This window comes from Oncorhynchus keta, chromosome 2 (assembly GCF_023373465.1).
Source record: "Oncorhynchus keta strain PuntledgeMale-10-30-2019 chromosome 2, Oket_V2, whole genome shotgun sequence".
NCBI classification, from domain to species: Eukaryota; Metazoa; Chordata; class Actinopteri; order Salmoniformes; family Salmonidae; genus Oncorhynchus; species Oncorhynchus keta.
Window position 1 is genome coordinate 31,131,015 of NC_068422.1, and position 136,223 is coordinate 31,267,237.

Here is a 136,223-nt window from a genome sequence, read left to right on the forward strand (position 1 = left end):
GACATTACTGTTGTATATTCTTAGAAAATGGTAACCACGTTGTAGATCATTTATGTTTGACATTAAGGCAATATTCTCCTAACTTTACCACCAAAACATGCTACAAATGTTCTTAGAAGGTTTTTGATAACATAGATAGAATGTTCCACCTAACTAACGAAAAACTGGACACTCAAACATTAGGGGAACATTATGTGCTACATTACAAAAATGTTGTTAGCTGGGTAGCTTTTCTGCACACTCATTTTATTTTATTATTATTATTTATATGATTAAAATCACCCTTGGTACCCAGTAACCCGTTGGGGGGTGCTGGTCTCTCCCGTGACCCTCTAAATTAACAGCGCCTGTTGCTGTCCCTGTGTGGGTCTCTCATATTTCTTTAGCCTGCTGCGACACTCTAAGAATAGAAGTAGAACAGATTAGTCCAGCCTGAGCCTCTCTCTGCTGAGGCCTTTTCTAGTTCCCTGATTTTCTTTATTTAGCCACTGACCCACTCATCATTTCTCTTTGGAACGCAGTGCAGGTCAAAGACTCATTAGCATATTAAGGCTGTATGCATGTTTTTATCATCACTGCGTCTTATGGTCAGCACTTAAAGTATTATGAGTGATATAAACCAAGAGCAAGGATTTAGGAGGAAGATATTAGCTATGAACTTACACAGACTTCACAAGAGCACAGAGAGGGACTCCAATGAGGAAGTCAAAATTAGCACAGATGTCCTTCAGCTCTATGTGGCCCAGTTTTATAGGGGAGCCAGACCTATCTACGTAAACAGGTGCCGTTGAGCCCAGAGATACACAAAGAGATCCTTGTCTCTTCATACAGGAGATTCCCAGTAACAAATCCATTGTGTTTCTAGCCTCATGTACAAGGCTTGATGGCTCTCCTGTAAGCTGACAGCTAGCTCTAGTTCTCTGTACCTGAAAACCACACATGACATTTTATAACGGCAGAGGAGCATGTTACACATGGGAAAAGTCCTTCAGGAGAACCAAAATGCCACATTTAATCCTGGCTCAGTTGTCCTGGCCTTTGGGTGTGTGTGTGTGTGTGTGTGTGTGTGTGTGTGTGTGTGTGTGTGTGTGTGTGTGTGTGTGTGTGTGTGTGTGTGTGTGTGTGTGTGTGTGTGTGTGTGTGTGTGTGTGTGTGTGTGTGTGTGTGTGTGTGCGTAGGCATATGTGTGAGTTTATCACGTGTGTGTGTGTGTGTTTACTGTATCCTGAGAGTGCCACCTGCCCGGATACCCGACCGCAGCCTTTATCTTGGGTTGAGTAAATCTTTTATAGCACTGTGAGAGGTTATTTGAGGGCAGCTGTGAATCCCACCTTGAGCCATCCGGCGGACAGTCATACCACGCCAGTCCAGCATCACTAACCAGTGAGCTCTGGTCATGAAGATCATTAATTTCAGAGGCAATCTGCACAGTTGCTACTCATCTGCCAGGTTGTGGTGTGCGCAGAATGTCACAGGTGTTGGGTTTTTCCAACTTGCGCGTTGCTTTGCAGTGTGGTATCAGAAAGAAAGTAGATAAGCCACTGCAGAAGGTGCTAACGTGTAGCGCGGTCCTTCTGTAGCTCAGTTGGTAGAGCATGGCGCTTGTAACGCCAGGGTAGTGGGTTCGATCCCCGGGACCACCCGTACGTAGAATGTATGCACACATGACTGTAAGTCACTTTGGATAAAAGCATCTGCTAAATGGCATATATTATATTATTATATTAATAAGGCACAAGGATTGCGACGATTACGCAAAATGTACCGTACGCCAATGTAATGAGCATCCTGTGTGCACGCAGCGTTACAGTGTGTGCGGCAATGCAGACTTTGTATGGACAGGGTCAAGCTGGGCCCTAGTGTCAAAGAGGACTACTGTAGGTAAGTGAATGGGTTGATACAGCTTTAAGGATAAATATTCACTTCCTAATAACCCTCTGCCCAACTTTTAATGAACTCATTTATATAACTCCCATGAACCCTGGGGAGAGAGCCAAGTTCAAGCCCTGCCAATACAAACACACTATCTGACAAATTAGGCTACGAAAGCAAGTTTGTGGAAGTCTGACTAGCCGAAATGAATCAAATAGAGGGTTATCTTGTGCTTGTTCTTTTTATTGTGTCAGTGTTGAAGGATTATAATGCATATGTCTCACATTTTGTAAAACACTCACAGCTATTCATTACATTATGGACCTCCACACCTACCACTTACTGTACAGTGACTGATCATCACATTTCGCATGCCCTTCTGTGTCACCTCTTCTATTCAGAATGAATTTATGACAGAGGTTTGTCCTTGCCCTTGTTTTTTTCCACAAGAGAAGAAATCGAGCGTGAACACGAACAATAGCCTCATAAAATTCAAGATAGTTGGGAACAGATTTTCGATATCCCAATACCATGGCATTTGGTATAGGAACTGATAAACAAAACAACAATTGATGGATCAATTTGTTATTTTCAATATAAGATATTATGTGAAATTATCGCTACAAAAAGAACGCTCAGTATGTGGGGCATCAAACAGTCAGACCGGTGCAGACTCTGTCACGTGGAAACAGAATCAATAGAGCCTCTCTTTTGGTAGGCTACTGTCCATAGGTTGCTTTTTTTTGGTAGTCAGCTCCAAGAATGATTGTTATGTTATAACATCAGGACCTGAAACTGTATTGTTGGGGGATTTGAAGGACCATAGTCAGTTAACAGGAAATATTGTGATCTTGGGTAAAATGTTTATTTTCAGGGCATTTTCGGCAGAAATGTTGCAGATGGGGAGATTCAAGTCCTTAGCGAGACACCATGGTAGAATGGTGGGATGTATTGCAAGAGGAAATATTAGAATGATGATTTACTGGGAAAGATGGTATTTATCTGTGGCTGTCTGAAGGTTAGAATTAATAATGAGTGTTGGGATAAATGCATAGCCTAAACATACACTACAAGTCAAATGTTTTAGAACACCTACTCATTCAAGGGTTTATCTTTATTTTTACTATTTTCTGTATTGTAGAATAATAGTGAAGACATCAAAACTATGAAATAACACATATGGAATCATGTAGTAACCAAAAAAGTGTTAAACAAATCAAAATATATTTTATATTTGAGATTCTTCAAATAGCCACCTTTTGTGTTGATGACTGCTTTGCACACTTGATGACAGCTTTGCAAACAAATGTTAGAGGTCCTCCAATCAGAGGTGAGGGTGGGGCTGTGATTATTGTATGTTTTGCGTTTAGTTATTTGTTTTGTTTTGTGTTTTGGTTTGACGCTGTGAGCGGTTTGTGTGCTGGTCCTGGTGGTTATGGGTGCCCTTGCTTCCATGTCCACCCAGGCGTCGGGCAAGGCTTGGTCCTTCCCGCCCTTGAAAAATCACTTTGGCCAGGGGCTTCGCGCTGCTGGCATCACTGGGCGGGTGGCCCGAGCTCACCCACTGGGCAGAGCATCCACGGATGGGAGCGGCCATTCGTATTGTTTTTGTATTGTATTGTTGATTTAATTCAAACTTAACACATATACATATATATATATATATATATATCATTCCATACATTTTATTTATTTTGCCATGCCATGACTTTGTTGACTTTCAAACAACTGAAGCAAAATTAGGTGAAGACCTGAACAATCTTGAGGGCCTGTTTTATTGTGTTTGTTCTGTTCCACAAGGAGACCATTTCCTCAATCAACGTTACTAGATGTTTACTGCTCTTATCCAAATAGTGATAGCAGGAAGCAGATTATATGAAGTGAGGTAAATAGCAGAATGCACCTCTAAACCAAAGAGTTGTATTGGTTTTTAAAGTGCTTCAATGTGTACTACTGCTAACAATAATGGCTAGACAAAGATAAACCGATACAGAATCCAGTCAGCTCCATGGGCTATTTACAGTATACACATTTTTCAGTAGACTATGTGATTTCTTTAGTCCCTCTATGGTGGGTCTACAGAGCTCTCAAGTTCCCACCTCATCCTCTCTGACCTAATTTTCTCCTCAAATTGTCTAGAGAGCAGTGTGAGCAGAGGACAGTGATGTAAGTAGATCTATCAGTTTCTCTCAAGTGCACTGTGGGTACTAGCAATCCTTGGTCTACTCTTCTCTGAAGAATACAAAAGGGTTTCTTTCTCTCTCCCCCTCACCACAAACCCCACCTGCCACTGCTGCTAGAATCAATAGGCCAAGTAAAAAATATGGGTACATTTAGAGACAACTTCAGCTTTTAAGTCTTCTCTGGGTGTATATACAGAAGGAACACCTACATACTGTGGTGGTTATGCTATTAGCTGGCCAAAATTTGACTACATGAAGAGTGCACTACTGCTCATATAACCACGTGTCAGCAACAAAAGAGTGATCAAATTAAGATCCCACACTTGTAGCCTACAGTGCACTCATTTCATTCTCTCCTCTGCCTCTAAAAATGCTCTGCTAAGCCTGAAGCATTATTCAACCAAACCGAGACTTAATTTCTGTGTGGCCTGGTTTGAATGACCCAGTCTCCTCTGCAACTTCTCATTTGAGAATCACCTCCACATCTGATATTTATGAATGCGAGAAAGGCATTTGGAAACTTAAATAACTAAAGCTATCGGTGTGTAGAGTCTAAATCATTTGTATTTTTTAGGAGACTCTTCTATAGACATTAGCCTATATTTGAAATGAGGTATCTAAAATTAAAGCTAACCAAAATAAACAAATAAAGTTCAATTGTCAAAAGCAAATGCTATACCCTACATCAAATTCCTTATAAGAAGCAAACCAGTCAGCACAGTTATTATTATACATTTCTTTAGGGGGTAGATCAGCTTTAATATTGCAGATAGATTGAAGCCTCTATCAATGTAATTGTCTGCATCATTTCCAATGCCCCGTATATTTTGGGGAAAATATATATACACATACAGTACCTTCAGAATGTATTCACATCCCTTGATTTCTTTCACATTTCAGACTTATTCTAAAATGGATTCAATTGTGTTCATGGGAGGACACGGGTGTTCATGGGAGGACACCACGGAAGAAGCCACCGCTGTCCAAAAAAAACATTGCTGCACGTCTGAAGTTCGCAAAAGAGCACATGGTTGTTCCACAGCGCTTCTGGTAACATATTCTGTGGACAGATTAAACGAAAGTTGAGTTGTTTGGAACACACAACACTATGTGTGGAGAAAAAAAGGCACAGCACAGCACACCAACATCAAAACCTCATCCCAACTGTAAAGTATGGTGGAGGGAGCATCATGGTTTGGGGCTGCTTTGCTGTCTCAGGGTCTGGACAGCTTGCTATCATCGATGGAAAAATGAATTCCCAAGTTTATCAAGACATTTTGCAAGAAAATGTAAGGCTATCTGTTCGCCAATTGAAGCTCAACAGAAGTTGGCTGGTGCAACAGGACAACGACCCAAAACACAGAAGTAAATCAACAACAGAATGGCTTCAACAGAAGAAAATACGCCTTCTGGAGTGGCCCAGTCAGAGTTCTGACCTCAACCCGATTTCAAATGCTGTGGCATGACCTCGAGAGCGGTTCACACCAAACACCCCAAGAATATTTCTAAACTGAAACAGTTTTTTAAAGATGAAAGGTCCAAAATTCCTCCTGACCGTTGTGCAGGTCTGATCTGCAGCTACAGAAAATGTTGAGTTTATTGCTGCCAAAGGAGGGTCAACCAGTTATTAAATCCAAAGGGTCACATATTTTTTCCACCCTACACTGTGAATGTTTACACGGTGTGTTCAATAAAGCCATGAAAACATATCATTTTTAGTGTGTTATTAGTTTAACCAGACTGTGTTTGTCTATTGTTGTGACTTAGATGAAGATCCGATCAAATTGTATGACCAATTTATGCAGAAATCCGGGTAATTCCAAAGGGTTCACATACTTTTTCTTGCCACTGTATGAGTATATATATACATATATATACATATGTATATATATACATATATATATACACACACACACACACATACATATATATATATATACATATATTGTGTGGACGAAGGGAAGGTGGGAGGCGGCCGGGTTGAATAAAGAAAAAACAATACCTTAAAAAATCCATAAAGGTATCATTCTTGTGCATTTAAGTTTTTCTTTCGTTATTTTAGGCTATATGGCATCAGTGCATAAAAGGCTATTTCTGCTTGATTCGAAAATGTGGTCAGCGGTTCCAATTGCGGAGCCTTTGAAGGCATGCAGAGGCCAAATTGAGCTCCCTACCGCGTCGCTGTGCGCCTCCCGTATTTTATAACAAAGAGGAGGGCTCTGTATAGCTCCTTAAAAACTGGGTGGTTCGAGTCTTGAATGCTGATTGGCTGAAAGTCGTGGTATATCAGACCGTATACCACCCGTATGACAAAACATTTATTTTTACTGCTCTAATTGCATTGGTAACCAGTTTATAATAGCACTAAGGCACCTCCGGGTTTGTAATAAATAGCCAATATACCACGGTTCCCTTTCTTTATGGAGTAAAATTAGACCTAGTCAAAATATAAATAGTAAAGTCAAGTACAGATACCCCCAAAAACGACTTCAAAGTATTTTTACTTAGTTACTTTAAAACACTGATTGGACATCAGCCACTGATGGTGTACTGCACTGGATCTTTCTTAGGACCCAGCGGATAACCATCAGGCAACGGGAACTTCCTAAAAGAAAGCAGCGAAACTGGGTTCTTTGACGTCAGCTACGTGTGACTATTTCAATTTAAACAGGACAAGATGGCGGAGGTGAGATTGAGCGGGCTGAGTAAGAGGAATCATTTCGAACAAAACCACAAAAGACACGTCTTTGACGAAGGTAACGTTTTATATAACAAGAAAATATGGAGTTGGATATGTGCTTGAGACTGACGAACTGAATCTACCTCGTTTGGCGTTGCTTCTCCTGTGTGTCGCAACCTCCAGTAGCCAAGCTATGTTTTTACTTTTCAGGGACCCTGCCAGTGAAAGGTGTATTGTGTAGCTTAGCTGGCTAGCTATTTCGTCCCCGCTTGTGCAGACCAGCCGTCACTCACCTCACCTGGCCTGGTCCGTCATTTCAGACTGCGCGTGTTGCCCGCTGTTCCGTGGTTCAGCCCCAGACATTGGGGTACTTTTTGCACGTCATACGAGAGTTGTAATTGACATGCATCTATGGTTGTAGGGACATGTGTTGGCTAAATACTGTAACGTTATCGAACCAGCTGTCACTAACAGTTTCCTTGCAGCAAGCCCTCTCGAAAACCGTTTTCAGCGGTTAGTTTCGCTGGGGTTCAACGTTTATAAACGTCAATCATCACTTGCAAAGCCGTTTTCAAAATATACTGCCCGTATCTTTCATATCAGTAGGATAACAATATACAATTAATGTAGCAGAAACATACCCTGTGTGCCTCCAGTTGAACTACACTTCTTCCCCAGTTACAACAGTTACACACGCCCCGACTTTCCGACCTGAACATCACTGACTTTATTAAAATATATATTTTTAACCTAGTTGTTTTTCTTGAAAAGCACCATGACCATCCGATGCAGGTACCATCAGACCAGTATAATAAAAAAGCAAATTATTTCAACTTATACTCAGCTGTGCATTGCAAGTGCTACACCAACTGATCGATTTTGTTATCATAGCTTGAGTTTTGAAATCTGATCTGAGAAGAACGATATTGTCAGGCCAGGCATATAGCCAATATGATGTGATAATGTATTAGGCCTGTATGCTGCACAGAACTGAACTGTTTTAATTAGATTAATGTCAAAATTGAAGACTAGTTAAAAAAAATTGAATGGTAGATCTGTTTGCTTTTTGACTGCAAAAGTCATCTTTACACAGGTTGGTGAACACTTGTCTGAGGCTTGATTATGTCATACTCGAGGAACTGTTTGTTAGGAGAGGAAAGGTAGTTAGTGCCTGTTGTGCACCGCAACATCGACCACCTCGCCCTAGAGTCAAAATGTTTACACTATTGAAACGTAATTGTATAAAACCTGGATGTGTTTATTGAGGCATGTCTTACTGTGTTCCGACCACAGGCATGTTAATAGGATTATTTGAACACTTCCTCACCATTGACGCCAGTATTTCTCATCTTCTCAACATTCTTTCGTTGTCCAGCAGCCAAAGACACACTCCTAGTCATATGAACAACCCATGGTAGTTGCATCTTTATATCTTCCCATTTTTAACATTTAGAAATTATATTTTCATCTCTCATGAAACAGTTGTGGTGCGCATTTGAGAACGGTGTTTTCCCGCCAGTTGCATTTTGGAACCTTCACGCTTAGCCAGCCGTGTGCATTGCTGCCCTTATAATGTATTTATTTATTTTAAGCTAAATATTTTGATCTGTTGCATCAGCCTCATTGCTTTTAAATATATTTTTGATATACTGTGGTTGTATTCATTTGGGATCTGTCCCAGAGTCTGGAATATTTATAAGTACAAAAGTTGACCTATTCTATATGAGGATAGTAGACTGACATTAGGCTGCTGCTTTTGATGTTCATTACTCTTGTTTGCTGACAATGTGGACAGCTCTTCTGTCTTCAATATGTGCCTCGGAAATCGATAAGGACGCACGCCGTTGCATCACCGACGTGTCGGTCTTTACTATTAGCCTACTTCGAAGCTGTGCCTGTGAGAATGACCCGATCACATGACTGGCATTGGCTAATAAGATTTGAGATCTGAGAGAACATGATGCTGCTTTTCGACAAGGGCCGCAAAAACGTCCTACCAGTCGACATAACAGGACAAGAAAGATGGTGATGGCACGACGCTATGCGCTGCTATGGTGATTTCAGTAAACACAGTGCAAATCAACATCCAGTAGAAAACAACGCTACAGCAAAAGTTAAAATATTTAAACTCTGGCGGCAAGTCCCATCTACCTTAGCGTCTGACTGCATTTACCGCCAGCCTCAACGGCATTTGCTGTCATGCTCTAATTGAAAACAATGACATCCCTCTTCAGGCTAGCTTGGCACAACAAGCTTTCTTTTCTTGCTAGCTAACATTTTCTAGTTATTAACTCTGCTGTTTGGGATATTTAAAAGTGGGGTTTTATTAGTTTGAACTCCTTTTTGATTTAGACAACTAGGCATTCTTAAGTTATTTGTGTAAAGTTGGGGACACTGGCTTTTCTTTGAATCTAATGTTCCCCTCTTGAAATAGCCAGTGACAACTTTAGTCTTCTTGCAGTGCAACTGAAACCCAGTTCAACTAGGCCTAATGTTAACTGGTCACCAGAGTAGGCTTAATATATAGAAAAGGAACATCTTTGCTCCTCTGGTTTTGCATGCCCATTCTGTGTCCTTGCGTCAGATTCCTTGATTGAAGCAAGGAGAAAACAACATCAGATGCGTTTTCTCTCCCCCTCAGGTGTAACGGCTGTCATCTCTATTGTAACGTGATAGATGTGTAGCCTTAACTACATTTTCTCAGCTGTTCTAATCTATTGGTTACACATGGGGAAAATTCCTTTCAACCCTACCTAACATCTTTCTCACTGAACAGCAGTCACAATCTGACACAATTATTTGTGTACCAATGTTAATGTGTACAGAAATCAGTCAGCAGGAAAATGGAAGATTCTGAAGAGAACCCAGGTTATTTGACATTTCAGTAATGTGTGTCTCTTAAATCCTTTTATCCTTGTGACATGCCACTTGTATAAGTGCAAAATACAGCTGGCTTTGTTTGTTGCAATAGTTAACACTCACTGGGGCTCCTTGGGTTACAGGAGCTTCATTTTATAAGCTTTGCGTACGTATAAAATATAGCCCAAATTGGCGCATGCACATTTTTCACGCAAAAGTTGGCTTTTATAACAATTTAACTTGAAGTGAGAATGTGCTCACCTCACCGCAAACTTTAGACCATGCGTATGCACATCTGCTAGTGGTTGAAATATTGTATTTCGTGTTGGAAAGTAAGTATTTTTGTGCAAATGGGGGATATGATAGATTATTCATTAAAAAAATAAAACAAGAATGCAGTTGAGCATTTACCCTCCTTGACTCTGGTCCAGAGAGGGAGTAGTCTCCTGGAGTTGGCACCAGTCCTTAGTGTTGCCAAAAAGGAGAGTGGGACTGGGGTTTTGCGTTGTATGAAATGTTCCTTTCCTCTGAAGAAAATTCCCACAGACCCGTGGCTAGGTGTGTTGTCGTGGCTTCTCAAGGCTTCAGATGTAGTAAAGGGTTCAGATACTGAACTGAGATGTAGACCTCCACTGCCTGCATACATGGCCTGCCAATAGACCCTGATCAGGGCGGATACGATGCAACAGGAGAGAACTGTGGAAAGATACAAGTAATGATAAGCCTGCACATTTTTGGATACGTCTCAGTTTGCTCAAAGGTAGAAGGGATTGGACTGTGTATTAGCCTAACCTCTAGCTTCCCTCGGCAGCACTCGCAGTAAATGGTTTCTTCCCATCAGCCCTATAGGAATTCTCAACAGCCCAGTCCCTGTAGAGTAGTGAATGTTTTGTCTATCTCCTATGACAGCATTGGCACTTCATTCTGCTGACTAAAGCTACTTATTCCACTGCCTTGATAGATACATAGAGGGGCCTAATCCTTGATCATGACTCGGTTACATTACTCAAGTCATTGGACGAAGGCGTCTTCTATAGGGGGGAGTTTTGTTAAGAGCTGCGACGCTCGGTCTGAACATTAACACGCATCACCTGTGCTAATTGGCGATCTGCTTTTCTGAGCACCTGTGTGTAAACCGAAGACAGACACCACAGACGTGTGGTCACTGAAAAATACTGTTGACTTGCATCTGCTAAAACTGTACTTTTCATTTGTGAAATTATTTTGTTGTTGATATGAGTGTAGAGGGATTTGTTTGTGTTCTGAGTTGGTGTTCTGTAGTTTAGCTTCTTGTGTGTGGAAGTGTTGTGTGGGAGATTCAAATGCATCATGACATCAGTTTTTTTTAACTACTAATATTGTACACCAAGTGTTTTTGTATATCAGCAGCATAGAAAACTAAAAAACGGCTACCAAAACTCAAACCAGCCACACAAATCATATTCAAGTCAATAGAACACCTATCATCACACACATTGTATAGACTCACTGTACAGCTAAGAATCAACGTTGTCCAAGTCATTGATCGTATTTATAAAAAATTACAGCAATTGAGAATCATAATTTTAGATGGTGAATTCGGCTGTTTTTGTCTTCCATAGCCAATTCACCCTTTAAACAGAATATGTAGGGTCCTTTGAGTAACGTTAGGGTCCTTTATTCCAATATTGGGCTAAGAGGTGCATGTTTGGGTTATCCTTTTAAGCTGGGCTGACGCAGGATGTTAAGTACTGTCGTTTTATATGTGAATTAAGTTCAGAGCAGTCTGGCAACAAGTTAGATGGCTTTACCCGATTCTCCCAGCGAGTCTTCTATTTCTCATCCTGACCCGCTATCATGCTACTCTGCATGTGTTGCAGGTGATTATTAATCAGACTGGTGTTAATTGCTTGTCTGCCCATGTGTGGAAATACTGAGGTGTCAGGAGCTGGAGCTTTTGTCCTGACTTGTTTGTATATAAATTCAGCTTTACTGTCACAGAGGCTAAAAAACCAACTCTGTGATATGGATGTCTGTCTAGCTGTAGAATACATTCATAAAACCACTGTTAGTCTCTGGCTTATTGTTTGGTGTGATTTTAGTGTCTTGTTTTTTTTTTTTGTACAGCGTTGTTTATCTAGTGGTCTCAAACCCACAGTGAATGCTGTCTGTTGGCAGACGAGACAGTCATTATACCAGAATCAGCAGGATGCCTCTTCGGTGTAAGCTCTGCTCCGGAGAATGCTCTGCAGAATGCTGTCCTGTTCTCTCATACCTTCTGTTCGGCAAACCCTCTCCTGGCATCAGCCATAGTTCCCAGTCAGCCCACTGCTGTTCGGCAGAGGACAGCCCAGCACCCAGCGTTCAAACCTGCCTTACACCAAATCCTCACTCTGAGCTTTGGATGGGGTTGTTATTAGGTATGATGGTTTTTCTTCGTGTTCAAATCACACACGTCTTGTAAGACTGTCAGCTCTGAGGAAAATGTCAATGGGCAGATTGACGTTTTCCTTGGAGTCTTGCTTGGTGTTTTTTGTCTAATTGCGATGGCAGTTGTAGGATGCTTGTTTGCATGAGCACTAGCAGTCCCAATTACCTGTCATACCAGTTCCCAGGGTGTTGGTTTAGGTGTTTGTCTACTGTGATAAAGTGACGTCTCTGCTGTAGAGCGATTCCCACACGTTTCTAGAAAGGGAATGCCTTCCATTAAACACCCTTTCCGGGAAATATTAAAAGGTAAAACTGAAAGCTGTTTGAAATACTTTCCTTTTGTGACGTTGATCTCCCTGAGGTCATAGCCTTGATACATAAAATATATTGCGTAGTGTAGGTGCTATAGACACGGGGCCAAATATGAAGGCCTAGTACATTCATCTCACAATACCCCTGGCTTTTGTCTCCCTTTTGCCAATACGTTTCCTAATACCCAAGTGTGTGCAGTGCAGGCCTGTGGCATTGTACTGGCAGCATGCAACAAATACCATGGCCAGGAATTGCCATGGAATGTTCAATAATATGGAAAATGTCTTGGTGATTTGAAGTTCAGATGCTGGACTCCTCTAAGATAAGACTAATGACAGACTTTTTTTGAGAGGACCGACTACACTTCTCTCTGAAACCTTTCCTTGTGATGTGTAAAGTTTAAACTACGCCATGTGCACTGTTGACCTCTCCCTGCTCTTAACAGCATGAAACCTGTGTGTCCTGTTCTGTCAGGTGCAGGTGGTGTGGAGGATGTTCCTTTGTCCCTGCCAGATCGGAGGCCTCATTCCAGGATAGCGCCTCGGGCAGAGGCTGACAGCGAAACAGACGAGTGGGAACAGGCCCCAGAGCTGAGTCATGTTAAGGAGCAGCCAATTGAAGAGGAGCCTGTGGTGGGGTTGGCCGAGAAGGCTCGGCCCATCCAGATAGTCCTGGCCCACGAGGACGACCACAAATTTGAGCTGGACACTGAGGCCCTGGAGAAGCTCCTACTGCAGGAGGATGTCAGAGACCTCAATGTGGTGGTGGTGTCTGTTGCCGGGGCCTTCCGCAAGGGCAAGTCCTTCCTGCTGGACTTCATGCTCCGATACATGCTCAACCAGGTATAACCAGGTTCACACTTATATCTACAATACATACAATTCACTGTATTTATGTAGAATACTGATATTTCTGACCATGTGACCTGACCTGGAAAATAACTCTGGCCCTACTTCTAGATTATGCTAAATAAACTCAGGGCAGATCTGGTTGAAGATTTTGTTAAGCAAGGACCAATTTAACAACTTTATTGATGCTGCTAGCAAGTGCTTTTAACCACAGTTCACAGCGAAAAGACAATCTATTTTCAAGTCATTAACATAACCCCGAGGGTAGTGTGAATTAAAACGTATTATGTAACGCTGCTCACCTTCTCAGGGTCGTCTCTCGGTTGTCGGTTCAATACTAACATTTGTAAAGAAGTTTGGTGGTCCTGAATAAACCCTTTATTAGAGTCCTGTATTCCCAGATTAATGAGACACTTACACACCTTATTGTCTGCTGCACATAATGTCCATCTAGTGGTTTATAAAACCGCTGTAAAGGAAAGTCATCTAATGGCTCTACATGGATATTATTTTTAAAAATGTTTTTTTTTAAAAATCCATTGGGATTAATTTAGTGGTGTGAAATTCCTTCAGGCTCTTTACTTCCCACAAAATACATCTTCCATTTCTAGACTGCTAGATTATCGCTATCTTCATGTCATTTCAAAAACACTATATATAAAAATGGATGTGGACACCCCTTTTAAAATGAGTGGGTTCGGCTATTTCAGCCACATGCGTTGCTGACAGGTGTATAAAATCGAGCACACAGCCATGCAATCTTCATAGACATTGAAAAATATTGGCAGTAGAAGGCCTTACCGACAAGCTCACTGACTTTCAGGTGGCACTGTCATAGGATGCCAAATTTCTGCCCTGCTAGAGCTGCCCCGGTCATCTGGAAGTGCACAATTAGGAGCAACAACGGCTCAGCCGCAAAGTGGTAGACCACAGAGTGCTGAAGTGCATAGCACGTAAAAATCGGTTGTCCTTGGTTGCCGCACTGACTACAGAGTTCCAAACGGCCTCTGGAAGCAACTTCAGCACAATAAATTTGTCGGGAGCTTCATGAAATGGGGGTTCCATGGCCGAGCAGCTGCACACAAGTCTAAAATCACCATGCACAATGCCTGGCTCTGGCTGGAGTTGTGTAACACTCCCTGCCAGTGGACTCTGTAGCAGTGGAAGTGCGTTCTCTGTTTTGATGCTTCATCTGGCAGTCCGACAGACAAGCTGTTACTCACTGTTAATTATTTATCCAATTTACACATACCAACATGTACAAATGATCTTGACTAACCAGTACCCCTGCATATTGACTCTGTATCGGTACCCCCCTGCTATTGATAGTTTATTTAATTTAAAAAATATATTTTCTTTACCATTTTTTAAAACTGCATTATTGGTTAAGGGCTTGTAAGTAAGCATTTCACGGTAAGGTATACACTAGTTGTATTCAGTACATGTGACAAAACATTTGATTTGAAGCTGCCTCACACTCAATGTCACTGTAGACTCCTGCTAGATTCCCTGCCTGCCTGGGTCTGTTCATCTCAAGTCTGAGACACTGACTGAGCTGAGGACAGAAGTAAAGTCTGAAAAAACGGCTCACAGTGGGCTCAGAGGAGCAGTGATTGAGTGCATCGTCATCTCAAAGAAACAAGCAATCTCATCCAGGGTCAGGTTTTCAGGATTGCTTTGTGTTGCACTAGTTCTAGTCCAGAATGACCTGAAAGAACTGCAGAGATCATTGAGTGTCCCCCATGTTATTCTCCAGCAGGTTATAACCTTTAGATTAATCATTTAATTTCCTCCTGGTGTCTGCACATCTGTGCTCTTTTTACAGCCTAGAATTTGAACACTCCATTCCAGTCACGTTTCCTGCTGGAGAGAGTCTGCTCTTCCGTGTGTGTGGCAGTTAGATTGACTGACTGGACTGGTTGACATACAGAGGGAGGAGACCGAGAGACAATAGAACTAAAGCTTGTTATCTAAAGTCTGCTCTTGCATACACTGTAATATCCTTGTTTAATTGCACTGTAGGATCTCTTTTTAACCCTCGCGTCAATATCTGCGGTCCTGTGGAAATCACAGGGGGGCACACAATGCAAATAATCCGGGTAGGCATTTGATTACCGGTTCGGGAGTCTTATGGCTTGGGGGTAAAAACTGTTGAGAAACTGTTTTGTCATAGACTTGGCACTCCGGTACCGCTTGCTATGTGGTAGAGAGAACAGTCTTGACCATTTTTAGGGCCTTCTTCTGACACGGCCTGGTGTCGAGGTCCTGGATGGCAGGCAGCTTAGCCCCAGTGATGTTCTGGGCTGTACGCACTACCCTCTGTAGTGTCTTACGGTCAGAGGCTGAGCAATTGCTGTACCAGGCAGTGATGCAACCAGTCAGGATGTTCTCGATGTTGCAGCTGTAGAACCATTTGAGGATCTCAGGACCCATGGCAAATCTTTTCAGTCTCCTGAGGAGGAATAGGTTTTGTCATGCCCTCTTCACGACTGTCTTGGTGTGTTTGTACCAGTCTAGTATGTTGATGTCGACACCGAGGAACTTGAAGCTCTCAACCTATTCCACAACTGCTCTGTCGATGAGATTGGGGGCGTGCTCGGTCCTCCTTTTCCTGTAGTCCACAATCATCTCCTTAGTCTTGGTTACATTGAAGGATAGATTGTTATTCTGGCACCACACGGCCAGGTCTCTGACTTCCTCCCTATAGTCTGGTCGTTGTCTGATCAGGCCTACCACTGTTGTCGTCTGCAAACTTAATGATGGTGTTTGAGTCGTGCCTGGCCATGCAGTCGTGGGTGAACAGGGAGTACAGGAGGAGACGGAGCATGCACCCCTGGGGAGCTCCAGTGTTGAGGATCAGCATGGCAGATGCGTTGCTACCTACCCTCAACACCTGGGGTGGCCCATCAGGAAGTCCAGGATCCAGTTGCAGAGGGAGGTGTTTAGTCCCAGGATCCTTAGCGATGCACTTCTTCTAATTGGCATAATACAAAAATCAGTTTATTAACCTAGTTTTTTTAAATTTTTTTTTTTTTTTTTGCATAGGTGCCCACAAGCCGCACAACTTGTCTGAAAATAGCCCAGTACCAGTTATAAAAATATGGAGGCGTGTGTTTTCCTGATCTTTCATATCTGAAGATATTTGTAACTAAACCAAGATGGTTAATCTGTGTTTACAGTAGGAGCAAATTAAGCAGTGTTAAGCATAGTGGGCAGAACAAGCAAGATGGGCCAAGCACGAGCTAGCACATTGTTGCGGCTGGCTTCTGGAATGGATGCGCGCTGTGTTAAGAAGCAGTGCGGCTTGGTTGAGTTGTGTTTCGGAGGACGCGTGGCTTTCGACCTTAGTCTCTCCCGAGCCCGTACGGGAGTTGTAGTGATGAGACAAGATAGTAACTAATAACAATTGGATACCACGAAATTGGGGAGGAAAGGGGGTAAAAATAAAAAAAACGGAAAACTAGTGCGTCAATATGTATTCACCCCCTTTGTTAAATAATATCTGGTGCAACCTTCAGAAGTCACAATTAGTTCGATTTCACATGTTCTGTCTCTCTCAGCAAAAAACAAATGACCCTGTCTTTCAAATAATTTGTAAAAATCCAAATATCTTAATTGTGAAGGGTTTAAACACTGCCCATGCTTGTTCAATGAATCAAACAATTAATGAACATGCACTTGTGGAACGGTCATTACGACCCTAACAGCTTACAGACGGTAGGCAATTAAGGTCACAGTTATGAAAACTTAGGACACTGAAGAGGCCTTTCTACTGACTCTGGAAAAGCACCAAAATAAATGTGGTACCCTTCCTGCAGGCTGACATGACCCTCCAGCATGACAATGCCACCACGCACAGAACGAGTAGTATGGCTGATTCTCCTGCAAGAAAGGAATGTCAGTGTTCTGCCATGGCCAGTGAAGAGCCCGGATCTCAATCCCACGTCTGGCTAGGGCCGTCCCCCCAGAAATGTCCGGGAACTTGTAGGGTCCTTGGTGGAAGAGTGGGGTAACATCTCACAGCAAGAACTGGCAAATCTGGTGCAGTCCATGAGGAGATTAAGCACTGCTGTACTTAATGCAGCTGGTGGCCACACCAGATACTGACTTTTTATTTTCCCTCCACCCCTTTGTTCAGGGACACATTATTCCATTTCTGTTAGTCACATGTCTGTGGAACTTGTTCAGTTTGTCTGTTGAATCTTATGTTCATACAAATATTTACACATGTTAAGTTTGCTGAAAATAAACGGTTGCCAGTGAGAGGATGTTTCTTTTTTTGCTGAGTTCATGTATATATCTATGTTCTGAAAGGCCCCAGAGTCTGCAACACCACTAAGCAAGGCACACCACCAATCAAGCAGCACCATGAAGGCCAAGGACCTCTCCAAACAACTGGTCAGGGACAAAGTTGTGGAGAAGTACAGATCAGGGTTGGGTTATAAAAAGAAATATCTGAACAGCCCACGGAGAAGATTAAATCCATTATTCAAAAATTGAAAGAATATGGCACCACAGCAACCTACCAAGAGGGCCACCCACCACAACTTACAGACCAGGCAAGGAGGGCATTAATCAGAGGCAACAAAGGGACCAAAGATAACCCTGAACATGTTTGATGTTTTCCAAAAGCCATGTGGGAGACTGCCCAAATGCATGGATGAAGGTACTCTGGCCAGATGAGACACACATTTAGCTTTTTGGCCATCAAGGAAAACTCTGTCTGGCGCAAACCCAACACCTCTCATCACCCTGAGAACGCCATCCCCACAGTGAAGCATAGTGGCAGCATCATGCTGCAGGGATGTTTTTCATCAGCGGGGACTGAGAATCTGGTAAGGAATGATGGATGGCCCTAAATACAGGGAAATTCTTGAGGGGAAACTTATTTCAGTCTTCCGGAGACTTGAGACTGGGACGGAGGTTCACCTTCCAGTAGGACAATGACCCTAAGCAGAGTGCTAAAGCATCACTCGAGTGGTTTAAGGGAAAACATTTTAAATGTCTTGGAATGGCCCAGTCAAAACCCAGACCTCAATCCAATTGAGAATCTGTGGTATGACTTAGATTGCTGTACACCAGCAGAACCCATCCAATTTGAAGGCGCTGGAGCAGTTTTGCCTTGAATGGGCAAAAGTCCCAGTTGCTAGATGTACGAAGCCTATAGAGACATACCCCAAGAGACTTGTAGCTGTAATTGCTGCAAAAGTTGGCTCTACAAAGTATTGACTTTGGGGGAGTGAATAGTTATGCACGCTCAAGTTGTCTGTTTTTGTCTTATTTTCTTGTGTTTCTCAAAGATTTTGCATGTTGTGTAAATCAAATGATACAAACCCCTCAAAAAAAATATTTTTAATTCCAGGTTGTAAGGCAACAAAATAGGAAAAATGCCAAGGAGGGTGAATACTTTCGCACGCCATTGTAGATTTCAAATGGATGCTTTAGCATTATAGCCCTGTGACATGGCTGGGTTACCCCTTTTGTCTATGGTATACATCTCAGATATAGTACACACTTCAAAACAAACTTCCTTTTAGAATATATCTTTTTTTGACTTCTGTTTTTCCGTACATGAATCTGTTATTCAATGCGTTGTGCTAATAGCAGTGAGGCTGAATGTTTAATCAAATAATTGTATGCATTTTCTATCTACTTAAAGGGGTCCTAAAAATTCAAAATCTTCCAAATCTTATGTCTAAATGTTCCTTGGTCATACCATCTTAAAACAATTCCGTGTGTTAGCTTAGAAGGGGTAACACTGGGCCGCATACTCTTGTCATACCAAGGAGCTACAGTTTTGTATAATTAGTTACTTTGTCAGTCAAATCACATTGTAAGCCTACTACTCCTGCAACATTGCATTACTCTTCCATTTTCTACAGGGATTTGTCGGCACTTGTAGAGTAACATGCACACTTCTAATGGCCTTGTTTTCATAACAGCAACTGTTATCCTGTTGGTGTTCTTCAGACGTAAGTTTTTTTTATTATTTTATTTTATATTTTTATTTTTGCACCGGGTTTCAAATGAATTCCATGGAAGGCCTAGTGTCTATTTTTTTTTTAATACTTAAGACCTAGACAACCAGGTCAAATCAAATGTTATCACATGTGCCGACTACATCCGGTGTAGACCATACCGTGAAATGCTTACATACCAGCCCTTAACCAACAATGTAGTTAAGAAAATGCCGTAAGAATAACAAAGAGCAGCAGTAAATAACAATAGCGGGGCTATATACAGGGGGTACCGGTACAGAGTCATTGTGCGTGGGCACAGGTGTCGAGGTAATATGTACGTGTAGATAGTTATTAAAGTGAAGGTGAGGAGTTCTTTAATAATTAGTGGACTTAATTCATCAATCAATTACACGGTATGACTGTGGACACTCTGACACATGGCCTAGACTGAACGGAGTCTGACATGTTGCATTCAGCACAGGCTGTTCTGTAAAATTACCCCGATAGCTCAGGCGGACTAGTACTAAGAATGATACTACAGTGACCTCTGGTGGTAATTTGCAAATGCATGTACTAAATTCCTTTTTTATTTATTTTTATTTATAAATCTGTAGGGCTATCACCACTACCTACATGACATACACTTGCCCACAGAAATCAATAACTTATTTATTTGAGGTTTATACCTATGACTGTTTTCTTGTTGTCCTCTCACAGCAGCAGGAGCAGTCAGACTCGTGGGTGGGGGGTGATGATGATCCTCTGACAGGGTTCAGCTGGAGAGGAGGCTGTGAGAGGGAGACCACAGGAATCCAGGTCTGGAGTCAAGTGTTTGTTGTCAACAAGCCAGATGGGAGCAAGGTGAACCTTACTCTGACACACAACCATTGAAATTGAGAGGAACAGTCTTAATATGTTTCATCTTATGTCCATCTCTGCAACTCATATTGGCTGTACTTTAAATGGATTTCCATCATGTCTTGATCATCTAAAGGTGACTTGCAGTATCCTAACCCTCGACAGGTTGCTGTTCTGTTAGTGGACACACAGGGAGCCTTTGACAGCCAGTCCACCATAAAGGACTGTGCAACAGTTTTTGCCCTGAGCACCATGACCAGCTCTGTACAGGTGAGTCTATGGGATGGACCTGCCTGTGACTGAGTTATTAGTGTTTTACTGATTATATACCCAGAAGAGTGCACGCACACACATTGTGCCAGTTGAGTTCCTGATTTGTTCGTTGCTGATTTGAAATGGTATGTTGTCATGAATTGGCTTACGTACAAAATATATTTCATGGTATTGTGTTTTCAGGTGTATAACCTGTCTCAGAATATTCAGGAGGATGACCTTCAGCATCTCCAGGTATGTTTGTCATTCCTCACCTCAATAAGAACGTTACACATTGGTTAGTGTTTGAAAACAATGTTGGTGCTATGATGACTAACATCCATTGTCTTTACTCCATATGTTTAGCTCTTCACAGAATACGGCCGGCTTGCTTTGGAGGAAATCTATCTTAAACCCTTTCAGGTATGTTACTGTCCTGAAAATGGATATGCTTTCTTCAATATACTCAACTGTTTTGACGAGCACATTTGTCCTTTCTGAGCATTGATTCTCAGTAACCCTCTGTTTGTGTTCCAGTCACTCATGTTCCTGATCCGAGACTGGAGCTATCCATACGAACACAACTATGGACTGGAGGGAGGGAACCGCTTTCTAGAGAAGAGACTGCAGGTATGTCTGGATGAGAGAATGAGGCCTGTGAAGGAGAATTTTAAAATGGGCTGCTCCAAATTTAAACATAGTATCTAGTCCAGTGTGGCTTTTCAGGAGAGGAATTTCCACTACAGTTTTGAACAAAATTAGTTTGAATTCAATCTTGAATGAATTGTAATGAGTAATTTTGTTCAGTTTAGCTCTGAATGGAAGGAGACTTGCAGTATCAGTCCTTAGAGGAGGATCTGGAAGTGTAGCTATCATACCACCTTATGCCATGTGTTGGGTAGCATGTAACAGCTGAGCTGTCTTATTGGGTAGCATGTAACAGCTGAGCCTCGTGTATGGAAGCGTTGACTTGTGTTATGTTTGGTATCATGTTCCAATTGGGCCAACGGCCGCTTGTGGGGTAGCATTGGACAGAAGACCAGTGTCTGTCTTGGATATTATGTAACAGCTGTGTCGATTGGTTCTGAAGGTGAAACAGAACCAGCACGAGGAGCTGCAGACCGTGAGGAAACATATCCACTCCTGCTTCTCCAACATCAGTTGCTTCCTACTGCCCCACCCTGGCCTCAAGGTGGCCACCAACCCCATGTTTGACGGAAGATTAAAAGGTGAGGCCTTGCACTACAGAGAATTATCCTTTCCACCCCTGACCCCCGTCCATATGATATCCATCCACCTGACATTATCCCATCCTCAGTGACTCCCTGACCCTTTTCTGAAATACTGAAGTGGAGAGGAAGCTTAGTTAACCCCGGCAGGAGACCGCTCTGGGCTTTACGATGCTTCTGACTGTGTTTGTGTAGACATTGATGGTGACTTCAAGGAGGCGCTGGCCGATCTGGTGCCCTTACTACTGGCTCCTGAGAACCTGGTGGAGAAGGAGATTGGAGGGGCGAAAGTGACCTGCAGAGATCTAGTGGAGTATTTTAAGGCGAGTAAGCGCTCTGCCTCTCCCATGGTGACAGGAATACTGGAAATGCCTGAAAGTATTCTAAAAATGTCTTCGCTTTACAACAAATTCATTTCTCTACATTTATTTCCCAGGCCTATATAAAGATTTATCAAGGGGAGGAGCTTCCTCATCCCAAGTCCATGTTACAGGTATGTATTGGTTTGTTCAACATTGATGTTAATAGTTTTGAGCAAGCCTGTGGAGTCTCTTATTCTGCTCAAACCCTCAGTTTGACTTTGCTCACATTTTCTTCCATGTTACCTAGGCAACGGCTGAAGCCAACAACCTTACAGCAGTTGCTGGAGCAAAAGACATGTACAGCAAAAGCATGGAGATGGTAGGTTTGTTCCCCCCTAGTTTGTCGGTGTAATATTGTTTGATTTCTGAACTGTGGTGTTTTGCCGGTAGGTGTGTGGAGGGGACAAGCCCTACATCGCCCCTGCAGACCTGGAACGTTGCCACGAGGAGGTCAAGGAGTGCTCGTTGCGTCAGTTCCGCTCTGTGAAGAAGATGGGCGGAGAGGACTTCTGCAAGAAATACCAGGAGCAGCTGGAGGGTGAGCTGGATGAGGCCTACTCCAACTTCCACAAGCACAACGAGGGCAAGAACATCTTCTATGCCGCACGCACACCTGCAACGCTGTTCGTCGTCATGTTCGCCACCTACATCGTCTCAGGGCTGACCGGCTTCATTGGCATGAACACTATTGCCATGCTGGCCAACCTGGTCATGGGCGTGGCCCTCATGATGCTCTGCATGTGGGCCTATGTAAAATACTCAGGGGAGTTCAGAGATGTGGGCACCATCATAGACCTGTTGGCAGAGACACTCTGGGAACAGGTGGGTGTTTTCATGTTAAAGATAGAAGTATGGATAAGTGAATTGGAGTACTGTAAGTGTTTTTATTTAGGACGAGTGACTTTGCAGAATTCCTCGTTGTCTCCCCTGTCTGTGACGTTGATTCCCTTCCCTCAGATTCCAGATTTCTAGTGGCCCTCTAGTTCCCAATTGGCCCCGAACTTGATCTAGCTAACAAAATGGCTACATGGACTGAGTTGACCCTTGTATTTTTGTTGTTGCCCTGCCTCTATTCACACATTCAGGACTCTACGCACACACACACTCCCATACAATCATATATGCTACTGCATCTCTCTGTTTAGCCTTGTCACATCACCCCCCTATACATATCTACCTCTAGCTGTCCAGTATCCCTGCACATTGTAAATATAGAATTGGAACTGACCCTGAAAGTATTCAGAACCCCTCACTTTTTACAGATTTTGTTACAATGAAGCCTAATTATAAAATCAATTTAAAAAATAAATAAAACATCCTCACTCTACAAACAATACCCCAATAATGTCAAAGCAAAAACCGGTTTAGAAGTTTTTACAAAATGTATTAAAAATAAAGTCTTCACATAAGTATTCAGACCCTTTGCAATAGGACTTGAAATTGAGCTCAGGTGAATCCTGTTTCCATTGATCATCCTTAATCTTTATACGACTTGATTAGAGTCCACCTGTGGTAAATTCAATTGATTGGACATTAGTTGGAAAGGGGCACATCTGTCTATTTAAGGTCCCACAGTTGGCAGTGCATGTCCATGCAAAAACCAAGCCATGAGGTCGGTGAAATTGTCCATAGAGCTCTGAGACAGGATTGTCGAGGCACAGATCTAAAACATTGCAGCATTGAAGGTCCCTAAGAACACCGTGGCTTCCATTTATGAATGATGGAGGAAGTTTGGAACCACCAAGGCTCTTCTTAGAGCTGGCCGCCCAGCCAAACTGAGCAATCGGGGGAGAAGGGCCCTGGTCAGAGAGGTGACCAAGAACACAATGGTCACTCTGACAGAGCTCATCTCTGGAGATGGTTGTTCTTCTGGAAGTTTTTCTATCTCTGCAGCACTCTCAACAATCAAGCCTTTTATGGTAGTGGCCAGACGGAAGCCACTCCTGAGTAAAAGGCACATGACAGCCTGCTTGGAGTTTGCCAAAAGGCACCTAAAGGACTCTGACCATGAGAAACAAGATTCTCTGCTCTGATGAAACCAAGATTTAACTCTGCCCTTAATGCTAAGTGTCACGTCTCGAGGAAACCAGGCACTGCTCATCACATGGGGGGGGGGCAATTTAATCAATTTTAGAATAATTTTAGAATAAGGCTATATCGCAACAAAATGTGGGAAAAAATGGGGTCTGAATACTTTATGGCTTACTACTTTTTTTTATTAACTTTGTTTTTTTGTACTTTATTGGTTACTGCATTGTTGGGTATAGAGCTTGCAAGAAACACATTTAAGTATACTTGTGCATGTGAGGTTAACTGTCTTTCTTTACTATCCAATCAGCCTTCAGCCTGCCCTTTCCCTGTCCAATCAGCTGGTGATCTGTTTTCTTCTTTAATCTGATCTTGCTCTCCCTCTCCTCTCTGCCTCACAGAGGACTTCCAGAAAGGTGAGGTGGAGGTTTCCCTTCCTGCCCATGTTCCTGGTGCAGTTCAGTGTACTCTTTGTGTTTGGTTGTCTCTGCTGACGTTGCTCTTCTCTGCTAATTCCTTACCTCCCGTCTCCAGGTGCTTTCCAAACTCTTCGAGTCAACCAAGAATCAAATCGAAAGGAGCTTTTTCCTACCAGCAGCACAGAGAAAGAGACTATCCTCAAACAACAATGACAAGACTGACTGACTAACTAGCCTTTCTGGCTAGCTGCTTGGCTCTTTATTTCCAAATGCATCTGCATTCCGCTCTTGTCATTCCTTGTGGCCTATGGGGCTGGTCTTAATTATAGGGATGCTGTCTGCCTGGTTCACCCTACATGTAGAGCGCAGGTTGGCACTCTACCTACTCTTCTGATTGTAAATACAGCATAAATCATCTTGACACTTCATAGATTTTTTTTCAGTTGAATTCTTGTTTTAAACGATCATTGTTTTCGGTCTGCATGTTGGATGGTAAATATTTTCTCGCTCCTTTCTTTCGCTCCCTTTGTCCTTATTGTCATGTTCTTTTCTATTGATTTTGATTGTCATGTCCCCCTGTGCTCTCTCCTCTCCAGGTGTTGAAGCCTCTGAGTGAGCAATATATGGAGGATAACGTTAGACAGACTGTGGTCAACTCCATCAGAGCCAGTCTGACAGAACAGGTCACGCAGCACGTCAAGTCACACTGACCCCCCCTGCCATCCGCTCACCCACTCAGTGTGTTAAGTCCTAGAACTGTGCAAACCAAAGTATCGCCAGCCTCGTCTGCTGTAGTGTCCTGTATTACTGCTGGCTTCTCGATCAGATCCCTTCTGTTGGGAGGTGGACAATCAGTGAGTTAAGTGGAGTTGCTAGTCTTCTCCTGCCTTTACCAAAATTGGACCCATTTCTCAAATGTGCCATTTTGTAGATGCAACCCCACCCCCACCCAGGATTTTAAATTGTGAAGAGTTGTCAGTTTTGCTGGCCCGGTTTTAGTTTCTAATACTGTAATTAAACTGATTGCAGTTGCTTTGGTTTCAAGGGAAATTCAGGGAAATGCAGCTCTGACGCTGTGCCTTTGGAAGCAAGCTGAACTATCTGCATGGTCATATACTGTAGCCAAGCCAGTCTGTTCCTCCCTCTCCTGATATTGTTTGGTTTTTAACTGGTGGATTTAGGAAGCATTTGAGCCTCATTGTTAAGGTCCTGAACTTGCTTTAGTGTCTACCTACCAGTATTATCCACTGCATGGTATTAGGTCAACATAGCATAGTGCTAGAATAGGGTCCTAGAGTTCAAGCTATTGGTTAGCGGGGAAGTATTCAGACTAAAACCCACCAGTATAGTGGGAGTGATCAAAGGTATTGCAAATCTAGCATGTTTTTCTCTTAATACAGCACTGATCATTTATGCCAACGCCCTAGTACAAATTCCATCCACAGCTGTCTCGCCTAGGAACGTGCCAGTTTGTACAGTCTTTTGTTTTACAAATAAGGCATGATGTTTTTGACATTGCAACTTTATATACATTTTTCTGGTGTTATGGCCTAAAAGTGACTTATGGAATGTTTTGTGATTGGTCTTGCATGTAAAATTGTGTATATTCTTTCTACTATACCAGTATGTAAACAAACTAGAGGCTAGAGCACTTCAATTCCACCTCGGACAACGCTTTCTGGAATTTGAGTGGGCCGAATGTCTTCTTGCATTTTAAATTCACTGTAATTTATTTTTCAATAATGAGTACATTGACCTTAATGATTAAAATCAATATACTGTTCATGACTCATTTTTGTTTATTGGGACAAAGGCAGATTTCATAGCATTCCAGTTGACGTTGTCAATACACTAAGTAGAAAGCTGTGGAAGTTCAACACCAAAGTGAGGTTTACCATCGTAGAGCTTTGTTTTTGACTTACCTCCCACCCAGTTTACACTGGTTTTATTGATACATAAGTAAAGAACATTCTTATTTACAAGGATGGCCTACCCCGGCCAAACCCTAACCAGGATGACGCTGGGATAATTGTGTGCCACCCTATGGGACTCCACTCATGGCCGGTTGCGATAGACCCTGGTTCGATTCCAGGCAGTAGTGATGACTAGCACAGATGCAGTGCCTTGGAGTCCAAAGTTATGTTTTTTCTTTTAGTTTGCGATAGACCCCACAATTCAATCCACTGTCCCTTTTAGTGTCTGATTCTCAAACTACCACAACAGAGACCGCTTTGTATGAAACAGGGTGCGTGTGTGTATATATACAGTCAGTAGCCAGAGAGCATTGTCACAAGAAAAGAGCTGTCCTTGTCCAGGCTGGGACAGAGCAGATATTATGTTAGTGACACTGCTGCACAGGGAAAGGTCTGCCCTTAATGTCAGAATAGTTGTGGTCTAACAAATGAATGACGCACTTGGCTCTACCATGTTAGTTTGTCTGCAGACTGGACAATTAAGGAAGTCCAAAAACACGAAGCAATGTTCTGGCATCGACTATATTTGACATTGTTTAAACTTCAATCCCTTTCCATGTTTGTGTGGGTATGCAATACCTATTAGGGCCAAGAGAGGGAGACCAAGTCATACATAAAAACATAATTACGGGACTGCATCATGTTGTACAGTAACTATATGGTTGATTTTCACTACATTCAAGATGAGTAGACCGACCACATTGTGCTTTTAAAATGATTCTGTTTGGATGCACACACCTGTTAATATAATGCAAATTGGAGAAAAGGCTTAAAGCATGAGAACTTAATTTACCACGTCAGGCACATTACATTTTTATTCATAAAAACAACCTGACACACGATCCAAGCAAATTCAACTTGTACCAACACGGTTTGAAAAGAACTACACAGAACAAACTAGGGCTTACCCCAATTAGTCGACTGGTCAACTGTTTGGTCTAACGAGATTGTTTTAGTTGAGCAGTAACAAATGCACTGCTCAAAATAAAGGGAACACTTAAAACAACACAACGTAACTCCAAGTCAATCACACTTCTGTGAAATCAAACTGTCCACTTAGGAAGCAACACTGATTGACAAATTTCACATGCTGTTGTGCAGGGGGAAATTATAGGCAATTAGCAAGACACTCCCAATAAAGGAGTGGTTCTGCAGGTGGTGACCACAGACCACTTCTCAGTTCGTATGCTGGCTGATGTTTTGGTCACTTTTGAATGCTGGCGGTGCTTTCACACTAGTGGTAGCATGAGACGGAGTCTACAACCCACACAAGTGGCTCAGGTAGTGCAGCTCATCCAGGATGGCACATCAATGCGAGCTGTGGCAAGAAGGTTTCCTGTGCCTGTCAGCGTAGTGTCTAAATGTGCTCGCCAGAGGTAGCCTGACTGCCATTAGGTACCGAGATGAGATCTTCAGACCCCTTGTGAGACCATATGCTGGTGCGGTTGGCCCTGGGTTCCTCCTAATGCAAGACAATGCTAGACCTCATGTGGCTGGAGTGTGTCAGCAGTTCCTGCAAGAGGAAGGCATTGATGCTATGGACTGGCCTGCCCGTTCCCCAGACCTGAATCCAATTGAGCACATCTGGGACATCCTGTCTCGCTCCATCCACCAACGCCACGTTGCACCACAGACTGTCCAGGAGTTGGCGGATGCTTTAGTCCAGGTCTGGGAGGAGATCCCTCAGGAGACCATCCACCACCTCATCAGGAGCATGCCCAGGCGTTGTAGGGAGGTCATACAGGCACGTGGAGGCCACACACATTACTGAGCCTCATTTGGACTTTTTTTCCAGGACATTACATCAAAGTTGGATCAGCCTGTAGTGTGGTTTTCCACTTTAATTTTGAGTGTGACTCCAAATCCAGACCTCCATGGGTTGATAAATTTGATTTCCATTGATAATTTTTGTGTGATTTTGTTGTCAGCACATTCAACTATGTAAAGAAAAAAAGTATTTAATACAAATATTTCATTCATTCAGATCTAGGATGTGTTATTTTAGTGTTCCCTTTATTTTTTTGAGCTGTGTATATTTGCGCCCATCTCTGTGAACTAATCCATTGCGGAGAACTAGACAAAAGACAATTGATGCTTGATCTATAATGTGGTCAGAGGCTCCATATGAAGCAATTGCGAAGCCTCCAGGACATGGCGTGTGCCTCCCAAATGTGACAATCCGGAGGGCTCTGCATTAACATGATTGGTTGACGGTAGGTGGGGGCGGTACATCTATTAGAAAACACGATCTTAACAGCTCTACACTATTCCGCCAAGCACAAGAAGTATGAATGCCCGGACTTCTGCTCAGGCGGCATCAATTTACATTTGGAATGGCCAATGCAGATAGATGCACTTTTCTACTGAATGCGGCCTCTCCCGCCAATTTGTGCACATTCATTGTTTCACACCTTCGTGTCATTGTTTTTGCATTTGATTGTTAGTGTATATCAATTCCCCATTACATATTACCAGTCGTACATTTAGCATTAATTCCTAATCTACAATGTTTGTTATTTTGGTTATGGTCATTTCTATTAATGCATTCAATGTTATTATTCTAGTCTTTCTGTTATTGTCTGGGTGGACTAATTGTTTTTAAAGTGCACAACCTATGCTACACTTGTGAGAAACAAGTTTATTTTATTTCATTTACGAGTTTCGTTAATTTAGCCATTGTCTTTTGTTTGGGGCGCTCCTGTCAGTGTTGAATAAGGACGTGCAAGCATAGAAGTAGGCCTATAGGCTAACTGGCCTGCGTGCAAATGTGAAATGTGCTCATTTGGGGATTTGATAGTATTTCTGATTGGCTTAACACACCACCACTACTGACATGTGGAGCTTCTTAAAGTAACGTTTTCTTCACCTCAAAACAGCACGTTCATGATGTCTGTTTTAACATCCATTGAGAACTACAATAGTTACTGAATGTATTTGAAATGTTTTCCTGCCCTCTCCTTTCGTTAACCACTCAGCATGAAAGGTTAAAACGCCATGCTCCGATCCAGTGGAAATACAAGAAGTAATCAGGTAGGCCCATTTTATCAGTGCTAGACTGATTTAGCTTCCGGTAATCATTTTGGGTGCTGGTACTGTTTATAATCTATAATTTGAACAGGAGCTCAAGCAGTAAAACATTTGAGGTGCTCTGGTGGGCGCCCGCCAAAATCAAGCACTGCTTCCTATGCCATGCGCAAATAGCCAGCTGTGTCCCGATCTTACTGTCACCGGAAAATGAGGGCCCAAAATATTTTATACAATGCTGCAAATTCGCTAGCGCAAGCTTCGGGCCTGACCCAAATTAATAGTTGATACGTTTCAGTATTTTGAAAATGAAGACGTTACTATAAAATGATATTATTCAAGAAAATATGCATATTTAAACCATAACTGGCAAGCAGATAGGTATAAATTGGCATTACACACGATAAAAGTAGCTTAGAGAATAGAACAAACAGTGTTGTAAAGTACTACAGTAAAAATACTTTAAAGTAGTTAAGTCTTTTTTGGGCTATCTGTACTTTACTACCTTTCTAAAGAAAAATGTACTTTTTGCTCCATACATTTTCCCTGACACCCAAAAGTACTCGTTACATTTTTAATGCATAGCAGGAAAGGAAAATGGCCCAATTCACGCATTTACCAAGAGAGCATCCCTAGTCATCCCTATTGCCTCTAATCTGGCGGACTCACTAAACACAGATGCTTCGTTTGTGAATTGTTTGAGTGTGCCCCTGGCTATCTGTAAATACATACAAAAAAATGGTACATCTGGTTTCCCTAATATAATGAATTTGAAAATATTTACTTTTAATGTGTGAATATATCTAAACACCAAATACTTAATGTGAATGAAATAGTATTTTACTGGGTGACTTTTACTTGAGTTAAAGTAAAGATGCCTTTAATAATAGAAAATTACCCAAGTATGAAAATGGTGTATTTTTGCCACCACTGTGAAGAAAAATATAAAACGCAACATTTAAAAAGTGTGTTGGTCTTGAGCTGAAATAAAAAGATGCAAGAAATGTTCCATATGCACAAAAATATTATTTCTCTCTAATTTTCAGCACACATTTGTTTACATCCCTGTTAGTGAGCATTTCTCCCTTGCCAAGATAAATCATCCAACTGACAGGTGTGCCATATCAATAAACTGACTATACAGAATAATCATTACACAGGTGCACCTTGTGTTTGGGGACAAAAGGCCACTAAAGTGTGCAGTTGTCACACAACACCATGCCAGATGTCTCAAGTTGAGGGAGAATGCAATTGGCATGCTGACTGCAGGAATGTCCACCAGAGCTGTGGCCTGAGAGTTGAATGTTAATTTCTCAACAGAGGCGGCTTAGAGAATGTGGCAGTACATCCAACCTGCCTCTCAACCGCAGGCCCAGAACCACCACATCAGTTTTCTTCACCTGCGGGATTGTCTGACCAGCTACCCGGACAACTGATCAAACTGTGGGTTTGCACAACTGAAGAATCTCTGCACAAACTGTAGAAACCATCTCAGGGAAGCTCATCTGCATGCTTGTTGTCCTCACCAGGGTCTTGACTTGTCTGTAGTTCGGCATCATAACTGACTTCAGTGGGTAAATGCTCACCTTGAATGGCCACTGGCACACTGGAGGAGTGTGCCCTTAATGGATGAATCCCAGTTAACTGTACCGGGCAACTGGCAATATGGAGGCGTGTAGGCGAACGGTTTGCTGATGTCAACGTTGTGAACAGAGTGCCCCATGGTGGCAGTGGGTTATGGTATGGGCAGGCATAAGCTATGGACAACGAAAACAATTGTATTTTATCTATGGCAATTTGAATGCAGAGAGATACCTCAATGAGATCCTGAGGCCCATTGTCGTGACATTCATCCGCCACCATCACCTCGTGTTTTAACATGTTCATGCACGGCCCCATGTTGCAAGGATCTGTACACAATTCCTGGAAGCTGAAAATGTCCCAGTCCTTCCATTGCCTGCATGTTCCACTGCCTGCCAATATCCAGCAACTTCACACAGCCATTGAAGAGTGGGACAACATTTCACAGGCCACAAGAAATTAGTTGAAGTACTTTATGCAAATAATAATTTAAGTAGGCCTTAGACACTCACTGTATATAAGACAAATAAAACCCAACATTTTACCACTGATCAACTCTATACGATGGTGCTATCTGCACATCTGTATTCCCAGTTGTGAAAATCCATAGATTAGGGCCTAATTAATTAAAATAGACTGATTTCCTTATGTGACCTGACTCAGTAAAATCTTTGACATTTTTGCATGTTGTGTCGGTATTTTTGTTCATTGTAGTTCTGATACAAAAGGTTTTGATGATGAACCCGAAAAATGGCACAAACTGACAGAACAAATGAACGGGTGAGTTTACAAAAACTCTCCTCCCCTCACGTTCACGTTCACTAGCACAACGCATGTAATTAGTAGCTGCATATTTGTTGTAGCTGTGCTTAAAATTCCTTTACATGTAAGGGCAAAGCGCTACCATAATGAGCATTTAACACGGACGTAGGCTGTTAAAACAACTTCATTGAAATTTAAAACCTATTCTAAACTAGAAGGCCCATACAACTCAATGATAACACATACTAAGACATTAGAAGCTGCACAGTTTCACAATCATTTCACAATCCATAGAAATACGTCCTGCACCATTTACGGCTCATAGCGGCATTTTGGCCTAAGAGCTGAAATACTCCCTTGAGTTGAGAGCGCTTCTCCAGTCTTCCACCATGTTCCCTGCAGGATGAGAGACATGTTGGCAGCTAGAGCACGAGATGAGGGTAGTTACATAGGCAGCTGAACTAGATTAACTTTGCATTCTTTCAAAATGGAGAGTATTAGAATTCAGTGGGAGGAGCGGAAGCACATACACTCAAGCTCTGAGGCTGGCTGCATCTGAGTGTTGTAGTGTTGCTGCCGTGTGACAGTCAACACAGCAAAGTTCACCTCCTCCTCCACCCCTCGTCCTGCACGGCGGGTAGAGGAGCAGACAGTGTTCTGAGGGGTGGGGTGGTGTTGCGGGGACTCCAGGTCTAGATAATGATTCTGAAAACAAAGGACAAGGCAGCTCCAAGAGCCAAACCCAGAGACAGGAAGAATGCCATGATGGTCCCGGCCGTCTCCGCTTCGCGTTGTGCCACTTTCCTGTATGGAAATAGGAGGGACAAAACGCATGACCAGGAGAAGAAAACAGGACTGTATACAAATTATGAACCAGTGCAATGTCTTTTTCGTCATGAGAAGACTGAAAGTACAGTGTTTCTCAACCTGTGTTACAGGAACCGGCAAGCTATGGTTCCCTTCTGTGGAGTACCACTTGCAAACTGACTATAATTAGTCAGCTTTCCAGCTGAGGAACCAGTCAGCAGTGCCGGTCCCTGATACAGAGGGTTGAGAACTCTGCTGTAGTTGTCACTGGTGATGGTCTTACTTTGGTCCGAAGCACATGCAGAGGCTGGCCAGGTATCCATTGCTGAAGGAGAAGAGGATAATGAAGACGATGTACCAGGCGTCGTGGGCGAACATCACGGGCAGGTTGTTCCTGGGCTGGACGTTACACAGCATAAAGAGAGGCACAAAGACCACACGGAGACCCACCATGACGGGCAGGATGACGCTGTCCTTACCGGGCTGACAGGAAAAAGAGGAAATCTCAGTACGCAGCAACACATCGTACAGATCCACTCCACTCTTATACTGTATACCATGTGTAAAACAGATCACTTATGAATGTGAACACTGATCGCAATCACCTCTCTTCATACTGGATTTTGTCAACAAGAAAGTTGCTGGTCAGGTGTGTTGAAATGTCAGGTTGCTGAGGATTTTACACACTTCCTGTGTAGCTTCAGTAATGAACTACTGTCCCCCCTCAGTTTACAAGGTTATGTAGCCTGAGACAGAGCCACGCCCTGGATAAGACGGGGTCTGAAACCCACACACATTCAAATGAAAAGCGTAGACAAGGAGCCTGTGAACTCAGGGAATTCAGCAATGGCCTCCAAATGAAACCTTGAGCTACAGAATTCAGAGCAGGCAGGAGAAATAATAAACACACTATAAACTCAATTAGTTACATTATAATGAGGCCTACTATATGCTTCAGCATGAAGTGAGGCTAATAAAACACAGCACTGTAAAAAGGGATAGTGAAACATTTTCTCTGTGAAATCATTTAACTATTCCACCCGTGGCCAAGCTTAATTGCATTTGATTATTTCAATTGGATGGGATAGCAGTAGGGCCTGGAGAATAGAACACCACAGAGCATTGAGTGGTGTGAGGCTGACTAGGGTTCAGGGCAGGTTTTCAGATGGGCTGGAGATTAGAGTAATGAGGTACTCACAGCTGGCTAAGGGATGTTCTAGGGTCAGCAATGTGTTATCAAGGCTGTATCTCAATCTAATGGTTTAGATTGTCTGGCCAAAATATGTTGAATCACGGTATAATGGTAGCCATATTGTAGTCAAAGCAATTTCCTTTAATGTAAATTAGTCAGAATCACAGGAGGTTGGTGGCACCTTAATTGGGGAGGACGGGACTGTTCTAAAGTAATCATAGGGGTCATGATGCGGAAAGGAGGGAGCGGAGGTAGAATTAAATAGAAACAGTGCACCATCTAGATCTCTATGGGGAAACTTCTCAGCCAGTGAATTACAGACTCCAGAGCTGGGAGCTGTTACAGCCCCAGTCATGAGATCTAGTTAAAAACAGGAAGCTACTCCAAATCAATAGGGGGTCTTTAATTTCACCACTCCTCAACCACCCACCAAAACCGACTTCCTTCAGCAGTCACACAACCTCTTCATCCTGAAAACACAAGGGCTTTTTTCCAATACAAACCACTGGCCTACACAGCAAGTGTTCTGTTCGAAACCAGATTTTTCACAGAATTCTGAACGATTGATAATACATTTAATTTGTAAAAAGCTTCTCACACACAAGGAGCAAATATAAAATAATCTAAAACAGACAACAAAGATATATACCAGGTGACATCAGATCCAGAGGACATGAACAGAATTAGCAGAATTAGCAACTGCACGGTCTTGAGCTGTGCCATAAAAGGAGGACAGTCCTACTAGTGTCTGGAAGTGCATTCCACAGCCGCGGAACAGCGCAACGGATAGCCCTGTCACCCATAGTTTTTAGTTTGCTACGAGGCTGCTGAAGTTAGATGGAGGAGCAAAGGGTGCGTGTGGGGAAAAAGAGTAGAATGAGGTCAGACAGGTACTTGGTTCCAGAGTTGTGGATACCTTGGTAGGAGTGTAGTCGGTGCGTGAGCATATGGAGAGCCCGTGGAGTTTGGATAGCACTGGAGTGATGTGCTCGTGGGGGGAGGTGTGGGTGAGGACACGTGCACCACAGTTCTGGAAATATTGTGTCCTGTTTCAGAGCTTGGCAGATGCGCCAACAAACAGGGCGTTACAATAGTCCAGAAGGGATTAAATAAAGGCGTGGATGAGTCGCCCAGATGCAGGATGTAATCCCATAGGTCGTAACCTGGCAATGTTCCGTAGATGGAAAAATTTGACCTTGGTCACACTCTTGATATCAGCCTCAAACGAGAGCAGACTCAAATATCACACCCAGGTTGCGGACCTCACTGGAGGGGAGGACCTTGACACCATGCCAAAGCAGCAGCTACTCTTCCTGGGGTCCAGCTAAATTAAGACAGGTTATACCATTTTAAAACATTACAATACATTCCCAGATTTCACAACACACTGTGTGCCCTCAGGCCCCTACTCCACCACTACCACATACAGTGGGGGAAAAAGTATTTAGTCAGCCACCAATTGTTCTCCCACTTAAAAAGACGAGAGAGGCCTGTAATTTTCATCATAGGTACACTTCAACTATGACAGACAAAATGAGGGGGGAAAAAATCCAGAAAATCACATTGTAGGATTTTTTATTAATTTATTTGCAAATTATGGTGGAAAATAAGTATTTGGACAATAACAAAAGTTTCTCAATACTTTGTTATATACCCTTTGTTGGCAATGCCAGAGGTCAAACGTTTTCTCCAAGTCTTCACAAGGTTTTCACACACTGTTGCTGGTATTTTGGCCCATTCTTCCATGCATATCTCCTCTAGAGCAGTGATGTTTTGGGGCTGTTGCTGGGCAACACAGACTTTCAACTCCCTCCAAAGATTTTCTATGGGGTTCAGATCTGGAGACTGGCTAGGCCACTCCAGGACCTTGAAATTCTTCCTACAAAGCCACTCCTTCGTTGCCGGGGCGGTGTGTTTGGGATCATTGTCATGCTGAAAGACCCAGCCACGTTTCATCTACAATGCCCTTGTTGACGGAAGGAGGTTTTCACTCATTCATTCTTTCCTTTACACGGATCAGTCGTCCTGGTCCCTTTGCAGAAAAACAGCCCCAAAGCATGATGTTTCCACCCTCATGCTTCACAGTAGGTATGGTGTTCTTTGGATGCAACTCAGCATTCTTTGTCCTCCAAACACAACAAGTTGAGTTTTTACCAAAAAGCTCTATTTTGGTTTCATCTGACCATATGACATTCTCCCAATCTTCTTCTGGATCATCCAAATGCTCTCTAGCAAACTTCAGACTGGCCTAGACATGTACTGGCTTAAGCAGGGGGACCCGTCTAGCACTGCAGGATTTGAGTCCCTGGCGGCATAGTGTGTTACTGATGGTAGGCTTTGTTACTTTGGTCCCAGCTCTCTGCAGGTCATTCACTAGGTCCCCCCGTGTGGTTCTGGGATTTTTGCTCACCGTTCTTGTGATCATTTTGACCCCACGGGGTGAGATCTTGATCGGACCTTGTAGTCATAGCAGATAATATTCCTAATCTTTGGTGACTTTAATATTCACATGGAAAAGTCCACAGACCCACTCCAAAAGGCTTTCGGAGCCATCATCGACTCAGTGGGTTTTGTCCAACATGTCTCTGGACCCACTCACTGTCACAGTCATACGCTGGACCTAGTTTTGTCCCATGGAATAAATGTTGTTGATCTTAATGTTTTTCCTCATAATCCTGGACTATTGGACCAAATTTTATTACGTTTGCAATTGCAACAAATAATCTGCTCAGACCCCAAACAAGGACCATCAAAAGTCGTGCTATATTCACAGACAACACAAAGATTCCTTGATGCCCTGCCAGACTCCCTCTGCCTACCCAAGAGACGCCAGAGGACAAAAATCTCTTAACCACCTAACTGAGGAAATTTAACCTTGCGCAATACTAAACCTAGATGCAGTTGCACCCCTAAAAACTAAAAACATTTCTCATAAGAAACTAGCTCCCTGGTACACAGAAAATACCTCGAGCTCTGAAGCAGGCTTCCAGAAAATTGAACGGAAATGGCGCCAGACCAAACTGGAAGTCTTCCGACTAGCTTGGAAAGACGGTACCGTGCAGTACCGAAGAGCCCTTACTGCTGCTCGATCATCCTATTTTTCTAACTTAATTGAGGAAAATAAGAACAATCCACCTATTTGATACTGTCGCAAAGCTAACTGAAAAAGCAGCATTCCCCAGAGAGGATGACTTTCACTTTAGCAGTGATAAATTCATGAACTTCTTTGAGGAAAAGATTATGATTATTAGAAAGCAAATTACGGACTCCTCTTTAAACCTGCGTATTCCTCCAAACCTCAGTTGTCCTGAGTCTGCACAACTCTCCCCCAACAAGACCTAGGATCAAGTGGCTGTTCAAGTGTTTTAGTACTATATCTCTTGACACAATGATGAAAATAATCATGGCCTCTAAACCTTCAAGCTGCATACTGACCCTATTCCAACTAAACTACTGAAAGAGCTGCTAAATGTAATGGCCCTCCTATGTTGAACATAATAAACGGCTCTCTATCCACTGGATGTGTACCAAACTCACTAAAAGTGGCAGTAATAAAGCCTCTCTTGAAAAAGCCAAACCTTGACCCAGAAAATATAAAAAACTATCGGCCTATATCGAATCTTCCATTCCTCTCAAAAATTTTAGAAAAGGCAACAGCACAGCAACTCACTGCCTTCCTGAAGACAAACAATGTATACGAAATGCTTCAGTCTGGTTTTAGACCCCATCATAGCACTGAGACGGCACTTGTGAAGGTGGTAAATGACATTTTAATAGCATCGGACCGAGGCTCTGCATCTGTCCTCGTGCTCCTAGACCTTAGTGCTGCTTTTGATACCATCGATCACCACATTCTTTTGGAGAGATTGGAAACCCAAATTGGTCTACACGGACATGTTCTGGCCTGGTTTAGATCTTATCTGTCGGAAAGATATCAGTTTGTCTCTGTGAATGTTTTGTCCTCTGACAAATCAACTGTAAATTTCGGTGTTCCTCAAGGTTCTGTTTTAGGACCACTATTGTTTTCACTATACATTTTACCTCTTGGGGAGTTATTCAAAAACATAATGTTAACTTTCACTGCTATGCGGATGACACACAGCTGTACATTTCAATGAAACATGGTGAAGCCCCAAAATTGCCCTCGCTAGAAGCATGTGTTTCAGACATAAGGAAGTGGATGGCTGCAAACTTTATACTATTAAACTCGGACAAAACAGAGATGCTTGTTCTAGGTCCCAAGAAACAAAGAGATGAGAGTTGTACAGTCGTCTCAAATAAAACTGAAGGACCTCGGCGTTACTCTGGACCCTGATCTCTCTTTTGAAGAACATATCAAGACCATTTCGAGGACAGCTTTTTTCCATCTACGTAATATTGCAAAAATCAGAAACTTTCTGTCCAAAAATGATGCAGAAAAATTGATCCATGCTTTTGTCACTTCTAGGTTAGACTACTGCAATGCTCTACTTTCCGGCTACCCGGATAAAGCACTAAATAAACTTCAGTTAGTGCTAAATACGGCTGCTAGAATCCTGACTAGAACCAAAAAATTTGATCATATTACTCCAGTGCTAGCCTCTCTACACTGGCTTCCCGTCAAAGCAAGGGCTGTTTTCAAGGTTTTACTGCTAACCTACAAAGCATTACATGGGCTTGCTCCTGCCTATCTCTCTGATTTGGTCCTGCCGTACATACCTACACGTACACTACGGTCACAAGACGCAGGCCTCCTAACTGTCCCTAGAATTTCTAAGCAAACAGCTGGAGGCAGGGCTTTCTCCTATAGAGCTCCATTTTTATGGAACGGTCTGCCTACCCATGTCAGAGACGCAAACTCGGTCTCAACCTTTAAGTCTTTACTGAAGACTCATCTCTTCAGTGGGTCATATGATTGAGTGTAGTCTGGCCCAGGAGTGGGAAGGTGAACGGAAAGGCTCTGGAGCAACGAACCGCCCTTGCTGTCTCTGCCTGGCCAGTTCCCCTCTTTCCACTGGGATTCTCTGCCTCTAACCCTATTACAGGGGCTGAGTCACTGGCTTACTGGGGCTCTCTCATGCCGTCCCTGGAGGGGGTGCGTCACCTGAGTGGGTTGATTCACTGTTGTGGTCATCCTGTCTGGGTTGGCGCCCCACCCTTGGGTTGTGGCGGAGATCTTTGTGGGCTATACTCAGCCTTGTCTCAGGATGGTAAGTTGGTGGTTGAAGATATCCCTCTAGTGGTGTGGGGGCTGTGCTTTGGCAAAGTGGGTGGGGTTATATCCTTCCTGTTTGGCCCTGTCCGGAGGTGTCCTCGGATGGGGCCACAGTGTCTCCTGACCCCTCCTGTCTCAGCCTCCAGTATTTATGCTGCAGTAGTTTGTGTCGGGGGGCTAGGGTCAGTTTGTTATATCTGGAGTACTTCTCCTGTCCTATTCGGTGTCCTGTGTGAATCTAAGTGTGTGTTCTCTAATTCTCTCCTTCTTTCTTTCTCTCTCTCGGAGGACCTGAGCCCTAGGACCATGCCCCAGGACTACCTGACATGATGACTCCTTGCTGTCCCCAGTCCACCTGGCCATGCTGCTGCTCCAGTTTCAACTGTTCTGCCTTGTTATTATTCGACCATGCTGGTCATTTATGAACATTTGAACATCTTGGCCATGTTCTGTTATAATCTCCACCCGGCACAGCCAGAAGAGGACTGGCCACCCCACATTGCCTGGTTCCTCTCTAGGTTTCTTCCTAGGTTTTGGCCTTTCTAGGGAGTTTTTCCCAGCCACCGTGCTTCTACACCGGCATTGCTTGCTGTTTGGGGTTTTAGGCTGGGTTTCTATACAGCACTTTGAGATATCAGCTGATGTACGAAGAGCTATATAAATAAAATTTGATTGATTGATTGATTTGAGATCTTGCATGGAGCCCCAGATCGAGGGAGATTATCAGTGGTCTTGTATGTCTTCCATTTCCTAATAATTGCTCCCACAGTTGATTTCTTCAAACCAAGCTGCTTACCTATTGCAGATTCAGTCTTCCCAGCCTGGTGCAGGTCTACAATTTTGTTTCTGGTGTCCTTTGACAGCTCTTTGGTCTTGGCCATTGTGGAGTTTGGAGTGTGACTGTTTGAGGTTGTGGACAGGTGTCTTTTATACTGATAACAAGTTCAAACAGGTGCCATTAATACAGGTAACGAGTGGAGGACAGAGGAGCCTCTTAAAGAAGAAGTTACAGGTCTGTGAGAGCCAGAAATCTTGCTTGTTTGTAGGTGACCAAATACTTGTTTTCCACCATAATTTGCAAATAAATTCATTACAAATCCTACAATGTTATTTTCTGGATATTTTTTTCTCATTTTGTCTGTCATAGTTGAAGTGTACCTATGATGAACATTACAGGCCTCTCTCATCTTTTTAAGTGGGAGAATTTGCACAATTGGTGGCTGACTAAATACTTTTTTGCCCCACTGTATCTACAGTACTAAATCCATATGCATGTATTGTGTGTATGTGCCAATGTTTGTGTTGCTTCCCAGTCCCCGCTGTTCCATAAGGTGTTTTTTAAATCTTATTTTAAATCAAATTTTACTGCTTGCGTCAGTAACTTGACGTGGAATAGAGTTCCATGTCGTCATGGCTCTATGTAGTACTGTGTGCCTCCCATGGTCTGTTCTGGACTAGGGGGCTGTGAAAAGACCTCTTGTGGCATGCCTTGTGGGGTATGCATGGGTGTCCGAGCTGTGTGCCAGTAGTTTAGACAGACAGCTCGGTGCATTCAACATGTCAATCAATACCTCTCATAAATAAAAGTAGTGATGAAGTCAATCTCCTCCATTTTCAGCCAGGAGAGATTGACATGCGTATTATTAATATTAGCTCTCTGTGTACATCCAAGGGCCAGCCGTGCTGCCCTGTTCTGTGCCAATTGCAATTTTCATGAGTCCTTTTTTGTGGCCCCTGCCTACAAGACAGAACAGTAGTCAAGGTGTGACAAAACTAGGGCCTGTATGACCTGCCTTGTTGATAAGAAGGCAGAGCATCGCTTTATTATAGACAGATCTGGCATGGGTCCTGAGATCCTCAAAAGGTTCTACAGCTGCAACACAGAGAGCATCCTGGTTGCATCACTACCCGGTACGGCAATTGCTCGGCCTCTGACCGCAAGGCACTACAGAGGGTAGCGCGTACGGCCCAGTACATCACTGGGGCTAAGCTGCCTGCCATCCAGGACCTCTACACCAGGCGGTGTCAGAGGAAGGCCCTAAAAGTTGTCAAAGACCCCAGCCACAGACTGTTCTCTCTACTACCGCATGGCAAGCGGTACCGGAGTGCCAAGTCTAGGACAAAATGGCTTCTCAACAGTTTTTACCCCCAAGCCATAAGACTCCTGAACAGGTAATCAAATAGCTACCCGGACTATTTGTATTGTGTGCCCCCCAAACTCCTCTTTTTACACTGCTGCTACTCTCTGTTTATCATATATGCATAGTCACTTTAACTATACATTCATGTACATACTACCTCAATTGGGCCGACCAACCAGTGCTCCCGCACATGGGCTAACCGGGCTATCTGCATTGTGTCCCACCTGCCAACCCCTCTTTTACACTACTGCTACTCTCTGTTCATCATATATGCATAGTCACTTTAACCATATCTACATATACATACTACCTCAGTCAGCCTGACTGTATGTAGCCTCGCTACTTTTATAGCCTGTCTTTTTACTGTTGTTTTATTTCTTTACCTACCTTTTGTTCACCTAATACCTTTTTTGCACTATTGGTTAGAGCCTGTAAGTAAGCATTTCACTGTAAGGTCTACCTACGCCTGTTGTATTCGCCGCACGTGACAAATACGTTGTCAAGTGTTGCTGTCATTTCAGTCTCTGTAGTAGCTGACGTGTATAGTGTTGAGTCATCCGCATACATAGAAACTCTGGCTTTACTCAAAGTCAGTGGCATGTCGTTAGTAAAAATTGAAAAAAGCAAGGGGCCTAAACGGCTACCCTGGGGAATTCCTGATTCTAACTGGAATATATTAGATAGGCTTCCATTAAAGAACACCCTCTGTGTTCTGTTAGACAAATAACTCTTTATCCACATTATAGCAGCCATAACACATGTTTTTCCAGCAGTAGACTATGATCGATAATGTCAAAAGCTGCACTGAAGTCTAACAAGACAGCCCCCACAATAATTTTATCATACATTTTTCTCAGCCAATCATCAGTAATTTGTGTTGTGCTGTGCTTGTTGAGTGTCCTTCACTATAATCATGCTGAAATTCTGTTGTCAATTTGTTTACTGTAAAATAGCATTGCATCTGGTCAAACATAATTAACAGGCTGATTACTTGCTCAAATAGCCAAAGGGGGCTTTACTATTCTTGGGTAGCGGAATTACTTTAGCTTCCCTCCAGACCTGAGGGCACACATTCTCTAGTAGGCTTAAATTGAAGATGTGGCAACTAGGAGTGGCAATATCGTCTGCTATTATCCTCAGTAATTTTCCATCTAGATTGTCAGACCCTGGTGGCTTGTCATTGTTGATAGACAACAATAATTTTTTCACCTCTTCCACACTGACTTTGTAGTGGCATTGGCAATGTCAGTGCTTGTGGAAACAGAGCTTTTTATGTTGTCAGCATAAAAGCGAAAGCCCTGTCTGTTTCCTCAAGATGTTTCCCAGTGGCAGCATTCAGATATAAAACATTAGTAGCCCAAGGACAGAGCCTTGAGGGACTCCCTGTCAGACCACAACTGTCTGACCTACTAGGATGGCTACAAACTAGTAGCGATCAGTGAGATAGGACCTGAACCAGTCCAGGACAGTGTCTGACAGGCCCCAAGAGCTTCTCCATGTGGTCCAGCAAGATGGGGTGGCTGACCCTGTTGAATACTACACAGAGGTCCAGCAGTGTAAGGATGCTGGCAGCCCCAGAGGCAGTATTCATGAGGAGTTTATGGATGACCCTTACGGAGTTTATTGATGACCCTTACCAGGGCAGTCTCGGTGCTGTGTCTAGCTCTGTAAATCCGACTGGACGGGTGTCTCAGCATCATTTCACTCATACTCCCCAACAAGGTTTCCAACTATAATTCCATTCTATTCACTTTGATGGTGTGTGGAGGAGGGGTTACAACCCCTATAACGTCATGTAATCACCAGGCAGTAATCTGGATCAGATTTGGATTAACATTTTTGAGAAGTTAAGGTATTTTTAAACAAAAGTGTTATGTCATTGTATGTTATACTGTTGTATGGGAATCATTAGCCTATCATTCTCCTCTCACTTTTAGATTGATGAGATGCCAAGACATTCTGATCTATGGTCCAGTGAAACGTCAAAGAAGTTGGCCAAGGGGAACAATTGGTCAGGCCAGGGGGAACCATTTTAAGGGAGCACAGATGTTGAGTAGGAATCTACACCAACAAGCCGTTGTCTGTTTGAGACAGTGTCAGTGGAACTAGCGCTCAGGGCCTCAAGACTCACCCACATACACACGGCCGTCAGACTCCTTCCTGCCCAGTCCATCACGTTGAAGAGCAGGAAACACGACACAGGGATGAAGTATGTATCTGTGGCGACAAAGGGACAATAAACCGCATGGTGAATAACAAGTCCACAGACTTAAAATCAATACTGGAACCTATTTGAGCAAAATTGCAAGGGCAGATGTTTGGCATTGTCCTTGCTAGTTTTTTTATTTTTTATATAGAGGATGAATGCTATGAGCCTGTATGCTGGTCACTCTCTTCACACACCATTTATACAGCGAAACACAGGTGAATAAAGACTTGTGTAATCATTTACAACATAAACGCTCCCTCAGCACACTCACCCCAGGCACCTCCATCGGCCATGGTGGATCTGACATCAACTGTGACTGCAGGAAAAGTTCCGATGGTGATGGTGAACACGAAGCACACAGAGAGGGCCATTACCCAGATCTACAAACACAGGACAAAATAAGTCCAACATAAGTGGGTGGTTTTAGGCCCCCCCACCAATTTCCTCACTTCGGAGGACCACTTAGTTGATATTATCTTTGTGCAGGTCACTTGCCTGTTTAAAGATGGCAAACACAGATATCGTGGGCTTGGCTTCCTCCTCTGTCAGACTGACCACTGGCCTCTTCTCTGCTGGGCTGTCTGTCACACAACGCAAAAGTCTGTATGATTCCTCACATCCTCTTTTGTTGTTAGCTTGACACAGATAGAGATGCAAAATAAGCTAATTTAAAGAAGAACTGAGAATTAAATCAAGAAACATACATAAACAAGCAAACTATAGTTATACTATAATCCAGCGAGCCCTGAGCCGAGTACACTACTACACACAAAAGGAGAAACACATTTCAATGGCTTCAGGTTTTATAAGCCGAGTCTTGTTACATGTCATTCCAGCTGCTGACTGTACCTTTTTTCAATAGGTTCATCTTGTTCTCCTCATCTCCGCCGGCTGGCTTGGATCCATTACTTTCCAGGTAGTACTGGAAAAACTCCTGCGAGGTAGGGAGAGACTAAGACAATTCAGCACATTTGCCAACCCACATTATTTATTTATCCTTATTATACCAGGTACGTTGACTGATAACATCGTTTTTCTTACAGCAACAACCTGGGGAAGAGTTACAGGGGGAGGAGAGGGGATGAAATGAGCCAATTGGAAGCCAGGTGGCTATGATGGTATGAGTGCCAGATTAGAAATTTAACCAGAACACTGGGGTTAACATCCCTACATATTATTATCAGGTTACTGAATCTGTCCATATAGCTGAGTAGGAGGACACATTATGGATACAGGCCAGGGGGCTTTAGAGTGCTACACCCTGCTAACGACTTCCCTCAGATAACCTTGTTGAGCCAATGACGACTTCCCTCAGATAACCCTGAAAGTATTTTGAGGTCAGAGCATCCCATTAGGAAGACCAGATCATTAGGGGTCAATGTTCTGTGTAGATTAGAGCAGCTATTCTAAACTGGTGGGTAGCAACCCAAATGGTTTTGAATGGGTCGCAAGTTCTTTAAATGAAAAATACTCCAGTCTGAACTTAAACAACTAAAACCAGGTCGAAAGTGTGTAGAAATCAAAATGATTTTATATTTTAACCTCAACCATATTTCTTGTGGTCTCAAACCAGTGAGCTTAACATTCTTCATCAAGAACATGGACAAAATTGAAGGACTGAAAATGAAAGGTGAGACTTGTTCCCTTGTCACATAATTGGTATATTTACTAGCATTAACCACAGTTTTTCAGATTGAATTTTTAAATTTTTTAAATCAACATGTCAATATTGGATTGACAGACAACTTGGTTCAATTTGGGTCCCGAGGACAAAATGAGTTGAGAGCCACTGGATTAGAGTGTGTTAGTTGGAGGTTTTACCATACTGGGCAGAGCGAGGTAGGACAGGATGGCCAGGAAGATGACCACGCACGCAGTGATGAAGTAACCAAAGGCACTATCCTGCAGGGCTGAGCCACCTACACACAGAACACAGGGTCATGACCAGGAAGTGCTTACTATCCTCATCCTGGAATAGAAGTTATGGACCTGCTGCGAGTGTTAGACATACTGGCCAGGGCACAGATCATGGAGAAGGCAGCGAAGGTTCCAGCGAGACCCTGTCCACTCATGATAGGTGCGGTGTAGGAGGCCGGCAGCATTGCAGCCAGGCCAAACAGACTGCCTTGCAGCACTGCCCCAAACGCTGGGTAGAGAGAGAGAGGGGGGAGAAAATTAAGTCAATTTAGAGAGAGAATGAGCGATTGTAGATGTTGGATAGAGGGAGTAATACATTTGAAGGCAAGAAAGGGAACAAACTTTATTGGAAGAAAAGGTCATGATATACTCAAAATAGGAGGATGATCAAGAGAGGTAGGGTTGGCACATCACAGAGACAAAGCAAAAACAAATGAGAACATCACAAGGGTTGTTTTACATAAAACATTATTTCATTCACCCCCCTTCCTAGTATACACAGTCTTCACAGGGAGAGTGCGCATATCAACATCAAAGCATTCCAATTGGGTCACCCAGTCCTCCCCTCTGGCGGAACCTAAACAGCTGGAGAAGCTGCTCCTCATCAGGCATCAGGATCAAACCAACAGGAGAGCAAAATGGGGGTGAGCGTATCCTGTTTTACGTCCCATTTTAAACAAGCCAACTCCATAGCAGATGGTGTGAGTGGTGAATGAGTTGTGTGTGTGTGTGTGTGTGAGCTTGGTGTGTTAGGTATGAGGTAGGTTGGGGTCCACTTACAATTGATGCAGATGATTTTGATGATGGTGAGAGAGAAGAAAGGGAGAGGGCCCATGTCCACTTTGACCAGCACCGCCGTCAACAGAAACACCACCAGGATCACAGACAGGCAGCCGGCGATACGCCAATTCTGAGGAATCCTGGGGGAGAGGTGAGGTAAGAGTGAGAAAGGAGGATAAAAGCAGATGACATTCCTACGACTACTTAGACCGAAGTGGAGGTCACCGGTGGACGACGAGGGCTGGGAATCCCCAGGGACCACACAATACTTTGGTTCCAAAACGATATGCATTGTGATTCTCACAATTCTATGTATTGTGATTCGATAGTGATTTTATTGCTATTCAATGTTCCAAACATATTGCTCACCATATGTCTGCTGTGGAGGGACAAGAGAGATCCATGAGAAAACGAGTTCTGATCAGTCATGGAAATAAGTGCTGAAAACAAATTGGCTCCCTATTTAAAAAGATGGAGAACAAGCTATGAAGGAAAAATAGTGGAGTTTTGGTGCAGGCACAGCCAACTAGCGCAACAATAATGTTGCGATTTTGTCAAAACGATACATTACTCAGGGTTGAAATGAGAGGGAGGGTTACAGGTCTTTTCCTGGATCAAAATGGGGATTAGGTGGTGGGCGTGGAGTGGCGTGGCCAATGTTGCAGTCGCAGACCAACATTTTGAGGCCCTTCTTTTGGCCGCAGTGACAAAATGATGCAGTTTAAAAGCACATTTTCTACAATTCTACACATCTTGCTATGGGGCTAGGGTTGGCGACCCCTATTGGCAAACCCCCCACCTCCAAACATAAAAAAAAAGAATCACAAAAAACAAGACGGCTAAAAAAGGATCGCAAGCATGAGCTTATTGGAGCTGTGGCATAAAATCAGTGTGTGTGTGTGTGTGTGTGTGTGTGTGTTTGTCCGATGCGCCAGAAATCATTAAGGCCCTAGCTGCAGAGCATGCAAGTCTGCTGTCCCAAGAACTGGATAATTATTCAATGATTTGCATTTTTGCCTAATCTTCCTCTCCTTTTAGACCTAGGCTTTTTTTACGTTCCATTTAGGTTCTAAAAATGGCTAATAATAGGCTATGGAAATCGGCCTACTGTACACCGTTTCTTTCATAAGCTTTGCTCAGCTGTAAGTTCTCTTTGGACTTTTCCCATCTTGATATTGTTTGCTCAATTTGTGATATTGTTTTACAATATTGGTCATTTAAAATAAAGCTGATGGAAAATCACCTAGAGACTTACTTTCACAATTGCTCCCATTTGAAAACTGCAACTTTAGGACAATAAACACTATTAGAATAGCAAATTTGGGAAACACTTCAACTTGCTTTTGACAGAATATTTTAAATTGGTATGATTTGTTTTTTCATTCGCAGCAAGGAGGATGCATGAATAATTTATTTTAGACTAAGCTTTGCTCAACTGTAAGGTTTTTTAAAACTACTCATTTGTTTTTTCTATTTTGCTAATATTTGTTCTACCTTGCTCATTATTGTCAAACTTTGCTTTTGTCAAAGAATCCTCAATTTGCAGCAATTACAGCCTTGCAGACCTTTGGCATTCTAGTTGTGAATTTGTTGAGGTAATCTGAAGAGATTTCACCCCATGCTTCCTGAAGCACCTCCCACAAATTGGATTAATGGGCATTTCTTACGTACCACACGGTCAAGCTGCTCCCACAACTGCTCAATAGGGTTGAGACCCGGTGACTGTGCTGGCCACTCCACTATAGACAGAATACCATCTGACTGCTTCTTCCCTAAATAGTTTGGAACTGTGCTTTGGGTCATTGTCCTGTTGTCGGAGGAAATTAGCTCCAATTAAGCGCCGTCCACAGGGTATGGCATGGCATTGCAAAATGGAGTGATAGCCTTCCATCTTCAAGATCCCTTTTACCCTGTACATACAGTGGGGAGAACAAGTATTTGATACACTGCCGATTTTGCAGGTTTTCCTACTTACAAAGCATGTCGAGGTCTGTAATTTTTTATCATAGGTACACTTCAACTGTGAGAGACGGAATCTAAAACAAAAATCCAGAAAATCACATTGTATGATTTTTAATTAATTTGCATTTTATTGCATGACATAACTATTTGATCACCTACCAACCAGTAAGAATTCCGGCTCTCACAGACCTGTTAGTTTTTCTTTAAGAAGCCCTCCTGTTCTCCACTCATTACCTGTATTATCTGCACCTATTTGAACTCGTTACCTGTATAAAAAGACACCTGTCCACAGACAAACAGACTCCAACCTCTCCACAATGACCAAGACCAGAGAGCTGTGTCAGGACATCAGGGATACAATTGTAGACCTGCACAAGGCTGGGATGGGCTACAGAACAATAGGCAAGCAGCTTGGTGAGAAGGGAACAACTGTTGGCGCAATTATTAGAAAATGGAAGGTCAAGTTGACGGTCAATCAACCTCGGTCTGGGGCTCCATGCAAGATATCACCTCATGGGACATCAATGATAATGAGGAAGGTGAGGGATCAGCCCAGAACTACACGGCAGGACCTGAAGAGAGCTGGGACCACAGTCTCAAAGAAAACCATTAGTAACACACTACGCCATCATGGATTAAAATCCTGCAGCGCACGCAAGGTTCCCCTGCTTAACCCAGCGCATGTCCAGACCCGTCTGAAGTTTGCCAATGACCATCTTGGTGATCCAGAGGAGGAATGGGAGAAGGTCATGTGGTCTGATGAGACAAAAATAGAGCTTTTTGGTCTAAACTCCACTCGCCGTGTTTGGAGGAAGAAGAAGGAGTACAACAACCCCAAGAACACCATCGCAACCGTGAAGCATGGAGGTGGAAACATCATTCTTTGGGGATGCTTTTCTGCAAAGGGGACAGGACGACTGCACCGTATTGAGGGGAGGATGGATGGGGTTATGTATCGCAAGATCTTGGCCAACAACCTCCTTCCCGCAGTAAGAGAATTGAAGATGGGTCGTGGCTGGGTCTTCCAGCATGACAACGACCCGAAACACACAGCCAGGGCAACTAAGGAGTGGCTCCGTAAGAAGCATCTCAAGGTCCTGGAGTGGCCTAGCCAGTCTCCAGACCTGAACCCAATAGAAAATCTTTGGAGGGAGCTGAAAGTCCGTATTGCCCAGCGACAGCCCCGAAACCTGAATGATCTGTAGAATGTCTGTATGGAGGAGTGGGCCAAAATTGCTGCAGTGTGTGCAAACAAACCTGGTCAAGAACTACAGGAAACGTATGATCTCTGTAATTGCAAACAAAGGTTTCTGTACCAAATATTAAGTTCTGCTTTTCTGATGTATCAAATACTTATGTCATGCATTAAAATGCTAATTATTTCCTTAAAAATCATACAATGTGATTTTCAGGATTTTTGTTTTAGATTCCGTCTCTCACAGTTGAAGTGTACCTATGAAAAAAATGACAGACCTCTACATGCTTTGTAAGTAGGAAACCCTGCAAAATCGGCAGTGTATCAAATACTTGTTCTCCCCACTGTATATCCCACTTTACCACCACCAATGCACCCCGGACCATCACATTGCCTCCACCATGCTTGACAGATGGCTTCAAGCACTCCTCCAGCATATTTTCATTTTTCTGTGTCTTACGAATATTCTTCTTTGTGATCTGAACACCTCAGATTTGTCTGTCCATTACATTTTTTTCTAATCTTCCTCCATCTAGTGTTTGTTCTTTTGCCCATCTTAATCTTTTATTTTTATGGGCCAGTCTGAGATATGGCTTTATCTTTGCAACTCTGCCTAGAAGGCCAGCATCCCAGAGTCGCCTCTTCACTGTTGATGTTGAGACTGGTGTTTTGCAGGCACTATTTAATGAAGCTGCCAGTTGAGGACTTGTGAGGCGTGTTTCTCAGACTAGACACTCTAATGTACTTGTCCTCTTGCTCAGTTGTGCACCGGGGGCCTCCCACTCCTCTTTCTATTCTGGTTAGAGACAGTTTGCTCTGTTCTGTGAAGGGAGTAGTACACAGCATTGTACCAGATCTTCAGTTTCTTTGCCATTTCTCGCATGGAATAGCCTTCATTTCTCAGAATAAGAATAGACTGAGTTTCGGGAGAAAGTTATTTGTTTTTTTGCCATTTTGAGCCTGTAATCGAACCCACAAATGCTGATGCTCCAAATTACTCAACTAGTCCAAAGAAGGCCAGTTTTTCAACTGTGCTAACATAATTGTAAAAGGGTTTTCTAATGATCAATTAGCTTTTTACTGATAAACTGATAAAACTAGATTAGCTAACACAACATGACATTAGAACACAGGAGTGATGGTACAGACAGTACCAGCCATAATTTTAGACACCTAGTCATTCCACAGTTTTTCTTGAAAACTGTGAAATAACCCATATGGAATCATGTAGTAACCAGAAGTGTTAAACAAATCAAAATATATTTACATGTGAGATTCTTCAAAGTAGCCACCCTTTGCCTTGATGACAGCTTTGCACACACTTGGCATTCTCTCAACCAGCTCGTTGAGGTAAATATATGCCATTTAGCAGACGCTTTTTATCCAAAGCGACTTACAGTCATGTGTGCATACATTCTACGTATGGTATGCAGGTATTCACCTGCAATGCATTTCAATTGACAGGTGTGCCTTATTAAAAGAACAGTTGTGAAATTTCTTTCCTTCTTAATGTGTTTGAGCCAATTAGTTGTGTTGTGACAAGGTAGTTGTGGAATACAGAAGATATCCCTATTTGATAAAAGACCAAGTCCATATTATGGCAAGAACCGCTCAAATAAGCAAAGAGAAACATACATTACTTTAAGACATGAAGGTCAGTCAAGCTGTAACATTTGAAGAACTTCGAAAGTTTCTTCAAGTGCAGTTGCAAAAACCATCAAGCGCTATGATGAAATGACTGGCTCATGACTGGCTCTCATGAGGACCGCCACAGGAAAGGAAGACCCAGAGTTACCTCTGCTGCAGATGATAAGTTCATTAGAGTTTCCAGCCTCAGAAATTGCAGACCAAATAAATGATTCAGAGTTCATGTAACATACACATCTCAACATCAACTTTTCAGAGGAGACTGCATGATTCAAGCCTTCATGGTCAAAGTGGCAAAGAAACCACTACTAAAAGGACACCAATAATAAGAAGAGACTTGCTTGGGCCAAGAAACACGAGCAATGGACATTAGACTGATGGAAATCTGTGATTTTTGGTACCAACCGCCATGTCTTTGTGAGACACAGAGTAGGTGAACGGATGATCCCTGCATGTGTAGTTCCCACCATGAAGCATGGAGGTGGTGTGATGGTGCTTTGCTGGTGACACTGTCTGATTTAGAATTCAAGGCTTACTTAACCAGCATGGCTACCACAGCATTCTGCAGCGATACGCCATCCCATTTGGTTTGCACTTCGGACAATCATTTGTTTTTCCACAGGACAATGACCCAACAAATCAAATCAAATTTATTTCTATAGCCCTTCGTACATCAGCTGATATCTCAAAGTGCCGTACAGAACCCCAGCCTAAAACCCCAAACAACAAGCAATGCAGGTCTAGGATGCCAAGAGTGTGCAAAGATATCATCATGGCTAATTTGAAGAATCTCAAATATATTTTGATTTGTTTAACAATTTTTTGGTTACTACATGATTCCATGTGTTATTTCATAGTTTTGATGTCATCACTATTATTCTACAATGTAGAAAATAGTCAAATAAAGAAAAACCCTTGAATGAGTAGGTGTGTCCAAACTTTTGACTGGTACTGTATATAGGTCCATTATATTTTCCACATACTACATCTGGTTTTAGTGATTTTAAGATAATACTGAATTTTTTACATCCCAAAAAGGATAGTTTGGACATAAGCTCTGCCGCCAAATACTTTGGAGGCCCATACAAGACTTTTCATGCAGACAAAAACCTTGATTAGCAGAGATTAGTTAGGTTTACATGAGGCACCATTCAGGGTTAGGGTGAGAACTATGGTTGTTTAGGGGCCTGTGAGGAAAATGCATTGAGTGAGGATAAGGGGACATGTAAACAGGCAGGGATTGAGGATAAAAGTGGGGTATCAATTCAATGTGCTTTTAAGATGAATGAGGTGTGGTTTGAAGTGAGTCCTGGGTTTCCTAGAGGTTACAGTAGGTTATAGTGACCATTAGTTCTAACTATACCTCTGGTGGATGAAGGAGTTGAGGCAGGTGAAGATGAGCAGGGGCACCATGGCGCACAGGGTCATCACGTTGTTGAACTTGGACTCTAGGATGCTCCTCGTGTCTCCCTCCACCACTGTAGTGTTGGCTGTCAGAATGGCTGAGCCCTCAACGGCCGGGTCCTTCAGTCTGTTGGTGAAGTACTAAAGAGAACAGGGTAAAGGAGAGAGAGGCTTGGGGGTCAGCTCGTAACCAAAACTAATGAGAGTCAATGTTTTCATAATGCTAGCCTGCTGTCCAGGGCCAGTGCAGGGATTAAGGATATTGCTAAAAGTTTGAACTCCCCCTGTGATGAACCAGGGGTTTGTAGCCGTTTACAAAAGTGGCCTCAATAAACATGTCGTCCCTCGAGGCAGCTCCAGAAGCTCCCTTTGGTTAGAGTAGGTGTATTATTTAAGACCAGTTCTATTACCCGTTTAAAGAAATAGGAACTCAGTCTGTGTGCCTTAACAGCATATTGTTCGACTAGACTACAGCTCCAAGTCTGATTTCTCATGGTTATCATAAGGAAACAGTTGTAGAAGAATGAAGAACAGTTACCATGGTTGCAGTCATGAAGAAATTCCATGGCAGGAGGGTTCCCAAGCCAAGGATGAAAAAAATGATCCACACTGCATTATACCTGACAAAAACACCAGTAATGTTAGTACAGTGGGGCAAAAAAGTATTTAGTCAGCCACCAATTGTGCAAGTTCTCCCACTTAAAAAGATAAAAAGATGAGGCCTGTCATTTTCATCATAGGTACACTTCAACTATGACAGACAAAATGAGAAAAAAATATCCAGAAAATAACATTGTAGGATTTTTGATGAATTTATTTGCCAATTATGGTGGAAAATAAGTATTTGATCAATAACAAAAGTTTCTCAATACTTTGTTATATACCCTTTGTTGGCAATGACAGAGGTACTTTGTTTTCTGTAAGTCTTCACAAGGTTTTCACACACCGTTGCTGGTATTTTGGCCCATTCCTCCATGCAGATCTCCTCTAGAGCGGTTATGTTTTGGGGCTGTTGCTGGGCAACACAGACTTTCAACTCCCTCCAAAGCTTTTCTATGGGGTTGAGATCTGGAGACTGCCTAGGCCACTCCAGGACCTTGAAATGCTTCTTACGAAGCCACTCCTTCGTTGCCCGGGCGGTGTGTTTGGGATCATTGTCATGCTGAAAGACCCAGCCACGTTTAATCTTCAATGCCCTTGCTGATGGAAAGAGGTTTTCACTCAAAATCTCACGATACATGGCCCCATTCATTCTTTCCTTTACACGGATCAGTCGTCCTGGTCCTTTTGCAGAAAAACAGCCCCAAAGCATGATGTTTCCACCCCCATGCTTCACAGTAGGTATGGTGTTCTTTGGATGCAACTCAGCATTCTTTGTCCTCCAAACACGACGAGTTGAGTTTTTACCAAAAAGTTATATATTGGTTTCATCTGACCATATGACATTCTCCCAATCTTCTTCTGGATCATCCAAATGCTTTCTAGCAAACTTCAGACGGGCCTGGACATGTACTGGCTTAAGCAGGGGGACACGTCTGGCACTGCAGGATTTGAGTCCCTGGCGGTATAGTGTGCTACTGATGGTAGGCTTTGTTACTTTGGTCCCAGCTCTCTGCAGGTCATTCACTAGGTCCCCCCGTGTGGTTCTGAGATTTTTGCTCACCGTTCTTGTGATCATTTTGACCCCACGGGGTGAGATCTTGTGTGGAGCCCCAGATCGAGGGAGATTATCAGTGGTCTTGTATGTCTTCCATTTCCTAATAATTGCTCCCACAGTTGATTTCTTCAAACCAAGCTGCTTACCTATTGCAGATTCAGTCTTCCCAGCCTGGTGCAGGTCTACAATTTTGTTTCTGGTGTCCTTTGACAGCTCTTTGGTCTTGGCCATAGTGGAGTTTGGAGTGTGACTGTTTGAGGTTGTGACAGGTGTCTTTTATAATGATAACAAGTTCAAACAAGTGCCATTAATACAGGTAACGAGTGGAGGACAGAGGAGAGGAGCCTCTTAAAGAAGAAGTTACAGGTCTGTGAGAGCCAGAAATCTTGCTTGTTTGTAGGTGACCAAATACTTATTTTACACCATAATTTGCAAAAAGTCCTACAATGTGATTTTCCTGATTTCTTTTCTCATTTTGTCTGTCATAGTTGAAGTGTACCTATGATGAAAATTACAGGCCTCTCATCTTTTTAAGTTGGTGGCTGACAATTGGTGGCTAACTAAATACTTTTTTGCCCCACTCTATATGTATACCAGTTGTATCCATAAAATACATATCCACACAGCATTGAATGATTGCAGGCAGAAGCAAAAAGTTTTAAGTCAATGCACTCACTTGTCCCGTGGAGCGTTGATGGCTGTCATTTTCCTGAAGTATTGCAGGAACCAACTCTTCAGTCAAAATGTGGCACGGATTCTGAAAACGAGACATTTTCATAAATTAGCCTAGTATTTTTAGAGGCCCCTTCCTAAAGCAACAATATTCAAGCAAAACAGGATAAAGTTCAGGAGAATGAAATCAACCTGTTTTTTTCCCCTGGTGATCTATATTTTTCATTTAATAAAATCTAACAAAATGCATTGTTATATTTTCATAACTTTTCCACATCGTATCTCCAATAATTGATTTACATTTCATTCCACAGGTTCATCACCAGCCAGTTACAATTCAATTTCCTGTCTAACTATTGTAGTTTGCCTAAGGCACATATGTCAGAGTCAAGGCCCGCGGGCCACATCCGGCCCGCGAGAAGGTTTTTTACGGCCCCTGGGATGATCTTGATTTATTATTAGAACCGGCCCGCAGACCGCAGCAAGCCGGCAGCCCGCAGATCTTTTACACGCACCAATACTACATTTCCCACAATGCAACGGTGACGCACCGAGCAGTAGGCTGCTTCATTTCAATATTTATTGGCACAGCAGTTGTCAGCATCACAGTAAAATTAACTTTCAGATACCCATCAAAAATGGCAAAACGGAAGGTGGACACTGAGAACCGGGGTTTCAAACAAGGTGGGAGTCGGAGTATTTGTTCACGGAGGTAGCTGGAAAACCTGTGTGTCTTCTGTGTGGAGAAAGTGTGGCGGTACTGAAAGAGTATAATCTGAGACGACATTATGAAACGAAACACGCGGACAAAAACAGAATATGGACATGGAACAAAGGCTACAAAAGGCAGAGGAATTAAAACGAGGCCTCAAATCTCGACAGGCTCTGTTCAAAAAAGCCAAATCACAAGGCCAGGCTGCTGTCAAGGCCAGTTTTATTTTGGCAGAAGAGATCGCTAAATCAGCCCGGCCATTTACGGAGGGGGATTTCATCAAAAACTGCATGATTAAAGTTTGTGACGAAGTTTGCCCAGAAAAAAGGCAACTCTTTTTAAATGTGAGTCTGAGCAGAAACACCATTGCCGAGAGAGTAGACCAGTTGTCCATCAATCTAAAAGAGCAGCTTGTGAAAAAGGGAAAAGATTTCATTGCATATTCCTTGGCTGTGGATGAGAGCACCGACATTTCTGACATTGCCCAGTTGTCAATTTTCATCCGCGGAGTGGACTCCAGCCTAAGCGTGAGAGGAGTTTTTGGCTTTACGTCCTATGCATGGCACAACTACGGGGCATGATTTGTATGAAGAGGTGTCAAGATGTGTAAATGAGATGGAGCTGCCTTGGGAAAAACTTGTGGGTTTGACAACCGACGGAGCACCTGCGATGTGTGGACACAGGAGCGGACTGGTGGCGAAGATACGGGAAAAGATGCAAGAGGAAAACGCGACAGGTGAGCTGACAGCTTATCATTGTATCATACACCAGGAAGCGTTGTGCGGTAAAGCCTTGAAAATGGAGCATGTAATGAGCATCATCACGCGCACAGTTAACTTTATCAGAGCCAAAGGTTTGAATCACCGCCAGTTCAAGGCATTTCTGACGGAGTTAGAAACGGAGCATGGTGATTTGCCTTATCACACAGAGGTGCGATGGCTAAGCCAGGGAAAGGTGCTTCAAAGATGTTTCGAGCTTTGTGAGGAGATTTGTCTGTTCTTGGACAGCAAAGGGAAAGACACAACACAACTCCGAGACGAAATGTTTCTGTGTGAAATGGCTTTTCTGTGTGACATTACGAGTCATCTGAATGCAATGAACTTGCAGCTGCAGGGTCGGGATCGTGTCATCTCTGATATGTACAGTACAGTGAAGGCATTTAAAACCAAACTGACTCTGTGGGAGACGCAGATGCGGAAAGAAAATTTGAGCCACTTTCCCAGCTGCCAGACCATGAAAGAGAAGCTCTCTACCAGTGCGTTCCCGAGCGCACAGTTGGCTGATAAAATAGGTATGCTTGCCGCTGACTTTCGACGCCGATTTGCTGACTTTGAAGCACAAAAAAGCAGGTTGGAACTGCTCGGTAACCCATTTGCTGTTGACGTGGAAAGCTCACCACCAAACCTCCAAATGGAGTTGATTGACCTCCAATGCAATGATGCACTGAGGGCAAAATATGCGGCAGTGGGTGCTGCGGAGTTCGCCCGTTTCCTCCCGACACAATGCCCCAGCTGCGCATCCAGGCTGCTCAAACGTTGTCTATGTTTGGCAGCACATACCTGTGTGAACAACTGTTTTCTTTGATGAACTTGAACAAAACATCACACAGAAGTCGACTTACTGCTGAACACCTCCACTCAATTCTGAGGATTTCCTCAGCTCAGAGCCTTACCCCGAACATTGATGAACTTGTGGAAAAGATGGGACACCACCAAGTATCACCCTCAACCTCAAACAAGTGAACATTACTGTGCAATCACATATTTAGAGTTTTTACTCAGTTCAAGTTTAAAAGTTAAAGTTTAATATTTGTTTTCACTGCATGTTACTTCTCCTTAAACAAAGTGTTGTTTTTGATTAATAGATTTTTGCACTTTATTTTATTGTATTTCAATCCAATTATATTTTAAAAATATTTCAGTTGAGTGGATGATAGAAAATTGCTATTATTGTTTTTTTTCTTTGAAGTAAATTTAGCCCACTTTTGCTAAAATAGAAAATATAGGCTACTGATGGTGCCTTGAATACCGGTTTCTTTCATTTAATGTTCATGTTATGGGGATTTTTATATAAAGGAAATTTGTCTTTTGTGTCTGTTGAAAATTAAAGATTACTGACAGAGCCATAAGAAAATATTGCTTTATTTATCTGATCATATTGGAATATATTTGTTAGGTTTTCAGTAGGTTCAATTAGGTTCACTAGACTATATGCGTCATTTAAAATTTTTTCAATGAACATTCGAACAGTCCGGCCCTCGGCTTGTAGCCAAATTTTTTATTTGGCCCTCCGTCCATTTGACTTTGACACCCCTGGCCTAAGGGATACTAAGGAAAACCCTACAGATTCAGCAGGTATTTGTTCTCAAATATCTGTTTACGGTTAGGCTACTTTAAAAAGAAAAATGTATGACCAAATAAACATAAGAGCATGTCACCAATATGACATCTCAGACAAACATCATCTATTTCTATTTTCTACCTACTACATTTGTAACCTAAAGATAAACCAAGTCCTTGCTTGCCAGGAAAATGGTCTTAATTTAAGATAAGCAGCATATGTAGGCAACAATAGAAATACCAGTGGTTAAAACAGCTGACATTATACCAAACCACAAAGTAGCCTATGCAGCTCCAGCATTTCATAATATGATTTTTAAAAAGCCAGAAGACGACCTTCAAAACCTTATCAACACAATACTGTCATCAACAAACCAAAACATTGTAGCCAAATATGCACATAACTCAAATGTATCATACAAGCCAGCCACAGATTGTACTGTAATCAGCACTATTTTCTTCTGAGAAACATTTATTTTGAATTACACTTGGTTAGAGAAGTGCAGGGTTAGCCTAAATCCAAGATTTGAGTTACTGAAAGGGTGGAACTATGAACAGAATTTCACTTTATACATGGAAGAAAAAACTGGAACTCCAAGCATCCCACAGCCCATCTCACAATGCATCTCATAAGCATTGCCATAAGTTATGGATACCATTAAGGAACAGACTAAGCCTCTTTAGATTGAAAATGTGCCTAATAGATAATGAAGTTGTCATGAGGAAATGGTCATTGGAATGCACTGTCATTGGTTAAGAGTATTGAATGCAGGTCATTGTGAGTGTTCTACACTGGACAGTATTTTAGAATGTCTCACTGGGATCACATGAGAACCCACAATCCACTGGACTGTGTGTAATGTCAGCCATACATGTGAGCATACTTATTGTTAGGGACCATTGTAGAGGAAGACAAACACAGTAATGGGTCTGCTGCACGTTTCATTATGATGTTACCAAGTGGATTCTCATCGTGTGCTTGGTTTTTCAGAGAATGTGGTCTCCAAGGTTGTGAACAGTACAGCGGTGCACCATAGATTTTTATTCTGGCTCTTATTTTGCTTAACCCCTAGAGACAAAATTGAATTAGCATAATAAAAACATCCACCTGTTTAAGCCGTTTGTTGCATGGTCTGCATCTCAATCCACCACGTCCACTGATGCTAGCCATCCCCACTTGTGGTGCAAGGTGGCAGAGCTAAAGCAGTGTTTGTAAGACCACGAGACATCCTGAAAAATCAGTCTTCTCACAAATGTCTGGCCTACAAAACACTATTTTTGTTCAAATGCAACTATTTCAAAGATTTGACTGAGTTACAGTTCATATCAAATTCAGTCAATTTAAATTAATTCATTAGGCCGCGTAGCCTAGTGGTTAGAGCGTTAGAGCGTTGGACTAGTAACCGGAAGGTTGCAAGTTCAAACCCCTGAGCTGACAAGGTACAAAATCTGTCGTTCTGCCCACTGTTTCTAGGGCGTCATTGAAAATAAGAATTTGTTCTTAACTGACTTGCCTAGTTAAATAAAAGGTAAAAAAAAAAAAAAGTCACATGACTGAGAATACAGATATCTTACAAAAAAAGGCAGGGGCGTTGATCAGAAAAAGTCAGTATCTGGTGTGACCACCATTTGTCTCATGCAGCGCGACATATGTCCTTCACATTTAGGTGATCAGGTTGTTGATTTCGGTCTGAGCCATTGGTGCCACTCAAAAGAATATATGTGAAAATGATTTCCAAGATGTGTACTTCCCGTTTTTTTGTACTCACTACCTTGTTTAAAATCACTTGCGCTGCTCGTGCATTGACGTCCACAATGTAGGGGGGGCAAGGTTCTAAGGGATATGCAAGATGGTGATGGACTGATATCAGCGAATTAAAACCAGCAGTTGTTTCGTTCACTTCTGCCATAGACTTCTAGTCAAGTTCCACTCTGAGGCTCTGTGAAAACAGATGGTTCAACAGAGAGCCGCCTGGTGGACAACATTACTATTGCAGTGGAAATTGGGCTTTATGACTAACATTATACCCTTATGTCAAGTTGTAAAACTCATAAGCCAATCATAACTACTTCTGGCCCTAAGGCAAATACGGACTGACAACTGTTGAGATTAGAAGTTGCTTTGCCCTTGTAGTCACCCTATACATCTAAAGCTGTCCCATTACCATCATTCCCAAGAGATCAGACAGTAGTGAGAAAGCATTTTGAAGTAGTGCAGCGGTCACCCTTTACGTTAGAATGGGGTCTATATGATCTTGATTACACCACCAAATCCAAATTGAGGTGGACATAAGGGCATTGTACTGGAATAGCTCTGTGACTTACATTCCCAGACCGTGCTCTCTGGCTATAGCGTATGGGTCATATGACAAGATGAAAAGAACCGCGCTCTTCACCATTTCCCAGACATTTATATAGTTGTACTCTTATCACGTTGCGACTATCATAACTTCATCAAGATTTTAAAAGACATGCTCAGGAACTTGTGTGCAACTCTAGCAAGATGCACACACAGCAGAGCCAGAAAGCAATGACGTGGTGCACATGTCATTCGGGGACCACTTTTGGCTCGTGAGCGCTACTTTCAAAACTACTGCCGAGAAAGTATACAAAAGTACTGGTTAATCTCTTTAAGGGAAAAATCAATACTACTCCTAAGAGAAATTGTCCTATCCAAAATTAGCAAAACATTCCTGCAAAGTAGCAACAGATACCTCTTCACAAAGAATATTAAATAATCCCCTGTGCATTGGATAAAAAAGGTGTAGCAGCAGTATCAATGTTTTTCCACATGGTGCAAGTCATCCCTCTGATTTGTGAGCAGTTTGCGAGCAGTTCCTCTCAGGCGATAAATCTGGTGGAACTATCAGAGCTTCCCCTGCCTTCACCCCACTACCCAACCTGCCTTCACCCCACTACCCAACTTTGGTGACAGGACACGCTCCCGCTCACCAACACACACACCCTCTGCAAGCATGTACTTCAACCCTTTATACAATCCTGTTTAAACAGCCAAAAGGTGCACACTCACATTTATCATCCAAAATCTATTTCAGTCTCCCTTTCCAGGGATTTGGTTGCTGAATCTGACATGGGGTGGATCACCATGTAAAAAACATTGTGGGTTCTCGGAATAGCCTGAGGGCTGGTTTATAACAGTCACGGTTGGGCCTGTAATAGGAGACTGGTACATACGGTACTGTGGAGTGTGTGTGGTTTGCTCATGCAACCAACACACAGCCAGTCACCCTGACAGGCAGCAACTCCAAACATCGAGCCCCTTTATTATGACAGTTGGCAAGGAGTGGTGTGAACATAAAAATCCTATTCATGGCGAGTTCCCAGTAAACGCCCCATTGCTAGCTTCTCTCCTGCTTCGGATGGGGTACTTTGGAAATAAAAGCCAGGGCGAAATACATATTCAGTTCATTAGTTCCACATGACTGAAATAGCATTTAAATCAGCACAGCAGGCCTAGGTAACACAGTTGGAAGTGTTAGATACTTTGACAGACAAAGGCGTGGAGATGAACCCAAGTCTTTGGTCTTTGGCTGAGAGAACAGAGAACATGTTATGAGAAAGCCAGGGAGAAAAAAGGAATACTAAAAGTTGGCATGTGTGTATAGTGAAGTTAAATTCAGCTTTGTGCAGATAATTCAGAAGCATGTGATAGTATCAGTGTTCTTTCCCACCTGGACTATAGACACACAAGCCATTACTGAACTGAAGCTCTTCAAATCCAACTTTATTTTCATACGCATGTAGGACTGATAGGAAACCTGATGGCATTATTTTCATACCTGGAGGATACTCAACATTTACCAGCTCATAACCATGCAAAAATACACTATTTAAGCTCAATCCCTTTTGATAAATGTATCCTTTGTATACTACCTAAACTGACAACATATTAAACCTACTAGTTTATATTATAGTTTATTATACACTTCAAGGGTTGGTGGCAGTTACCGCTGTAGAGTGGAAGGCAGGTGAGCAGTGCACTGTGGTGCCAAACCAAAGCAATGTCCTTTCCTTTTGCCACAGGCAGGAGAACTGAAAAGAAAATCTGCTCACAGAAAAGGAATACCAGAGTCACCAATGGCATTGTTTTCAATTACCCTCCCTTTTTGCTACCAATTATTTCCCGCCCCTAAAAGAATATACTAATTGAGCAATGCTACTCTATTTCGCTAAATGTTTAAATAAAAATGAACTGTGTGGCACTCTTTTGTCTGTGAAGCCATTTCACACAGGAGTGAAACGCTGTTGCTGTCTGTTCTAGCTCACTCAGTTTAACTGCAGTTCATCAGCTGCTCATTGGCAGTTCTTGCTACAACAAAGAAGCCATTCTTGTGCTCCACAGCCAGGACTGTCAGGATGACACAGAAATAGCACTGACACACGTGAACGACAGCACGCACAACGACAAGCGAGGAAACACTGGGCTAACCATGCTTCTATAGTTAGCCATGCTATTAGAACAGGGTTTCCCCAAACTTGGTCCTGGGGGCACGTTTTGGCTTTTGCCTTAGCACTAGACAGCCGACTCAAAACAATCAAAGGTTGATGATGAGTTGGTTATTTGAATCAGCTGTGTAGTGTTAGGGCAAGAACCAAAACGTGCACGGGAGGGAGCATGATGACCGAGTTTGGAAAACCCTGCTATAGAAGACTTGGCTATGGTCTATAGACAACTCTTCTGGGAATCATTTAAAGTAATGTTTGTCATGATCAATACACAATTATAAACTGGGTGATGCAGATTGGCTAACGGCCATGGTATATCAGACTGTATACCATGGGTATGACAAAACATTTATTTTTACTGCTCTAATTGCATTACTAACGAGTTTATAATAGCAATAAGGCACTTTGGGGGGTTGCTAAGGGCTGCGTCGTGGTTAAGAACCGCCCTTAACCGTGGTATATTGGCCATATACCACACCCCCTTGTGCCTTAAGTATATCAAAACGACATGCAGACAAGTTTCAGCATTGGCTAGTTAGCTAACTGACAAGTCGGAAATGAATGGATAGCCCGAGCTAGCCAACTAATACGCAACTAGGCCTAATGTTTTGAACACACCGACAGTGTATTTGCGCAAAATAGTATGCAGCATCATCTGGATATGTATGCAACAAAAGCTCAACATTCACTTTCTGCTATTTCTGTCAAGCCATCTACCCATACAGTTTGACTCATACGTTTGATAAATCCAACGTATGCACCACACCGAATGCACTGCAACTGCCTCTGCAAGGCAGCGTTTCATTGGAAATTAATGTAATTCTGGTGTACCAAAATGCAAGGACACTGTCGGTGTGTTTGAAGCCTTGGAAAGAAGGAAAAAAACTCAACAATTGTAAAGAATGCAAAACAACAACTGGACAGCTAGCTTGCTGAATTAGCTAACAGACGGGTCAGGGCCAGGCACATGACCCACCAGTCCCTATTGCCGTGTTATTTTCACATTAACGTTCCTTACCGCGCTTAACGCTTCAAACACACCGACCAATGTCTTGCATTTTGGTACACCAGAATTACATTCATTTTCAATGAAACACTGTGTTTGTGATGAGGTGCGTCCGTTGGATTTATCGAACGTATGCGTCAAACTGTATGCGTGCGTAGACGCCTTTACAGAAATGGTAGCAGAAGGTGAATGTTTAACGCTTCGAACACACCGACTGCATCATTGCATCACTGCACAGCTAGGCAACTATACTGATGCAGGTACCTTTTGCAGATGGTCGCTTGCGGTTGGACACATGGAGGAGAGAATCATTTTCGCAGTATCCTCAAAACCGTCTCTTTTTGACACAACTGCTGACAACTAAAGGGACATAAACACAAAAAATGGTGCTTGGAGACAAGTGTCCACGATAGGATTGCCAGGTCAGTTTAGTAGTGAGCATTTGCTAGATGTGCCTAGTTAGCTAGCTAGCTAACCTAGCTAGCTAACCTAGCTTGCTAACCTAGCCAATGAGGTGTGTGAAAGAGATCATTTATTTGACTATGCTAGTTACTACCCCTGATAACGTTATCAAATAATCATGTTTGAAAGATTGTGAGTGTGTATGCCAGATAAATAGTAATAGAAATGGTAGATACTACTGTACCCCTGATAATTTGTCAGAAAACCGTGTGTGTGTGTCTGTGTACAGTAGGTGACATGTCCATGATAGCCATCTAATAACTATAGTTATGTTAGGTGATGGTTTGGCTTATCATGTTCATGTCTATGTAGAAGAAGACTGTAGGAGGAAGTGGAGAGGACTCAGGGACAGGTATCAGAGAGAGAGAAGGGCAGAGAAAGAGAAGAGGTCTGGGTCAGCAGCTTCAGGCCAGCAACCTTGGTGCTTCTGCCACATTCTTTCTTTTCTGGATCCATTTATTGTGCCTAGGGCAACGAGTGGCAATTTTACAGCCAGACCCTCTACTACATCATCCACAAGTGTTGTCGCCACCGGTGCATCAAGACCCTCAACGTCACCTACAAGTGCGACTATCGCCTCCATCGGTGCAGCGAGACACTCTACAACGTCTACATCATCCACAAGGATGACCACCACCGGTGCAGCCATGGAAGATGAAATGGAGGCAGTAACTCTGGATCTAGGACAACCTGAGATTATTATGAACCACTGAGGACCTCGTTGAACAGGATGTGGCCATGTAGAGAAACAGAGAGAGTAAAGAAGAGGAACAACATCACACCAGGCGTCATCGGAGGTACCAGCCCCCAGATTCACTCAACTCATTTCAGCAGAGGCTCCTCCAAGCCGTCGAGAGCGATGCAGCCCAACCTGATGCTCACAGGAAAGAGGATGAAGAGACCCTCTTTGCCATGAGCCTGGTACCAACACTGAAGAGCAGCAGTCAAGGATAAAATGTATCAGCTGCTGTTCGAAGCAGAGTTCAAATGGTAATAAAAAAATATTCTCCACATCACAGGTAGTGTCATAAGTGTTACAACAGTAAAGTAGGTAATTTTTACAGTATAGTCATGTAGGCTAATTGGTATTTCAGATCAAAGTATTAATATGAGGCAAATGTATAGCTGTTGTTTCTGGGTTAGAAAATATCCTAAAACAACAGTTTGCTGTCTAAATATTTGCCTGTCACATTCATACAAATTCCATGATTAAACCACAAGTATTACCAACTTTACCACACTGTTCCAATATTTATGCCACTATCTACACTATACAAGCAGTATCTAGTTAACATAAATCTCCCCTTTTATGGTGTTATTTAAGTTAAGCTTGTGTTGTTTTTCTCTTCCCTTTCAGAAATAGAGTCAATTTAGCTGACCAGCTCACAGGAAGGACAGGAAGAGGAGAGGAGTTGCTGGGGCCGACCAGCTCACAGGAAGGACAGGAAGAGGAGAGGAGTTGCCGGGGCCAACCAGCTCACAGGAAGGACAGGAAGAGGAGAGGAGTTGCCGGGGCCGACCAGCCCACAGGAAGGACAGGAAGAGGAGTTGCCGGGGCCGACCAGCTCACAGGAAGGACAGGAAGAGGAGAGGAGTTGCCGGGGCCGACCAGCCCACAGGAAGGACAGGAAGAGGAGTTGCCGGGGCCGACCAGCTCACAGGAAGGACAGGAAGAGGAGTTGTCTGGTTGTCGTTTTGACCTCCCTCATTGTACCTTTCTTTTCACACACGTCAGTTCCGTTTAAATTCAGTCAATTCATAAAGTAATTAGTTTATAAAGTCTTAGGATAGCATTCATTATTAGTGTTACATAGATTTCTAAATTGACATAATTGAATCTCATACAACAGAGAATTCACAGATGCTCTTGTTGGTCTCTTACAAGACTAAAGGTGAATATATTTATTTCATTTAAAACCACTTGAAAACCAGGGTGTTGAAACGGTTTGCTAAGTTATGTTCCATCGACTCCATGACGTCCAGGGGCCATTTGTTTGTTTAGCTGTGTTATGGCTACACATTATTATTGTTTTTTTTCCAGAGAGAGACACACACATCTCTTCGTACCTCAGATCTCCAGTGCCCTGTCCTCTCTCTCTTTATGGCCATGTCTGAAGTTCCCCTACTACGTCTAGGCTTTATGAGTAGTCCCTGTATCAGTCTGCAGTTGTGCCAAAAATACATGCTCTTGTTGTTCTGTTACAGGTTACACATACATTTATTTTTATTTTTACATGCACATACACAACACATACTTGTCATGTTCTTTCCTGTACTTGAATACTTATTAAATTATGTTTTTATCTGCTTATTTCTTCCCTACACCTTTGCAGATCTAAAACAAGATGAAAGTAAAAACACACTTCCTAATTGGTTTTTTCCCCACCTGTATTTTGTCAGGCCAGTGAACATGGTGGTAAACTGTACTATTTGTATGGACCCTAGGTTACCCTTTCCCTTTGTTATCATACTAACTGTATGTCTTATAACCTTAATTAGTGCTCCCGCTCACCCGGTGTACCATGCCAGGTGTGTATAATACTAACGTTAATGGGGGAGGGAAGGGGTTAAGGTGTGGTCTTTACTCCCAAATTTCACTTAAATATAACTTCCAAATGAAGAGAGACAATGACACAAAGTAATCTGGGAAAAAAATGCAATTTTATGGACAACGGTGGTTGGTTCTTAAAATAACCTTTGTGTTAGGGCGCTCTTAAAAGAGCAGTTTCACTCCACGGCATACTGCCATGGGACTTCACCTGCTGGTGATGACAAGTAGGTGGTCAGCTTCTCCCTCACCTGGAGTGCCTGTCTGGGGGCGTTGTTGGCACCTGCCCTGGTGACATCAGGTAGGTGACCATTTGGCGTGTCCATCTCCATCCGGAGCGGCTCCTGGAATGACCTCCGCAGGTAGTTATAGAGAACACGTGGCCTTCATGCAGGCATTGACATTTGAGGGGCTGAGACCAAGCACTCTCCAATACATTCTCCACTGGGCTGCCAGAATCCCAAAGGCGCATTCAACAACTAACCTTGCCCTGGACAGTCGTTTGTTAAAGATCCTTACAGGCTTTGGCAATGGCAGCTGGTGTCCAGCGTAGGGCCTCATGAGGTTGGGCCTTAAAGGGAAGGCCTCGTCGCCGACGAAGACATGGGGAACAGGTCCCAGGTCTTCAGCTCCAGGGAGTGATGCAGGTGGTGGAATCTCCAGGATGCCATCATGAAGTGCCTGGCCGAAGGCGGAGTCTTGGAGGGTCCCACCATCACTTCCCTTGCCGTAAGCACCAACAACACAGAAATAGTAAATGGCATCTACAACAGCCAAGAGTACAACTTAATATGTACTGTTGTTGTAGAATTGCGAGCCTGGATTACTACATGTTTCCCGTCAATGGAGCCAAGACCGTTGGGGAAATTCCACCTCTCCAGGAACTCAGCAGCGATGGCCCACCAGTCTTCCTACTTGGGGACAGGCATGTATTCACCAACCAGACAGTCCCAAATGGCTTGTGCTTCAGAGGGGACAATGCCTGCCAATATGGACCGTCCAACTCGGAAGCTGAATCCAATGGTCCTGTAGGAGTCCCCTGTTGAAAAGAATCTAAAATATAATTCCAAATAATGATCAATATTGTGTGTAACTTGAATTCCACCCACATATTATATGTACTCATATAGCTACCTCATTACTGTTTATTATGCTCTACTAATTATATTGTAATACTCATCAACCATCATTAAACATGCCTTGAAACAGTACAATTCAGTCTATGACTATATCATTCAACTGTAGCCCAGGTCAACTCTACTCTTAGAAAGAATGGTACTATCTACTTAAAAGGGTTCTCCGGCTGTCCCCATAGTAGAACCCTTTTTGGTGCCAGGTAGAACCCTTTTGGTTCCAAGTAGAACCCTATTGGGTTCCATGTATAACCTATTCCCTCAAAGGGTTATACCTGGAACCAAAAAGGGTTATCCTATGGGGAAAGCAGAAGGACACTTTTGGAACCTTTTTCTCTAAGAGTGTATGTGAGTCCAATAAGAATGTAATGAATGACTAACTGTCTTGAACAACAATGGGTCCTGGAGAAGACAAGCCTACCTTCATCAGGGCAGAGGGCAGGCACCTCAACTTTCTTTTCATTTGGTAACATTGAATAATTAAAAAAGGATTATAAACCAACTTCTGGAAAAGTTAGTCCTAATGAACATTCTGTAAAAGTACATATGTCAAATAAGGACTATTAACTAGAGCCCTTTAGCTAGCTAGGTTGCACATAAAAACAATGTATCAAATATCAATCAATTATGGTATCAAAGGCTTTAAAAATGTACTTGAATGTAGCTTACCGGAGACAAATCGCCAGGCGTTCAACGGCTGGTGGACTCCCGTAGTTGGTATCCACCCGGGTGATCCTGGCTCCAACCATCTGGATCAGATGATCGAACTGACTTTGGTCCAGACGAAAGTAACGTCGGAATTCCTCTCCAAACAGTCGAAGCTCTTGAATGAGACGGTGGAACTCCCCTGCCTGCTTTCAGGACTTTAATCATATCTGGACCCAAACAGACCTGCGCTTTCGGCGGGACTGGTCCCGGCCCAACAGCGCGATCAAGACCACCTTCCTCAACGTTGGTCTCATTGTTGAAAGAGCCTACTCTGCTATCTTGACCATTTATTATTGCATTTTGGTGGGAAATTATATTATAGGCTCTCATAATTAATTTGTGGATGTCATCGAATAAATAATATACTTGGCAAATAAATTAATAAAACATGTAAAGAGATTGTACATTCTAACTGTTTTTACTGGATGTGTGTGCAACAAAAATTCAACATTCACATTTTGCTACTTTCTGTCAAGTAAGTCTACACATACAATTTGATGCATACGTTAGATAAATCCAGCATATGCACCACACAGAACACACTACAACTGCCTCTGCAACAAAAGTCTGAAAGGCAAACGCAGCGTTCCATTGGAAATGAATGTACTCCTGGTGTATCGAAACGCAAAGCACAGTCGGTGTGTTCGAAGCGTACTTTTGTTGCAAATATATATATATATCCAGACGATGCTGCACACCATTTAGCGCAATGACACTGTCGGTGTGTTCGAAGCGTAAAAGTTGGCACTAAATTGAAATCCAAATCACGACAAAGAGTTTCCTCCAACAAACATATGCGTTTGTCAGCACCAAGGCGCAGAAAAAAATGTATGAAAACCCGAACAAAATTACAATGTAGGAGAATGTTTCAGCTAACAATTGCCATCACTCATACGTAAACAATGTGCAATCATAAATTGTAGCCTAATCGGACGCTATACAAGTTACTGCAATATTTTACTCATTTGTAAACTATTCTACAACTGAGCTATGAATGTATAAGTAGTTTTCAACAAAAAGTTAAACAGTTCAATTCTATTTCTACTGGAACAATACCTTAGCGCGAGAAGAAGAGTACCAGTAGTCTGTCCTCAACCCGGTCAAAATTCAGGATGTAGTGAGGAGCCGCACATGCATCCCCCAACTCGTGACATGCAGTAGCACTGATTGATGGCAGAGTGGTTCCCAAACTTTTTTTTTAAGAAACTCAGTCAGGTTTTCCTCTCGTCGTGTCAGTCATTGCAGACCCAAGAGTGCTATTTATAACTTGTCAGAAATGTCCAGTTTAATTTGCCCATGCCAGCTAACGTTTTTTTAGGCCATTGATTTAGTTGTAATGTTTGAGCCACTCATATCACATGAGCACACAATACATGGATAAATGTGTAGAATTACAGGACATTTGCTTTAAAACTGCACAATATCTAAATTGACACAGATATTTCAAACTTAAAAGTAATAAAGAAGACTTCAACAATGCAGTCACCGAGAGATTCACCCTGAAAGAAGGATGAATGGGCAGCAGGTAGCCTAAAGTTAGTGGTTAAGGGTGGCCAATAACCAAAAAGGTTGCAGGTTCAAATCCCAGAGTCAGCTAGGTGAAAAATCTCAATGTGCCCTGGAGCGAGTCTCTCTGGATAAGAGCATCTGCTAAATGACTAAAATGTAAAGCAATGGACTTCATTTACAAGTTAAAGGGCAATTCTCCCACTTTTCAACATCATATTCTTTATCTCCAGGACAATACCAGGTTCTACATATGTGAAAACAGACATTTCAATGATCTGTAGTTAAAAATTAAAAATGTAAAAAATAAGCATTTTTTTAGGACATCATAGGGTAGGATAAAAAATTAAGAAATACTGTGATTTTCTAAATCTGCAGTTCCTAGCCAGAGGTTATTTTCTTGCTCCCCATGTCACTGTGAATTTCATGAAGTTGAAAATCACTTTTTTTTGTTTTAACTTTTGATGATGTCGTCGGGTAGAACTTTCTAACTTTATATTTCTTTCTACAAAATCTAGTCATGCGCCGCTTTCACATATGTAGATACTGGCGTTGTGCTGTAGATAATGAAAATGAGTTGGTAAAGTTGCCCTTTAAGGCAGGTCTAAATGCCTTTTTTTTTAGGGTTAGGCTACTGTTGAATGAACATGAGAAGAAAGGTGCTGTTGTCCATTCAGGACCACATAGTTAACCTGTAGGCTATCAGATGAGCGGCCACCGAAGTATGTGTAAAATTAGTAAGCTCAAGTAAGCTATTCTAATTGAAAAATCGGCCTTCATCACATTGGGGAGATGTCGAGGTCAGTGAAACCTTTGGTGAGGACCAACGGCCCTGCAGTTTTATTCACTATGTCCACATCTATGTTTATGCTAGAGAGCGAGCAAAAGTATTTGTGGTTGAACAAACAGACTTATCATTCCTCTTTATCCAAATAAGAAAGGCACAATCACAAATGGCAAATGTGAAACCATCTGCTTCGATGGAGTCCTCGCCAAAAACCTGAGAGCGTTGAACTGCCATAGTACAGGCTTGACTGAGCATGCACAGGATCTACACAAACTAAATCACTCCATTTTATGTCTTGATAGTGGATGATGTTTAATCATTGCCCATTATCCAGCAATCAAACGAGTTGAAGAAGGAATGAACGATGAGAGACCTCCCATTGGGACAGTTTACACAACACTACATGGAGTGCAGGGTATAGGGCCCCCACACTCAACTGGCGGACCATGGTCCGGATCCAGACACAGAGGGGGTCAATGTGGACCACAGGTCCCGACTAAAAGTTTTTTTTGGGGGATCTCGGTTGGAATTCAATCTCTCAATCTCTGGTATCATATAAAAACACACACAGGACATGGGAACATTTGTACAATTGCAGAAAATTAGCTTTAAAACAGAAAGTAAAATAAAACGCCCCATGGCAAAATGTGTAGAATTGCAGAAAATTAACTTTCAGACTGCTAAAATGTCTGCCAACAAGAGGAGTGTGTACAAACATGGGTTGTGAGGTGGGGGTTTGTTACTACGCCAATAAATGACAATAGTATTGAGTACCCTGGTGTAGGGTATGTCCAATAACATTCCCTCATTACATAAAACATTTTTTCTTGTTCTCCAGTTGCATCAAGTATCGCGTGGACTTGGGTTGATGCGTATCACTATGTTGGGTTTGGGTGTGTCACAAATTCTACATTTCATGTATGATTGATTTGATTGTCAGCAACACATACAGTTGAAGTCGGAAGTTTACATACACCTTAGCCAAATACATTTCAACTCAGTTTTTCACAATTCCTGACATTTAATCCTAGTAAAAATTCCCTGTCTTAGGTCAGTTAGGATCACCACATTATTTTAAGAATGTGAAATTTCAGAATAATAGTAGAGTGATTTATTTCAGCTTTTATTTCTTTCATCACATTCCCAGTGGATCAGAAGTTTACATACACTCATTTAGTATTTGGTAGCAATGCCTTTAAATTGTTTAACTTGGGTCAAACATTTCGGTTAGCGTACCACAAGCTTCCCACAATAATTTGGGTGAATTTTGGCCCATTCCTCCTGACAGCGCTGGTGTAACTGAGTCAGGTTTGTAGACCTTGCTCACACACGCTTTCTCAGTTCTGCCACACACGCTTCTTCCTTGCTGAGCGGCCTTTCGGGTTATGTCGATATAGGACTTGTTTTACTATGGATATAGATCATTTTGTACCCGTTTCCTCCAGCATCTTCACAAGGTCCTTTGCTGTTGTTCTGGGATTGGTTTGCACTTTTCGCACCAAAGTACGTTCATCTCTAGGAGACAGAACGCGTCTCCTTCCTGAGCGGTATGACAGCTGCGTGGTCCCATGATGTTTTTACTTGTGTACTATTGTTTGTACAGATGAACGTGGTACCTTCAGGCGTTTGGAAATTGCTCCCAAGGATGAACCAGACTTGTGAAGGTCTACATTTTTTTCTGAGGTCTTGGCTGATTTATTTTGATTTCCCATGATGTCAAGCAAAGAGGCACTGAGTTTGAAGGTAGGCCTTGAAATATATCCACAAGTACACCTCCAATTGACTCAAATGATGTCAATTAGCCTATCAGAAGCTTCTAAAGCCATGACATAATTTTCTGGAATTTTCCAAACTGTTTAAATGCACAGTCAATTAGTGTATGTAAACTTTTGACCCACTGGAATTGTGATACAGTGAATTATAAGTGAAATAATCTGTAAACAATTGTTGTAAAAATGACTTGTGTCATGCACAAAGTAGATGTCCTAACTGACTTGCCAAAACTATAGTTTGTTAACAAAATATTTGTGGAGTGGTTGAAAAACTAGTTTTAATGACTCCAACCTTAGTGTATGTAAACTTCTGACTTCAACTGTACATCTGTGTCAGTCGATCACGAGACCATGAAATCAAGTGACACATACAATGCATTCGGAGTATTCAGACCCCTTAACTTTTTCAAAATGTTCTTACGTTATAGCCGGATTCTAAAATGGATTGTTTTTCCCCTCATGAATCTACACACAATATCCCATAATGACAAAGCAAAACCAATTTTTTTGAAATGTTTGCAAATGTATTAAAAATTAAAAACGATCACATTTACATAAGTATTCAGACCCTTTACTCAGTACTTTGTTAAAGCACCTTTGGCAGCAATTACAGCCTCGAGTCTTAGGTATGACGTTAAGAGCTTGGCACACCTGTATTTGGGGAGTTTTTCCCATTTTTCTCTGCAGATCCTCTCAAGCTCTGTCAGGTTACATGGGGAGCATCGCTGCACAGCTATTTTCAGGTCTCTCCAGAGATGTTCGATGGGGTTCAAGTCCGGACTCTTGCTGGGCCACTCAAGGACATTCAGAGACTTCCCCCGAAGCCACTCTTGCGTTGTCTTGGCTGTGCTTAGGGTCATTGTCCTGTTGGAAGGTGAACCTTCACCCCAGTGAGGTCCTGAGAGCTCTGGAGCAGGTTTTCATCAAGGATCTCTTTACTTTGCTCTGTTCATCTTTCCCTCAATCCTGACTAGTCTCCCAGTCCCTGCCACTGAAAAACATCCCCACATCATGATGCTGCCACCACCATGCTTTACCGTAGGGATGGTGCCAGGTTTCCTCCAAGACTTGACGCTTGGCATTCAGGCCAAAGAGTTGAATCTTGGTTTCATCAGACCAGAGAATCTTGCTTCAGATGGTCTGAGAGTCTCTTTAAGTGCCTTTTGGCAAACTCCAAGCGGGCTGTCATGTGCCTTTTACTGAGGAGTGGGTTCCGTCTGGGCACTCTACCATAAAGGCCTGATTGGTGGTGCTGCAGAGATGATTGTCCTTCTGGAAGGTTCACCCATCTCCACAGAGGAACTCTGGAGCTCTGTCAGAGTGACCATCGGGTTCTTGGTCACCTCCCTGACCAAGACCTCCCCAGATTGCTCAGTTTGGCCGTGCGGCCAGCTCTAGGAAGATTCTCGGTGGTTCCAAACTTCTTCCATTTAAGAATGAAGGAGGCCACTGTGTTCTTGGGGACCATCAATGCTGCAGAAATGTTGCGGTACCCTTCCCCAGATCTGTGCCTTGACACAATCCTGTCTCGGAGCGCTTCGGACAATTCTTTCACCCTCATGGCTTGGTTTTTGCTCTGACATGCACTGTCAACTGTGGGACCTTATGTAGACAGGTATCTGCCTTTCCAAATCATGTCCAATCAATTGAATTGACCACAGGTGGACTCCAATCAAGCTGTAGAAACATCTCAAGAATGATCAATGGAAACAGGATGCACCGGAGCTCACTTTCGAGTCTCATAGCAAAGGGTCTGAATACTTATGTAAATAAGGTATCGGTTTTATTTTTAATACATTTGCAAACATGTCTAAACCTGTTTTCGCTCACTCATTATGGGGTATTGTGTGTAGATTGATGAGGGGAAAAAATGATTTCATCCATTTCAGAATAAAGCTGTAATATAACAAAATGAGGAAAAAGTAAAAGGACTGAATACTTTCCAAATGCACTGAAGCTTTGAGTCTAAATGTAGCACTGACTGACCTTTTCTTTGGACAACACTATAAAGCATTACTCGAAGTGTTGTTTTCCAAATACTCTTTAGATTGTCTACTGTGGATGTTAAATTTGTATGTTTGAATGGAATTGGCTAATGCATTGTTTATGTTCGGCTTTGACAGTATGCATCTGGATATGCTGAGCGTGAGACTTGTTTGCTCTTATGTTCCAACTGCATTCACCCACACCCTGTCTAGTCTAAAATAAGGCTGCTGGGGTTTGGACACAGACCATCGGAGGAGTTGTTGTCTGGCAACTTCCACTCAATACACACCCCAGATCCCAAACCCATGAAGGAGTTGGGCTGGCTGATGGATACTCCAAAACCAGTCCTCTTAAATGGTACGTTGTCACCCAACACCATATTACACTTTATAGAAGTAGACCTGATTACCTTCATGAAACAAGCACAAAATGAAGATGTTTGTCTCATATAATATTTGTCTGTCACGCCAACCTCGGCCACGTCTTTTTTTTTTATTTCCTCCAGGAGCAAAAACTCACTCCGCACACATAGCAGAATAGCTCTGACTGTATTTTTCCAAGGCCGTAGTAAAGGAAAGAGTGGCAGGGTTAGACCTGTGGTGGTTGTCTACATTTGTACATCTTGTCCTGCCACCCCCTTTCCATTTATTCCACTACTCAACCAGTCAACAAACTGTATTCTGGTCAGTAACCCCATCTTATATTCAATCATGATGTGTCAAGATGTTTGTTTACCAAAATTGGTTTGAATTCTGGCTGATGTCATCTACCCATTTTAGTAACGACAGGCAATAATATGCAAATACGAATGTAAACCTGTCTATTCTATAACTGTTGAATTTGTGGCACAAAAAGAAATAAAAAACATTCACAAAAAAGGGTGGAAGTGGTGTTTTTGACCACATACTGAAATTATTATTTTTTATTACGAAACTGTATGTGCTCACTACTGTAAGTCGCTCTGGATAAGTGACTAAAATGTGAATATAAAAATATAAATTTAAGACTGAGAACTGAAACAAATTCCAGGGGAAAGCCTTTTTAACTCTTAGTTGAGAGAGCTCTGAACCCCATGCAGGATTAGAGGCTTTGTGGGGAGCAAAGCACAGAGTACGGGATACATGCTCACAATAATGCGATTATTGTGGATAGCCAGATTAATATAATCATTTTATTTAAAACATTTACAAGCTTTGCAAGAAGAACGAATTCCCTAACAATCCTGTTTAAATCCTGACACATCTAAAATCAGTATGTGAAAACTACCTCATTCCGAATTTACTTCACTCACGCTGAAGAGGGAGGCTTGCGCACATGCGCAGATCAAATACACAGATGGAACGCTGATTAAGATGTTTACACGTCCTAATAATTTGATAGATTGCTCAGAAAAGGTGTTTTAAATCGGCATATGCTTACTTCGATTTTGGCCTTACACGGATTACAATAAAGAGAGTAAGGTGTTTAAATAACTATTGCATAATCTGCCTACTGCCATAATCAGTTTATTATCAAATTATTACTGTGCATGTAGACATACTCAGTGTCACCAACACTGTGATTAACCAATGAACTGCTAAAGAAGTTTAAACAAAGACAGCACTAGGCAACCTGGTCTCAGAGCATTTTGTATTATTCTGTACGGAAATCTGAGACACTCCATTTAGTATGATACGTTATATTCCGTATGAAATGTATTCATTTTTTAATTTTAATTTTTAATTTGACCTTTTATTTAAATAGGCAAGTCAGTTAAGAACAAATTCTTATTTTCAATGATGGCCTATGAACAGTGGGTTAACTGCCTTGTTCAGGGGCAGAACGACAGATTTTTACCACGTTGGCTCGGGGATTCAATCAAGCAACCTTTTGGCTACTAGTCCAACGCTCTAACCACTAGGCTACCTGCCGCCCCAATGGATGTCCATTACCCATTTCGTATGATATGTTACGAATTACAATTCGTATAATATGTAACGAATTTGCTAGACGTACAATGTGTTACAAATTTACTAAACATGCTTGCTATATGTTATGACGTTGCAAAACGTATAATATGTCACAAATTATAGCTTGCAAATGGTAGCTAGGGTAAGGGTTAAGGTTAGGGTTAGGGGAAAGGTTAGCTAACATGCAAAGTTGTTGCAAAGTAGCTAAAAAGTAGTAAGTAGCTGAAAAGTTGCTAAAATGTTGTCTGTGAACAGATTTGAACTCGCAACCTTTGGTTCGCTAGATGTTCGCGTTATACGCACACCCATCAGTCCCGACCAACCATCCGTTTTTGTCTTAAGTAACCATATGTCTTATACAGTTGGAAGTCGGGAGTTTACACCGTAGCCAAATACATTTAAACTCAGTTCTTCACAAATCCTGACAGTTAACCTAGTAAAAAATCCCTATCTAAGGTCAGTTAGGATCACCACTTTTATTTTAAGGATGTGAAATGTCAGAATAATAGTAGAGCAAATGTTTTATTTCAGCTTTTATTTCTTTCATTACATTCCCAGTGGGTCAGAAGTTCACATACACTCAATTAGTATTTGGTAGTGTTGCCTTTAAATTGTTTAACTTGGGTCAAACGTTTTGGGTAGCCTTCCACAAGCCTCCCACAATAAGTTGGGTGAATTTTGGCCCATTCCTCCTGACAGAGCTAGTGTAACTGAGTCAGGTTTGTAGACCTCCTTGCTCACACATGCTTTTTCAGTTGTTATGCTGACAAATCTTCTATAGGATTGAAGTCAGAGCTTTGTGATGGCCTCTCCAATACCTTGACTTTGCTGTCCTTAAGCCATTTTGACAACTTTGGAAGTATGCTTGGGGTCATTGCCCATTTGGAAGACCCATTTGCGACCAAGCTTTCATTTCCTGACTGATGTCTTGAGATGTTGCTTCAATATAGACACATAATTTTACTTCCTCTTGACGCCATCTATTTTGTGAAGTGCACCAGTCCCTCCCGTAGCAAAGCACCCCCACAACATGATGCTGCCACCCCCATGCTTCACGGTTGAGATGGATTTCTTCGGCTTGCAAGCCTCCCCCTTTTCCCTCCAAACATAAGAATGGTCATTATGGCCAAACATTTCTATTTTTGTTTCATCAGACCAGAGGACAGTGCAGTTGCAAACCGTATTCTTTTTTATGGCACTTTGCTGAGTGGCCTTTCAGGTTATGTCGATATAAGACTCATTTTACTGTGGATATAGATACATTTGTACCCGTTTCCTTCAGCATCTTCACAAGGTCCTTTGCTGTTGTTCTGGGATTGATTTGCACTTTTCGCACCAAAGTACATTCATCTCTAGGAGACAGAGCGCGTATCCTTCCTGAGCGGTATGAAGGCTTTGTGGTCCCATGGTGTACATACTATTATTTGTACAGATGAACGTGGTACCGTCAAGCGTTTGGAAATTGCTCCCAAGGATGAACCAGACTTGTGGCGGTCTACAATTCTTTTCTGAGGTCTTGGCTGATTTCTTTTGATTTTCCCATGATGTCAAGCAAAGAGGCACTGAGTTTGAAGGTAGGCCTTGGAATACATCCACAAGTACACCTCCAATTGACTCAAATGATGTCAATTAGCCAATCAGAAGCTTCTAAAGCCATGACATAATTTTCTGGAATTTTCCAAACTGTTTAAATGCACAGTCAACTTAGTGTATGTAAACCTCTGACCCACAGGAATTGTGATACAGTGAATAATAAGTGATATAATCTGTCTGTAAACAATTGTTGGGAAAATGACTTGTGTCATGCACAAAGTAGATGTCCTAACCGACTTGCCAAAACTATAGTTTGTTAACAAGAAATTTGTGGAGTTGTTGAAAAACAAGTTTTAATGACTCCAACCTAAGTGTATGTAAACTTCCGACTTCAACTGTATGAACATATCAAACGTAACACATCTTACCACTTTGAGTGTCCTGGATTAGCATTTACAATGTTACGTCTAATCTATGAAACCAGGCTGCTGGGGTCTCAGTTGGGCAAATTATGAATTTCTTCCATTTTACTCCTGTGATACCTTTCATACTCTTGCCGGTCATTTTCCCCGTTAATGTTATGACCACGGAAATGTTTGAAATGACCTGTCAAACACACCCCGGTAATGGCTGAAATGGGCTCAATGTGATACATTGGCTTTCTGAATTTGGAAGCTTTGCATACTCTTGGCATTCTCTCAACCAGCATCACCTGGAATGCTTGTCTTGAAGGAGTTCCCACATATGCTGAGCACTTGTTGGCTGCTTTTCCTTTACTCTGCGGTCTGACTCATCCCAAACATTTCAATTTGGTTGAGGTCGGTTGATTGTGGAGGCCAGGTCATCTGATGCAGCACTCCATCACTTTCCTTCTTGGTAAAATAGCCCTTACACAGCCTGGAGGTTTGTTGGGTCATTGTCCTGTTGAAAAACAAAATGGTAGTCCCACTAAGTGCAAACCAGATGGGGTGGCGTATTGCTGCAGAATGCTGTGGTAGCCATGCTGGTTAAGTGTGCTTTGAATTCTAAATAAATCACAGATGGTGTCACCAGCGAAGCACCCCCACACCATAACACCTCCTCCTCCATGCTTTACGGTGGGAAATACACATGCGGAGATAATCCGTTCACCCAGACCTTGTCTCACAAAGACACAGTGGTTGGAACCAAAAATCTCCAATTTGGACTCCAGACCAAAGGACCAATTTCCACCAGTCTAATGTCCATTGCTCGTGTTTCTTGGCCCAAGCACATCTCTTCTTATTATTGGTGTCCTTTTAGTAGTGGTTTCAAACAGTCTCCTCTGAACAGTTGATGTTGAGATGTGTCTGTTATTTGTACTCTGTGAAGCATTTATTTGGACTGCAATTTCTGAGGCTGGAAACTCTAATGAACTTATCCTCTGCAGCAGAGGTAACTCTGGGTCTTCCATTCCTGTGGCGGTCCTCATGAATGCCAGTTTCATCATAGCGCTTGATGGTTTTTGCAACTGCACTTGAAGAAACTTTCAAAGTTCTTGAAATGTTACGGATCGACTGACCTTCATGTCTTAAAGTAATGATGGACTGTCGTTTCTCTTTGCTTATTTGAGCTGTTCTTGCCATAATATGGACTTGGTATTTTACCAAATAGGGCTATCTTCTGTATACCAACCCTACCTTGTCACAACACAACTGATTGGCTCAAAACACATTAAGATAAGAAGTTACACAAATGTACTTTTAAGAAGGCACACCTGTTAATTGAAATGCATTCCCAGTGACTACCTCATGAAGCTTGTTGAGAGAATGCCAAGAGTGTGCAAAGCTGTCATCAAGGCAAAAGGAGACTACTTTGAAGAATCTCAAATGTACATATATATGAAAAAAAAAATGAAAAAAATAAAATATATATATATATATATATATATATATAGAGAGAGAGAGAGAGAGAGAGAGAGAGAGAGAGAGAGATTTGTTGAACACTTTTGGTTACTACATGATTCCATATGCGTTATTTCAGTTTTGATGTCTTCACTATTATTCTACAATGTAGAAAATAGTAAAAATCAAGCAACACCCTTGAATGAGTAGGTGTTCTAAAACTTTGGACCGGTAGTGTATGTAGTCGTGAAATAATGTTATATGATGTACGGTTTTATCTTTTAATGTATATGTAATGTAAGTGTTGTAATATGTTTGGACCCCAAGAACAGTAGCTGCTGCCTTGGCAGAATCTAATCTGGATCCCCAATAAGTACAAATATAAATAAATACAACATTTGGGGGGTTTCTCGCATTCTTCTCTGCATATCCTCTCAATTTCTGTCAGGTTGGATGCTCCGTTAATCTTTCCCTCGATCCTGACTAGTCTCCCAGTTCCTGCCGCTGAAAAACATCCCCACATGCTGTCACCACCATGCTTCACCGTAGGAATGGTGCTAGGTTTCCTCCAGAAGTGACGCTTGACATTCAGGCCAAAGAGTTCAATCTAGGTTTCATCAGACCAGAGAATCTTGTTTCTCATGATCTGAGAGTCTTTAGATGCCTTTTCGCAAAGTCCAAGCGGGCTGTCATGTGACTTTTACAGAGGAGTAGCTTCAGTCTGGCCACTCACCTCCCTTGACCAAGGCCCTCCTCCCCCGATTGCTCAGTTTGGCCGGCATCCAACTCTATAGGAAGAGTCTTGGTGGTTCTAAACTTCTTGAAGATCTTGGGGGATCTTCATGCTGCAGACAGTTTTTGGTACTCTTCCCCAGATCTGTGCCTTGACACAATCCTGTCTCGAGGCTCTACCAACAATTATTTCAACCTCATGGGTTGGTTTTTGCTCTGACATGAACTGTCAACTGTGGGACCTTACATAGACCGGTGTGTGCCTTTCCAAATCATAATATAATAATAATAATAATTCATGTCCAATCAATGTAATTTACCACAGGTGGACTTCAATCAAGGATGATCAATGGAAACAGGATGCACCTGAGCTCAATTCAGAGTCTCATAGCAAAGGGTCTGAATACTTATGCAAATAAGGTATTTCTGTTTTGAATTTATAAATTTGCAAACTCCAACTTGCGTGCCAGGTGCCTGCACACTTGCATTAAAGGATAACTAAACCCTATATTTCTTCGATTTTTCACAGACCTCAAAAGTGGTCTCCTAATGTGGTTCCTCTTAGGCCGCCCCATCCCGCATGCGGGATCGTGACTACAGCCTCAAGCTCATTACCATAACGCAACATTAGCGATTTCTGAAAATTGCAAATGAAATGAAATAAATATGCCTGTCCTCAAGCTTATCCTTTTCTTAACAATCCTGTCGTCTCAGATTTTCAAAATATGCTTTAGAACCAGAGAAAATCAATAATTTGTGTAAGAGTGGTGATAGCTAGCTTAGCATTTAGCGTTAGCATTTAGCACGCAACATTCACAAAAACCAGCAAAGGGATCAAATAAAATAATTTACCTTTGAAGAACTTCAGATGTTTCAATGAGGAGACTCTCAGTTACATAGCAGATGTCCAGTTTTTCCTGAAAGATGCTTGTGTAGGACACAATGTTCCGTTTTGTTACTATGCATTTGGCTCGAAACTAACCGAAAATTCAGTCACCTAAACGTCGAACTTTTTTCCGAATTAACTCCATAATATCGACTGAAACATGGAAAACGTTGTTTGAATCATCCTCAAGGTGTTTTGTCATATATCTCTTCATTGAAATGCCTTCCCTAGCGTGCATTCTTCTCTGATTCGGATGGAAAAATACTGGTACCTGACTTTTGCGCACCAATTTCCACGCAGACACCGTGCGGGACACTTGGTAATTGTAGGCTCTTATGGTCAATCTTCCAATGATATGCCTACAAATACGTCACAATGCTGCAGACACCTGGGGGAAACGATAGGAAGTGTCCGTTCATTCCTGTCGCATTCACAGCCATATAAGGAGATCATGGAAAACGTGCCTCCAGAAATCCTGTTGATTTCCTGGTCACTCAAGCATCTTGGTTTTGCCTGTAGATTTTGTTCTATGGCACTCACAGTGAAAATCTTTGCAGTTCTGGAAACGTCAGAGTGTCTTCTTTCCAAAACTATCAATTCCAAGCATAGTCGAGCATCTTTTCGTGACAAAATATTGCGCTTAAAACGGGCACGTCTTTTTATCCAAAAATGAAATACTGCCCCTATAGGACTAACAGGATAATTAAGCATTGTTATGGACTTAGAACATACAATTTTGTTGTTTTTCTGATTTAAAAAGCATGACTAAGAGTGAAACCTGTATTAAAAATAAATAAAAACTTTAATCTGTTTTAATGGTAGGCTTAGTATTAGCCTACTACCACAGTACAGCTTGGGTTGGCCTGACTGTGAAATACCAATATGGGATTCATCATTTTTGGTAATTCAGAGTGTATATCAATGTTTTTCATAGAATATTTCACACAGGGTGCCTTTCCTTTGCCTGGTGGGGCGCATGGACATTTTTGGGAAAAATGTGAGTATACCCAGTTCTCCAGATCTGCCTGAAGGCATGTTGATATCTGTGAGTGTGCTCTCTATGCAGTGCTAATTTCTTCAACAAAAACAGTGACTAAAATAAAATGACCTATTTTTCAGTGCAAATGATGAAACTATAAGTGACTAAATAGACTCAGGAAAACAAAAACATTTTTTTTATTTCAGTTTAACACTAACTAAACAAAAAGTTTAACGAGACAAAATGTATCTCTGTGACTGAAATCTGACTTAGTGGGCTGGACAAGTTTTTTGAGAGATTGAGAGCTTTTCAGTGATAAGCGCCAATAATATTAGCAGCACAGATGCGCAATGCAGTTCTGTTCAGCAGTGGGAAGGATGGACACACAGCCTACATGAGCTGGTGAGCTGCAGGGCACTTTTCTAGACTCCCTTGAGTATAGAAAAGTAGGCTGTCTTTGCATTTCTAGTCTTTCACTACCGCCCCACTTTCCCCACTGCATTTCATAGCCAGGTTCTGTAGCCAAAGTAGCCAAGTCTCCCTCTTTTCCTCTAAAAAAACGGATTGATTCTCGCCCTCACCGTTCAAAAGATATGAACCACAACACCGGCACTATGTTTTTTTCTTTCTATCGTGCATTGGTGGCCCGTATTTTACATTTATAAAGCGTTCTAAAACTAGTCTACTTGCGGACCAGACCATTAACCATTTGTTTAGGCTACACCTTGTTCAGTCATGTTATCTCATTAGCTAGCAATAGCTAACAACCTGGGCGTGTTCAGCAGGACGCAGGACGTATTCAGATAGAAACATGCTATGTAGAACAATCATGCTTCTCTGACATGTTGAGTAAGGAATAACGTTGGCTCTATCCATGTAATGCAACTGAACGTGGCCCTGGTAACATTACCAGTAGCCAATATACAAACATTTGGTTACACAGAAAGAAAGAGGGTAACCAAACAATTTATTGAAAACAATTCCCCTTGCCACTACATTATATCTGAATGGGTGAATAACTTTATATTGAGTTAATGTAGACCCAGTGACTCAGACTCGAGCACGGGGGACTCGGGCACGGGGGACTCGGGCGACTCGGGCACGGGGGACTCGGGCACGGGGGACTCGGACTCTGGCACGGGGGACTCGGACACGGGGGACTCGGACTCTGGCACGGGGGACTCGGACACGGGGGACTCTGGCACGGGGGACTCTGGCATGGGCATGAGGGACGCGGGCACGGGGGACTCGGGCACGGGGGACTCGGGCACGGGGGACTCGGGCACGGGGGACTCGGCTCGGACTCGAGCACGGGGGACTCGGCTCGGACACGGGGGGACTCGGACACGGGGGACTCGACTCGGACACGGGGGACTCGACTCGGACACGGGGGACTCGACTCGAGCACAGGGGACTTGGGACTTGACTCGGACTCGAGCACAGGGGACTTGGGACTCGATTCGGACTCGAGGTTTTGTGACTCGACTACATCACTGGGCAAAAGAGTCATTAGCTCCTGTTCAAAGTCATTAACCCCCGTTCTACTTTTGGACACCAATGTGGCTGTGGGACGTTGATGACGGGACTGAGTGATGGAGGTGCAACCCATACTACTTTGCAGGACCATCTTGTGATTGTAGCCTCTCTCGCTCTCTCGCTCTCTCGCTTGTTTTGAATGTAATGTGCAATATCTGTGTAGGCTGAATTAGGGATTTACATGGCCAGATAATTCTTATATGTTTGATATTTCTGCTGTTTGGAAAAGAATAGGATGTTTTGCAAAACAATATGTTAGTAGGACATGGAAGTCAGTGATTGTTTGATATAGGTTAATGAGGCAATACATTACAGATGTGACTAAAATGAAAGGGCATTTAGTTGACAAAAATGGCCCACTGTTTTCGTCATTTTGACAATCACTAGACTAAATCATTATTTGAATGACTAAAAGGTGACTAAGACTTAATGATATTTTTACCAAAATGACTAAGACGAAAAAAGAGTGCCAAAATGAACACGGTCTCTACGTGACATACCTGGCACAGGAATGGAGCATCGGAAAGAAGTCATCACTAGGGCTGCCCTATGACACTGACGAAATTGCATCACCATATGCTTGGTTAGTAAATCTGAACAGCCCCTCTCTGTTCTGGTCTTACACAGATCTTAACTATATATTTAAGCTCTGTAGGTACTGTATCTAGATGGAGGGGATATTTACTTCCCTCCCTTGAACCCTACCGTGGCTGGGTTACCTTGAACCTTATAATTTGAGCAACATTCTCAACCCTCGAAGGGCTATTCATCCTCTTACACTGTCCAGAAGTAATTAGATCAGTGGAGGCTAGTGGGAGGAGCTATATGGAAACCACATGTTTGACTCATTCCATTCCAGCCATTACAATGTGCCCGTCCTCCTATAGCTCCTCCCACCAGTCTCCACTGCATTACATGACTGTTCTCTCCCCATCATCACATAAACCCGTACCTAAGAAAGCAATAGTGATTTTTTTACCTTTATTTTACTAGGCAAGTCAGTTAAGAACAAATTCTTATTTTCAATGACGGCCTAGGAACGGTGGGTTAACTGCCTGTTCAGGGGCAGAACAACAGATTTGTACCTTGTCAGCTCGGGGATTCGAACTTGCAACCTTTCGGTTACTAGTCCAACGCTCTAACCACTAGGCTACGCTGCCGCCCCGAGTTGCCAAGCACAGTGCAACAAACCCATTAGCCCGGCTTGTTTGTGACCTTTTTCTAATTGTTTGCGTAGGTCCTGGAAGGCACCGGCTGAAGCCATCAAGACGGCAGACGCACCACTGGTGGAGTAGCCTGATTGGCTCAAACACAACTGCTTCTTCTTCTGTGAATTTTGTATGGCGGTTGGCTTACTGCCACTGGACTGGAGTGTGGACCAGAGACAGTGAAGGTATAAATCCTACCCAATAATCTCGTCTCCCTAAGGAAACAAAATACATAATTAAATACTACATCCTATGAAGATTTCCCCAGCAGTTCACTTAATCCTGGCTCTTCAACCCCATTACTCCTCAAATCTAATAACAAAGAACAGTGGTTAGAAATAAGTGGCAAGAGTTGTGGAACAGGGAAAGTAAAGGAAGACACTTGTATAAGATCCAGGAAAAGGTGGGGGCAGGGAGCTCCCTTTCTCTCACATATTTCTGGCACTGAAATAGAACATGTTCCAATGTCTCCATCTCCTCCTGACAATCACACCTCCCAGTCGAATGTTTCCCCACCACTTTCAATGTACTATTTAGCATTGTGTGTCCCAGTCTCAGCCTTGTGACTACACATTCCTCCCTTCTCTCTCGGCCTGAGGACCTCCCCGCCCCCACCTTTTCCTGGATCTTATACAAGTGTCTGTCTTCCTTTACTCTCCCTGTTCCACAAAACGTGCCACTTATTTTTAACCACTGTTCTTATTGATCCCTTTGCTTCTGCTTTACTGATTGATAATTCCATCTCAACATTAGGATGTTTAAGAGCCTGCTTGGCAATAATATCCACTTCCTTATTCCGCTCTACTGTCACATGAACTGGTACCCAGAGGAATATCACAAATACCCCCATCTATTTCACCCTACAAAACACTGCAAAAACTCATACAATACATCCTGTCTGCTCTGAGACACATGAATTTAAGCTCATCAGTGCGGCACAGCTGCCAACAACTCCATTCTGTAAACAGGCAAATTATCCGTTGCTCTTTTTGTCACTGCCACCTTAAACTCAGGAACACTAAACGCTGCTCCTGTTCTCCCTGTTTGTTTCTGTTAATATATTCAAGAAAGCATAGTATTGTGTTCTTAAATGTTCACTTACAACTGAATCTACTCCTTCCTCAACATCTCTTACCCTCTCAAGCAACCCTAGATCTATCAGTGGTTGAGGGAGAAACCAATGTGGGATAGCAGGAAGATCTACAGAGGGGCTAAACTTCCTCCCAAACAACCCCATCTCTCTCGCCATGCAATTGCCTATCCACCCAAAGCTTGTATTCAGATATTGTTTATGGTCCCAGCACTCTAGGTGCACCTTTTTTGTAGGATGTGTAACCTTATGTCCTTGTAGATTTACCCAATATGTAATGGCTAGCTGTTGTCTTCTTAACGGCATCTCTCCCAACTCTACCTGCATTGCTGCCACCGGGGAGGTCCTGAGTGCTCCACAACATATTCTTATACATTTACATTTACATTTAAGTCATTTAGCAGACGCTCTTATCCAGAGTGACTTACAAATTGGTGCATTCACCTTATGACATCCAGTGGAACAGCCACTTTACAATAGTGCATCTAAATCTTTTAAGGGGGGGTGAGAAGGATTACTTTATCCTATCCTAGGTATTCCTTAAAGAGGTGGGGTTTCAGGTGTCTCCGGAAGGTGGTGATTGACTCCGCTGTCCTGGCGTCGTGAGGGAGTTTGTTCCACCATTGGGGGGCTAGAGCAGCGAACAGTTTTGACTGGGCTGAGCGGGAACTGTACTTCCTCAGTGGTAGGGAGGCGAGCAGGCCAGAGGTGGATGAACGCAGTGCCCTTGTTTGGGTGTAGGGCCTGATCAGAGCCTGGAGGTACTGAGGTGCCGTTCCCCTCACAGCTCCGTAGGCAAGCACCATGGTCTTATGGCTTGGGCCTGGATAACATCAAGCTTTTGTAAAGATGTCTGAGCTGCTGATCCATATGCTATACTTCCAGAATCCGTTGATGCCTCAACAGCACTATATATAACTTCAACACCATTCTATCTGCCCCCCACCATTCCTGACAAGCAACACGTCACATATAATATTTTCTTTCCTTTGAGAACTACTCTGTTAATATGCTCCGCCCATGTCATTCGAGTGTCAAACCAGACCCCCAGGAACCTAAATCCTCCCACTATCTCCAGATTCCTTCCATACAACTTCAAGTATATTTCCTCCACAACCTTCCTTCTAGAAAACTGAAAACTTGAAGCCCCACCTGAGGAACCACTGCTCAACTTCACTAATCTCTTCTTGAACTCTTCTTGCTCTATGGGTAATATTTCTCCCTCTCTTCCATAGCGCTCCATCATCCGCAAATAATGACCTCCCAATATCAGGTCTCACCTGAGAGAATACATCGTCAATCATAATGGAGAACAACTAAGGACTAATGACACTTCCCTGGGGGGTACCATTATCCACCTCATAGCTTTCTGATAGAGCTCCCCACCCTCACTTGTATTGATCGCCCAAAAATAAAATAATTTATCTGGTTAAAAACCCTTCCTCCAACCCCCATGTTATCCAGCTTGATAAGTAGGCCTACCTTCCACATCACATCAAAATGGCTACCGCCACCTCCTTATTTGCCTATGCCTTCCGTATGACTGACTCAAGGCACAGTAAAGGATCCATCGCTCCCCTGCCTTTCCTGAACCCACTTTGATCTGGTGACATTAGTCCTCTTCCCTCCAGAAAGTAAGTCTGCCTTTCCATTATCATTCTTTCCATTAATGTACATACGTGAGATGTCAACGCTATCAGCCTATAGCTTAAAGGACTAGTAGGGTCTTTCCCAGGTTTCCATATCGGCACCACTACCACCTGCATCCAACTTCCAGGCAGTTTCCCTTCCTGCCACACAATAATTGTAAAGGTCCAATACTTTCCCCATTGCTGTGTCACTGAGATTAACCATCATGATGTAACATATCTCATCCTTCCCACGAGATGTTACCCCAGCTTTAGCTAATGCTCTTTTTATCTCAATGTATCCCCCACCATCATTCTCTGATCAAGGACTCCCGGATGTTCTCCTCTGACCCTCTCTCTCCCAAGCTGCCTCTCTTCTGTCAGATTATTTGAGCTGTGCACCTCCACAAATGCCTGGGCTAACATCTCTGCCTTCTCCATATCTCTCATTGCAACAATCTCCCCACTTTTCAGCACAGAGAGATCCCAATCATCCTCCTAATCATCCCCCATACCTCTCCCACAGGAGTGGTCCTGCCTATGTTTCCACAGAACCGGCTCCAATACTCAGCTGTCCTTGTGATCATCCTTACTACTGCTTGTGCTTGTTTATTCTGAATCAGGTGCTGGTAATTATGGGACCGTTTCAACATTCTGAATGTTCTTATTCTTCACGGCACCTCTACACTCCACCAGAGGACTGCATTACTCTTTCTCCCCCCTGTACCCATAGGAATCACATGCCTTGCACTTGAGATCAAAATAAGATCCAGAGCAGATTAATTTTCAGTTACTGGGTCAATCCTGGTCCCCCCGCCTTCATTAAGACTCACAAGCCCTTTCTCTTCTCACCTAGTAGTTCCTCCAACACAGTTCCATTTACATCAGTCCATAACCCTCCCCAGAGTGTACTATGGGGATTAAAATCCCTACACCACATTACCAGTCTCCTATCTTGACCTTCTACATTCCCAAGGGCCAGAAACTCCATTCTCTTAAACGGGTTGTAAAAATTCACTATTACTAGATTCCCCCCTCCCAACCACACCTCTACCACGACATACTCTCTCTTCCACACACCTATATGAGATCCCCCACTTTATAAAGGTAGCACCACCTCCTCTTCCTGCCACCCTATCTCTACGGACTGCATCATAACCTTGTAATACAAAATTTAGAGTAGGTTTTAGCCATGTCTCCTGGAGACATATCACATCAGGTTTGGCTCGTAACTCCTCAAGAAACAGTTTGAACTCTTGCCCATTAGCCATCAAACTTCTGGCATTCCATTGAAGGATTAACACCATAAAAAAGGCAAATTAACCAATACATGATTCCTGGCTGGACTGATTCTCGTCTTATTGTGGTCATCCTGTACATTTTTCCATGTCAGTCCTGTGAGCCCAAGATACCTCACTGCCTGCTCCACTATGGTCTTAATCTTCGGTTGTAATTTTTCTGTGTAATTGATTGTTAGTGTCACAAATGTAACAACCTTCCTCATGTCTTCTACCAGTCTTGTGTTCTCCACCATTCTGCTCCCTCCATCACACCCAACCTGCATCTCAATCTGTCCTGGAATACCTGCTCTTCTATGTGCCCAGATTTGTTAATGCGTTAAATACCTTCACTGCATACGAGATGTTACGCTCACTCCTTCCTTACCTGCTGCACTTCCACCTGTCTTTTCATCACTGTCGTGACATGACTTACATTAATCTGATTTATTTATCAAATCAACTAACTATGTTTAATTGTTTACCCAATTTAAATTAATCATGGAACAATTAAGTCATTAGGATTTGGAGCACCACAGTAGAAGTTGTTTATAGAGTTACCATCTCCTGAATTCAACTCTAAAAGATGTATGCATGTGTGTTATATAATCGATAACTTTTTAATTGTAATTTTACCTTTATTTTACTAGGCAAGTCAGTTAAGAACAAATTCTTATTTTCAATGACGGCCTAGGAACAGTGGGTTAACTGCCTGTTCAGGGGCAGAACGACAGATTTGTACCTTGTCAGCTCGGGGATTCGAACTTGCAACCTTTCGGTTACTAGTGTAGACATGGTTAATTTTGTAAATTACTATTGTAGCTGGAAACAGCAGATTTTCTTTTTATGGAATATTATTATTACACTTTGGATGGTGAATCATTATACCCAACACATCCCTGAGTACCACTATTCATATGTTCAATCGTGGTGGTGGCTGCATCATGTTATGGGTATGCTTGCCGGCAAGAACAAGGGATTTTTAAAATAAAAAGAAGCGTAATAGAGCTAACACATGCAAAATCCTAGAGGAAAACCTGGTTCAATCTGCTTTCCAACAGACACTGGGAGACAAATTCACCTTTCAGCAGGACAATAACCTAAAACACATGGCCAAATATACACTGGAATTGCTTACCAAGACAACATTTAATGTTCCTGAGTGGCCTAGTTAGTTTTCACATACACTTGAAGTCGGAAGTTTACATACAGTTAAGTTGGAGTCATTAGAACTCATTTTTCAACCACTCCACAAATTTCTTGATAACAAACTATAGCTTGGCAAGTCAGTTAGGACATCTACTTTGTGCATGACAAGTAATTTTTCCAATAATTGTTTACAGACAGATTATATGACTTATTATTCACTGTATCACAATTCCAGTGGGTCAGAGGTTTACATACACTAAGTTGACTGTGCATTTAAACAGCATGGAAAGTTCCAGAAAATTATGCCATGGCTTTAGATGCTTCTGATTGAAATTATGTCAATTGGACTGTCAATTGGAGTTGCACTTGTGGATGTATTTCAAGGGCTACCTTCAAACTCAGTGCCTCTTTGCTTGATATCATGGGAAAATCAAAAGAAAGCCAAGACCTCAAAAGAAAATTGTAGACCTCCACAAGTTTGGTTCATCCTTGGGAGCAATTTCCAAATGCCTGAAGATACCACGTTCATCTGTACAAACAATAGTACCACGTTCATCTGTACAAACAATAGTACGCAAGTTTAAAACCATGGGACCACACATCCATCATACTGCTCAGGAAGGAGATGCGTTCTGTCTCCTAGAGATGAAACAAAAATAGACCTGTTTGGCCATAATGACCATAGTTATGTTTGGAGGAAAAGGGGGGATGTTTGCAAGCCGAAGAACACCATCCCAACCGTGAAGCACGGAGGTGGCAGCATCATGTTGTGGGGGTGCTTAGCTGCAGGATGGTCTGGTGCACTTCACAAAATAGATGGCGTCATGAGGCAGGAAAATTATATAGATATATTGAAGCAACATCTCAAGACAGTCAGGAAATTAAAGCTTGGTCGCAAATGGGTCTTCCAAATGGACAATGACCCCAAGCATACTTCCAAAGTTGTGGCAAAATGGCTTAAGGACAACAAAGTCAAGGTATTGGAGTGGCCATCACAAAGCCCTGACCTCAATCCTATAGACAATTTGTGGGCAGAACTGAAAAAGCATGTGCGAGCAAGGAGGTCTACAAAAATACTTATTTTCCACCATAATTTGCAAATAAATTCATAAAAAATCCTACAATGTGATTTTCTGGATTTTTTTCTCCTTTTGTCTGTCATAGTTGAAGTGTACCTATGATGAACATTACAGGCCTCTCATCTTTTTAAGTGGGAGAACTTGCACAATTGGTGGCTGACTAAATACTTTTTGCCCCACTGTATGTTTAAACCCAGACAGCTTTTAGGGAAACACTTGTGACCTTCTCTCGTTGGGTTAAGCCACAGAAGAAGAGTAGCCAGCAGTTAAAGCTTAAATTTTTCTGTGTCGCTAGGCCTACTCTGTCCGGGGTGGAAAGGTAGGCCAAACATTTGAAAGTACCACGCTTAGACTCCTAATGTCAGATTCCTAATTATTTGCAAACAAGGCACACTGATTTGGCATTGGACAAATATGATAAGATGTGTTCATCTCTCTGCCTGTAATTTCTGTAATTTGTGGGGTATTAAAATATATTCTGCTAATATGTAAAATGACGTATGTTTATAAAATATTTCTAAAAGGCCATTTTTTCTCGTATCTGCAAATACAATGATAGATTAATGCAATGCCTTCACTATAAAGGAGATCTTTCCACCCCTAATCTTTCCACGGTGATCTGTGAAACCACTATCAATCTTCCTGCACTCCTGATGGCCGTCCCCAGGTGGTGAGGGTAGGAAACAACATCTCCACTTTTCTGATCCTCAACACTGGGGCCCCACAAGGGTGCGTGCTCAGCCCCCACCTGTACTCCCTATTCACCCATGACTGTGTGGCCATGCACCCCTCCAACTCAATCATCACGTTTGCAGACACAACAGTAGTAGGCTTGATTACCAAGACTACAGGGAGGAGGTGAGGGCTCTCAGAGTGTGATGTCAGGAAAATAACCTCTTGCTCAACGTCAACAAAACAAAGGAGATAATCGTGGACTTCAAGAAACAGCAGAGGGAGTACCCACTTATCCACATCGACAGGAGAGCACTAGAGAAGGTTCCTCTGTGTATATATCACTGACAAACTGAAACGGTCCACCCAGACAGACAGTGTGTTGAAGAAGGCGCAACAGCACCTCTTCAACCTCAGGAGGCTGAAGAAATTTGGCTTGTCACCCAAAGCACTCACAAACATTTACAGATGCACAATCGAGACCATCCTGTCGGGCTGTATCACCGCCTGGTACGGTAACTGCTCCAGGACACCTACAGCACCCGATGTCACAGGAAGGCCATAAAGATCATCAAGGACAAAAACCTCCCGAGCCACTGCCTGTTCACCCCGCTATCATCCAGAAAGCGAGGTCAGTACAGGTGCATCAAAGCTGGGACCGAGAGACTGAAAAACAGCTTCTATCTCAAGGCCATCAGACTGTTAAACAGCCACCACTAACATTGAGTGGCTGCTGCCAACATACTGTCATTGACACTGACCCAACTCCAGCCACTTTAATAATGGGAATTGATGGGAAATGATGTAAATATATCACTAGCCACTTTAAACAATGCTACCTTATATAATGTTACTTACCCTACATTATTCATCTCATATGCATACGTATATACTGTACTCTACATCATCGACTGCATCCTTATGTAATACATGTATCACTAGCCACTTTAACTATGCCACTTTGTTTACTTTGTCTGCATACTCATCTCATATGTATATACTGTACTCGATACCATCTACTGTATGCTGCTCTGTACCATCACTCATTCATATATCCTTATGTACATATTCCTTATCCCCTTACACTGTGTATAAGACAGTAGTTTTGGAATTGTTAGTTAGATTACTTGTTGGTTATCACTGCATTGTCGGAACTAGAAGCACAAGCATTTCGCTACACTCGCATTAACATCTGCTAACCATGTGTATGTGACAAATAAAATTTGATTTGATTGTACCTGATACCATCTACTGCATCTTGCCTATGCTGTTCTGTACCATCACTCATTCATATATTTGTATGTGCATATTATTCATTCCTTTACACTTGTGTGTATAAGGTAGTTGTGAAATTGTTAGGTTAGATTACTCGTTGGTTATTTACTGCATTGTCAGAACTAGAATCAGAAGCATTTTGCTACACTCGCATTAACATCTGCTAACCATGTGTATGTGACAAATAAAATTTGATTTGATTTGACCATGCATAGATTATAAACAGAGAGTAGCAGCAGCGTAAAAGAGTCTGGGTCGCCCTTTGATTAGCTGTTCAGGAGTCTTATGGCTTGGGAGAAAAAGCTGTTTAGAAGCCTCTTGGACCTAGATTTGGCGCTCCGGTACCACTTGTCGTGAAGTATCAGAGAGAAGCTGTTGGAAGTAGAAGCTGTTTAGAAGCCTCTTAGACCTAGACTTGGCGCTTGCTGTGCAGTAGCAGAGCGAACAGTCTACGACTAGGGTGGCTGGAGTGTTTGACCATTTTTAGGGCCTTCCTCTGACCCCGGCTGATATGGAGGTCCTGGATGGCAGGAAGCTTGGCCTCTGATGTACTGGGCCGTTCGCACTAGCCTCTGTAGTGCCTTGCGGTCGGAAGCCGAGCAGTTGCCATACCAGGCAGGATGCTCTTGATGGTGCAGCTGTAGAACCTTTTGAGGATCTGAGGACCCATGTCAAATCTTTTCAGTCTCCTGAGGAGGAATATGTTTTGTCGTGCCCTCTTCACGACTGTCTTGGTGTGCTTGGACCATGTTAGTTTGTTGGTGATGTGGATACCAAGGAACTTGAAGCTCTCAACCTGCTCCACTGCAGCCCCGTCGATGAGAAGGGGGGCGTGCTCGGTCCTCTTTTTCCTGTAGTCCACAATCCTCTCCTTTTGTTAGATATTGTTAGATATTACTTGTTATGAATTTGCTGCACTGTCGGAACAGGAAGCACAAGCATTTTGCTACACTCGCAATAACATCTGGATGTGACCAATAAAATTTGATTGGATTTGATGCTTATAAGATGAAGAACAGTTTCTAAAATGGCATATCTAATGCGCGGGTCTGTCCAAGACGTGAGGGTAAACGGTAGTCATGTTCTCTGCTATCCACTTTATGTTAGAAATTATTATTTTGGGTTTAGGGGAGGGTCACTTGCTTTTTTTCAAGCATTCAGGGAAGGTTTAGGTAAAAAATATTTTGCTGAAGGGAGTGCCATCTGTGATGGAACATTTTATGTTGGTGCTTTTCTATTTACCAATTTCTGTGTTCAAGCAAGTGACTGATTGAACGAATCCTCACTCTCAGTGTCTACAATTTGGCAGTATGCCCAGAACCTTGTTTAGAGAAAGTCATATCTCAATTTCAAGGTCTCAACTTAGAGAGAAGAACTCCCGTGAGGTATTGGTCTGTCAGATGCATGATCCAGTAGTGGTCGGTCACATGAATTAAGCAAACGTTAATGATTGATTTATTATGAATAAGCTAAATTATGCAATTATAACTTGTCTGCAGTATATAAGAGAACTGACAGATCTTCAATATGGTGCATCAAGTTTGTTGGAACCTCTCCAGCATGCTGACAATAAACAATGATTCATTTAAGACTGACTTCGAGTGTCCCTGTGTAAAACTGTCCACAACACATCCATTTTCATTTCAGAGAAAAATCATAAGGAAGAGAAACATTTTGGCAATGTAACATAATGTCACTCAAACACACATGGTATCAATACAGAAAGCATCTGCTGAGTTTATATGACCATGCCAAGATTGTGCAATACAAACTCAAAACTTCTATATTCACTTCTTTTCCTGAAACTGGGTGAAATGACAAGGGTGTGGTCCAAATTAAGCAAGAAAAACATTGTGCTCAGCAGAGGAAAATAACTACACCACCAACGTGGAAACTCAATGTGAGCAAGACACAGGAGCTGACCGTGGCCTACAGGAAAAGTCGGGCCGAATAGACCCCCATTAACATTGACAGGGCTGTAGTGGAGCGGGTCGAGAGCTTCAAGTTCCTTGGTGTCCACATCACCAACAAACTATCATGATCCAAACACACCAAGACAGTCGTGAAGAGGACACGACAAAACACTTTCCCCCTCAGGAGACTGAAAAGATTTGGCATGTGTCCCCAAATCCTCAAAATGTTCTCCAGCTGCACCATCGAGAGCATCCTGACCGGTTGCATCACCGCCTGGTATGGTAACTGCTCAGCCTCCAACCGCAAGGCACTACAGAGGGTAGAGGTCAACCGATTATGATTTTTCACCGCCGATACCGATAATTGGAGGACCAAAAAAGCCGATACCGATTTCTTTACATTTATTTGTAATAATGACAATTACAACAATACTGAATGAACACTTATTTTAACTTAATATAATACATCAATAAAATCAATTTAGCCTCAAGTAAATAATGAAACATGTTCAATTTGGTTTAAATAATGCAAAAACAAAGTGTTGGAGAAGAAAGTAAAAGTGCAATATGTGCCATGTAAGAAAGCTAACGTTTAAGTTCCTTTTAACGTGAGTCTTCAATATTCCCAGGTAAGAAGTTTTAGGTTGTAGTTATTATAGGACTATCTCCCTCTATACCATTTGTATTTCATTAACCTTTGACTATTAGATGTTCTTATAGGCACTTTAGTATTGCCAGTGTAACAGTATTCCTTCAGTCCTTCTCCTCGCTCCTCCCTGGGCTCGAAACAGCAACACAACGACAACAGCCACCATCGAAGCAGCATTATCCATGCAGAGCAAGGGGAACAACTACTAGAAGGCTCAGAGCGAGTGACGTTTGAAACGCTATTAGTGCGTGCTAACTAGCTAGCCATTTCACTTCGTTTACACCAGCCTCATCTCGGGAGTTGATAGGCTTGAAGCCATAAACAGCGCAATGCTTGACGCACAATGAAGAGCTGCTGGCAAAACGCACGAAAGTGCTGTTTGAATTCATGTTTACGCGCCTGCTTCTGCCTACCACCGCTCAGTCAGATACATGTATGCTTGTATGCTCAGTCAGATTATATGCAACGCAGGACACGCTAGATAATATCTAGTTATATCATCAACCTTGTGTAGTTAAGTAGTGATTATGATTGATTGTTTTTTACAAGATAAGTTTATTGCTAGCTAGCAACTTACCTTTGCTTACTGCATTCGCGTAACAGGCAGTCTCCTTGTGGAGTGCAACGAGAGAGAGGCAGGTCGTTATTTGCTTTGGACTAGTTAACTGTAAGGTTGCAAGATTGGATCCCCCGAGCTGACAAGGTGAAAATCTGTCGTTCTGCCCCTGAAAGAGGCAGTTAACCCACCGTTCCTAGGCAGTCATTGAAATAAAGAATGTGTTCTTAACTGACTTGCCTAGTTAAATAAAAGGTATAAAAATAAAATAAAAATCGGCGCCCAAAAATTCAGATTTCCGACTGTTATGAAAACTTGAAATCGGCCCTAATTAATCGTCCATTCCGATTCATCGGTCGACCTCTAACGGCCCAGTACATCACTGAGGCCAAGCTTCCTGCCGTCCAGGACCTATATGACAGGCGGTGTCAGAGGAAAGACCATCAAATTGTCAAAGACTCCAGTCACCCAAGTCATAGACTGTTTTCTCTGCTACTGCACAGCAAGCGGTACCCGGAGCGCCCAAAAGGCTCCTTAACAGCTTCTACCCCCAAGCCATAAGACTGCTGAACAATTAATCAAATGGCCACCAGACTATTTACATTGACCCCAAATAAAGTTTGATTTGAATATTCAAGCGGCAGTGACATTTTCATGTGTTCTCATACATTGGTACATTACACCTATTTTTGTTGAATAGAGGTGGCGACTTAGTTAATTATTTCACCACCCTAAGATGCTTAAGGATTCGACTGGAGCTTACAGTGCATTCGGAAAATATTCAGAACCCTTGACTTTTTCCACATTTTGTGGACATGTTCCTGAATGTCCTTGAGTGGCCGAACCAAAGCCCAGACTTGAACCCGATTGAACATCTCTGGAGAGACCTGAAAATAGCTGTGCAGCGACACTCCCCATCCAACCTGACAGAGCTTGAGAGGATATGCAGAGAAGAATGGGATAAACTCCCCAAATGCAGGTGTACCAAGCTTGTAGCGTCATACCCAAGAGCACTCAAGGCTGTAATTGCTGCCAAAGGTGCTTCAACAAAGTATTGAGTAAAGGGTCTGAATACTTATGTAAATATGATTATTATTACTTTTTTTACAAACCCGCTTTTGCTTTGTCATTATGGGGTATTGTGTGTAGATTGATGTGAAAAACAATTTAATAAATTTTATAATAGTGCTGTAACGTAACAAAATGTGGAAAAGTCAAGGGATCTGAATACTTTCCAAATGCATTGTATTTCCTGACTTTTCTCTCCATCCACTATCTGAGTAAGAGGGTCTGCAGTGCCAGGTGGGACACAGGGTGAAAAAAATGCCATTACTCAGGAATTTTGAAAGAACATTGTCTCTCAACCGTGAATATCTTGGCTGTCCACCACAGCATACGTAAGAGGATAGTGAGTTTTAACCACCCTTAGGCAAACACTCAAATACCTCAGCAGACCCTCCCTGGCAGTGTGGCTGTGATAAAGGGATGATTTTGTGAAGCAGTCAGAAGTTGGCAGCTTGCTCAGTAGGGTAGTCCCTTAGCTGACTACTGCACAGCTAGACCATGGAATGTGCCTACATAACAAGCTGATACCAAAGGCACCTGGTCGGCTAGAGGTCAAGACTGTAATTCAAACATGAAAATATCAGACTTAATTAAAACCTATGACACCCCTACCCTCGTCTGAGGGCTTATTGAACCAATTGTTTTTCAGTCAATTCTATCCCTTTCCGTTTTCAAGGAATATGACGAATAACTGCAATTGATTACAATTTTGCAACATCTAAATATCACAAAATCTAGCCCACAAAGACAATAAATATCAGATAGTAATAAACTGCATACATTAAAACCAGGCTGAGCCATGGCAGTCTGTGCATTTTCTATCTGAAAAACAACCTCAAGCTTTGGGTCTTCTTGGGTATGACGCAACAAGCTTGGCACACCTGCATTTGGGGAGTTTCTCCTATTCTTCTCTGCATATCCTCTCAAGCTCTGTCAGGTTGCATGGGGAGCGTTGATGCGCAGCTATTTTCAGGTCTCTCCAGAGATGTTTGATCGGGTTCACATCTGGGATCTGGCAGGTCCACTCAAGGACAATTCAGAGACTTGTCCCAATGCCACTCCTGCGTTATCTTGGCTGTGTGCTTAGGGTTGTTGTCCTGTTAGAAGGTGAACCTGTAGCCATTGTGTTCTTGAGGACGTTCAATGCTGCCGAAATATTTTGGTACCATTCCCCAGATCTGTGCCTCGACACAATCCGGTTTCGGAGCTCTATGGAAAATTCCTTCAATCTCATGGCTTGGTGTTTGCTCTGACATGCACTGTCAATTGTGCAACCTTATGTAAACAGGTGTGTGCCTTTCCAAATCATGTCCAATCAATTCAATTTACCACAGGTCGACTCCAATCAAGTTGTAGAAACATCTCAAGGATGATCACTGGAAACAGGATGCATAACATACATCTGAGAATGCTATCTCACTACAGATTACTTTGAGCAAATGCTTATCAGAGAGAAGCACATTATAAAAGATTGAGGGGTTTGAGTCAATAGGAAATGTCTACAGTCATGCTCATGGAGATCCTAGTAAATTACTAGAGAGGCCATGTCATAAGCCCTCAAAGTTTCAGAAGGTTGTGGAAATGTCAGTCATGTTGGCCATGGAGAAATCCACACCAGTCCAATTGGAATTAATGGCAGTAGACATAATACTGATTATATGGTCGTGTTACTATGTCATGTATTCTATAGGGGATATTTTGTTAACTCTCGTTCTCCCACTGTAAAGACCCCCCCCCCACACACAGTATGGGAATGTATCTTTGGGTTGTGTGGCCTCTATGCAAAGTTTTGTTTAAAATAATACAATATCCTACAGCTAACCAAATTTGATTCCTGTCTCTCGCTCCCTCTCACACACACACACACACACACACACACACACACACACACACACACACACACACGTGAAATCATAAATTATAGGTTTACTAATGCTTACTAAGGTAGCGGTGCATTCGCATGTCATTTCGAGGTAGCGCAGTGCATTGTAGTTACCATTAGAATTTTAGCTATAAACATTTGCTATTTGTGATCTAGGCTAATCCGCGCAGTTTACATGCATTGTGTTTGGTAAATTCGTTTGTTAAAATAATTTAAGCCCAAAAACTGTGCATCCAAATTATTAGAAGTTTCTCTGACAAACGCTTGGCTACCTCATTCGGATTCTACTCATATCCTCTCCCCAATTAGACTCTTAAGAGCTTTTGGCATGTGCAGTTTCAGAGTTCGTTATGTGAGTAAAACGATTTACTTACATGAAATGTGGTGGGATGTTATAACATTCAAACGCGCTCAATTTTCGCCACATAAAGTTGGTGGGTGTTATTCTTTTGACCCAACAGATTTGCTCCAGTTGTCGACTCGAGTCATTTCTCAACAAAAAAACTTACAAACTGGGTCTGCATTCATTCCTAAAGCGGTATGGTTGGTGGTGGCGGCGCGGGCACATGCAAATAAACAGGGGACCCGGATGTTCCAAATTCCACCAGAAATAGGGATTTTTACAAATCCAGGATTTAAATACTTTTGCCTACCTACTATAAAAATGTGCATCATAATAACATGTATTGAAGTTTATTGGCTTCCAATGGAACGTTAGCCTACACAGATGTGGTATTGAACACTATCCATTCTGATGATAAGCATCCTAATAACGGAAAACAAAGCCAGAGCAAACTCAATGTTTGAAGCAAACGTCCCTGTGGACACTGGCGGATTTAGCATTAGACAGAATATGCAATTGCCGTAGGCCTCATCAAGGGGCACATGAGCTGGGCATTAAAAAAACATTAAATCAACACTTTTGTGTTTGTTTTACTAATTTCTCCGCTTGAGCCCCCCCCCCCATGCTCTGCTTATATATATTTAAATCACAATCTAAGTCCATCTGTTTAAGATTGAGATCATTTATGTTTTGCATGGGCTTTGTCTCAGTCCACTGCATCCATTCAACGGTGTTTCAGACCAGGAGACATCCCGAAAATCCGGTATTCTCATGATAACTTCTGCATCATCCGAACGGTTTTGGCTACACACATGACCCCTTTCTGAAAAGATGACACTCACGAACACGATGATGTTCTCTGTTTTGCTCTAAAACTCCCACAAGTGTCAAGGGACTCGTAATCTGGTACCAGGCTGAAAAATGTATAGAAGTGAATATGGCATTTACATGTAAAAGGTATATTGGTAATTCCACGGAATAAATATATACACTGAACAAATATATAAACGCAACATGTAAAGTGTTGGTCCAATGTTTGATGAGCTGAAATAAAATATCCCAGAAATGTTACACATTTGTTTATATCCCTGTTAGTGGGCATTTCTCCTTTGCCAAGATAATCCATCCACCTGACAGGTGTGGCATAACAAGAAATTGATTAAACAGCATCATCATTACACAGGTGCACCTTGTGCTGGGGGACAATAAAAGGCCACTCTAAAATGTGCAGTTTTGTCACACAACACAATGCCATGTCTCAAGTTGAGGGAGCATGCAATTGGCATGCTGACTGCAGGAATGTCCACCAGAGCTGTTGCCAGATAATTGAATGTTAATTTCTCTACCATAAGCCGCCTCCAACATCGTTTCAGAGAATTTGGCAGTATGTACAACAGGCCGATGGAGTGCTGCATCAGGTAACCTGGCCTTCACTATCACCCGACCTCAAACAAATGTAGATGGTTTGGGTTGAGTTGGACCACAGAGGGAAGGAAAAGCAGCCAACAAGTGCTAAGCATATGTCGGAACTCCTTCAAGACTGTTGGAAAAGTATTCCAGGTGAAGCTGGTTGAGAGAATGCCAAGAGTTTGCAAAGCTGCCATCAAGGCAACGGATGGCTGCTTTGAAGGATCTCAAATATACACTTTCATTTGATTTGTTTAACACTTTTTGGTTTCTACATGATTCCCTATGTTATTTCATAGTTTTGATGTCTTCACCATTATTCCACAATGTCGAAAATAGTAACAATAAAGAAAAACCCTAGAATGAGTAGGTGTGTCCAAACTTTTGACTGGTACTGCATTTTATGTAGCATAATGGACTGGCTCATTGTTTCAATTTTCCTCCTTGTTCATTTCACTCTCCATTACTGACATGACTCAGTACCTCCCAAATAGGAAGCCACATAACACACTGACACTGGGGGAGACTCATAAAAGTCTGACATAAAGATCCACTTGAGGGGCTATTTTGGTGGGCCTTGTTTATTTCCCTCTCCTATACAACTATGCTAGTCCATCAAGCATATCTAAGCAACTGCGACAGCGTAACGTTTTCCTGTTTTAATAGCAGTCACTCAGCCAACCCTAACAGTAGTGACATCTAGGGTAGCAGGTGTGACCTCCTCTAATGATATTGTTTATGTATTATAAATTAATGCAGGCTCATGCAGTCAAGGGCAAGGAATTCCAGAGGAGATAACTAGTTTTGTCTTGCTACTGAGCTGATGTGTAAATACCACATGAACTTCTCCATCAAGCAACATTAGTTGTTTTGTTTGAGTAGGCCTATGTGGACTGAAGTTTTTGAACTACCTTACCCTACTATGCATTATGAAAAGAATGTAGAAGCACTTGTGAAATCCTCTTTAAATAAATGTTTTTATTGTGGATTGCAAGTAAATCCCATTTCTTTGATAACTTTATGGTTTTGAAAAAAGTTTTAAATGTTTTTTTTTCATTCACATAAGAATTGGATGATGAGTCAATCGAGTCTAGAATACATATGAGGAACTTGGTCATTTCTCCTTGTCAGACCTTCCTCCCCAGAACACCACTCCCTAGTCATGTCTCACCCTTCCTCCTTAATCCTCACCCTATTGGTGAGATTGACTGATGCACGGGTGAGAGAGGTGAGGCAAATGGGTGATACTTGACCAATGCAGGGGTGAGGGTTGAGGAGGAGGAGTGACACTTGACCAGTGCAGGTTTGAGACTTAACTAGGGGAGCGGTGACGTCTGACTGGGAGGAATGACAAAAATCAAATAAAAATAAAATGTATTTATTTATATAGCCCTTCGTACATCAGCTGATATCTCAAAGTGCTGTACAGAAACCCAGCCTAAAACCCCAAAACAGCAAGCAATGCAGGTGTAGAAGCACGGTGGCTAGGAAAAACTCCCTAGAAAAGCCAAAACCTAGGAAGAAATCTAGAGAGGAACCAGGCTATGTGGGGTGGCCAGTCCTCTTCTGGCTGGGCCGGGTGGAGATTATAACAGCACATGGCCAAGATGTTCAAATGTTCATAAATGACCAGCATGGTCGAATAATAATAAGGCAGAACCGTTGAAACTGGAGCAGCAGCACGGCCAGGTGGACTGGGGACAGCAAGGAGTCATCATGTCAGATAGTCCTGGGGCACGGACCTAGGGCTCAGGTCTGGAGCAGCAGCATGGCCAGGTGGACTGGGGACAGCAAGGAGTCATCATGTCAGGTAGTCCTGAGGCATGGTCCTACATTTATATGTATTCTATAATCCAGACCTCATGTCTGCCTCATTCAACAAGTCATTCTGTTGTGTATGGGAGGTTGTGAAGTTTCAATGAAATACTTTTTTGAAACAGTACTTCTGTTTCCAAATAAGTTTTGCAGCTGTCTATTTCCTCTGTCTCCCTCTCTCACCTCTGGTTAAAAATACCACAACATGGGTGTGACATGACCGCCCAAATGGCCAGATGGCTTTTGGCTCTGGTTGTGTGGGCGCCAAACTCCCCTCTGAAAGACCCCAAATCCTGGTAATCTATGGTGACATTACAGTCCCTGGCCTGACCCATATAAAGACATTCCTTAAAATTCTCTTGAATAATTAGCACATAATTTAACTTTGCAGGAGATTAACTTTTTTTCTGAAACATGTGTGGTGGCCCACCCCAGGAAGCCTGATGGAAACCTTGCAGCCAGAAGTTATTTAATCCACTGGAATACCCTAGTCTTGTATGAAGAATTTTAGCAACCTGGAGGGCAGACAGTGAAATATGATTTTAAACCAAAGCCAAAACCAAAGAGTTCAATCTTGGTTTCATCAGACCAGAGAATCTTGTTACTCATAGTCTGAGAGTCTTTTGGTGCCTTTTGGCAAACTCCAAGCAGGCTGTCATGTGCCTTTTACTGAGCAGTGGCTTCCATCTGGGCACTCTACCATAAAGACCTGATTGGTGGAGTGCTGCAGAGATGGTTCTCCATCTGGAAGTTTCTCCCATCTCCACAGAGAAACTCTAGAGCTCTGTCAGAGTGACTATCAGGTTCTTGGTCACCTCCCTGACCAAGGCCCTTATCTCCTGGTTGCTCAGTTTGGCCGGGCGGCTAGCTCTGGGAAGAGCCTTGGTGGTTCCAAACTTCTTCCATCAAAGAATGATGGAGGCCAATGTGTTTTTGGGGACCTTCAATGCTGCAGACATTTTTTGGTACCCTTCCCTAGATCTGTTCTTCGACACAATCCGGTCTCAGCGCTCTACAGACAATTCCTTAGACCTCAAGGCTTGGTGTTTGCATGAAATGTCAATTGTGGAACATTGTATAGACAGACTAGACAGACAGGTGTGTGCCTTTCCAAATCATGTCCAATCAATTCAATTTACCACAGGTAGACTCCAATCAAGTTGTCGAATCATCTCAAGGATGATCAAAGGAAACAGGATGCACCGGAGCTCGATTTGAGTCTCACATAGCAAAGGGTCTCAATACTTGTGTAAATAAGGTATAAAAAACTGTTTTTGCTTTGTCATTATGGGGTATTGTGTCTAGATTGCTGAGGATATTTTTTTTATTTAATCCATTTTAGAATAAGGCTGTAAAGTAACCAAAATGTGTAAAAAGTCAAGGGATCTGAATACTTTCCGAAGGCACTGTATGCTGTATGAAACTGTTACTAGTAACACATTACTCAATCTGTAAGTAGGCATATTCAATTAACTGCAAAGTTAGATGGATGTTTCCTCCCATCTTCTGGTCAAACAGGGGATTGGTCCCGGGTTTCTTTCTATAAACCAGGGGTTTCCATGGAGGGCCGAGTGTGCTGGTTGTTGATTTCACCTTTCAATTTGTGTCCAATTAAGACCTATACAACCAGGTGAGGGGAGTATCATAGTTACTGATCTATGGACTGCCCAGCACAACTGACATGAAAGCTTTATGAGCCAAAGTTTACATGTGCTAGGACAAAATGTGAAGCCATAGTGAGTAACGTGTTAGCACCATGGGCAACTATTTTGGTAACACAGGACCTAGACCAGGTTGAATTTGTGTCCCTGTCCATTGATGCGTCCAATCATGGACATGTAAAGCTGCTGCCAGTCGTAGTCAGATATTGTAAGATATATGGTGGCAACACATCTGTGGAAACAAAACTGCATGGTTTTGTTGATTCGAAAGGAGAAACCGCAGAGGAGATTGCAGCTGAGGTCCTGGTGGTCATCCAAAAATGTAAACTGCAAAACAAAGTCGTGGCATTCTCTGCCAACAACACAAATACCAACTTTGGAGGACTGAATAGGCTGGGAGGGTCAATGTCCGTACCAAAGTTAAAAATGCTCTGCAGCGGGAGGCGATTGGCTGAGGTTGTCCTGCCCACATCATTCATAACACGGCCAGAACAGCTTTGGATATAATCCCTCTTGATGTTGAGTACCTGCTCACAAAGATATTTGGAAATTTTCACCGTCAGAGTAGAAAGACTGAAGAGCTTTTGTGAGTTTGTTGGCCAGGAGTACCATAACATTTTAGGACGCAGCAATGTTCGCTGGCTGTCCATGCTCCTTGCTCTAGAAAGAGTGCCAAAAAGGTATGTGCCATTGAAATCCTTTTTTCTTTCTGAAGACAAATGCCCTGTTGACCTGTGAGCAATGTTCGAAGATCCACTGACTGAACTTTGTCTGGCCTTTGTCCATGGAAACTTGACCATATTCAGTGACATGATCAAGATGCTTGAATGCCAGGATTGCTGTGCTGTGGAGTCAGCTGCAATTCTGAGAAACATTGAGGCAAAATTGACTGCAAGATGTGATGACAACTTCATTCCAGTTTTGGTCAGAGGACTTCTGAGAGAGCTTGAGGGAAATGGAGCCATGTCTAAAGAGAGCTTTCTCAAAACATCCCAATCATTCTTCACTATGGCTGTGAACTACTTGTAAGCATGGGGAAAGCACACAGATCATCTAAAATATTTACATGGTCTCCTTTTAAAAAGGCAATCTCAGCGTGAAGAGATCCAGAAGGCAGCAGGCACACTGCAGGACAAAATGCCCCAATGTGACCATCAATGAGGATGAATTGTTTGACGAGGTTACTGGCCTGCAAGAGTTCCTAAAGGGGGGGATCGCTTGATGAATGGAAAACATCTGAGACACCGCTTAGTCAGAGATTTAGCACGGTGGAGACACCGCTTAGTCAGAGATGGAGCATGGTGGTTACCCACTTCAAAGAGAACGACATCCCACACACTAACCTGGCTAGATTAGTGTCTGTTGTCATGTGCTTACCTGGAAGTCATGTGCTTACCAGTCGAGAGAGTGTTCTCCCAAATGAATGATATATGGACAGCAGCAAGAAATGGGTTCACTGTTCCTACCATCAAGGCCATGCTTATTGTGAAGACAAACTTCAACCTCCCTAGCCAGGAGTTCATGGAGAAGCTGGCCAAAGACAGAGCAATCCTGAAGAAGATACATTCTTCTGAGAAATATATAGATTAGATTGGTATAAGTATATTATGTAGTTACCAATCACATCATCTTCTTATTTCTTTATTATGTTAAGTATTTCACATATACTATTGTCTGTTTTTTCAGTTTTGCTCATGTTCTCTTCTGCTCTCATTCTACCCAGACTACCAGGACCACTGAATGGCTGTTCAGATCGGACAGTTCTGTCTTGTCTGTAGTGTTTCTGTAATATAGTTGTTTTCTCTGTCTATCACAGTGTGCCTATTAGACTAAATACATGAAACCGGAATTGTCCCCCTTTTTTATTTCATAGATAATAACATTGGATATTTTAATGATATATTGACTGCCGAACTGGAAATGTCCCCGGTTTTAATTTCAGAAATCTGGTCACCTTACGTTATATTCGACACAACTGCAGCTACAAACTATCCAAAAAGCTTCAGAACGTCATACCACTTCAATTAGCTGTCGTTGTGCAGCGTTAACGTTAGCATGATCAAATGCAAAACAAATCAACAAATGATATAAATATTTTTCCAATGTTGAATTGAGCCTTTAATGCAAACCTTTGTTTAGTGAGGCTTTTACACAAGCTGTCAAAATGCACTTAGAGAACGTGTATGGCCGATCCATAATTTTCTGGAATTTTCCAAGCTGTTTAAAGTCACAGTCAGCTCAGTATATGTAAACCTCTGACCCACTGGAATTGATACAGTGAATAATAATAAGTGAAATAATCTGTCTGTAAACAATTGTTGGAAAAATGACTTGTGTCATGTACAAAGTAGATGTCCTAACTGACTTGCCAAAACGATAGTTTGTTAACAAGAAATTTGTGGAGTGGTTGAAAAAACAAGTTTTAATGACTCCAACCTAAGTGTATGTAAACTTCTGACTTCAACTATATGTCTATAGGCAGCAGCCTCTGATTTGCTGGAGATGGCTGTTTAACAGTCAGTGGTGTATGATAGAATACAATACAGTATATACATATGAAATGGGTGATGCAATATGTAAACACAATTTAAAAGTGACTAAGATACTGCAGAATAGTGTGGAGTGCAGTTTATACTACATATGAGATGAGCAATGCTAGATACTTAACATTATTACAGTGGCTAGTGATCCATTTCTAAAAGTGGCCAGTGATTCCAAATCTATGTCTATAGGCAGCTGCCCCTGATGTGCTAGTGATGGCTGTTTAGCAATCTGATTGTCTTGAGATAGAAGCTGTTTTTAATTCTATCGGTCCCAACTTTGATGCAACTGTACTGACATCGCCTTCTCAATAATGAGGGGGAACATGCAGTGGCTCGGGTGGTTGATGACCTTGATTATCACTTTGGCCTTCCTTTGGCATCGGGTGCTGTAGGTGTCCAGGAGGGTGGGAAATTGCCCCCGGTAATGCGTTGGGCAGACCGCACCACCCTCTGGAGAGCTTTGCGGATGTGGGCAGTGCAGTTGCCGTACCAGGTGGTGATACAGCCTGACAGGATGCTCTCAATTGTGCATCTGTAAATGTTAGTGAGGGTTTTAGGTTTTAAGTTTAAAAAATGTAGCCTCCTGAGGTTGAAGAGGCTCTGTTGTGCCTTCTTCACCACACTGCCTGTGTGGGTGGACCATCTCAGTTTGTCAGTGATGTGTACGCCAAGGAACTTGAAGCTTTCCACCTTCTCCACTGCGGTCCCATCGATGTGGATAGGGGGGTGCTCCCTCTGCTGTTTCCTGAAGTCCACGATCATCTCCTTAGTTTTGTTGACGTTGAGTGAGAAGTTATTTTCCTGGGACCACACTCTCAGAGCCCTCACCTCCTCCCTGTAAGCTGTCTCATCGTTGGTAATCAAGCCTACTACTGTTGTGTTGTCTGCAAACTTGATGATTGAGTTGGAGGCGTGCTTGTCCACGCAGTCATGGGTGAACAGGGAGTTCAGGAGGGGGCTGACAACACACCCTTGTGGAGCCCCAGTGTTGAGGATCAGTGAAGAGGAGGTGTTGTTTGCTACCTTCCCCACATGGGGGCGACCCGTCAGGAAGTCCAGGAACTAGTTGCACGGGACGGGGTTCAGGCCCAGGGCCTCGAGCTTGATGATGAGCTTGGAGGGTACTATGGTGTTGAATGCTGAGCTATAGTCAATGAACAGCATTCGGGCCTCCCGTGTGGCATAGTGGTCTAAAGGCACTGCATCGCAGTGCTAGCTGTGCCACTAGAGATTCTGGGTTTGAGTCCAGGCTCTGTTGCAGCCGGCCGCAACTGGAAGGCCCATGGGACGGCGCACAATTGGCCCAGAGTCGTCGTCTGGGTGAGGGAGGGTTTGGCCGTGCACTAGCAACTCCTGTGGCGGGCCGGGGCGCAGTGCACGCTGAAACGGTCGCCAGGTGCACGGCCAGGTGCACATTGGTGAGCATGGCTTCCTGGTTGGATGGGAGGACGCATGGCTCTCGACCTTCGCCTGTCGCGAGTCCGTACGGAAGTTCCAGTGATGAGTCAAGATTGTAACTACTACCAATTGGATACCATGAAATTGGGGAGAAAAAAGGGGTGAAAATAACAACAACAAAAAAAGACAGAAGAAATTAACAACATTCTTTTACTGTATGCCTCTTGTTCAGATGGGACAGGGCAGTGTGCAGTGTGGTGGCGATTGCATCGTCTTTGGATCTAGTGGGGCAGTAAGCAAATTGAAGAGGGTGTAGGGTGGCAGGTAAGGTGGAGCTGATATGATCCTTGACTAGTCTCTCAAAGCACTTCATGATGACGGAGGTGAGTGCTACGGGGCGATAGTCATTTAGTTCAGTTACATTTTCCTTCTTAGGTACAGGGACAATGGTGGCCATCTTGAAGAATGTGTGGACAAAAGACTGGGGAGAGATTGAGAGATTGAATATATCTGTGAACACACCAGCCAGCTGGTCTGCACATGCTCTGAGGACACGGCTAGGGATACATTTACATTTAAGTAATTTAGCAGACGCTCTTATCCAGAGCGACTTACAAATTGGTGCATTCACCTTATGACAACCATCTGGTCCGGCAGCCTTGCGAGGGTTAACACGCTTAAATGTCTTACTTACATCAACCACGGAGAAGGGGAGCCCACAGACCTTGATAGCGGGTTGCATCGGTGGCACTGTATTATCCTCAAAGCGAGCGAAGAAGGTGTTTTAGCCTGTCCGGAAGCAAGACGTTGGTGTCTGCGACGATGGTTTTCCCTTTATAATCCGTGATTGTCTGTAGACCCTGCCACATACGTCTTGTGTCTGAGCCTTTGAACTGGGACTCAACTTTGTCCCTATACTGACATTTAGGCTGCTTGATTGCTTTGCGGTGTAAATAACTACACTGTTTGTATTCTTCCATATTCCCAGTCTTCTTTCCCTGGTTAAATGCGGTGGTTCGAGCTTTCAGTTTTGCGCGAATGCTCCCATGTTTCTTCGCCCAAAGCAAGTCTCTTCTTCTTATTGGTGTTCCTTAGTAGTGTTTTATTTTGCAGTAATTCGACCATAAAGGCCTGATTCAAACAGTCTTCTCTGTTACTTGAACTCCGTGAAGCATTTATTTGGGCTGCAATTTCTGAGGCTGGTAACTCTAATGAACTTATCCTCTGCAGCAGGAGTAACTCTGGGTCTTCTGCTGGGCCCTTGAATGAGTAGGTGTGTCCAAACATTTGACCTGTACTGTATATAAAAAACCATATTTTATCTCAGTAATGTTGTGAAGAGGTTCATTTGCAGAATGAGAGGTATCTCTGGGTCTTCCATTCCTGTGGCGGTCATCATGAGAGCCAGTTTCATCATAGCGTTTGATGGTTTTTGCGACTGCACTTGAAGAAACTTTAAAAGTTCCTGAAATTTTCCAGATTGACTGACCTTCACGTCTTAAAGTAATGATTGACTGTCGTTTCTCTTTATTAATTTGAGCTATTCTTGGACTTGGTCTTTTACCAAATAGGGATATCTTCTGTATACTTTTTTGATTACTTCATGATTCCATATGTGTTATTTAATTGTTTTGATGTCTTCACTGTTATTCTACAATGTAGCATGAGTAGGTGCTCTAAAACCTTTGACCAATAGTGTATTTCTAACAAACAAAACAAAAAACATTGCACCAATATTTTAACGAATCACCTCTACCTCGGTGTATTTCTATTGTATTTGCAAAGAAAGATAACTGGTACATGTTTGAAATGGTCGAAAAAAATGTAGTGGAGCTTATGCAGTTTAAGCTCTGACTTTAGACGGCCGTTTGCGCTATTCTGTTCTCCCATTGGTTCCCCGGTTTAAAGGTAACTTCCCTCATTGGTTTGTGACATTTTGGATACGGATTTCAAAGGTGCAGCGAACTGGCGCTTTTTCCATATTTTCCTCATTCAAGCATCAAGAAAGTTTCCGAACCCAGTTTAGCTGCTAATGTCGGTGGCAGACCAGAAATAGGTGAAGTTATCTTAAAGGTATGCAATATTTTTCTTACCTCAATCAACAACTGTGTTGTTAAATTGTTTGCTAGGCTAATAGTTATTACTCATTTCATTTGATTCAGGCTAGTTACGCAACTTTTGACGTTTATTTGAGAACGCACATCCTTCTAGCCATGATGACCCTAGTTTTGTTACAATATTAGCTAGCTAACGCTACTCGCTTGCCTACATAGCTAGTTAGCTGCTTGACTAACTAGCGGTATCTAGCCATACCTGGCCTGGCTATGTCACTGTAGTTATCTAACGTTAGTTAACCGTGTAGGTAACTTAACTAGGCAGTTGTACGATTTGCAATAGTTGGCTAACGACATGTATATTTTTGACGTTATAGTTGCAGATTCTTGTTTTAAGTCCACTTAAGTTAGCGGCTCAAAATTAGACTAGTTAGCATTACCAATGCCATTGGCTATCCTATGAATATAGCTAACGTGATGGTGGAAACGACTATAACTATTAAAATTATTTAATACGTTATGGTACGTTAAATGCTTATTTTGTACTAAATGACTATGCATGAAACGTTAGTTAGCTATTGTGATATCAAAGACCGTAATGCCAAATTAGTTGGCTACCTAGCTATGCTACAAAGTAAATTTGGGGGGAAAAGGAAGGCGCACTATGGAGATATTGCAGCTAGTTAGCAACTTCTTGATAACTAGGTGTATGGTAAATTGGTTTAACGTTAATGTTATGTTTTAGAATTCAGCTATATCGAGTAACTGAGTGGGGCAATACACTGGTTTGAAACTTACATACTGTAGCTAGCCAGTTTGGCGCGTTTTGATTGTGAGATGGAACTGACTAATGACTTCTCTTCTTGCTCAGGGATACAGTTTGTGAAGTCAATGAAAAATGAAGTGTCAGTCCAACAACAATGAACTCCGGTTTGCATGCGACATGGAGAAACATGTCACATACAAGGAGTCAGGCCTCTCAACCTCACCACTCATGGGATGCATCCAATTAGTAGTCAAACAACTATCTCCAGGTCTCACCTCTGCCAACATTTGCCTCAACGATGATGTGCAAGGTGTTCACAATAAGGAGAACAACCAATATGACCGCATCCTTGACGAGGTGAACCTCGGCTGTGAAGCATTCGAGGACAGCGGTTACCTGTCTTTACAGAACAGCCAGATGGAGGACTTTTATAATGTTAATGAACAAGGGGAGTCTCTAGGACTGGAGATATTCTCCCCATGTACTCCAGTTGCTGATTGTCACAAGGCTAAGCACTCTGGCTCTCAACTCCCCATACTGAAGTTTCAACATGCCATCTGCCAAGAACTCACCAATAGCTTCAAGAGGACCCAGAGCTATGACTGGACTGTCATTAGCTGGCTAGCAGAGGACTCTGGCCTTGAAAGGGTTATTGGTGGGAACATGGGCCTTGAGTGTATGGATGTTTTAAAAGCTCTGCAGGAGAGGGACATGAAGCACATCCTAACCAGGATCCTGTGTCTTCTTGATGTTGACTTGATAAGGTAAACATTTGACCTTTACTGCTCTTATGATTTTATATAGAGATCTTTCAACGTGAAAGTGGTTTTGTACTCTTATCATATATTCATGGTTGTTTTTGTTTTCTTCACAGCTGTAGAAAAGTGAGCAAGAGCTGGAGAAAAATAATCTGCCAAGACAAGTCTGCACTCCGTAAATGTGACCAAGCTGAACAGAGACTACAGGTAAGTGCTAACATTTTAAATGGATGTCATGTATATCATGTAGAGGTCGACCGATTATGATTTTAACGCTGATACAGATTATTGGAGGACAACTTTAAAAAATATATATATTTGTAATAATGACAATTGCAATAATACTGCATGAACACTTATTTTAACTTTATATAATATATCAAAAAAATCTATTTAGTTTCAAATAAATAATGAAACATTTTCAATTTGGTTTAAATAATGCAATAAACAAAGTGTTGGAGAAAGTAAAAGTGAAATATGTGCCATGTAAAAAAAAAAAAGCTACGGTTTAGATTCCTTGCTCAGAACATGCGAAAGCTGGTGGTTCCTTTTATTGACATGAGTCTTCAATGTTCCCATGTAAGAAGTTTTAGGTTGTAGTTATTATAGGACTATTTCTCTCTATACCATTTGTATTTCATATACCTTTGACTATTGGATGTTTAGTATTGCCAGCCTTCTCTCGGGAGTTGATAGGCTTGAAGTCATAAACAGTGCAGTGCTTGAATCACAGCGAAGAGCTGCTGGCAAATGCAGGAAAGTGCTGTTTGAATGAATGCTTCAAACGAGCCTGCTGCTGCCTACCACTGCTCAGTCAGACTGCTCTATCAAATCATAGACTTAACAAAACGTTTATTCTTTCAGTGAAATACGGAACCATTCCGTATTTTATCTAACGGGTGGCATCCCTAAGTCTAAATATTGCTGTTACATTGCACAACCTATGTCATGATTATGTAAAATTCTGGCAAATTAATTACGGTCTTTGTTAGAAAGAACTGGTCTTCACACAGTTCGCAACGAGTGAAGCGGCCCCAAACTGCTGCATATACCCCGACTGCTTGCACGGAACGCAAGAGAAGTGACACAATTTCCCTAGTTGAAAGAAATTCATGGTAGCAATATGAACTAAATACACAGTTTTAAAAAAATATATACTTGTGTATTGATTTTAAGAAAGACATTGATGTTTATCGTTAGGTACACTGGTGCAACGACAGTGCTTTTTTTTTGCGAATGCGCTTGTTGAACCACCTGTTTGGCAAAGTAGGCTGTGACTCAATGACAAATTAACAGGCACCGCATCGATTATATGCAACGCAGGACAAACTAGATAAACTAGTACTATTATCAACCATGTGTAGTTAACTAGTGATTATGTTAAGGTTTGTTTTTTATAAGATGCGTTTAATGGTAGCTAACACCTTACTGTGGCTCCTTGCTGCACTTGCATCAGGTAGTCAGGATCGCACCACAACCACACCACTGCAAACACATACTCTTGTACAGATTCCCAGAGGGAATGTAGCTCAGTTGGTAGAGCATGACGCTTGTAACGCCAGGGTAGTGGGTTCGATTCCCGGGACCACCCATACGTAGAATGTATGCACACGTCGCTTTGGATAAAAGCGTCTGCTAAATGGCATTTATTATTATTATTATTAGTCAGCCTGCCACGCAGTCTTCTCGTGGAGTGCAATGTAATCGGCCATAATCGGTGTCCAAAAAGGCAGATTACCGACTTATGACAACTTGAATTCCGATTAATCAGTCGACCTCTAATATCAGGTATCATTGCTTTCAATTCACATTGACGGTTTTGCAGGGGCTCCCAACTTTGCTGATATGTTTGATATTTACATTTATTTAGAGGCCCTTTGCAGTACTTCAATCTTAATTGCCTAACCATAGGGTAATCCCCTGCATGAGTATTGTATGCTAAATAGCAATGTCCTTTTTTGTTATAGGACTCAAGAATCCCCGTAGGACTGGAGAATGTGGATTTTTTGACGAGAGACACCACCCTTTCCAGGGTTGTAATGTCCTGTATGCAGAGAGTAGCTTCAATCCCTATCCAGAAGTCTACCAAGAGGATGCTCTCCCAGAGAGCATGCACGCAGGCGCCATACTGCTCCCACCAATCTCGCTTCAGAGAATACCAAGAGGTGAGGGTTCCTCTATTCACTTTGCATATGAAGGTTCAGAGGACATGATGGTGCTCAGTGTGTGTGTGTGTACTTGGGTTGGTCACCTTCCAATCAGTTCCAAAAAAGTAATTGACATTATCTTCATGTTACATATTGTGAGTTATACTCTGTAGCCTTATACATTGTTTGGTTGTGTTCTCTAGGCTGCCAGTTCGCTGAAGCAGCACGAGTCGCTGAAGCCCTGTAAGCGCTGCGGCTCTCCAGCCAAGCACAATGCAGACGCAATGAGGGCCACCTGTACCCGCTTTAGTTGTGCCTTTGACTTCTGCACCCAGTGCCAGGGCCCCTTCCACGGCTCCTCCACCTGCTGCACCCGGCTGACATGGCGGCCTAGCAGCTCCACAGCCACGCCCATCCTCATTGGCAGCGCTCGCAGCAAGAGGAACGTCAGGCGCCTGTGAGATGAACGCAGCCTGGGATAAGACTCAATCGCTCACCTTTTAAAACTAACATAATTTTTATGGAATATTTGTTTTATTCATAGCCCTTTTAGCCCTCTACCGCCTCCGCCGAAGACCAAAGGTATCTTGGCTATTGGAATACTCTGCATTAAGAGTAGACTGTATTGAGGCAATCAAGTGATTCCAGTTGTCTGACAATGTCGTCAGAAAGCGACAATCGTACTGCAAGCCCAAAAAAAGAACATCCCACTGGATGCAAATACATTTTTCCAAGACTTGTATTTTTCTTAATGAAATGTCCTTGTCCTTGTCGTATATTTGTACATATTTTAAATGTGAGAAATGTAAATATTTATATTGTTTAAATAAATGTCTCTTGGGATTTAAGAACGGATCTTTTATTTTTCAAGGCCACATACTAACAGAAACCTTGTAATACGCACCAACTTTCTTTCAGAATTTATCAAGAAGAACACATGTTACAATGCCAGTAGGGGTATGTAAGCTACATCATACTTCCAGGGTCTTGACAATTATATCTTAATTTGTGAAAACACAGCTGTTTAAAAAAATATATATGTATACAATATATTTGTGTATTAGTTTACTTCTGCCAGATACTTAAGTTATTGTATTGAAGACCATTGCTATGTATTTGTCCATTGAAGACTATTCCAAAAGCCTACAAAAGTTCAAAAACTACAAAGCTACTTCCTGGAAAATGACATCACTGTCATAGCCTGTTTGCCACTTGCTTCAAAAGCTTTAACAACTAGTGAAACTAAGCCATTCAGCCATTAGATGGTGCCATAGTGTAGCTCTAAAAACCTCCTGGCTCACTATCTGGAAAGATTAATGAATTTAGAAGACCACATATAGCTGAAAACAGCCAGTATTTCTGCACACTTAATTGTGTTTTAATGATTCACGCTTATAATACCGGTATTTTCCAATAACAAAATTGCATTCAATGTGTAGGCTTATCTGAAAAATAAGGTCTTCTACAGCTGGATGATTCAGTTCAGTGACGGAGTAGCTTGAGGTCGACGGTACAGCCAGGGAGGGAGAAACAGTCCGCTAGGCAGGCCCATAGCTCTACATCAGGCACCTCCGTTTCTGTCCTCTGTAGGAAGGCTGGAACAGATCCACCACCGAAAGTGTAGCACCCACCCAACTATTAGGGGCATTTCAATTCATAATTGTGATTGTTATTTAACTAGGCAAGTCAGTTAGATCGAATTCTTACTTACAATGAATGATGTCCTACCCTGGCCAGACCTGGACGATGCTGGGCCAATTGTGCACCCGGCCTATGGGACTCCCAATCACAGCCAGATGTGATACAGCCTGGATTTGAACAAGGTACTGTAGTGATTCCTCTTGCACCAAGATGCAGTGCCTTAGACCACTGCACCACTCAGGATATGTAACATGTTCAATTAAAATGTCTGGGTAGTACAGTTTCTCCACAGTCTGACTGTGAAATTGGTTTCATAGGCTCTATTTCCTGGTTGAAATAATCAGTGGTGCACAGAATATTCCTGTGAAATGAGAAGGGACAAGAAACATAATGCGTCATGAAGAGAGGTTGTTTTCTGGGTATGTTTTAGAGGCTCAAACTTAGGTGGTAAGCCTACATATCTTTCAATAGTGATTAGTGATGCCAATCTACATATTTTTTAATGCAGATTAGTGATGCCGAATACAATATGTGACCACATGAAACATGCTTTCTGTGCATTAAAAGCATTTTGCTGTCATTTACACGGGTTGCCATTGTTTTTCTCCTGCAGATCCAAAACATGTGTTTTTTCCAATTAGCCTCTCCCTCAGTGTGCGTCTGCCCCTTCCATCAGTGTCTGGCCACAGTTGTGTTAGCTCCCTCTGTGCACCTCTGTCCTGGGGCTGCACTCTTTAGCTGCCTGCTACACAAAATGTCAATGTCCAGTTGACTGTTCTATCACTGTCCCTAAATGGCCTGCCAGCTGTGGTTGCTATTTTTGTCACTTCCCCCTCCTGCTCTGTGCAACGACAACAGTGGAGGAACTAAATGTAGCACTCCCACCTCTCAACCGCCCCCTGCTTATTTCTTCCACTAATTGTTTGGAGGGTATGGGCAAAGGAAAAAAAATATTTCATATATGTAGAGTATACAAACAAGAAAATAAGATGCCCAAGGTTACCACTGTATCTGTTTGCTATAAGTCAAACATGGCTGTTGATTGGGATTTTCTGATTATGTTTACTCTTTCTCACATATACAGATGCATTCTTATTTTAATCTAGATAGTTTCTTAATGTGAGTAAAGCCATGCAAATTGAATTAAATGTTTAACGGATGCCCCAAATGCCATCATCTTTCAGGACACTGCATTTGAGTGCGTATGTATCAGATGGCCTTTTTGCTCTCAGTACACCAGATAATTGATCTCTTAGCTGCCCTTTCCAGGGCAGAGAACCATATGGGTCTTTCATTACTCTGATTTATTGAACTCCAGCGACACTGGGACACTTCTCCAAATGAAAGCTCATAATTGAAGTAATTAGACTTTCACACAATCAGGTGTTTTCCTATCGTTTACCATCCCTGTTTACGTCAACAGTGGAATTGTGTATGAGTCATACAAGGCTTGTAACTAGTAACTACAGTAACTTACTTTCACTGATCTGATTCGGACAATTTTCTGATATTAGCCTTTTTTCTGCCACAACAAAACAGACAATTTCCATGATTGTGTTTGTCAACATCTGCAGCAAGAGTCTTATGTACCAGCAATACTTTCCCTGTTTCCACAAAGATGCATAGGTAGATACAGTGCCTTGCGAAAGTATTCGGCCCCCTTGAACTTTGCGACCTTTTGCCACATTTCAGGCTTCAAACATAAAGATATAAAACTGTATTTTTTGTGAAGAATCAACAACAAGTGGGACACAATCATGAAGTGGAACGACATTTATTGGATATTTAAAAAAAAATTAACAAATCAAAAACTGAAAAATTGGGCATGCAAAATTATTCAGCCCCCTTAAGTTAATACTTTGTTGCGCCACCTTTTGCTGCGATTACTGCTGTAAGTCGCTTGGGGTATGTCTCTATCAGTTTTGCACATCGAGAGACTGACATTTGTTCCCATTCCTCCTTGCAAGACAGCTCGAGCTCAGTGAGGTTGGATGGAGAGCATTTGTGAACAGCAGTTTTCAGTTCTTTCCACAGATTCTCGATTGGATTCAGGTCTGGACTTTGACTTGGCCATTCTAACAGCTGGATATATTTATTTTTGAACCATTCCATTGTAGATTTTGCTTTATGTTTTGGATCATTGTCTTGTTGGAAGACAAATCTCCATCCCAGTCTCAGGTCTTTTGCAGACTCCATCAGGTTTTCTTCCAGAATGGTCCTGTATTTGGCTCCATCCATCTTCCCATCAATTTTAACCATCTTCCCTGTCCCTGCTGAAGAAAAGCAGGCCCAAACCATGATGCTGCCACCACCATGTTTGACAGTGGGGATAGGGTGTTCAGGGTGATGAACTGTGTTGCTTTTACGCCAAACATAACGTTTTGCATTGTTGCCAAAAAGTTCAATTTTGGTTTCATCTGACCAGAGCACCTTCTTCCACATGTTTGGTGTGTCTCCCAGGTGGCTTGTGGCAAACTTTAAACAACACTTTTTATGGATATCTTTAAGAAATGGCTTTCTTCTTGCCACTCTTCCATAAAGGCCAGATTTGTGCAATATACGACTGATTTTTGTCCTATGGACAGAGTGTCCCACCTCAGCTGTAGATCTCTGCAGTTCATCCAGAGTGATCATGGGCCTCTTGGCTGCATCTCTGATCAGTCTTCTCCTTGTATGAGCTGAAAGTTTAGAGGGACGGCCAGGTCTTGGTAGATTTGCAGTGGTCTGATACTCCTTCCATTTCAATATTATCGCTTGCACAGTGCTCCTTGGGATGTTTAAAGCTTGGGAAATCTTTTTGTATCCAAATCCGGCTTTAAACTTCTTCACAACAGTATCTCGGACCTGCCTGGTGTGTTCCTTGTTCTTCATGATGCTCTCTGCGCTTTTAACGGACCTCTGAGACTATCACAGTGCAGGTGCATTTATACGGAGACTTGATTACACACAGGTGAATTGTATTTATCATCATTAGTCATTTAGGTCAACATTGGATCATTCAGAGATCCTCACTGAACTTCTGGAAAGAGTTTGCTGCACTGAAAGTAAAGGGGCTGAATAATTTTGCACGCCCAATTTTTCAGTTTTTGATTTGTTAAAAAAGTTTGAAATATCCAATAAATGTCGTTCCACTTCATGATTGTGTCCCACTTGTTGTTGATTCTTCACAAAAAAATACAGTTTTATATCTTTATGTTTGAAGCCTGAAATGTGGAAAAAGGTTGCAAAGTTCAAGGGGGCCGAATACTTTCGCAAGGCACTGTACACTATAGATACACTACATACAGTACATACAAGTATGTGTTGACTCCTTCAAATAAGTCGATTTGGCTATTTCAGCCACACCTGTTGCTGACAGGTGTATACAATCGAGCACACAGCCATGCAATCTCCATAGACAAACATTGGCAGTAGAATGGACTTACTGAAGAGCTCAGTGACATTGGATGCCACCTTTCCAACAAGTCAGTTCGTAAAATTTCTACCCTGTTAGAGCTGCCCCGGATAACTGGAAGTGATGTTATTGTGAAGTGGAAATGTCCAGGAGCACAAATGGCTCAGCCACGAAGTGGTAGGCCACACAAGCACACAGAACAGGACACCCAAGTGCTGAAGTGCGTAGTGCGTAAAAATCATCTATCCTCGGTTGCAACACTCACGAATGAGTTCCAAACTGCCTCTGGAAGCAACGTCAGCACAATAACTGTTTGTCTGGAGCTTAACGGGTTTCCATGGCCGAGCAGCCGCACACAAGCCTAAGATCATCATGCGCAATGCCAAGCGTCATCTGGAATGGTGTAAAGCTCGCTGCCATTGGACTCTGGAGCAGTGGCAACGCGTTCTCTGAAGTGATGAATCACGCTTCATCATCTGCCAGTCGGACGAATCTGGGTTTGGAGGATACCAGGAAAATGCTACCTGCCCCAATGCATAGTGCTAACTGTAAAGTTTGGTGGAGGAGGAATAATGGTCTGGGGCTGTTTTTAATGATTCGGGCTAGGCCCCTTATTCCCAATGAAGGGAAATCTTAACACTACAACATACAATTACATTTTAAATTATTCTGTGGTTCCAACTTTGTCGCAATAGTTTGGGGAACGCCCTTTCCTGTTTCAGCATGACAATGCCCTTGTGCACGAAGTGAGGTCAATACAGAAATGGTTTGTCTAGATCGGTGTGGAAGAACTTGACTGGCCTGCACAGAGCCCTAACCTCAATCCCATCGAACACCTTTGGGATTAATTGGAACGCCGACTGCGAGCCAGGCCTAATCGCCCAACATCAGTGCCCAACCTCACTAATGCTCTTGTGGCTGAATGGAATAAGTCAATATAGCAATATTCAAACATCTAGTGGAAAGCCTTCCCAGAAGAGTGTTGTTATAGCAGCAAAGGGGGGACCAACTTCATTTGGGCACCTTTACTACACAGAACCCTACTAATCCATCACGGTTGGTCTGCCGACGGAACCGTACGAGGAGGCTCTGCACGAGGAGGTTAAAACAGACTTCTTCCTTCGCGACGTACCTCTAAGACCCTTCTGCTAGCTGCTAGCCCCGGCCTGCTAGCTGTCTGAATCGCCATGTCTCCAGCCAGCTTAACGATTCACTGGACCCCTATGATCACTTGGCTACGCATGCCTCTCCCTAATGTCAATATGCCTTGTCCATTGCTGTTCTGATTAGTGAATATTGTCTTATTTCACTGTAGAGCCTCTAGCCCTGCTCAATATGCCTTAGCTTACCGTTCAGTTCCACCTCCCACACATGTGGTGACATCACCTGGTTTAAATTATGTTTCTAGAGACAATTTCATCGTCACTCTATGCCTAGGTTTACCTCCACTGTATTCACATCCTACCATACCTTTGTCTATACAGTATGCCTTGAATCTATTATATCACACACAGAAACCTGCTCCTTTTACTCTCTGTTCTGAATGTACTAGACGACCAGTTCTTATAGCCTTTAGCCGTACCCTTATCCTACTCCTCCTCTGTTCCTCTGGTGATGTAGAGGTTAATCGAGGCCCAGCAATGCCTAGCTCCACTCCCAATCCCCAGGCGCTCTCATTTGTTGACTTCTGTAACCGCAAAAGCCTTGGTTTCATGCATATTAACATTAGAAGCCTCCTCCCCAAGTTTGTTTTATTCACTGCCTTAGCACACTCTGCCAACCCAGATGTCCTAGCCGTGTCTGAATCCTGGTTTAGGAAGACCACCAAAAACCCTGAAATTTCCATCCCTAACTATAACATTTTCCGACAAGATAGAACTGCCAAAGGGGGCGGAATGGCAATCTACTACAGAGATAGTCTGCAGAGTTCTGTCATACTATCCAGGTCTGTACCCAAACAATTCAAACTTCTACTTCTAAATATCCACCTTTCCAGAAACAAATCTCTCACTGTTGCCGCTTGCTATAGACCACCCTCTGCCCCCAGCTGTGCCCTGGACACCATATGTGAATTGATTGCCCCCCATCTATCTTCAGAGCTCGTGCTGCTAGGAGACCTAAACTGGTACATGCTTAACACCCCAGCCATCCTACAATCTAAGCTTGATGCCCTCAATCTCACACAAATTATCAATGAACCTACCAGGTACAACCCCAAATCCGTCAACACGGGCACCCTCATAGATATCATCCTAACCAACTTGCCCTCCAAATACACCTCTGCTGTCTTCAACCAAGATCTCAGCGATCACTGCCTCGTTGCCTGCATCCGTAATGGGTCTGCAGTCAAACGACCACCCCTCTTCACTGTCAAACGCTCCCGAAAGCACTTCAGCGAGCAGGCCTTTCTAATTGACCTGGCCCGGGTATCCTGGAAGGATATTGACATCATCCTGTCAGTAGAGGATGCCTGGTTATTCTTTAAAAGTGCCTTCCTCACCATCTTAAATAAGCATGCCCCATTTAAAAAAATGTAGAACCAGGAAAATATATAGCCCTTGGTTCACTCCAGACCTGACTGCCCTTGACCAGCACTAAAACATCCTGTTGCGTACTGCATTAGCATCAAATGGCCCCTGTGATATGTAACTTTTCAGAGAAGTTAGGAACCAATATACACAAGCAGTTAGGAAAGCTAAGGCTAACTTCTTCAAACAGAAGTTTGCATCCTGTAGCACAAACTCAAAGAAGTTCTGGGACACTGTAAATCCATGGAGAGTAATAGCACCTCCTCCCAGCTGCCCACTGCACTGAGGCTAGGAAACACTGTCACCACCGATAATTCCACGATAATTGAGAATTTCAATAAGCATTTTTCTATGGCTGGCCGTGCATTCCACCTGGCTACCGCTACTCCGGTCAACTGCCCTGCACCCCCCACAGCAACTCGCCCAAGCCTCCCCATTTCTCCTTCACCCAAATCCAGATAGCTGATGTACTGAAAGAGCTGCAAAATCTGAAGGTGCTATTATCTGCCAAAATTGTTGCAACCCCTATTACTAGCCTGTTCAACCTCTCTTTTGTATCGTCTGAGATCCCCAAAGATTGGAAAGCTGCTGCGGTCATCCCCCTCTTCAAAGGGGGAGACACTCTAGACCCAAACTGCTACAGACCTATACATACCCTGCCTTTCTAAGGTCTTTGAAAGCCAAGTTAACAAACAGACCACTTTGAATCCCACCGTACCTTCTCCGCTATGCAATCTGGCTTCCGAGCTGGTCATGGGTGCACTTCAGCCACGCTCAAGGTCCTAAACGATATCATAACTGCCATCGATAAGAGACAATACCGTGCAGCCGTATTCATTGACCTGGCCAAGGCTTTCGACTCTGTTAATCACCACATTCTTATCGGCAGACTCAACAGCCTTGGTTTCTCAAATGACTGCCTCGCCTGGTTCACCAACTACTTCTCTGATAGAGTTCAGTGTGTCAAATCGGAGGGCCTGTTGTCCGGACCACTGGCAGTCTCTATGGGGGTGTCACAGGATTTAATTATCGGGCCGACTCTCTTCTCTGTATACATCAATGATGTCACTCTTGCTGCTGGTGACTCTCTGATCCATCTCTACACTGACGACACCATTCGGTATACTTCTGGCCCTTCTTTGGACACTGTGCTAACTAACCTCCAGACGAGCTTCAATGCCATACAACTCTCCTTCCGTGGCCTCCAACTGCTCTTAAATGCAAGTAAAACTCAATGCATGCTCTTCAACCGATCGCTAACTGCACCTGCCCGCCTGTCCAGCATCACTACTCTGGACGGTTCTGTCCTAGAATATGTGGACAACTACAATAACAAATACTTAGGTGTCTGGTTAGACTGTAAACTCTCCTTCCAGACCCACATTAAGCATCTCCAATCCAAAATTAAATCTAGAATCGGCTTCCTATTTCGCAACAAAGCATCCTTCACTCATGCTGCCAAACATACTCTCGTAAAACTGACTATCCTACCAATCCTCGACTTTGGTGATGTCATTTACAAAATAGCCTTCAACACTCTAAACAAATTGGATGTGGTCTATCACAGTGCCACCCATTTTGTCACCAAATCCCCATTTACTACCCACCACTGCGACCTGTACGCTCTCGTTGGCTGGCCCTTGCTTCATACTCGTCGCAAAACCTTCTAGCTCCAGTGTTTAATTGCTATATTGTAATTACCTCGCCACTATGGCCTATTTTATTGCCTTACCTCCCTTATCCTGTCTAGGACTGGGGTTCTGCAAAAATCATGTAGTAACCAAAAAAGTGTTCAACAAATCAAAATATATTTTATATTTGAGATCCTTCAAAGTAGCCACACTTTGCCTTGAAGACAACTTTACACACTCTTGGCAGTCTCTCAACCAGCTTCATGAGGAAGTCACCTGGAATGCATTTATATTATCTTACCTCATTTGCACACACTGTATATATACTTTTTTCTACTGTATGTTTGTTTGTTCCATGTGTTACAAACTGCTTTGCTTTATCTTGGCCAGGTCGCAGTTGTAAATGAGAACTTGTTCTCAACTATCCTACCTGGTTAAATAAAGGTTAAACAAATAAAAAATAAATGAACGCCCATGATTTTGGAATTAGATGTTCGACGAGCATGTTTTCACATACATTTGGCCATGTAGTGTATGATGTGTGTGTCAGACTTTCAAGTTTGCCTTATAGAGCAATTTGACAGTCTGGAACCCAGCACCCAGAGACAACAGCCTATACAATTAGCCTGAAGAACAGTTTCATGGGGAATTCTAAACATTTAGAGGAATTCTAAACATGTTCCTCTGTAGTGTGGCTGAGGGGGCATTGTGATCTACAGATCTTCCACTCTACTAGAACATTGGGGTAATGCTGACTGTTTGGGTAATTTCGCTAGCCTGACAACCCATTGTAAGGGTTTTCCTGTGGTGAAGGAGAAGCGGACCAAAATGCAGCGTGGTGATTATTCATGTTCTTTAATAAAGGAACTAGACATGAAATAACTAACAAAACAATAAATGTGCGAAAACCTAAACAGTCCTATCTGGTGCAAACACAGAGACAGGAACCATCACCCACAAAACCCAACAGGCTACATAAATATGGTTCCCAATCAGAGACAATGACTAACACCTGCCTCTGATTGAGAACCATATCAGGCCAAACATAGAAATAGACAAACTAGACATGTAACATAGAATGCCCACTCAGATCACATCCTGACCAACCAAAACATAGAAACATACAAAGCAAACTATGGTCAGGGTGTGACAGTACCCCCAAGGTGCGGACTCCGGCTGCAAAACCTGAACCTTTTGGGGAGGGTCTGGGTGGGCATTTGTCCGCGGTGGCGGCTCTGGTGCTGGACGTGGCCCCCACTTCCCCATAGTCTTAGTCCCCCACCTTGTCCGCTTCCGTGGCCTCCTAACCACGGCGACCCTACTTAATGACCCCACTGGACTGAGGGGCAGCTGCTCGGGACAGAGGGGCAGCCGCTCGGGACAGAGGGGCAGCCGCTCGGGACAGAGGGGCTCCGGCGCCGCTGGGCTGAGGGGCTCCGGCGCCGCTGGGCTGAGGGGCTCCGGCGCCGCTGGGCTGAGGGGCTCCGGCGCCGCTGGGCTGAGGGGTTCCGGCGCCGCTGGGCTGAGGGGCTCCGGAAGCTCTCCTCTGTGAGAGGAAATCCCTTATCACACTTGTAGGCGATGTCATGGCGTTGCCTAGCAAAAATCATGCTGTAGAAACACGTCATCGGATCTAACGTTCATCTCGCGCCGAAAGCCACTCCTGCGATATAAGGTAGTTTTTATGAAAATGAAAACGCGTCAGTTTGTCACTTTCACGAGGTTGGAGTAATAACATGTTAAACTGCTTAAGACGTTGTCTCGAATCTAGGTTGTGCCTTCAGATTTTGAGAAAATGAACAACTAAGGAAGAACCTTTCACTCTCTCATTGACTTCTCAAACCGTCGGGGTTTGGTCTGTTTCCCAGCATTCCCGGAGGTCTTGTGGTGTTGCAACTTTGGGTTTAGAAACGCTGTAATCACGTCATCGGCATTCATCAAACTCTGTGCTTTCATACTCTGTTTAGAGATGGTCCAGTTGTTGATTCATTTGTTTTGTACAACGCCTCTCATTTAGGCAACCATTTAGCTACCTTTCTCTATTCTCTGCTTCTCTCTCAACCTCATATGTCTCAGAATGTGATGGTGAAACGCACACATCATTAATCACACACAGTGGTTGGTGCGCATGTACGGACACAACTTGCCGGTTGGTGTATGATGGAGCTTTGGACGGTGTGACACTGATAAGGAGTGACTGACACCTGTCGCCCGGCCATATGTCACACAGCCAAAGGTCGATCCCATTACACGCTGTCACAAACATTATGTGGCAACACCGCTAGGCAAGAAACAGGAAGTGGGGTGGCCAGGAAGAAGTACTATCCCCCCTTGAAATCAGCAACCCCCCCTCCCTTCCCCTGAGTCAAGACTGAATCACCACACACTGACCGTATCATTAGAGTGTAAAACTGGTGTAGGAAGAGTGGCCCAACATTCAGCTAAGTAATTACCAAGATATGTTGCGAGCATTCGAAGGGTACACTTATCAGGATGCCAGTCACATTGCGACTGAATATTTGCTTTCCCACATTGAGAAAGAAGTGGTTGGAGGGCTAGGTGGAAAGGCATAGGTACATACTGTAGACGCAGGGGCATACACACACTATCCATTTGTCCATATCTGTAAGGATGGGTCGCTTTAGTGGTAGTTCCAATTACTGCCCGGAGCCAGTGAGAGCAGTCAGTTAGAGCTCAGAGTAAAAATGCTGGACCTGACCGTGCTTGAGCCTCTCTATTTTTACACCCAGGGGGCCTGCAGGGGCCATTAAGATCAACTGTAATGAGAGTTAATGAGTCTGGCCTCCACAAGGCAGAGAATAATGACATATCATTCGCTTTACACTGGGGAGTGGACACAAAAACACACATATGCACCGGCCAGTGGTGGCTGGTGACACTTTAAATGGGGAGGATGGAGTTCATAGTAATGGCTGGAACGGAATAAATGAAATAATCTCAAACACATTAAACACCTGGTTTCCATGTGTTTGATACCATTCAATTTACTCTACTCCATTCATTATTATGACCCGTCCTTCCCTCACCAGCCTCCTCTGGTGCAGACACGCATACACACACACATTATTTTACTTATTGGGGATTGATTGAATAGGGCACTAAGGTTGACCACCCGATTCAACTGAAAATGTTTTTGTCTTTGTTTGCTGTCCTTAGTCACCGCCATGGAGTTTTGCTTCACCCCAAGCACCGTAACGACGGGAATATGATGTGACAAATTGAGATGCATGGAGCCCACAAGAAACTTTATCAGTGTAAAGTGTTTTTGTTTGCCCTGCCTTCAGAGAACATGGTTGTTGGTGATACTGAAAGATGATGGAATACAAAACCAACCAGTGCACAGCACTACTGTATTTGATTTATAAGGACATTTAATAATCACAAAAGATAGGTATTGTCAGATTGTGCTTGAAACAGGTGCATGGTTACCATAGCAACGTGGTGAGAGGATAGTTTTGATAATGTGTTGGTCAAAGGAATCATCATGTGATTGTTTTCCATATCTACAATATGTGGATCCCTGTACATACTGTTAGAATTGTTGTTTCCTGGTAATTAAAAGCTTTGACATAGATGCAACTTGACAGTGATTTGAATGTATTTTCTCATTTTAGATCCCACATATGTCCCTGCTAATAATGTCATTTAATTTGGAACCCCCCTCCCAGCGTATTGCTTATGACATTTATGAGTCAAATATCCTGTGCCATTTCGACACTTGTAAACACACTGAGTCATGACTTTCGTGGCACGTTTTCACACTGGCTTCGATGATTCCAACACAGTGAGTAGTCATCCCAAAATAATGTAGTAAATGTGATTGTGTTTTTTGTTCATATGAGTTAAGAATTGAACATCACCATGTAAGAGGGTCAGTGAAAACTTTTTTACTTTTCGATGAAGAAAGCACATTCTATTCAAAGAGGTAGGATAGTAGGTCTTATACCTGCCAGAAACTATACAGTGAACTAAGCATTGTACAATTAAGCAATAAGGCACGAGGGGATATGGTATATGGCCAATATACCATGGCTAAGGGATGTTCTTATGCACAACGCAACGCACGCCCTTAGCCGTGGTATATTGGCCATATACCATAAACCCCCGAGTTGCCTTATTGCTATACTAAAATGGTTAATAACGTAATTGGAGCAGTAAAAATAAATGTTTTGTCATACTCATGGTATATGGTCTGATATACCATGGCTGTCAGCCAATTAGCATTCAGGGCTTGAACCACCCAGTTTATAATACATTATAGTCAATGACATGGTATTGTTTACAGTCCTTTTCACACCCATGATTACACTTAGCTGGTTAGGAGGCCGAGGAGGCCATCAAAATAGCCCTGGCGGCTGGCACAGATTACGATAGTGATTCTACACAGGTTAACATACAGTGAGATGGACACACTACCGTACCATATGTAGCCTACACTGTATACATGCTGAGGCCAATGCATATTACAAAAACAATTTTACCTTGATCAATATGCTTACTATGTATCTGTAAATAACGACCAAAATACACTGCTCAAAAAAATTAAGGGAACATTTAAACAACACAATGTAACTCCAAGTCAATCACACTTCTGTGAAATCAAACTGTCCATTTAGGAAGCAACACTGATTGACAAATTTCACATGCTGTTGTGCAAATGGAATAGACAACAGGTGGAAATTATAGGCATTTAGCAAGAGACCCCCAATAAAGGAGTGGTTCTGCAGGTGGAGACCACAGACCACTTCTCAGTTCCTATGCTTCCTGGCTGATGTTTTGGTCACTTTTGAATGCTGCCGGTGCTTTCACTCTAGTGGTAGCATGAGACGGAGTCTACAACCCACACAAGTGGCTCAGGTAGTGCAGCTCATCCAGGATGGCACATCAATGCGAGATGTGGCAAGAAGGTTTGCTGTGTCTGTCAGCGTAGTGTCCAGAGCATGGAGGCGCTACCAGGAGACAGGCCAGTACATCAGGAGACATGGAGGAGGGCGTAGGAGGGCAACAACCCAGCAGCAGGACCGTTACCTCCGCCTTTGTGCAAGGAGGAGCACTGCCAGAGCCCTGCAAAATGACCTCCAGCAGGCCACAAATGTGCATGTGTCTGCTCAAACGGTCAGAAACAGACTCCATGAGGGTGGTATGAGGGCCCGATGTCCACAGGTGGGGGTTGTGCTTACAGCCCAACACCGTGCAGGATGTTTTTCATTTGCCAGAGAACACCAAGATTGGCAAATTCGCCACTGGCGCCCTGTGCTCTTCACAGATGAATGCAGGTTCACACTGAGCACATGTGACAGACGTGACAGTCTGGAGACGCCGTGGAGAACGTTCTGCTGCCTGCAACATCCTCCAGCATGACCGGTTTGGTGGTGGGTCAGTCATGGTATGGGGTGGCATTTCTTTGGGGGGCCGCACAGCAGTCCATGTGCACAGCCCTCCATAGGTACCGAGATGAGATCCTCAGACCCCTTGTGAGACCATATGCTGGTGTGGTTGGCCCTGGGTTCCTCCTAATGCAAGACAATGCTAGACCTCATGTGGCTGGAGTGTGTCAGCAGTTCCTGCAAGAGGAAGGCATTAATTCTATGGACTGGCCCGCCCGTTCCCCAGACCTGAATCCAATTGAGCACATCTGGGACATCATGTCTCGCTCCATCCACCAACGCCACGTTGCACCACAGACTGTCCAGGAGTTGGCGGATGCTTTAGTCCAGGTCTGGGAGAAGATCCCTCAGGAGACCATCCGCCACCTCATCAGGAGCATGCCCAGGCGTTGTAGGGAGGTCATACAGGCACGTGGAGGCCACACACACTACTGAGCCTCATTTTGACTTGTTTTAAGGACATTCATCAAAGTTGGATCAGCCTGTAGTGTGGTTTTCCACGTTAATTTGGAGTGTGACTCCAAATCCAGACCTCCATGGGTTGATAAATTTGATTTCCATTGATAATTTTTGTGTGATTTTTTTGTCAGCACATTCAACTATGTCAAGAAAAAAAATATTTAATAAGAATATTTCATTCATTCAGATCTAGGATGTGTTATTTTAGTGTTCCTTTTATTTTTTGGAGCAGTGTATATTTTTAAATAACTATCAAAATATGTCAATGCTTCATAATGCAAATTGGATATGGCCATTGTGATTGAGATTATACTTGTAGAAGTGAGATTAGGGGTGTATACAAATGTCACGTCTGTTCAGGTCCCAATTTCTTTTATATATATATAAATTGCTCCATCAAAAAGTTACATGTAGATGTAAAATCCAAGGCTATTCTTTGTTATTTATGCCAATTGAATCCTTCTATAATGGCAAGAAAAATCACACGTAAAAACAATCGCACAAGTATAGCCTATGTCATTTTATTCACTGAATATATACGGAGTTACATTCATTTAAAAAATGGAACAATAATTCTCACTTTGTGGAAACAATCTTTCTCACAGTCCTCTCATCATTTTGATGATTAGAAGACAGCCTATGACTTATCTATGTCTGTTGAAATAAATTAATGTAAGTGTGTATCTGCAATGCTATTCTTTGTCTCATGTCTTTTGAAGTGAATAAATAAAAAAATTATGATCCCTGCCAACCTTAATTGAGACACAAGGCAGTTGCTTTCAAGTCCTTCTCTATCTTTTGATGATTTGATCTGAAAGCCAATATCATGCTTATTTAGCATGTGTATTGTCATGAAACTGATCATTTCAAATGGTATGAAGTTGATATGCATGAAATCAAATGTAGTAGTCTTTGCTTACCATCTTCATTCAGGTGAGCAGGTCATCAAAGCACATGTTGAGTGCAACTATAAGTTTGTGGTGTAATTTGTCATTTTTTGCAATACTTTTTCACATGAAAAGAGATAATCAACATCAATATTTACTTACAAAATTACTCAGCTTTGAAAAATAAATGGACATCTTTTATTTGGATGCACGGTTTTACATAACTAAATGCTCTAGGTAAGTTTATGCACAAGGTATAGCATTGTTCCACATGGATATAACGTGATTATATGCATCAGTGTCACTCTAAATGTGGTCCTCTACTGTATGAGCTGATTATACTTTATACCAGTATAAAGTTTGTTTTAGGAATGCATTTATTGAACTACCATTTACAGTCCTGGTCAAAGCAAATCTATCTGATCCCAGGTGGACGTATATAGTATTTACTGTTGCCTACATCTTCAGACCAATATTTGTAGTTTCAGTATATCTTGTATACAATGTAAACATTTACTTTATACTGTAGAGACTTGACTTTGAAACATGTCCATTGTTGAAGAACTGAAATATTTGTTTTGGATAGCAAATCGATGAGGTTGACTGATTGAAGTAATCGCACCAGCGGGTCTTCCTCAGAGTGGCTGAAAAAGACAGTTGGAGCAGAGGGAAAGAGTGAGGGAGAGAAGGAGGAAGAGAAAGGTCCAGATAATTGATTATTGATCAGAATAGTGAGAGAATCACAAGTACACGCAACAGAGTTTCAAATCATGGTATGAGAAGACGTGATAAGGGCTTTCATTTAGTAGAAACATCATACTCTACTGCCCATATGTTTTCAACAGCTGAGCTTCTGTAGTAAAATGAAAGTAGCCCTATGGCTATACAGTATGTTCTTAGCAGTACAATGTACTGGAAATGCAGCTACGTTTGTCCACTACAACTCCACTATACAGGTGTCAGGTCTTGCTGTCTCTATGCGTAGCAGTGCGACCACACTGTGTTCCATACCTTCTCTATGCAATGACCACCACAGTAACAACCCAATTGAGATGGCGTTCAACTAAACGTAGAAATGAGAGTGGAGTGAAAGTGAATGGAGGAGGAGGAGGAGGAGAGAGACTGAACCGACCAATTGGAAGTTATTGAGAAGGTGATCTACATCGACGTCATCATAGCTCTCTAGAAACGAGGGCTCACTTCTGGATTCTTCTTGCATGGGAGGGTCTTCTTGACTGAAAAGACAAGAAGGGTACATTTGACTTTCCTCACACTGTGGAGGCACACTGCAAAAATGCACATGCGGACATACACATGCATGCACACTGGCAAACACACAATCCTTTATTGTGCTCTGTACTTGTTCCCACCTTCTCTTTCCTGTCAGAACTGAGTTAAGGTATTTCTTCACAGCCATCTGTTTGCGGAAGCGACTGTAGTTGTCTGTGAAAATGGCATCTGAGTGGCGCTTCACTGGTACCTGGTCCTCCATCATGTCATCACTGTGACAAATTAACCACAACACATTTTAGTCCATCATTTTTGAGACATTTGCTAACCTGTTTTGGCTTTTACTGAACTTATCCAATAAATATTTTTTTTTAACCCAGAAGTAAATCACAATTGTGATGACAAATCTAATACAATTACAACAAATTAGATTATTAACCGTTTTCAAGGCAGATATGCAAATACAACTTTCTTAAGGATAACCTAATTTTTCAAAGAGACTAAAATCACAGAAATAGGCATACAGGAAGACAATTTTGTGGAATATATATTTGTGTCATGCTTCCTGACTCTAAATGTTTTCAATAAACCTGAATGTTCCTGAAAATATGTTATGAATATTATCATACTGCGCGCTAATCTGGAGGAAAAGCATAAACTACAGTCTACCTGACTCGCTTTCCAATCAAGGATTCCAGGTACCGCCGCGCCGACAGCTGTCCAAGAAGTTTGCTGTATCCACTTGTAAAGAGACCGTCTGCGTGTCTCGTCGGTCTGCCAACAGATTAAAACAGTTATTAGTCACACTGTCTAGCATAAATCTGGAAAGATGGTTTCGGAGTAATTTATGGGCAGAGCGTTTCAATAGGCTAATATTGGGGTAAAACAAATATGGGCGTATGTGATTACTCTTAAACAATACCAAAACGACACTAAGTCACCAGGCAGACATGATTTGTATCCTGACATTCAATATTCCATTAGAATAAATTATTATTCATTATTATTCATTACTTTCTTAATCATCCAGAGAACACAATCAATCAATATTCACTTATATGAAAGTAGCCGGTGGAAAAAAATTACATAACATTTCTCAAGACGTAAATGTTATTGTTAGAAAGTACTATTCTAGGATATAGTCGACGAATTAATTGTTGACTGTCTTGTTTATTGATGAACCCAGAGTTAGAATAAGTTAAAACACGTTAACACTATAGCCTATAATGTATTTGTCCATGATGATATACATTCCTATTGATACACATAAAGTTATTGGCCGATAGCCTATAATATAAAAAGTTAGTACATCGTTGCAGTTTTTGAACTCTTTGGCAAAAGTAACTAATGATGCTCTTTTAAACCTTTATGTCCGCATGCTTAATAGCGGTACTATTCCTACCTCATAGATGCATATGGCAAACACTGAGTCCGGGAATATAACACACTGCACAGGGCTATTAGGAAAAGGAGCTGGGAGCCGTTCCGTTGTAACATCGCTTTATACCTGTAAAAAGAGATATGGGTTTCATTCAATAATGTTTCTTTCAGATAGCCTACATTCTTATGGTCAATATGAAAACGACAATAATTCTTAAAATGATTGCCTCGTCATTCGGTACCCAATAATTCTTAAAATGATTGCCTCGTCATTCGGTACGCCTTTATGCACAGAAAAACAAGTTTATCAACACTTTCTATTGTGTTTCCCAGTGCCACCAGAAAACAAACACGTTGAGAATGAAGACAAATGTGCAGTTGCGCCCGTATCCAATTGGTGAGGACTTGTTTTCAACCTTTGAATGAACATTTGTTTATGTGATCAAATGCTATTGCCAATCAAAAATCATTCTTATATTTGAATCAATAACTATTTACAGTTATTAATTTGCTGGAAGATGGATACAATGACAAAAACTTCAGAATATAGAATGTGATGTGAAGCCTAACTGAAAAGAATATCTAACAAATATCATAATTATCAAAAACAAATAGCATCATCTGAAAAAAGTCTTACATTGTCTTTAGTAAATGATCTGCTGTTCCTCTTGGGTACCGGGTGCTGTCCAAGGTCCTGGAATGCTTTGTGTTTGTATCTCCTAGAGAAGTCACTGTTCAGTACCTCAGTTGCTTCTTCGCTGGTCAGCGTCTCTTACTATACCTTCAACCCTTCCCTCGTTTTATACATCTGAATACTTTTCATCAAGCAGGAAGGCAATCAGATTAGATCAGGGTTGATACGTCATATAAGTCCCATTGGGAGTGATGCATTCGTCATTGGCTTGTTGGCATGTTCATTCAAATCAACCTTATGGTAAAATGAGGTTTTGCTCATACAATAATTTCTTATTACATATCATGGGGGTTGACTCATCTTATATTATACACATTTGAAATGGTATAGGCCTAATAGTTATGAATAGGGGGAAACAAAGCACTTAGATACATAAACAGTGAAAATACCTTTTGACATTTGGTAAGCAAAGTAAATATAATGTTATACACAATGTGGACACAGTGGCGATTTCCATCTCCCCAGATTGTATTTCCGGTACATAACTTGAAATTGGTTTATGTCATTTTGTGATATCTTGGACTATAACTCCCTCTGAGTGGTTGTACAGTGTCTGCATGATAGCCATGAAGAATAAAACAATTATTGAAACCATGAATAGTCTTTATCAGTTTCAGCACCTACATCTCCTTCCCTTTCTCCTCTTCTACCTCACCTCTCCACCTCTCCCATCTCATCATCTTTCTAATCTATATCACTCTCTCCTCCTAACCACATTGTCTCTCCCAATATAATGACATTAAACATTGACATTCCTTTACACAATGCAGATAAAAGGCTCAGTTGACACAGATGTCAGATACTCTCATGGAATAACTTTGCACACTTCTATTACACAAGAACCAATCACATCCAAATCCCATCATCCCCTCATTAGGTTGAACTAAGTAAAGATGTGCACAGATGTTCTGATTGGAGAGAGTTTATTGAACAGAGTTTATCCCAGAGGGAATTAATACTATAGATTTTGTGATCTTATTTGTAGTCTGGTAGATGAAAGACCGTATGTATGGCTGTTGTGCTGGAATGTTGGTGGTTCCATGGGAAAATAGATCAATCATGTATATCTCTCAAGGCTCAAGTACTGACAAACGTGTTTCTATAACCCATAATGGTTTTGCGGGTTAACTTTAGTGAAAGGCTTCAGGTTTGAACCACAGTGTTGTACTTCGGCATCTGGATTCAGTATCAGCGTTGTACTCTAGTTTAGCTGTACTGATTCTCAGTGTTGGGTCCTATGTTTGCATCTCATGTCTTCAAGACTGGGTGACATTGTTGAATGCATCTCATATACTCAAGAATGGGTGGCTGTAGCCTTATCTCAACCAGCAGCCTCTGGAAGCCTAATCACAATTGTAATGTAATCATGCCAAACATCAAGTAGATTACGGACAAAGGACTGGGAAACATGCTCATTTAATTGACAGTGATGATTTAAAACAGAGTCTGGAAAGGACCCTGTCATACAGGAAACACATGCATTATTTTGTTGAAATGTGCAGAATTTGCAAGTTCCATTGGATGAGCAAGTTATAGATCCTCATATACTACTGCGTTGCTGAAACCATACCTTTGGTGTTATGATGCACAGACTTTCCTCTCAGTCATCCAGCAATAATGTCAGCATCACGTCACATGAATATGGATAATACATTATGTGAGCTATAAATTGACCCTTTGTCATGCTCCAATACCTAATGGACAGAATACACAACAGAAAACACCTGGCCACGAGTCGGATGCTGGGGAATGCCACAACATGTTAGAGCCTTTTGTGGTTTAGATTATCTAGCCGCTGAATAATGGAGATGTGTTTGTTGCCAAATTGGCACTGACAGACTGTTTTACGGGCCAGGGTCTAATATGACAGGCAGCCACGCCCTCATGGTGAGTCAGTTTTACATAGTTTGCCTGAGGAACTCACTACCCAGTGGATTACTTTATCCCCATTTATGGGTTCCCTCACCAGGGTAAAGGTCCACCTGGATCTTATGAGTAATGGATCCCAAATAGAGGAAATTAGATGGCAAAACTAGGTCCAATAAATCAAGACTGAGGGAGAGGACCTTTCTCAGAGTGAAGACCATGAATGATACATATCATCTTCCCTTTTGCTGGCAAACCAAGGGCAAGTTGAACATGGAAATTGTACATTTACAAACATAGATCATTGGTATGTTCTAAACCGTGTACTGAGTTTTATTTAAATAACAAAATCCACATTTTATTCAAGATCTCGACTTTGCTAAGCTACTGCATTTGAGAAAATATTGAATTTAGGCAATAAAAAACAATAACTTTGAGCCCTGATGGACCCAAATAAAACACACTGTGGGCTGATGGTACACCTTATTTTGGGCCCATGGAGGACCTGTAATCATGGTCCTGTTTTAGGCTGAAATCCATGCAATGGATCAATTAAGCAAAGTTCTTCTTCATTGCATCCCAACTAATTCTGTAAATACATTTGTGTCTCAAGCCATATGGAAAACATTATGACCAGTAATGGTCTCCGTGCTTCATTAGTCCAGTAATGAAAGCCACAAACCACCCTACAACACTCCTGGGACCACCAGTCATCAGATCCAATCACATTACAGCTTTGCCTCTCTGCACTGCTCTCGGAGGTAGAGCCATGCTTTACATTTCCTTCAATACTAACAAGATAGATAGTGAATTTAACTCTCTGAGGAGTTGGCTCTCTGGATATCATCTACATTGTATATAGTGCATTTGTAAAGTATTCAGACCTTCCCTTTTTCCACATTTTGTTACGTTATAGCCTTATTCAAAAATGTATTAAATAAAAATGTTCCTCATTAATCTACACACAATACCCCATCATGACAAAAAACAGATATACCTTATTTACTTAAGTATTCATACCATTTGCTATGAGACTAGACATTGAGCTCAGGTGTATCCTGTTTCCATTGATCATCCTTTAGATGCTTCTACAAATTGATTGGAGTCCACCTGTGGTATATTCAATGGATTGGACATGATTTGGAAAGTCACACACCTGTCTATTTAAGGTCCCACAGTTGGCAGTGCATGTCAGAGCAAATACCAAGCCATGAGGTCGAAGGAATTTTCGTAGAGGTCTGAGACAGGATTGTTTCGAGGGAAAGATCTGTGGAAGGGTAACAAAAAATATTTTGCAGCATTGAAGGTCCACAAGAACACAGTGGCCTCCATCATTTTTAAATGTAAGAAGTTTGGAACTACCAAGACCCTTCCAAGAGCTGATCGCCTGGCCAAACTGAGCAATCGGGGCAGAAGGGCCTTGGTCAGGGAGGTGACCAAGAACCCATTGGTCACTCTGACAGAGCTCCTCTGTGGACC

At 42.5% G+C, this 136,223-nt stretch overlaps 4 protein-coding genes across 9 annotated transcripts; 2 read left to right on the forward strand and 2 right to left on the reverse strand.

Moving 5' to 3' along the window:
* Window positions 1-6,631: 6,631 nt before the first annotated feature.
* atl2 (atlastin GTPase 2) lies at window positions 6,632-26,054 on the forward strand. Of its 4 annotated transcripts, XR_004828793.2 has the most exons (14): window positions 6,634-6,811; window positions 12,790-13,157; window positions 19,841-19,984; window positions 20,147-20,251; window positions 20,438-20,488; window positions 20,600-20,656; window positions 20,771-20,863; window positions 21,324-21,462; window positions 21,658-21,785; window positions 21,899-21,955; window positions 22,072-22,143; window positions 22,215-22,646; window positions 24,387-24,640; window positions 24,868-25,000. XR_004828793.2 is itself a non-coding variant. In XM_035795194.2 (13 exons), exons 1-13 carry the CDS (start codon window positions 6,733-6,735, stop codon window positions 24,979-24,981), a joined length of 1,833 nt encoding a protein of 610 aa, XP_035651087.1. In that variant the 5' UTR covers window positions 6,632-6,732; the 3' UTR covers window positions 24,982-26,054. The 4 variants fall into 4 exon arrangements, 3 of the variants coding, with proteins under 3 accessions (XP_035651087.1, XP_035651079.1, XP_035651070.1); XM_035795194.2 differs by lacking the exon at window positions 24,387-24,640 and having other exon boundaries at window positions 6,632-6,811; window positions 12,796-13,157; window positions 24,868-26,054; XM_035795186.2 differs by lacking the exon at window positions 24,387-24,640 and having other exon boundaries at window positions 6,637-6,811; window positions 19,844-19,984; window positions 24,868-26,054.
* A 5,253-nt stretch (window positions 26,055-31,307) lies between these two features.
* On the reverse strand, window positions 31,308-99,331 carry LOC118399267 (equilibrative nucleoside transporter 1-like). 3 transcript variants are annotated; one of them, XM_035795205.1, is made up of 13 exons: window positions 99,109-99,331; window positions 54,393-54,473; window positions 52,598-52,679; window positions 52,019-52,200; window positions 45,852-45,991; window positions 45,166-45,300; window positions 44,976-45,073; window positions 44,004-44,088; window positions 43,650-43,789; window positions 43,426-43,534; window positions 43,077-43,162; window positions 32,702-32,901; window positions 31,308-32,415 (listed from the first exon to the last, which is right to left on the reverse strand). In XM_035795205.1, exons 2-13 carry the CDS (start codon window positions 54,419-54,421, stop codon window positions 32,304-32,306), a joined length of 1,398 nt encoding a protein of 465 aa, XP_035651098.1. In that variant the 5' UTR covers window positions 54,422-54,473; window positions 99,109-99,331; the 3' UTR covers window positions 31,308-32,303. The 3 variants fall into 3 exon arrangements, with proteins under 3 accessions (XP_035651098.1, XP_035651117.1, XP_035651107.1); XM_035795224.2 differs by having other exon boundaries at window positions 43,650-43,735; window positions 99,109-99,329; XM_035795214.2 differs by lacking the exon at window positions 99,109-99,331 and adding an exon at window positions 68,820-68,945.
* A 10,484-nt stretch (window positions 99,332-109,815) lies between these two features.
* On the forward strand, window positions 109,816-114,490 carry LOC118399282 (F-box only protein 5-like). The gene is made up of 5 exons (XM_035795237.2): window positions 109,816-109,974; window positions 110,827-111,485; window positions 111,596-111,686; window positions 113,447-113,644; window positions 113,830-114,490. Exons 2-5 carry the CDS (start codon window positions 110,854-110,856, stop codon window positions 114,085-114,087), a joined length of 1,179 nt encoding a protein of 392 aa, XP_035651130.1. The 5' UTR covers window positions 109,816-109,974; window positions 110,827-110,853; the 3' UTR covers window positions 114,088-114,490.
* Window positions 114,491-129,192: 14,702 nt separating this feature from the next.
* On the reverse strand, window positions 129,193-132,966 carry LOC118361655 (VIP peptides-like). The gene is made up of 6 exons (XM_035741768.2): window positions 132,822-132,966; window positions 132,207-132,311; window positions 131,474-131,578; window positions 130,945-131,076; window positions 130,707-130,809; window positions 129,193-130,218 (listed from the first exon to the last, which is right to left on the reverse strand). Coding segments are annotated over exons 1-6 (456 nt in total). The 5' UTR covers window positions 132,824-132,966; the 3' UTR covers window positions 129,193-130,209.
* Window positions 132,967-136,223: the final 3,257 nt, after the last annotated feature.

Coding starts and splice junctions, on each gene's coding strand:
- atl2 (XM_035795177.2), top strand. CDS start 6,733: ATGGCGGAGGTGAGATTGAGCGGGCTGAGTAAGAGGAATCATTTCGAA. Junction 19,985..20,146: donor ACAAGCCAGATGGGAGCAAG/GTGAACCTTACT, acceptor AACCCTCGACAG/GTTGCTGTTCTGTTAGTGGA. Junction 20,489..20,599: donor ATGACCTTCAGCATCTCCAG/GTATGTTTGTCA, acceptor CCATATGTTTAG/CTCTTCACAGAATACGGCCG.
- LOC118399267 (XM_035795205.1), bottom strand. CDS start 54,421: ATGACAGCCATCAACGCTCCACGGGACAA. Junction 43,163..43,425: donor GGCCGATGGAGGTGCCTGGG/GTGAGTGTGCTG, acceptor TTGTCGCCACAG/ATACATACTTCATCCCTGTG. Junction 32,902..43,076: donor TGACGGCCGTGTGTATGTGG/GTGAGTCTTGAG, acceptor TTTTCCTGTCAG/CCCGGTAAGGACAGCGTCAT.
- LOC118399282 (XM_035795237.2), top strand. CDS start 110,854: ATGAAGTGTCAGTCCAACAACAATGAACTCCGGTTTGCATGCGACATG. Junction 111,687..113,446: donor AAGCTGAACAGAGACTACAG/GTAAGTGCTAAC, acceptor TTTTTGTTATAG/GACTCAAGAATCCCCGTAGG. Junction 113,645..113,829: donor GCTTCAGAGAATACCAAGAG/GTGAGGGTTCCT, acceptor TGTGTTCTCTAG/GCTGCCAGTTCGCTGAAGCA.
- LOC118361655 (XM_035741768.2), bottom strand. Junction 131,579..132,206: donor TTGCCATATGCATCTATGAG/GTAGGAATAGTA, acceptor ATCTGTTGGCAG/ACCGACGAGACACGCAGACG. Junction 131,077..131,473: donor TTGATTGGAAAGCGAGTCAG/GTAGACTGTAGT, acceptor AATTTGTCACAG/TGATGACATGATGGAGGACC.